The following is a 143,319-nucleotide window of genomic DNA, read 5'->3' as shown; positions in this document are numbered from 1 at the left end:
TGATGTTTGTCATGGGCACATTTAAGGAGAAACACTTAGGTGGTAATTATTGCACTGTCATTGAAGAGTTATACCATCCATGGACAACACAACTGTCACCAAGCACTCTGTGAACATTTCTCTCTCATTCAGCTATTTAGTTTCATTTTTTTTCTATATATTTTTTTACTTTTAGGGCTAGTGGATGTTTTCTTTTCTGCTGTATATGTTTTTTGTCAGCCTTTGCAACGCTTACACTTCTTTGTTTCGTGTCTGTCCTGTTCACTGAAGCTTAACAAGTTTGCTATTATCTTATCTGCCTCTCTCTATGTCTCATTTGACCTCACCTCATTTTCTTTGATGCCTGATGTCTGTATGTTTCTCTGTGTTGTCTGTTTCCTCTATGATCTATCAGTGCTCTTTAAGAGTTCAGGTGCCTTAAAGCTCTCTGACTAATTCCATTAATTCCTCTATCTATCCTGTCCTGCACTTCAGGTTTCAGGCCATCACTATCCCTGGTTCCAGTCTCATATCACTCTATTTTTATTCCTCTTTTACAAGTAACCATTTCTAAGGCTTGTGAGCACAAGAGGCTTTGAAGTGACAATGGTCCGGGTACTGAGAGTAATCTATATTCCAAAATGCCGCTGTTCAAAGTTGGACTTTCATGCTAGCTGAATAGAGGGCACCTTTTAACTCAGAGCCAGTAAAAGTGTCATAAGTTTTTTACTTAAATCTCTCATTCCCTTTTTAGCACTCTGAAAAAGTGGATATTAAGCTTTGAAGAAACGGTCTTTTAACAACCCGAGACATTTCAAGGGTTAACTTTTACAAAATGCAGAAACCTCTGCTATTAATAAGAACATTGCACATTACAACGTACAGGAGGAAGACTTTATATGATTGAAATATTTAAGAGCTAAAGGTGAGGGGACAGAGAAAGAAATAAAAAAGCTGCAGTTTTCACTTTGATTCCCTTTAAGAGCCATTCCCCAATAACTTGTCCCATGTTTTTATGGAGAAACATACATTTATTGTTTGGGGTTATTGTTTCCTGTAAAATGGGTTTGCTTCCTTTCAGCCTCACAGAATTTTTATTAGTTTTTAAAAGTGGCAATTACCCTTTAAAGGTCAAACAACCAATCAGGCCACTTCCTTTCACTGGCACTTTTTAATGACCTTGCTGTGGCACACATTAATGCCCCAGGAATCTGTAGAACCCCTGTGAGAGATACTTAATGCTGCATTTACATTCAACCTTTGTACTTCCACGTGAACTACACCCTGCACATTTCTTTTTCCATTTCTTTAGTAATAAATCACATATGCGCAGGTGTGGCATAGCTGGTCTACAAGATACTACCTGAGACAGCATTACTCGACAGTACGGCAAATGCATTTTCTAAATTATAATTGGTGGTAATCTGTTATTATCTTTAATTAGCTGCACAAAAGAACACTTATACCAATTAAACACCAAAAGCACCAATTTTTTTATCATTTAAACACTGAATACTGATACGAAAAACCTGGAACATAAAACCTGACCACACGGTGCAAGTTTTCAGTTTGCTTTTAGAACAAAAGATTGACTTCCTCCTCTTTCCCCTTCTCTTGCTGAGCACCACCTCACACTCACACTGCAATCATAATCAGAGTAAGGGATAGTTGCACACATATACCCATCACAGGTGCCCACACAGATGGGTGAAGGCACATGCATAGACTGAGGAAAGTGTGCTCGCACAAAGGGCATTACACACGGGTAGAGGCAAGGCACACGAGTGAGCACACACGCCCACACTCATTCCAATCAGCAAGCTTGTCAGGAATGACAGCTCTGTAATCAGCAGGTAATGATGGGACCCCCATGGTGAGGAGAGGAGAGGAGAGGAGAGGAGAGGAGAGGAGAGGAGAGGAGAGGAAATGAGCTGTCACAAGGCCCTTCAAAGCAGCATCGGGGGCTGAACCTGAATCGGATCGCAGAGTCTCAATAGAGCCTGTCAGCACCAGGTGCTTGCTGAATGCCACCCCCACTCCACCTCATACACACTCACGGACGCACGCACAGTTTTGACTCATCTCCCTTAGCACTCACTCACACCACCTGGCCCATGCCATCTAAACACTGTGGGGTCTCTCCCTCTTCATTTCTCTCTTCCTGAGGATGAGGCAGATTTACAGTTCATCAGGCTCTTTTTCACTTACATGTGTTCAAGATCTGTCTACAGTGAAATCTCACACTGATTGGAGCGAGGGCCCACGCTGAGCGCACTCGCAGACCAATATAGATATGCAAACACATAGTCTACAATTATGGGCAGGAAACACGAAATGTGGTAATCATAAAATCAGAGGGCCGATGCTGCAGCTGCCTCACTGTACACTCACGAACTCAGATGAACAAACACTAGAATCAAATGCTAACTGTGGTGTTCATCAGCGTATGCTGGATCGTAACTGTGTATCTAATCCCATTTCTAACTTTCATGCATACTTGTAAGGTATACTTTTAAGTATTCAAAAAAAATGTATAAAATAGTCAGATTACAGATTTGCTAAAATGACACTGATACGTAAAATAAATTTAAAGTCTTTGAGACTGACCTGCCAAAGTATGACATATTTTTCCTGATCGCCATAAAACTTTGGACACATTTTTCAGTTCCACACTACATACTTGGACTACTGTGTGTGTGTGTGTGTGTGTATCTTCAAGTGTGCACGCGCACTTGGGATTGTGAAATTGATTGTGGCTAGATAGGAGGCAGGCAGGCAGGCGTGTGGTAGTGCCCAAGGGGCAGGACAGTGCTGAGTGAGCAATACTTTACTTGCACTAGACACGCACACAGACACACACAGACAAAACATCTAAACTTTGTCACATATACCAGACCACTGATCTGAGGTAGGACATTGAGAAAGAGAGAAGAGAAAGACAAACAGCCTGAGAGAAAATTAGAAAAGCAGAGACAGAAAGGTGTTGACATAAAGTCTAACCTTGAAGAAACAGTTCAAATGGGAGACAGCGAGGGTGAAGTCACCTCAGGGTTTATATTTCCTGATCAGAAACTGGGATAATATTTAATGTCCAGTGTAGGTGATAAGGAATTCTTTCATTCAGAACATGGATGGTCTACTTTAGCCTATGCCAAATGAGATAAGACATGAAGCACTTAAGTCTCCTTCCTTACCATTTAGAGAATTAAACAGCTCTGATACAGTTAGATACAGTTCATTTCACTTAGTGAGAAACATTTCTTGGGAAAATAGCCTGCAACTGCAACTACTGTGTGGGGGACTCAGAGTGTAACTGCTACTATGACTCACGAAGGCGCAGAAAGAGGAAGACAGCCATCTAAAGTACAAAATACTGTAAATGTACTGTAAAGAATTCTCTCTCTAACTGTAGTGACAACACATGAAACAAGAGCTCATCAAATGGAAAGAGGCTTCTTCTGTAAATGATATTGCTGTTTGAATGGTAAAGAGCTGCATAAACACACTACACTAGTTTAGAAGTCTTGCTTCAGAGATAAAAAGCTTTTTTTTCTTGTGGTTTTGGATGTGCTTAATCCAAATGTGAAGAAAATTAAGATGATTAGCTGCCATTTCCACAATAAAAGACACCTCTGTGGTTTGTCTACAGGTCCTTCTCAAAAAATTAGCATATTGTGATTTCCTGTAATGTACTGATAAACATTAGACTTTCATATATTTTAGATTCATTACACACTGAAGTAGTTCAAGCCTTTCATTGTTTTAATATTGATGATTTTGGCATACATAACTCATGAAAACCCAAAATTCCTATCTCAAAAAATTAGCATATCATGAAAAGGTTCTCTAAACGAGCTATTAACCTAACCATCTGAATCAACGAATTAACTCTAAACACCTGCAAAAGATTCCTGAGGCTTTTAAAAACTCCCAGCCTGATTCATTACTCAAAACCGCAATCATGGGTAAGACTGCCGACCTGACTGCTGTCCAGAAGGCCATCATTGACACCCTTAAGCAAGAGGGTAAGACACAGAAAGAAATTTCTGAACGAATAGGCTGTTCCCAGAGTGCTGTATCAAGGCACCTCAGTGGGAAGTCTGCGGGAAGGAAAAAGTGTGGCAGAAAACGCTGCACAACGAGAAGAGGTGACCGGACCCTGAGGAAGATTGCGGAGAAGAACTGATTCCAGACCTTGGGGGACCTGCGGAAGAAGTGGACTGAGTCTGGAGTAGAAACATCCAGAGCCACCGTGTACAGGCGTGTGCAGGAAATGGGCTACAGGTGCCGCATTCCCCAGGTCAAGCCACTTTTGAACCAGAAACAGCGGCAGAAGCGCCTGACCTGGGCTACAGAGAAGCAGCTCTGGACTGTTGCTCAGTGGTCCAAAGTACTTTTTTCGGATGAAAGCAACTTTTGCATGTCATTTGGAAATCAAGGTGCCAGAGTCTGGAGGAAGACTGGGGAGAGGGAAATGCCAAAATGCCTGAAGTCCAGTGTCAAGTACTCACAGTCAGTGATGGTCTGGGGTGCCATGTCAGCTGCTGGTGTTGGTCCACTGTGTTTTATCAAGGGCAGGGTCAATGCAGCTAGCTATCAGGAGATTTTGGAGCACTTCATGCTTCCATCTGCTGAAAAGCTTTATGGAGATGAAGATTTCATTTTTCAGCACGACCTGGCACCTGCTCACAGTGCCAAAACCACTGGTAAATGCTTTACTGACCATGGTATTACTGTGCTCAATTGGCCTGCCAACTCTCCTGACCTGAACCCCATAGAGAATCTGTGGGATATTGTGAAGAGAAAGTTGAGAGACGCAAGACCCAACACTCTGGATGAGCTTAAGGCCGCTATCGAAGCATCCTGGGCCTCCATAACACCTCAGCAGTGCCACAGGCTGATTGCCTCCATGCCACGCCGCACTGAAGCAGTCATTTCTGCAAAAGGATTCCCGACCAAGTATTGAGTGCATAACTGAACATAATTATTTGAAGGTTGACTTTTTTTGTATTAAAAACACTTTTCTTTTATTGGTCGGATGAAATATGCTAATTTTTTGAGACAGGAATTTTGGGTTTTCATGAGTTATGTATGCCAAAATCATCAATATTAAAACAATGAAAGGCTTGAACTACTTCAGTTGTGTGTAATGAATCTAAAATATATGAAAGTCTAATGTTTATCAGTACATTACAGGAAATAATGAACTTTATCACAATATGCTAATTTTTTGAGAAGGACCTGTAGATGAGTATTAATAAAAGATTGCAAGCTTATGGCTTTTCAGCTGTATACTGTATACGGTCACTTCTCCTTTGTGACCATATACAGCTTTTCTTCTTTATGCACTTAAAACTGGAGAACTACAGAAGGCTTACTATGACAGAATACTGTATATTCGCTTTGGGTTTTTCCACAGCCAAACATATTTAATTATTTAACAATGTAGACACAGGAAATGCAGTTGTTCATATCACTAGAGCAAGTTCCATGAGTTTGAGCATGTTCAATGGCACACTGAGAAAGAAAATGTAAAAATTTAATTGTGGTGTATTTTAACATGTTTAAAAACTGTAATTTGTAGTATTAAAGGTCAGTAATCCAATGTCAGATTAGAGGTCAAGGGGTCAAATAGAAATAAGACTGGCTAACTGCAAAATAAGTGCCTATCCCCATCTGGGCCATTTTGACAAAATTCAGGGTTCAAAATTTAAATTTTGTATTTTGAGTTTTGAGTAACAACCTTTGGTCTTCATTCATGAAAACTAGAGCCAACCAACAATTTAAAGCATCAGTTTCAGTCCCACTGACTGCATTTATTCCAGAAGCATTCTGGCTGTAGACCAGTGCTACTTAAATCTTCAGCCAAAGTTGTGGGTTTTTCTTCTTGTTCAGTGATTACAGAAATAAGCCTTCCACCTCCGCTTTCTGCTTTTCCTCCTACCTGTGCAATGTTCTCTGCACCAAAACAGCAGACAGATGAGCAAAGCGAATGCCAAGGTCAGGGAAGGACCACTGCTTGTGCAGTTTGTTGAGGTGACATGAAAACAGCATGACTTTGTTTTCCCGAATTGAACAAGTAGGGGATGTGAGCCCGCATTTTCAGACAAGCTTTTCTTGACACAAAAGTAGTTTCATGTGTAGAAAGAAAAAACCCTACACATCTAACCAATCACTGCATGAAGTGTGCACGTCAGGTTTTTCTTTTCTGAAAGCTGAAAGAATGAAAAATTGTCATCTGACACAGCGTGAGGTGCAGTTCTGCTGTCAGGAAGGTGTAGCGGGAGGAGGTATCAGCTGCTGTTAGACAATCAAACATGCACCACAACCCTTTCATTTAGGAAGAGTTTTAATAATCTGCAGTCTTGTGGTTAGTTTGAATAGTTACCAAGCTGGCCAAATCAGAAATCAGATATATTTGGAATCAATAACATACAGATAACATAGTGTTAATGAGTTTAATAAACACAAAAGCAACTTGTAGTACCCAAAGCATTATTAGCGTTTTTATGGTACTAACAGCTCTTAGTCAAGGTTAGAGAAAGGCTGTGGTTTAATTCAGAAAAACTCCACAGTGTCTGGAGTGACTGAACCCACAAACAGAAATGTGATGCCTGTGCAGCACTGCTATCCACCACCACCATACTGTTTTGACTCTGATGCAGTTCAAAAATACAACGCCTCACTCGTTTAAATAAAATTTCAAACACCTTTGAGCATAATCCTACCAGGGATTATGCTGCACCCGTGCGTTTGCGAAAATAATTTGGATGTGTAGAAACATGATTTCCGGGAGACAGGGTTACCCAGCACTATTGCAATGTCACACTGAATCATATCTAAAGATGCATGTCCTTCACGTAAAATGTACAAGGAGGAGGAAAATGTGTTTCTATCCCTTTATGTGAATTAAATATGCATTTTCATATTAGGACTTTGCACTTTTTTTCCATCTCAGGAGACAAGGCTGTAAAACAGAGTGACAGATTGCCCCTTTTTGCCTCGTAGATGGGTTTTGGCAAAAGGAGCCCTCTAACGGAAAAGCTCATAGTAATAATAATAACCACAATGAAGAGAAGTATTGATAGTTATTTATGGGACAGCTCTTGCATTAAACACTCTCATAGATTAGGTGTAAATGTATCAGGCCTAAATGGTGTAATACTGCGTTTCCGCTGTATTGCCTTTTCACAGACTCACTTCGGCCTATAAGGGACAGTAACTCACAGGGAGGGAGGGCTTGTGGGTACAGCTCCTAGTTAAGTAGTTGAGCTCTTTATAAATGTCATATGCATCCTATTTAATGAACAACAGGGGTTAAATCCAGTGCACGTGCAACAAACAGCGCGATCCATCAATATTCTATACTGTTACAATGAAAATGCATAGAAATAGAGCACCGTGCCGCTTTATGTAACTCTGTGTTGGAAATTTCAGTGAGGAAGAGACTCAACAAGTGTTCTATTGTTGCTCTTGTTTGTTCCCGGGAAGGCTTAACAAGAGAGTCTAATACTCGCTTATTGTTCTCTCCAAACGCCACACAGCATGATGAACTTCAAAGCACTTAGCTCCTGACAGTTATGTACACAGTCACACTGCAGCCCACACACCCACACGCACACACTCACAGTGCCTGACGCAGCCACAAAGGGAACTGCCAACATGTTTAAATCTACTGGTAAAAAAAGGGGGGCAGACTTTGTGTGTAAAAATCCAACTAATGAATCAATATGCTAAGTGAACAGTGGTTCTCCAATACAGCTCAAGGAGAGACTTTTAATGTGATGCTGCCGGGGCATATTTAAAATTAAAGTAATATGTTCCTCTCACAAACACACGTTACGGGGCAGAATGAGGAACTGAGTTAATTATGAAGATGAAAGCTTCTGAGGCCTCTGCCACACCTTGTGAATATTGACTGATCCGCAATAACAGTCTCACAAAGGACAAGGGGGAAAAAAAGAACACAAGAAGAAGGCAGGGGAAGAGCGAGAAAGGGAAAAATGATGAAATTAGGTAATAAAGAAGAAAATCCGAGGTTTCACGATGCCAACGAACCTGAGAGAGGAGTCAAAAGAGACAAATGGGACACGAACGGATGCAGATGAGATGCAGAGAAGCATGACATCAGAGAAGGCGATGCAATGGAGAGACAAAGGCATCAAAGGATGAATGATGCTAAATTTATTCCCATCCTTCATCTAGTCCATCTTACCTCTACCCATTCTGCCAGAGTGCAAACAGCACTCCATCAACATGAGATGAGGTTTTTGCATTTTCCCCAGGTCACTTAAAATAGATATACTGTTATAGCTTTGTCAATAGAAAAAAGGTGTTTAGATCAAACAAAGCCAAGGCTTGAGTGAGCTTACTCTACCTGAAACTCTCACTAGCTGCTTTATACAAGAACTCATGCATCTGTCTTTCTTCCTTCCATCCTTAATACCAGAGTATCCTTGTTCAGCTCGTAGTGATTGACAAAGATAGGAATTATTTATTTTACACAAGCCCAAGCCTCCCAGTTAGTCTAACCAGAATAACAATAATAAAGTCATCCATTCTCCCAGCCCTCCCATACAGATGTAAGGATACAATACAGCAGCTTTATGTGCCTAACGATAATGTGACACAACAGTCTTTTTTGTTCCTTGCCATTACATATCCATTCCTATTGTATAGATCCTGGTGCATACTTTTTTTCATCCCATATCCAGACATCACAGTCAAAACTATTGTAAATCTTTGTGCATGAAAGAGTTTTGCACTACTCTGAGCTCAAGCCTGATCCTTCTCATTAACGGCACAATGACGCATGGGTTTTGCGTCACAGGGGTGTGGTGGTGGCCAGACCAGCTCACACTTTGCAAATGAAACTATTACAATGAAATAAGAGCTCGGTTTGGGGGGAAAAAAGCTTGAATTGAAATTCCGCCTCTTTCTGCCTCTGCTTTAGACTGTACCAATCATTCTTCCAGTTGAATAACGTGTTGTAAGAAAGAAGACAATGTCCCCGTCTTTTTCCAGAAGAAGATCTGCACATGGAAGAATGGAAGAAAATGTACAAAAGAAAGAACACGGCTAAATAGCGGGAACAACAAATAACCTACAAGATGAAATGAGCGCGGCACAAAGAAACTTTGAGGAGATGAAGGAAACGAAGAGAAAAAATAATAGTTCACAGGAAGATCTATCCATATGGTGAAGTATTGGTTTTTTGGATGTCATATAAGTAAATGTTATTAAAAAAATGAACATAATGGAAAATCCCAAAAATGGTGACATGAATGAACAGAGCAAAGCCATGCATGCAGTAATGCAACTTGTTTATTAAATCTGCGCTGCGTTCATGTAATGATTTTTTTTCTCCTTTTTTGTAGGGAGAATGGCTTCTTCACACTTGATTCTAGCATAGTGAATTCACAGAGTATTTACAGGGTGTATACACTGCATATACAGAGATAGACTAATATAAACGGAGGGGGGTAGTAAGTGAGAGAGAAGAAGCGAGAGTACCATGCTTCTACAGTAAATCAAGACTGACGGAGTGACCTTTGATAGCCCTAGACAGAAAAGGTTACATGAGCGGAGGAGAAAATGGGTCTATCTGTCACTTACCTGCTACAGTAGCCATAAATGATTGTGTACATGTGTGTGTGTGCATCTCTGCGTGTGTCTGGGTGAATGTGTGTGAAAATCAGGTGGTATGTTTCTTTATTTCTTTCATATTAACAAACAGTTCTTAGCAACAAAAGAAAGGCAGAAAAAGAAGAATTTATTATACCTTTTTAATGCTTTTTGGGTTGGTGCCCATTAGAATAGCTAGCTCTATTACAAAGATTGTTACCGTATATATTAAAACATTTTTATGCCAGGAGCCCTGGCTAGAGGCATTATGCCTGGGAGTGGGCGAGTGATATCTTAGGAACACCTGGAGGGGATTTCTGTAGCATTGGTTTAAATGTTCACTTAGACTCAACGATGAACTGATTTCAATGGTCAAAGTTCAAGGTCGCTGTGACCTCACATCCATTGAAATTCTTGTGAAGAAGCTATAACAGGAACACCTTGAGTGGCTTAAATTACATTAAAAGTTCATAGCGTAACAGAAACAATATTTCACGCATCTATTTAAAAGGATACAACAATAAATGTGACATTTTGAATCAGGGTCTTTATTTTACAGTATAAAGCACATTGAGTTGACTTGTTGTGATTTGGCGCTGTATAGATAAAACTGAACTGAATTGAGCTAAAGGTCTAAAGATCAAGGCTGCATTAGGCACAGATTTAAGCTGGGGCTTGACTGCTAGACAGCAACTGTAGTTTTGCAATCTTAAATTGACGTATGATCTGCTTTGGAATCTGTCATTAAATAAACAAATAAATCGCACTGCTACCCAGACTTTCCTACAACACACATGAACTACGCAAAAGCAGGATTCATTGTGCCAAAATTAGCCTCTCGCCCTTTGACAGCTGGGATAGGCGCGAGCCACCCCACCCACCTCCACCGCCCCGGGGCCTTAAATTTGATAAGCTGCTGCGAAAATGGATGGCTGGATGGCAATTATAGAACATTGCTCACTGGACACAGCATGCATTATGGAGGTGTAACTTTTGGTAAACAAGACAGTGTTGCAGCAAGTGAGCCAACTTATAAGAAGCATCAGTGCCCTGGAGATATAAATAAATAAAATATAAAAAAATATATATAATTAATCACATCTGTTTGGATGCTTCAGAATAAAATCAGAGTAAAAAACATTATTCAGAGCTGTATTTGTTGTGCCTAGCCTTGTATTACATGTATTACAAAAAAAAATCATGTGATTTAAAAAAATTCATTGAATAATCTTTCGGCCACATGTGCCACCAACTGTGTGCAAAAAACATACATTGCATTGTGTAAGCAGGTTATATGCTAATTAAATGGCAAGATATAGTGCACTGTATGTTACTTACAAATATATAACCACCCACCTTGCCTTTGTGCCTCTCTAAAACATCACTCTGAAAAGAACTACAACCTTTAACCAAATCATCAAAGCCTCTGCAGCATTTTCTGTTTAAACATCCAGTGTCAGGTAGGTCCTTTCCTGAGAGCAGTATACCGAGAAGGTGAATAATTCAACACATTAGCAACGGCAGCAACAGCTGTTTGTTTAGAATAAAAGACTACCATCTGCACAAAGTCTGCTCCCTTAATAGAATAAGTAAGCAAAAAAACTAAAAAATGTCAGTATTGGTGATTCTCTTTGATTGCAGTGTGACCTCTGGGAGGTTCAGCACGACCAGTGCTACAGAAAGCCACTGACAAGAATTAAAAATATCACAGATTAGCAGCTTTTAAAGCAGTAACAAAAATATGTAGCATTCACAGGGTGGTTCAAGTCCTGGTTACACAATTATATTCACAGTCATCAGCACCTCTCAGGCAGTTTAAAAAGTAAATGCTTATCTGAAGGACAGGATGGCTATGGTCAACTAATTTACATCCCAAGCTATGCCAGTTATTCATGGCCCCGATACTTCCTTAAGTCCCCTATGCCCCTCTAGTGCCAAATGTGCTAAATTAAGCTTACTGTATTTTACAAACCTCAGCGACCCATGCTATCTAATAAACTACTAATGGAGGGAAACATAGGCATCTCATTAGCTGGCTGCCAAAAGGCATGCATGCACACACACACATACACACACACAACTTGAGGCAACTTTCCTCTGGCACAGAGCCGGACATTAATGATGTTCCAGCTGGTTTTAACAACTATTTATTTATTGAGGGAGTAATTTTGCAGTGTAGGGAACCTAATGAAGGTGTTTGGGGAATTCTTATGTATTAATCAACCTGCAGTGTTTGTCTTTTTCCAGAGAAAGTGAGAGAGAGAAGATGAGGGGAGAGTCTGGGAAAGCAGAGGAGATCACAGCACAGGAGGGAAAGGGGAGTACTATTCACTTTTGTATGCATGCATGCATGCATGTGCGGACACCCCGCACATTTAGTTGAGTAAATAGAGGAGAAAAGAGCTATTTAAATGGTGACTTGGTGACAATATACTGTGACTGACAGAAGAAGGAGGGAGTTGATGGGAGGATGCTGTCAGCGCCTGATAACAGCTGTCTGCTCCACTTACAGGAGGGTAGACAGAAAGTGAGAGACAGAGAGAGGGAGAGCAGGAGAGACCCATACACACATAAACAGATGCACAGTAATGCACTCTTGCATATATTTCCAATTAAAGTTGTTGGTAGCGTCATTCATAAGTTACGTAATGCATATGGGAAAAAGCAGATTACAGAGTCCATCATGTAAATTTCCATCAGCACAAACAATCCACTGGCACTCAACACCCTAGATGTCAACTGAGATGCAAAGTCACAAATCCACAACTCATACACACACACAGACACACAGACACACAGACACACACACACACACACACACTCTTATTAAACATTCACTGGAGTGAGTTTGGGGTAATGAATGGGAGTCAACAATGAATTATGGATCATATTCTAATGGTTGACTTACCCCTCTCATTACTGGCATGCTAATGTGATTGGGAAACAAATGATTATCAGCTTTATTAGAAGGGGGAAAAGAGCAGAAGTGCAGGAACCCCCAATACAACCCCGAGTCTTTCACCTGGAGAAAGGTGATGAGGAGGAAAACTGAGAAAACAAGAGAGCAGTGATCATCTCAGTTTGGAAACTGTCCAAGGTCCTGGAATAATTCTTTTAATTATCATTTGCATCATTAACATTATTCTCACATCATTAAATCCAGCTAGGACACAAGGACAACAACACATCAGTTAACAATATCACTCCTAATTACCATATTTTAATCATTTCTTCGTGGATTGAGTTTGCTTTAAAGGAAGACATGTCTTTCTTTGTTGAAACAAAAATTATCGCATAATGAATTCCTCTCTGTACAGAGCTAAAACTTCCAAATGTGATACATTGAAGTGCATGCATATGCACCTTCGGGCATTTATCATAGCGCTGGTCAAGGTGGAGACATCGCCTACAATTCATCTCTCGGCGTATTGGCACCAAAATACCTGCTTTTATGCTTTGCCCGGAGATTTATGAGCAACTAAAGGCATGAGTGGGTGCGCGTGAGTGTGTTAGGGTATGAATGCATACATTAGCAGTATATGCACACCTCACAGTCTGAAAGGGATCACGCTGATGTGCTTATTGACACATCACCTCCCGCTCACTTTTTCCTGTCCGCATGTCCCTTCTCCCCTCCCTCCATCCATCTATCCCTCAATCCATCACCTTCCTTTAAAAGCCTGTTAGGAAACCCAATACCTTTCATTAGCACAAAAAGATTAGCTTTTTAGCAGGAGGTGTGTGTGTGATTGTGTAGGTGGGGGTGTGTGTGAGCAGAGGAACAGTGGGTGGGAGAATAAATAAAGATAATCAAAGGATGCCTGTGCCAGACAGCCACTTAGTTTAACCTAGGCTGGGATGGTGCAAGTTCAAACACAAGCACATAGTTATAGGCACAGATACAAGACATTAAAAACTTCACAACAGTGATATTGAAGGAATTGGAGCTATCTGAAAAGTTTCATTCCAAAAGGAGGTATTCACTAAAGAAGCTGAGAGAATACAGACTGCTATGAAAGAGAAGCACATTATGCAATATAATTAAAGTTATGACTCACTGTAATCCGTTTGCTAGTCATTTTTGATGATACAGTCATTTGAAATGTTAACTGATGAAGCTTAAATAGTATGAAATTGTGACGAAGCAGCATGTAAAAGATTTTTAAAGTCAGTGGTTTAGAAAGAAATCATGTTGCAACCTCCCCCCCCAAAAAAAAAAATTGGATCTTTATAAAATGTAAATGAAAGGAAAATGAAGTGGAAATCACCTGAACATTGTATCTAAACAAAGGCAAGACCTCAAATGCTGAAACTTTTTCATACATATGCTAATCTGAAATTTCTAAATTTTCACATTTCAAAACATAGGGACAGGGACAACAATAAAAAAAACACCTCGTGGAACATTTCACAGCTAATAAGTGGCAAATTCACAATGACAGAAATGGGTTTGTAAAGAGCCTTTTATAAATAAAAATAGGTGTTTACTGGGCCATGACAACTACATCCTTTCATGCATCTTTTAATTTTCTTAAACACTTTTTTAATTCAGGCTCATGGGGGGAACTTGGGCTTATCTCAGCTGTCATAGGGTCAGCAGTGAGCTATACTCTGGACAGGTCTCCGGTCAATCGCAGGGCTAACACAGAGAGATAGACGAACATTCACACTCATATTCAGACCTACAGCCAGTTTAGAATAAGTAATTAACCTAACATGAATGTCATTGGACTACTCTACGGCATTAATGCTGAATAATTTGGATTAAACAGGTGTATACTTGTGCCATTCAGTTGGCATGTTGTCAGGGAATGCCTTGGTTGTTTTACAGTGGGCTATAAGCAGCCTGCCTGTGCATCAGGAGATCTTGCTTTTTGCTGAATTACTGGTTGTTTAAAGTAAAATTTTATGCATTGTTTTTCCATTTTGTTGTAAGATGCTCTTCAAAGTTATCTGAGTAATCAAAGCTGGCTTTTTGCATGTACAAAAACAGCATATACAGTATGTCAGTATATAATATGTCTGATTCAGTTTGTGTACAAAATGTTTAAAAGGCCATTGAAAGAAATTCAATTCTGCTGGAGGCACACGGTTTTTTTTCATGCATAATAAAGTACTAAGCACACAAGAACAAATGCTGTATACACAGATACCCTCTCATTAGGAAGATTTTGAATAATCTTAGAGTCCTTGCAATCAGTAAAAAATGTCCATGTATTTCCCATAGGATAAGATAACAGTCCTATTATTCTATAAGACAAACACACACAAAGGCAGCAAGAAAAATCAGTTATTTAGCCAACTGTTCCCTGGAGAGAGGGTCTTTAACAGTAACAAAGCAGCATCCAATCACTTACATGCTTTTCCCTCGTGCCTCCTTTTTCCATACAACACAATCTGAAGAACAAGATTACACATGAGTGAACGTACACACACAAACCTTCAGCTAATACCCATCAGCTTTTGGGACAGGGGAAAATCTATATTTCATCTGAGGAGCTGAAGTGTTTGTGCACATGCTGAGTTTGTTTGTCATTAGGCCTAACCCCTGCAGGTCACCTAATCAGGCTGATGTGTATGTGTGTTTAATTCAGTAAGGGCTGAGAAAAGCAAGAATACAGCTGTGTGTGTCTGCGTGCAAATAGTCATGCTACAGTGAGAGATGTGGGAGACAGAATCATGCAAACACACACTTGAGGCTGAATTAAAGTTATCGATTGGACGTGGCATGCTCTCACACAGAGATCAAAGCTTAACCCTGATCAATGCCTAATCTATTTGCTTGTTTGTGTGCGCACATGTTTTCATGCATCATCTCAATTTCTATCTTTCTGGAAAGACACGTTCAACACTGTGAGACTTTCAATGTTTTGTAACCAGGCTTCATCATCCCCACTGATGTAAGGCTAAGTCCACTAGAATGGTAATGGAATAATTTAAACATTATATGGCTGGTAGAACTGTCAGATTTTTCCCATAAACCAGAATAATGGACCTTTTTTACTCGGTACTGTAGAAAAAGTGAAGAAATCACCAAAATTAAGTTCAGGAGACTCATTTAGATACCAAAAAAACACTGAATATATCAGATAATACTCAACATATTATTTCACTGCAAGTCTTCTCACACTTACCAAGCTGCTGGACTGTATAGCGTCCCCCCCCCCTCCCCCCAAACGAGTCCCTCTCAGGTAGTTCAACACAAAAAAATCTTTTTAAAAATGTATCGGCATCCTAATAATCCGAGCCGCAAACCAAACACACCACAAGCTAGCTGCTGAAGCCCTGGTCTTCTGGCTCTAAGAATAAATCGGAGTTTCCTGAAGCATTTCAGCACAATGACATCCACTTTGCATACAATAACACTGGAAGAACAAGATCTGTTTGATAATAAGGACAATGGATACCACCACAGTTAACTTACATGCAACATTAAACTGGCCACTGCAACAATTATGAATGAATGGCACCAAAATGACAGACAATCAGACTTGATGGCCCACGATTTTATTCATCAGAGTGAGACCTCACTCTATCATTTCCTCTCCGTCTACCTTCATTAGGACATCTACACATGCAACGGCCAAGTACTGTGGCAGCCAATCACACAAAGTAGTATAGTCATTTGGAAGGAGGATAGCTGCAGTTAGTGCATCAGTATGTTCAACTCCCTGCTTTGTCCTCAGATATATTTTAATGGAACCATGGAAACGCTCTTCTCCTTTCACCTCATTTGGCTAAACCACTGAGCATGAAAAAGATATAGGCTACATTATGCCATTAATCTTTATCTAATCGCACAGCAGGACAGTTTTTTAAATAAAGCACATGTCTTAACGTAGAACAACTGTGCTTAAAAGCTTTACTATTGTCATCCTGGTAAACATTAAAGTAACAGTAAGAAATAGAAATTTTACTTTTCCTTCTTTCATCATCTTTCCAGAATTTGTACTCTTAAATGTAATCCCCACTGCAGTCTGGAGTCTTGTCATTTGTATTTGCCGAGAGGTTACCCAGGTGTATTTCATTCTTCTTTTATTGTTTTATGGTCTTAATATCTCTGAGGTGAGCAGATGATGATAAATCAATACAAACAATACTTTTTCTCCAAGGCAAACACCAAGGGAGCGGTCAGTGTGTGTGTCAGAGCTTGAATCTGTGCTGGTTACCATCAGTGCAAAAACGTGCAGTAATATAGGCATGCAGTGCACTTGCCAAATCTAAATCAGCTACTGATATGAAGCATAGGACTTATATGAGTAGCCACAAGCAACAAGAAGATAAGACATGGTGGATATTTAGCTTAGACAATCCAGGGGAATTTCTGTGGCGCCTCATAGAGAAACAGCCCCATCTGCAGGATTTTAGCATGAGTGGAACCCAACGCCATCCCCTCCCACTTGGCGAAGTTACCATAACTTTAAATTCAAGTGCATCTCTTTGTTTCAGCAAAGCTTAATGAGTCTCCTGAGAGTACCCCCAGGTGAAATCGCTCTAAAATATACTCCCCTTCTCTAACACAGAACAATGCTGTTTGGGTTTTTTGTTTTTTTTAAATACAGAAAATACTGTATGTGCAGATTTTGGATGGGACACTGCAGCACTTTGCCAGCAAAATAAAGGTGTTCTCTTTCACAGTGTTGACTTGGTGAACAATATCCTGGAAGTGGTCAGCATGGACTCAGCGTTTCTGGACACAAGGTGCTGGGTTCCCCCAGAACTAAAAGCAAAAAAAACACGAGCATCTGCACATGTTCACACTTGATATACTCAGAGGAGCGCAAGCTCAGGGCTTAAACACACACACACACACACACACACACACACATACACATACACTGGGAGATTGGCCATGCTCTCTAACCCCTTCCTGTGTACACGGACCTGCCTCTCAAATATCACTGAGTCCAGACAGAGGAGAAAGACCTTTGCAGAACAAAGAAAGGTTCTGATAAGGAAGCGCTTGCTGGTGACACTCTGCCTTTTCTTCTAACTACAAAGAGACCATCTGCCCCTGCTGGCTCGTCCGAATTGTCCTCCTCTCTTGACTCATTTCAGATATGACGAAAACACCAAAGACATTTGGAGAAAAAAAACACAGGCGCGAAAGAGGGGGCAGTTTTTGAAGTGGGTTGCATTGGAGTGATGAAAGGGACAATATTGAAGTTGCAGAGTTGAGCGAGCTTGTAACATAGGGTTAGGCTGAAGAGCTCAGGAGTAAGCAAAGTAACCTTGACAAGAGCAGCTACATTTCACCCAGACTTACGCTCTTTTTAGGGTGCTTGAGGTGTCAAAAGGCTGCTTAAATTAATAAAAGAAAAGAAAAACAAAACTCTACAGTATAACAGTATACATCATTATAGAGTTTGCTGATTCTCATAAGTAGTGCTGTGTGTCTTCGCCTGTGCATGCATGTGAGTGTGTCGAAAAGAGCTGGAAGCCATGCAGAGGTATGAGACAGATGTGTGTGCCAGTCATTACTGTAATCGCTCCATTTACTTCATCTACCCTGGGAGGGACATCTGGTCAGCACCATCTGGACACTCACAACCCATACATGGCAACCGCCATCCGTGGTGGGGTTTCATGGGTAGTCAGCCAGCAACAGGAGGAAAGCTTCAAAATGGTCATTACATATGTGTGTATGTCTGACAGTGTACGCATTAGCCATCTCTGTCACTGTCTCAGTTTCTCTCCCAGTGACTTTCTTCTCACTGAGTTCACGTCTTCCTTTTTTCTCATCTCGAGCCTCCTCTTTCATACATTTCTCAGCCTCCCCTGAGTCCGACTGCTTCTGAAATGAATCCGTCGATTTTGCCCAGAGACTAAAATGCAAAATGAAAAAAGCCACGGTGAGTAGTACCAAAGTGCAGTTGTCTGAGACTCCTACAGTGCCCGAGGAGATGATGGTCATCATTTTCTAAGTGCGTGTGTCTGTGTGTATGCGCACGTGTGTGTGTGTGGATGCGCGTGAGTGGAAGATACACAAACCTCGAGCTCATCTACATGTAATTTCCTCCTGGGTGAGGACAGGGAAAAGCGTGATGAGGACAGGAGTAGAAGGAGTGGTTGAGAAGCGAGGCAGAGAGTGAGCCCAGCTGAAGCTCAAGAACGGCAGCCTGATTGTCAAGCAACACGTAGCCATGGCAACGACAAATGGGGAGAGCAATGAAAAGAGGTACAGAAACAGTGGAGGGAAAAAAAGAAATGAGGGAGATGCTTCAGGTTAAAACTACATTGCTCAGAGATTTAAAAAGAAAAGAATTTAGCTGCTTTCTTACGCTACACTGGAGACTAATACTACATCCACTCACAGGTGATATTTCAGTTACAGTCAAGAGCACGGAGATTAAATATTGCCTGGGGATACTTCTTCCATGTGGTCTTGCCCTTCCTGTTTAGATTGCTCAGCAGTGTTCAGTAGTACACTTTAATATTTATCCCTAAGTGCGTTTCTCTTTTCTGCTTTTGTGCTCTTCTACTCCTTCATCACTCCATTCTCACTTTCATTTGTATTCTGTGTGCTTACTGCCTCTCCTCATTCTCCAGCCCGCCATACACCCTTTTTTCCTCCTTTGTCTCTCCGTTGGTTCCCTCTCCCTTATTGCCCAAAGATCTCTTTTTCTGGCCTCCATCCCTCCAACCCTGCAGAGAAGAGCTGACATTGGGCATGAGGTCAGAGAGATGGGCAGTCATGCTCCTGCTGTCAGCCGGCTCAAATGGGCTTAGATACAGTGTGTGGAGAAACCTAAGGGACACCCTCACTAGCCTTCGGCGCTGGCTTGGCATATACAGACACACACACACACACACAACCCCTACACATTCAATCACACATACATACATTAATACCAACAAAAACGTCACCTTCACTTGTAACAAGGACATTCATTCAAGCTGCACATATAAAATGAGCGTGTGAAAGCCCATACATGAAAGCACACACATGGTTTTACTCACACAAACACAGTGAGACGTGGAATAACAGATTACAGAAAGGACAAATTCCTTTGGAGAGCAGTGGATTATTGGCTGTTAAAAACAGACTTTTGAAAAATAGAGATATAAACCTCCGTGTGTCATATGCATGGACTGGATATATGGAATAGGCATATACCATGAAAAAAAATAAAGTAATTAAAGTAAAATATTAATTAAACTTCATTAGATCTTTTCAACCAGCCTTCTGTTCAAAGAACGCTTGTGTCATCTATTGGTGGATATTACATTGCCATAAGTAACTATAAGGTTAGCACCGCACTGAAATGTCAGACATCCCAGAAAAGCTCAGGACTCTCCAGTCAGCTCATTTGAAATTGGGATATGATTACATCTTTGTATTAATGTTAAACTCAGAAATTGCAGGATCTTTAAAAGGGTAATCATTGCTGTGGTATTTTAAGTAACACAGTTAGAGAAATGTCCCATTTTTCCACATTTTTACACAAATGGCATAACATATATAATAGGATGTCATGGCTAGGGTCACTTTGGATTACAGAAAGAAGGATGCTGTCAGAAGCACTGTACCAAACTGCCCCCAGGTGGCAATGATACACATTGCAAAGGTTAGATGAAGAGGACATAAACAAAGCTGTGTACTTTGATAAATTAGTCGAATTGATATTTTGCTCTGTATTTTGCTTTATTATTAGAATAAGAAACTCTTTAGGGAAACCTGTACAGTATGTTTTGTTTCCCTAAGACACACCTATAATATAAATTACATCATTTGAGTTTCTTAATAATATTAAGCTCATCACACATCAATATATATGTATATTTAAGGTGGAACATTACCTGCACTCGAGTAGTTGTTGCAGTTGGGCCTCCTCTGAAGGCTCAGGTTACAGGATAGGATTGCAGGGCACACAGGCTACATAAATGGCCACCTCCATTCAGGGTAATGAAGGCAGTCCGTAGTGCTTCGTCACCTGCCCATCAAGAAGTGTATCACTTTTCATACCTGGAGAAGAGAGAAGGTAAAGTTTGGAGAGTAGAAAGAGCTCATCCATGTTATGTGCTGGGAAATACCTGTTTCTAGCTTCATAGGTTATTATAGATATTTGACAAGAAGGACTGGTAAGTACATACCTGTTACCTCACTGTAGGTGATACTCTTTTCTTACTTCACATTCCTCTACACATTTTTGTGTCTTTCCTGCTCACTAAGAGCTTCATGGCTGAAGCCACCAGCATGAGAAGCAGCAGTGGAGGTTTAGGCAGCGGAGGGGGAGTGCGTGCCTCCCAGGAGCCCACTCTCAAAGCCGGAGTGGTTTTGTCAGATGAGAGAGTGGACTTCCTTCGGGAGCAGGCCTTCTATGTGCTGAGAGTGAAGACAGATAAGTGGAACCGCTTCATTGGTGCTGATGAGAACCAGAAGATTATACTGGATTTTCTGGACCACATCTGGACTAACAGGCTGCTGCTCTTCACCGGACCTGGAGGGACACTGCATGCAGGGGATGCTCAAGTAAGATAAATGCACAGAAGGACAATGATAAATGTATATGTATACAGATAAAAGTAATGAAAAATTCAGGCAACTGCTTTTATAAATGTTGTTTTCATCTCCCCACCCAGAGTCAGTTTGGTAGGTATATAAAATTCTAAAATCAGTCTTGAATAAATATTTAATAGAGCATAAACTGTCTATACTAACATCTCTGAGGTAAAGATAAGAGGAACAGTTATGATACACATATTTTCACAATCTTTAATGAACTTAGTTCCTATACGTGACAAAAAAGCTGGCATACAGGTACACAGGTGTTTAACAGAAACTCCTGGGTTTGTAATCTGCACTCCATCTAATATACACACTTTTCTGAAATAAGTCGCTACTTATTTCTAGTGCTTTCAATGTTCTTGAAAGCATTCCCACTGTTTTTTCATCTGTGAAGACGTCCCCACCATGGAAGACCAAGCTGCTGTGTGTCCTAAAGAAGGGCGTGAAGAGAATTTCCCGAGAAGGATTCAGACACCAGTTCAGGCTGGGAGAAGTACCTGGATACCCAATGGAGCACCTGCCTGTTGTCATATCTGAGGTTGGGTAGTGTGTTCAGGTGTAGGATGTCTACAAGTGCACATTTTCATATATGTTGACTGTGGATGCAAAATTTTCTGGTTTACAGTTTTTCTGGTAAGTTCTGTGTATGTGTCCTTGTGTAATATGTGTGCGTGTATAGCTACCTTATGAACACCTCTTCATACCATACAGGTGCTGGTGTGTGTGCTATCCAACGGTCTCAACCACGAGGCCTGGCCGAGGGTGGTGACTGATGACATCCACAGGCACCTGGAGAAGCTGAGGAGCAAGGTGGTCACTCTGAGAGGCCGAGCCGAGGGGCGAACACTGCTGCCCCTACCCCTGTACGTGGAGAGAGCACGACCTCAGGACATTGTGCTGAGGTCGGTGGTGTCACAATACACAGACAGCCAAATTACAGCTAAGAATGTTGGGAATTTTTAAAGTGTTGCGATGGCTTTGAATGTGTCTCAGAATTAAGAGGTTATTTTTAATTATAATGTAACCGTAAAACGTTTCATTTGCCGCCCTTATTTCAGGATGGAAAAGGGGCAGGGCATGGGGAGCATTTACCTGGTAAACAGGCTGTTTTCTGGTCAAGTTCGTCGGTGAAAATGTTCCGTTGCCTCACCGTTTGTCAGACATATTACAAGAAAAGTGGGCGTCCTTGTGTTTTACAAGAAACAAAACAAAAGACGGGATTCAGAAAGTGAAAAAGCAGGGTCAGCTGTCATATTTGTTTTCTCCCTGAGTCAAGTTTAGACAAATTGCTGCACAGTGCGGAATGTTTTTCTTTCATGTTAGCTAAAGTTTACCTTGAGACCTTGAGAAACTTGGAAAGTGCCTTCAACACAGCAGCGTCAGTTAAGCAGCTAAGTCTGACAAAGTTTAATTAAGCAGTGGAGTTAAGTCATTAGCGCAAAAGTCCTACAGTAACTCGTTTTATTTCTGGTATTAGCTTAATAGTGAAGCGTGAGGGTTTACATACTTGGCTATTGTCAGACTTTTGAAGAATGTATGGAGTAAGAGGTAATTGAATAATGTAACATGGCATAACCTTTAAAAAAAACTAGTGCGTAAAGGCACTGGTAAACGCTGGTTGGCATTTACAATTTCGTAGAGAAATAATATGCAGTACCTCATTTGTAGCGTTCGTATTGTACGTATAGCTTCAGTAGCTCACTTCTATTTTTATCCAGACTGATTGCTCTCACTCTGTCCCTCTCAGCCACACTGGATGGCCACTGGACCGTGGCTTGTTATACTCTATAGAAACTCTGATTGTGCAGTGGTCCGGACAGATATGGAGTGTGCTGAAGAAAGACTCTGGTATGATGCTGCGTCAGGGACACCACCCAGGCCCCAGCGTGGAGCTTCAGTTTTGGGCAGCTCAAAGGGAAAACCTGCTGGGCATCCAGTCACAAGTATGACGTTATAAAATAAGTATAAGACTCGTGTTATTCATTAGTTAAAAAAGAACAAAAAACACATACCTTATTTTCTGTAATGTATGTTAAACGTTCATTAAATGCATCCAAAGTTAAATAACAGTAGAGGTATATAAAAGTAGTCCCCGTGAGCCAAAGCTCAGCCTCCAGATTGCTCTGAATACTGAGTTTCCACTTGTTATTTTCTATTGCTGCAAGGAGCTGACATCAGCTCCTCCTGGATTTCTTTATATAGTCATCTGCTACAGGTACAGCCACCTTTAAAGTACAGACAGCACAGCTCACAAGCAATGGCAGACTTCTGGAAAATGATCATCCAGAAGGGACGTTTAAGGGGAAGGTTAAAGAGTCAGCTTGTTTCAGTCCATTTAAAGAGCTGTGAATCATGCTGGAGTGCTCTAGTGGAATCACAATATACAGTAGAGCAGGAAACCTGACAACTAATGAAATTTTACTTAATATTCATTGTATGTGATGCTTAATGTTGAGATGTGTTCCTGTGTCCACCACTACAGATGAACAGAGAGGGCAGCAATGACAAAAGTTGTCAATGTAGTACAAAACCTGTACATTTATTATACTCTTGAAATAATAAATCGGTGGGAGCTGAATGTGCATGTTAATATGAGATCCTTGGTTCCAGATCCGCAGCTCCAAAGTGGAGCAGATCATGGAGATCCTGAGAAGAGTCAAGAGCAGTTACTACTCCGCCTTCAAGGACGTCTGCGTCAAAGTCAATGAGGGTAGATCAGCATTACTTCTCGTTCATCGGGGTTATTAATTTGTTTTGTCATCATGTCAGGAGTATCTAACCGCTCCAGCTCCCATTTAGTTTAATTTAAGAAACAGATCAAGCATTAATTTTTCTTTATGCTTACTGAACCCAGAATTTTACAGCATCGCTATCCTAACAGAACCTTTTTTTTTCCTATATTTAGCCTTTTCATTGCATTTTCTGTGTCATCATGCTCATTTAACAATCGTGGGAAGTGCAGCTATCATGTTTACACTGGTGCTAAATAAATGTAATCAAAGATCACACCTTTTAGAGCACCATAAATGCCCCATTAAGTTCACGTTATCGACTGATACTTGTGGATGTAATTATCACAGCCGTGCTGGAAGCAGAAGACATAGATCTGTATCTACGCCCTCTAAGGAGACTGATTACAAACTTGGAGGAGAAGAGTTTTCCACAGGTGGATACACTATTACCTCCTCTTTTTCACACGCTCTGCCTCATCTGGAGTCATTCCCAGTACTACTGCACTCCTCAGCGAATGGTGGTGCTCCTGCAGGAGTTCTGCAACCTGATCATTGAAAAGGTACAGGTGATGCATGTCTGTGCACATGTGATGAAAAGGAGACGAAGGAAGAGGAATTAAAAATTTATCTCTGTAACGACTTTGTGTCTGAATACAGGCCTTTGCCTATTTAATCCCTGAAGAATTGTTTAAGATGGAGCTTGAGGAAGGAATGGAGAGAGTACAGATAAGCATCTCAGTTCTGCGCACCTTCAAGAAATTGTTTCACACTTACCGCGAGCAGATCCCGAAGTATTACAAACACTCACAGAGCATCAAGCTTTGGGACTTTCCAGCGAAACTTGTGTTTCAACGCTCAGATTGCATCATGGAAAGGCTTCTTATGATCGAGGTCTGTATCTTGGTTTTCCAGGAAAATTGAAAAATCGACATCTCTCACTCCTATAAAGGAGGGAGTATTTTTTTAATCGAGTAAATCTGCATAAAAATGTATATTTTTGAACTTTAGCTCCACAATATTATGCTGATCCATCACTGTCTTTTCTCATTTCACTCGTAGGAACTTTTTGCAACAGCACTGGACTTTCTGAAGCTGGAGAAAATTGAATTAGGTGGATCCAGAGGGAAAATCTTAAGTGAGATGGTCTTCAGCATGAGTGAGGAGTTTCATGACCGCTGGCGGACCCTTAGAGAGAGCAAATATGACCCCTTGGACTGCACTAATGACGTGAGAGCTACTGAGAGAGTTGCCGTTGTTTTTAATATCACGCTGCTCTTTAATTGTGGCATTGGCTGGCACAGGCAAATAATAAAAAATAACAATTATATTTTATTTTTCTGCCCAGCAGTACAATAATTGAAAGGTAGAAAAGCAGAGTAGTTGCTAAGCAACGCACAAGAACGAGTGGCAGGAGTCATTATTAGTCAGCGCATCAATATTTAATTTACTGGATATTTTACAACAGTTTCCAGCGTGGCTCAGAACAGGAACTCGATCAGAAATTGATCTGTGTTATAATATATTTCTCTCAAGTATGTGTTAATCCAGTCAATACTGATTAAATGAGCTAAGGAGGAATTTTATGGAATGAAATTGTCTAATAATTTAAATTGAATCAAAGCTTTTTAATCACAAAAGCCTCTCAAAATACCCATCATTTCCTCTCTAATGCCTTCTCAGGATTTTGTGAACCACTACAGGCGTTTCTTGGAGCAGAACAAAGATTTTGACCAAAGGCTGGGAACTGTCCTCAATTTGGCCTTTCAGCACTCCAAAAACCTGAAGTCAGCCTTTAAGGTAGGCCGGTTACTCCTTTAAAGGTCATTTAGTAGTTTAGTTAAAGGAGCAAGTGTACGACATTTAGCAAGTTAACATAATAGCATCATTTGGTTGTTTTGGGGGATTTCAACTAGTGGTGTGTACATGTTTTGTGTCTTGAATGTACAAAATGTCACAAAGCTGCTGTTGTGTTCCATCTAGCTGTTGAAGATTTTTGGCACCCTGCTTGAGAGACCCAGAATCCACCAGCTGTTTTCACCTAATTACAGTGTGCTGTTGGACATGTTTAGCCAGGAAGTAGGCCACTGCCAGTTTATACTTGATCAACACAAAGATGGGGTGAGACAGATTGAAATTATGTTCCTAATTACTTACACACATTTGCTTCACAATACGCCACGATTCAGCTGCCGTATTTTATGCGTGTGTCTGTGTGTGTTATGAGTGTTATGTGTGTATTAATTGACTGTTTGATCAAGTTTAGTAATTTAAAACACTTCATTTTTGTCTTAGCAGTGAGTTTTATAATGTCTCTGGGTACCTGGGTTTTTCCTGCATACATAATTTGATTTTCAGTTGCCCCAAAGAGATTTTAGATTGAATAAAAATTAAGATTACAATGCTTGGCTATTATTTTTAATAACCATCTTACTCAAGCACATTAGGCATTTTTTTAATCAAATAACCAGACATCTTTGTTTAAGCACATGTGCACTTATTACATGTTTTCGTTTACAGTTATTATATGTTTATATGTTTACAATGTAGGTTGTCTGACACACAGGAAAAACAAAATGATGAAATTTCATTTGGGATTGTTCTGTATCTTCCGTTTTTGGACCCAGCACAGTGCTGTGACACACAGGACACTGTGAGAGAAACAAAGTTAACACCAGCTGGTATTCACAAAATAAATGGCACTGCTAATAAATATATTTCCTGTATACTGGGAGCTTAATTTAAATAATATGAATATTATTAAAAATATGTAAACAGAGCCTTTGCACACTTGCATATAAATGTAAACATCCACAGCTCACTGCTCTTACACCCAGCGAGAACAGTGTAGTTAATTACAGTGGAAACATAGTGCTGTAACAGCTGCTTCATAAATAGTTTGCATGCATTACATGTTAATTGTAGCCACAGCAGAAGATTTGAGATGACACAAATGGCACTGGGGTCCACATACCTCCGCGTGAGAGTGTTAACTCAAAGTGATTTGAAAGATTAAGTTGTCAGCCAAATGGAATGAAACCTTGTGTTTCAGCTGCAGTCAGGTTTTGCGATCCTGGGAAAGAATATGCCTCAAGTGGCCGGTAACCTCAAATGGTCGCAGGAGCTCCGAAGCCGGATTCTGACTCACAGGAGTAACCTCTGCCAGCTGCCCCACATGTAAGAACCTACCTAATAAACACAATAAGGATGATTTTAGAGTATTTTTTTGTTGCAAAGCGCTTGGTTATTAATCACTAAGGGTATTAAATCAATAAAATTTTACCTTCCTCAGTTGACATACATCTTGTGTCCATTGATTATTTAAAGATTTTAAAAGAACATCAAACATTCAAGGCTTTAAGCAGTCAGCTGTAACTAATATTTCAGATTCTTGTACCCTGTATTTAATCATCTGACTAACAATGTGTAACTAAAATATGTATTTTGGTTATAAACGCTTTTTTTTTTTTGCATTTGGCATATTCATTACCAGAATTTATTTATTTTACTGTTTCTGCCAAATGTTTACAGGATACACATGACCTATACTTCACTTGCTGTATACTTCTTTTCCTGCATTATCTCTTTCTCCCTCTCTCTCTCTCTTCCAGGCCCCTGGATTGTGCAGAGGCACAAGATGTCCTCCAGAGGTGTGAACACGTGCTTGAGGTTTTGGACCAGCGTGATGAGGAGATGTTCTTAGAGTGGACCGAGGGGCTTGAAGAAATCTGTGAAACACACCTCAAGGAGCCACTGTTGGCACTGGATAGTGAAACTGGCTTCTTCCAGGTCAACTTCAGTCCTGCTGTAAGCCCAAAGACGATTAATTTTTGAACAGACTTTAAAAATATTATCCTACTAACACAACACAGATAAAAGATATTACATAGAGGAAAGTAAAGGTGTAAATCTAAAAGTCACAGTCATTTTGACTGTATGAGTTCAGAAGTGAAATGACTTGTCAGACTGCTTCTTTAAGCTCTGCAGGAGGGAGATCGAGAGAAATTCAAGGTTTTGTGAAGAAAACCTGCTAGTATCAAATTGAGCACATAGAGTGTTTTTCTCTGCTAAATCATTATTCAAACTAGTGTCTCTTTCTGCATTTCCTTCAACTCAAGGTTAATAAACTCACATTTTTGTCCACTAAACTCACTTTGTGAAACATTCCCCAGAAGTAGCAACAGCAGTTTGATACACAGATGAAGTATATTTTACTAGTATAATTAATCACCATGGGAGGAAACAATGGATACACATAAATATAAAATATGAGAAGGTGTTTGGTGCAAATTTTAGAAGTAACTGATATCTATTCCAAAATCATGCACTATAATCTATGAAAATCAGATTGTACTTTCTTTTGTTGTCACTCTCCACAGTTAGCATCTGTGCTAAGAGAAGTGAAATATCTGGGCATGCTGAAGACCCAAAACATTCCCCAAGCAGCTCTTCATCTCTATTCTAAACGAGAGAGACTACACATGGTAGGTCATTAACCCTCAAACAGTTTACTGGACTTGACAGCTTTCTTTAGAAAGCATGTTTTTTAGAAATATGTTGGGGTTTTAATGCTGCATTTTATTATGCAGTACACACAAACACTGACTTTGGTGACCCAGTGGTACAACCAGCTCCACAGCACCATCCTAGCTGTAGAGCTGGGACTGGTCAAAGATGAGATGGATGGGATGAGACGACAGCTGAATCCGGCCCTCCGGGAACTGACATGGGCTCAGGATGACCTATGGGACTACATTCAGAGTACACGAGACCTGGCACAGGTACTGAAAATATGCAGGAAATGTTGTATTGAACTTATAGCAAACAAAAAGATGCAAGGCAGTGCCTGCATTAATGGGTGAGTTTTTCAGTACATGTGTTGACACTATTTTGCAGCATATTTAAATGATTTTCCTTTTTTAAGTAGAATAAGCACTGTCTCTGTCAACATTTGGGCTGATGTGTGGGCCAAGCTAGTTTTCTTAATTATAGCCCTATCTCAGAGCGCTTCAACTCTACAGCAAGCACTTGAAAAACAAAAAGCAACATGATGCCGGAAACATAATTATTGCCTGTAATTGTTGCTCCTTTTTTTTTTTGCCATCGCCAGAGCATTTCTAGTCGTGTCCAGAAGAGCAAAGCTAATGTGGAAGCCATCCAGGCCTTGATGGGTAAATTCAGCAACCGGGCTTTCATTACCAGAAAGAGTCGTGATTCTACTCTTCTTGTTTTCGCTGACATTGAAGAGAGTGTTTCCAAACAGCATGCTCTCATTACTAGTACAGGGGAGCAGATACACAAACTACTGCAGGTATATTCATCGTATTAATCTCCATGCTGGAGAGATGCTGTGCACACATTGCAAATGTTAACACAACCCATATTCATGTGTATGTTTATTTGGTGTTTAAACTTTTCATTCAACACATAATTTTCAGGAGAACCAGTCTCTCCTCAGTGTGACGGATCTTGACAGCAGTGAGTGGCATGCCTATACTGAGTATGTTGACAGGATGATCCTGGCAGGCTTCACCAGCGCAGTACGCTGCTCTCTGCAGTACCTCATGGACAACACAGATGCAGCTCAGCGTATTACACCTCTGTTTGAAGTCCAGTTGGTTCTCAACAGCAATGAGATGACCTTTGACCCTTCATTAGACTTGAGCCACACTGGTAACTTCTATGATATTGTGGATAAGATGGTGGGCAACATTACAAGCATGGCTTCCCTCATTCCTAGAGTGGCAAGTCACAAACAGCTGAGTAACTACCAGGTGCCGCACAGATTAGATTCATATACATATACATACATATACTTCCATGTAAACAGACCCTTATCATAAGCAATCTTGATTTTCCATCTTGCAGTGTGACATAAATGAAATGGAGGATTTGTCAGACATGTGCCACATAATCCGCTCACGGGCACGCGCATCTGTCGCTAAGGTTAGTGACATTTTTTTCTGGTCACATATGGAAGATTATTTTATGACGTTTACAGGCAAATAGTTGTGAAAGTGTTTATTTACAGGTCAGGGAGTACCAGGCATCATTTTCTAGCTACCGCTACCTCTGGACTGATGACAGGTCAGCTGTGTGTGGCTGTTTCTGATTTGTTTTTATTGTTAGCAAGTACAGAAATAATTTTTGAATTGTCTCATATATTCACAGGTCTGAATTTATGAGACAGTTCCTACTTTATGGACATGCGTTAAGTACAGAGGAAGCTGAGCTGTATGCCGACTACGAACTAAAAAAGAACCCACCCACCCTGGACAACTTTAAAGAACAAGTGTGTTCAGCATTTGTGATCCATTTATGCTGTATCCTTGGTTTATTTCACTCACATTTGGAAAGCATTACAACAATAATAACTGAATTATTCATTATTTCAGATCAATCTGTTTGAGTCTCTGTATGTGCGAGTGAGCAAAATGGAGGACCGAAGGGTGTTTTGTGGTTGGCTACAGCTAGATATCAGACCCTTCAAGCACACACTGATGAATGTCATTAAAAAGTGGAGCTGGATGTTTAAAGAGCACCTTCTTAACCACGTGAACCAGAGGTGAGACACATAAAAGTCAAAATAAATAAAACTTTTTTATTATTTAAAAGACATTTTTTAAAGCCAGTCCTCTGAAACCTCACTTCATCTCCCTTCTTCTCTGTTTAACAGTGTGAGGGAATTGTCCCAGTTTGTCCAGGACACAGCATGTGGCCTTTCTACCAAGGTGTCAGATGGCGATTATGCAGGCCTTGTGAAAATCATGGGACACCTCATGGCCATACGAGACAGACAGATCAGCGACGAACAGCATTTCAAACCGCTTAAGTCTACCGCTGAACTTCTAAAGACCTACGGACAGCAGCTTCCAGAGAGTGTCTGCACACAGCTAGAAGTGTGAACCAATTCAAAAACACACATTTTTTCTTTTATCATAGGCGATATGTACAGTTATCAGTGCTTCTTTCCCACACAACACAGGAGCTGCCGGAAAAGTGGAAAAGTGTCCGAAAAATTGCCTTCACGGTCAAACATGAGGTGGCACCACTACAGTCAAATGAGGTTTCAGTTATCCGCAGGAAATGTGTTCGGTTTGAGGTGAGGCTTTGTGTGATTGGGGTAGGATGTCAGTCTGGCAACCCCTTACAAAGAGCTCAATATCTGACACATAAAACTTCTTTCCTGCATTATATATGAAACCCACACAGTGTCTGTAAAATGATAGACGGAAAGGTGGAGGCAGATATGCATTAATCCTTAATTTGCTATGATTTCATACTTTAGGTCAAACAGCATGAGTTCAGAGAACAATTTCGTTCAGAGTCAATCTTTAAAATCAGTGTGGAGGAGCCATATAAGCTTATTGATAAGGTGAGCAGGGGGCACATTTCTTTTAGTGTCTGTTAAAGGAGAATCTTAACAGTACTTCTTTCAAATGTAGTACACAGTTTGTGATTAAAGAAAATTTAAATAACATATCAAAATCGCCTGCAGTGTAATCGAGGCGTAGCTACGATGGAGATGGAAATGAAGAAGTTGCAGGACACAGCTGATCTGTTTGAGGTCAGCTTCCCAGAATACAAGCAGCTGCGGCAGTGTCGCTCTGACATCATACTTGTCAAAGCAGTATGGGATATGGTCGTCTTTGTAAAGGTACGGTTGAACTACAGTTCCAGAAATTTGGGATGGTGTGTAATATGTAAATAATAACAGGCAGTGATTTACAAATTTACAAATATCACAAATCCATATTTTATTCTCTATCGGACACAGAAAACATTTCATGTCATGAACCGAGGTGTGTGGTAGGCAGAGAGTGGACAGCTTTTTTGTAATATCACAGCTTTTATTGTGCTGGCAAAAAAAAAACAGAAATCAAAAGCTAAATAATGTGGACAGTGTGGCGTTTTAACAAACTGACTAAACAGACTGACAGAGACTACACACACCATGAGGGTAGACATGACAAAGAACAGAGAGAGATGCAGAGAGTATATAGACAGAAGGGAATTAAGGCAGATTGAACACACTTGTAAACACAGCCGAACAGAATCTAAATAAAGAGACACAAGAAGCAAAACTGAGACAGAGACAGGAGCTTGATGCAGGGACCAGAGCTAAACATACATGGAAACATAACTGACTGGGGAGACAAAAGGATAAAACACAGAAGATTATGGGCACAGGAAAGCATAAACATGAGGAATAGGAAGGAAGACATATTAACTTGGAACGGAGATTGGGAAACCAGGTAGAACCCAGGAAGACCAGAGAGACACGGGAACATGACCAGGGAGACAGAAAGCGTTGAAAACACTGAGATACTGATGACACGATATGTAGATGAGACTAGGGCAGACCAGACACAGAAAAGGGTACTCACGTAATCAAGAACCACGATGTAGAAATATAAATAATGACAACCCATAGGCACTAGGAAATACTGAAGTCAGGACTAACTAATACAGAACTAAAACCCTGAAAATCTTTTAATTCAAAAAGAATGAATCACAAAACAAAACTCAAAATAGAACACAGCAGCATTTCTGGATCATTCTCACATGTGGCCTCTTCTTTGCATGATAGAGCTTTAACCTGTGTTGGTAGATGGCACAGTGAACTACACTCACAGAAAGGGATTTCCATGTAATAAACATTCTTTCAAGTTGAGGAACATTATTCTGAAAGTGTTGCATAATTTCTAAACGCTGTATTATATTTACATTTTACACAACATCCTGACTTTTTGGAATTGGGGTTGTAAATACAAATATGCTAGTTTTTTTTAATACAAGGCAGGGTCTCCATAGTGAGTCACTGCATGCAAAATAATCAAATGATGCACTTAATCTCCTGCAAATCCTAGACCAGTATAGAGGATTGGACAAAGACTCCATGGAAAGAGATCAACGTTGAGCAGATGGACATGGAACTCCGGCGGTTTGCTAAAGTACAGTATAGCACTCTTCTCTGGATAAATACTTGAACTTTGATTCAGTTTAACTATTTCATGTTTGAAACAAGAGTACCTTTTCAATAACTGTGAGTATGTCTGTTGTCTGTTGAAGGAGATGAAAATGCTGGATAAGGAGGTGCGAGTGTGGGATGTCTATATGGGTCTGGAATCAACAGTGAAAAACCTGTTGACCTCTCTGAGAGCTGTCAACGAGCTGCAAAACTCAGCTGTCAGGGAGAGACACTGGCAACAGCTTATGAACACCACTGGGGTAGGGGAATATCTGTGCTGCTGCTGCTGCTGCTACACAGTCTCTCATACCATCTGCTGTGCCATTTTTCATTTTGTTTGTTTGTCTGTGTAACCCAAAAGTTACAAGTCCAAATTTCATTAAACTTGGTGGCGGAGTGGAGAATGTGTAAGAGAACAGCCCATTAAATTTTGGTCCTCATACAGTTTTGTTCTTTAAATTTGTTAGCGCTTTGGTCTTGGCAGAGGACTGTGCCCCGAGTGCTCTTCTTGTTCAGTAACTTTTCATCAGTTTTACTCATGGTATATTATACTTGCCACTCTGTGGGGGTTAATCCATTCGTTTGGCTTTAGTTTTCATGCAGTGTGCTCTCATTGTTCTGCAGACACTTCTCTGGATTTGATGAACCCAGTTATCTGAAATTTCATCACACCCATAGTCTGCTTTTGTTTTTAAATCTTCAGGTTAGGTTTGTGATGGGTGAGGGCACCACCTTGGGGGACCTGCTGGAATTGCAACTTCATCGTGTGGAGGATGAGGTTAAAAACATAGTAGACAAGGCTGTGAAAGAAATGGCCATTGAGAAGGTAAGACGCCAGACCAACCAATTACTGTGTGATATATCTTGTAGTAGTGGATTATTGATGGATGGATTATTTAATTACTTAAGCACTCACTAGACTTTCATTATATTCTTAGAACAGATATTTATGAGCAGATTCAGAAAGCTGAACTCACAAATAATGATACACAAATAGGAATGAGCCGATGTCAACGAACGCTTTCGCTTGTTTTTTGGTTGTCTTTAAATAACAGGCGTCATTGTGAAGTAACTTATCTGTCTTTGGTTTTTAGGTTTTGGCAGAGATAACCCAGACATGGAGCATTATGTCGCTGTCCTATGAGACTCATGCCAGCACAGGAACCCCTCTGCTCAAAGCAGATGAGAATCTGATAGAGACACTGGAGGACAACCAGGTGTGCCTGCCTGCTGCAGAATGTGATATGCAGTTTGCTTTATTCTTTCAAAATGCAATATTAACACCCCAGCGATCCATAATATAGTTTTAGTATGAACGGCTTGGGTTTATTACTGACTCCTCAAAGACTAGTTATATAAATGCATAGGCAATGGGGAATATAAAAAATGTTCATGCAATTTCAAGAGCAGCTCATCAGGGCTTCTTTGTACAAATTGCCATTTAAAGTTACTGCTTCATTTCTTTTCAGGTGCAGCTGCAGAATATCCTGATGAGTAAGTACATAGAGTATTTCCAGGCAGAAGTAAGTGGATGGCAGAGGAAGCTGATGGTGGCAGACCTTGTCATCTCATCTTGGATGTCTGTCCAGAGGACCTGGGCCCATCTTAACAGCATCTTCACCAACAGCCATGACATCCGCTGCCAGCTGGCCAATGATGCTGAACGCTTTCAGGGAATACACACTGACTTTCAGGTAAATCATACCTCTGCCTACATATAGTGCCGTGCTTGGCTACATATTTTTAGCATGTCTTTTTGCATTTCTCCCTTTATTTCCTTTGATTTATTTGTTTGTTTTAATCAGAGTTTGATGACTGAGGTGGTCCAGAACAGTAATGTAGTAGATGTGACCAACAAGCCTGGCTTCCTGGAGAGCCTTGAAACCTTACAGCAGAGGCTGTCTGTGTGTGAGAAGGCCCTTGCTGAGTACCTGGAGACCAAGAGACTGACATTCCCCAGATTTTATTTTGTCTCTGCCTCCGATCTACTGGAGATTGTGTCTAAGGGAACACAGCCCAGACAGGTGATAGATTACATTTTAATCATGTTTTTCTAGAAAGAATCTATAAAGAGATTGTTAGCACGTTGTGGTTATTTGTACATTATATACCAACCATATTTCAGTGTTATGGAGTGGAAAAAGTGAAAAAGGAAAAACACAATAATGAAAGGCAAAAGAAATCTTGTTTTCTTTTTGATTTTTTTGTCAGAGATCAGGGTCTGTTAACGTCAGAGCTTTGTTAACATCATAGCCTATAAAACCAAACTCAAAAATAGTCTGTGTGTCTTTTGAGTACACATGTATATTTTTTTCCAGGTGACCCGACACTTGCTGAAGCTGTTTGACAATATAGCAGATCTTCGCTTCAAGGACTCAGACCGGGCTGAAGGAGGGGGGGAGGAGAGAGAGGCAGTTGCGATAGGGATGTACAGTCGAGAGGGAGAATATGTTTCGTTCTCTGAGCCCTGTGTCTGCGAAGGACAGGTACTTTGAAAACAAAATGCCGTTTCTGTTTGTGGAAGTACATCAGCACCGTTTTATTTGAAAAAATATGATATTGCATGCAATTCATTTTAGAGTTTTTTTCAAACATTTTTATTTTTTTTATTCAGGCAGAGTGTTGGTTAAGTGCTTTAGAAACCACCATGCGCTGTACAGTTCGAAAGGAGATACAGGAAGCTGTAGCTGCCTATGAGGACAAACCCCGAGACCAGTGGCTGTTTGACTACCCAGCCCAGGTCTGTTCATGCAAAGTCTGTAGATTTACCATTTTAACTTTATAAACATACAAGCTATCTGGTGTACACCTCTGTTTCCCTTCCATCAACAGGTGGGGTTGACTGGTAGTCAGGTGTGGTGGGCGACAGATGTGGGCATTGCTTTTGAGAGGGTGGAGGAAGGATTTGAGACAGCTCTCAAGGACTACAACAAGAAACAGGTACTTCCATAATGTAAGATTTTATTAGGCTGGTAAGTGATCGTAGCATCATTGTATTTGTCAGTGATGTCTGCTGAATTCTGGTTTTCTAGATCACACAGCTCAACTCGCTAATCCACATGCTGCTTGGCGATTTAACCCCTGGAGACAGACAGAAAATTATGACTGTCGGCACTATTGATGTCCATGCTCGAGATGTGGTCGCCAATCTCATTACTCAAAAGGTACTGCGACTATTAGATATTATTTCAAATGAGTTTTGCATTAGTTAGCAGACCATCCTGATGCTGTTGTATGTCTCTAAGGTGACATCAGGACAGGCATTTGCGTGGCTGTCCCAGTTACGGCATCGCTGGGATGAAGAAATGAGACACTGTTACATTAATATCTGTGACGCTCAGTTCCAGTTTAGCTATGAATACCTGGGGAATACAAACAGACTGGTTATCACTCCACTCACTGACAGGTATGTGCACATATATGTTCTCCTATAAGCCAAACCTTTGCAAAAGTATACAGAATGCATACATTAGTAATGATTTGTATTCTAAAGGGAGAGACTTAGATATGAGTAAGGGCACGCATAATTACTAGACTTGCTTTGCAACTACAAACAAGGCCGCTTTACTTTAGCACTAAACATCTTAATGCTACAGTCAAGCTGTGCAGAACGTGATAGTAGGCACCCATGCAAAATGTTTGAGATAGTTGTTATTTTAAAATAAAGCACAAATACTAAAATCTTGCATATTTGCTTTTTCTATATCATTCACAATATCCACTATATTCAAATACATTGCATTGTTGCTTTAAATCTACATTATTTTCAAATGCACAACTTCATTGAATCCAAATTATCTATTACTTTCTTTCTCCTGTGATTTAAATCTCAACCGTACCATGACAGGTGTTACATAACCCTGACCCAGTCCCTCCATCTGACTATGAGTGGTGCTCCGTCAGGCCCAGCTGGCACTGGTAAAACAGAGACTACTAAGGACCTTGGACGCTCCCTGGGTATCATGGTATATGTGTTCAACTGCTCTGAACAGATGGACTACAAGGTAACCTGGACTGCACAGATGTTTCTTCTAGTGCCCGTTAATGTCACATTTATTCTTTTTTTATGTTGTTATTGATATTTATTCCACCATTCAGCCATAGCATCTCATCCTTCAGTCTATAGGTAACATCTATAAGGGCCTGGCTCAGACAGGAGTGTGGGGTTGCTTTGATGAATTCAACAGGATCTCGGTGGACGTTCTGTCTGTGGTAGCTGTGCAAGTCAAGACTATACAGGATGCTGTACGCAACAAAAAACAGAGGTATTATGTGGAAATAATGACATGTATGTTGTACCATCTATACATTTGTCTACTAATCCATTCTATATATTTTCTAAGCATCCATTTAGCAGCATGTATTTGTTGCTGTGTATGTAGGTTTCATTTTCTGGGGGAGGAGATTGAGCTGAAGCCAACAGTAGGAATCTTCATCACTTTGAACCCAGGTTATGCTGGAAGAGCAGAGCTCCCAGAGAACCTCAAAGCTCTATTCAGGTCTGATATGAGACAAAGAGCAGACTTTAGGGTGCAATAAATAAATGTCAGATATTACATGATTATTTATTGGTTAATTTTCTAAATGCTCAGGCCCTGTGCGATGGTGATCCCAGATTTTGAACTGATCTGTGAGATCATGTTGGTGGCTGAAGGATTCATAGATGCACGGCTACTGGCACGCAAATTCATCAGTCTCTACACTCTCTGTAAAGAGCTGCTATCCAAACAAGTGCGTACATACAAACAATTTGTCAGTAAACTGAACGAACTCTGACTATTTCTTCAGGGTTTTTTCTGATGAGTGGAGGGAAGAAGAGGAATTTAATTTCACTGTCAATGTTCTTATAGGCATCAGAAGTGTGGTCCAGCTTTTATTAAAATGCAAAGTAGTGGTAGTGCCATTCATCAGATTATGGTTTTGTGTTTAGGTGTGAAGATTAATCGCCATAACTTTCCTATTTATATTCCAGTTCCTCTGTGTGTGATGTAGTAAATATAGTATATTAATAAAAATACAAACTATTTTTGCTTATACTGTGTGGAGTACTAGCTCTCAGCTTAAACTGGCTGTTTGTGTCCTTCTATTATAACATCCACAAACACTTAAATTGCTTATTTTGTCAGGATCATTATGATTGGGGTTTGCGGGCTATCAAATCAGTGCTGGTTGTGGCTGGATCTCTGAAGAGAGAGGAGCGTAGCAGACCTGAAGAACAGGTGTGTGTCTCTTCGTGATCACTAATGAGAGCTGTTCTTTACACTGAAGTGTTTCAGCTCTCATGGTTGTTTCCAGAAATTTGAGGTTATCAGAAATTGCCTCATCAAAACTGTGCGTCCAATATTGTCTCACCAGGTGTTGATGCGGGCTCTTAGAGACTTCAACCTTCCTAAGATCGTGACGAGTGATGTTCCCATCTTCCTTGGGTTGATCAGTGACCTCTTTCCACAGCTGGATGTGCCCAGGAAGAGAGACCCAAAGCTAGAAAATGCTGTTCGCCAGTCAGTCAGTGAGCTGCGTCTGCAGCCTGAGGAAAATTTCATACTTAAGGTTCATCTGTGTTTTTATTATATAGTATAGTTTATTTGGCAACACCTTTCGTTAGTGGTGGTAACGGTGAACAAACGTTAATTTTAGATTTCTCAGAATTGTGGGAAAAAGAAAAACAGTTGTTATAATAAAAATGTCAAGGGATTATTTTCCTTTTTCCATCATTCTGTGAGCAACCGTGATGTGGTTTTCATACCGTGCATGGCCTGAGTCTGCAGACAGAGCACAGTGAAAGGATCTGTTACCTCACTGTGAAGCTGGAGGTGTGGAGTCTGTCACCTGCAGCTCTTCATCTGACAGTTCACTGTGGCTGCTCCTCGTTCCATTTTTCCCTGCAGTATTTCTGTTTTTTGCAGGGAGTAAGGAAATACAGACACACAGTTCATAAAGCTTCCAATATATAAACACTAATCAGTTGCCTCCTATTGTGTTCATTCAATTAGTGATTTAATAGACAAAAATCTTTAAAATCTAATAGAAGTATTAAATTAAGTGTTAAACTGCTTCTTTTTCAGTGACATATGAGCAATGATAGTTAAGGGTGATCTGAAATCAACGTGCCAGATCGCTTTACAAACACATTCATGAAGTTCTGAGCTAATTTTAACTTGGGGAAAATGCATAATTCCCACAGGTCAATAGAGGAACAATATATAAAGCTTTGTGGTTTGTAACATAAACTAATTGTTAATAATTTTGGTTGTATTTTTTTGTTGTATCTCTCTGAGTGAACTTGCAGTATTTTAGAGAATTTTTTTCAGAAATCCCACCATTAATGTGATTCCATGTTTGCAGGTGACCCAGCTGGAGGAGCTGCTGGCTGTTAGACATTCTGTATTTGTAGTTGGTGGACCGGGTACTGGAAAAAGTCAGGTTAACTCAACTAATGAACATTTTTAAAACTGTTTATGTGGGTTTTTTATAAATATCTGTGTGATCCAACTTCTTATACCCAAAATATGCCCAAACATATTAACTAAAACCACTTATATAAATGATCTTGTTTACTTATCAGATCTTGAAGACCCTTCATAGGACTTATGCAAACATGAAGATGAAGCCCTTATGGAATGATATTAACCCTAAAGCTGTCACCACAGATGAGCTGTTTGGATACCTGCACCCTGCTACCAGAGAGTGGAAGGATGGTGAGAAGCAGGAGGATTATACAAAGGATTTAATGTGCAATAAATGATGATCAAGAGAACCAGTTTTTCCTCCAGAATTTGGGTCGCTGTCAAGTCTGATTTATTTTGGTGCCAAGACCATAATTTATTCCAAAGCCTCCTCTCAGAAATAATTAGAAAGTTAATGCACTTTTTCTATTTCACAGCCCACTCCTGTTTAAATAGGTTTCGTGTGCAATAATTTCATTACCAGTTCATTTCACAATTTTGCATTCAATACCTTTTTTGCTGCAGTGATGGTTTAGTATGTAAAAATGGATTTACCATGTGTCACTGTTTCCTTTTACAGGTCTGTTCTCCTCTACCATGAGAGAGCTGGCCTCGGTGGGCCATGATGGACCCAAATGGATTGTTCTGGATGGGGATATTGACCCTATGTGGATCGAGTCACTCAACACAGTTATGGATGACAATAAGGTAAGAGATCATCTCTATGTTTGCATTCTGCTAATGTTACATTTTTGTCTTTCATCCAGGAGTTTGAATATGTCTCGTTCTTTTTGTATTAACTTAACCAAATTCCAAATAAGTAATTAATATGTATATACATTTCTGCCAATGCCAGTCATTAAGTTAGTGCATACTTTATATTTCTGAACCAGTGCTTGAGCTCCACTCCTTCTGCTTTTCTCTCCACATTCAGGTTCTGACACTTGCCAGTAACGAGAGGATTGGCTTGTCCTCGTCCATGCGTCTTCTCTTTGAGATCTCTCATCTGAAGGCTGCTACTCCAGCTACAGTGTCAAGGGCAGGAATACTCTGTGTCAACCCACAGGACTTGGGTTGGAGCTCGTAAGTCACACACAATGCTTAAATGCACGCATGAAATCACAGTCTTCTGTTTCTTTTCTTAAGGTTATCTTGGTTAGCAGAGCTGCCTTTACTGTGTTTTCAGTTATGTGACAAGTTGGATCGACACACGGCAAGCCCAGTCAGAGCGAGCCAACCTCACTATTTTGTTTGATAAGTATGTGCCATACTGTCTGGAACAAGTTCGCTGCAACCTGAAAACCATCACACCCATTCCAGAAAACAGCATGGTGCAGGTACATGTAGGGTTTTATGGATATCAAATGCAGCCTACAGAGCCATAATATTATATTTTTCTGTTGTTATTGTTCAGTCACATGCAGCATTTCTGTGTTTTGCTCAATCAGACATTGTGCTCGTTGTTGGACTGCTTGCTGATTGAGGACAACACTCCAGCTGATTCTCCCAGAGAACTCTATGAGATCTACTTTGTCTTTGCCTGCGTCTGGGCTTTTGGAGGCGCTCTCTTTCAAGATCATGTGTGCAGTGACTAACTGTTTCTTCTAATCGTATCAGATAATTCACATTATTATACCATATAATGACAGTGTTTTTACCTTTATAGCTCAATGACTACCGTGCTGAATTTAGCCGCTGGTGGTCCAAAGAGATGAGAGCCGTAAAGTTTCCCTCACAAGGGACCGTCTTTGACTATTTCATTGACCCTGAGACTAAAAAGTTTACTCCGTGGAGTGAGAAGATGGTGCCATTTGAGCTGGAGCCTGATATTCCGTTACAGGTATGTTATTAGACTAATGAATGCGTGTGGTTGTCTACAGCAGGCCAGAGTGTCCTGTATAATTATAACATGTTGATTTAGATCTCTCAGCGCGCTCATCCACTGTCTGTTTCAGACGGTGCTTGTCCACACTCCAGAGACCATCTGTCTCACCTACTTCATGGACCTTCTGCTACAGAGAGGCAAACCTATCATGTTAGTGGGCAATGCAGGAGTGGGAAAGACTATTCTGGTGTCTGATAAAGTCGCTAAGCTGAAGGAGGATTACATAGTAGCAAAAGTTCCCTTCAACTACTATACTACATCTGCCATGCTGCAGCGTAAGGATCTCTGAAATGAGCATACACAAACAGATTTTTTCACATGTGTATTTTTTATTAATATAGCAAATTATATAATACATATGATAATCGAATAATTAGGGAAATATAATAAGATAAATCTAATAATCTGAAAAAAGGCTTCTAATGAGATATGTGTGCTTCCTGTCTATGCATTATGTTATTGTGGTAGTATCTAATTGTGTTTGCCTGTTCATACTGATTGAATGGCACAGGCTTCATAAAAAAAATTCTGAGTTTCCCTGTATCTTCAATTCTTTTTTCCTTCAAATTTCAGTTCAGATTTTCAGTCAGTGAGTTTCTGTGAAGACTGTTGTCACTTTGTCATTTTCCTAAACTGTCTTGTGTATTAAATGTACTCCAGGCATCTTGGAGAAACCTCTAGAGAAGAAAGCTGGTCGTAAATTTGGCCCTCCCACCGCCAAAAGACTTATCTACTTCATAGATGACCTCAACATGCCTGAGGTGGATGTTTATGGGACTGTCCAGCCACACACCCTCATCCGCCAGCACCTTGATTACAGCCACTGGTAGGATAAGACGCACATGATGGACTCGCATATTTATACTGCTTTCATACTGCCAAAGTGTACAAATACACATATATACTCTGTACACAACTGTTACACAGAGTTTAGTGCTTAGTGTGAATTTTAACCAACAGATCTTTGTACTGTAGGTTTGACAGACAGCGGCTGGTTTTGAAAGAAATCCATAACTGCCAGTATATCACCTGTATGAACCCAACAGCTGGAAGCTTCTCTATCAACCCCAGACTGCAGGTACTGCCACACATTTGCAAGTTCTTTATGCGTAAATTGTATTTGTTTATAAATGTTATTATCAAAATTCTCCTATCTACTGAAACTATACTTGATCACTATGGCTTTTTACATAATTTCATTGAATACTTATTTTAAAAAATTTAAATAAGATAAACTGGCAAAGACATGCAGAAACCATTTTGGCTCATTTTACGATTTTAAAGGTAGTTTTTTAGTTTTAAAGGTAGTTTTAAAGGTAGTTCAGAATGCAACTTTCTCAGTTTAAGTGGGTCCAGACACAGATTCCTGTTGGTAAAATCTTTACTGCCTCCCTTTCAGAGGCATTTCTCAGTGTTTGCAGTGCATTTCCCCAGTGCTGATGCATTAGCTACCATCTTCTCCAGCATCTTGTCAGCTCACTTTCTTCAGGGAGGATTTAGCTACGGGGTCTCTCGCTCAGTTGGAACTCTCATTCAGGTACTGTACACTTACAATGCCAGTGCAGCATTCATTTGTATTAAAACTTGACTAGAGACAACATTTATCTGTTTCTGTGTCACTATCTTTTGATTCTCCTCAAACAGGCAGCTATCTGCCTGCACCAGAAAATTAGCCAGAACTTTCTTCCTACAGCCATACGCTTCCACTATATCTTCAATCTGCGTGACCTTTCCAACATATTTCAGGTAACACACTTTGCTCAGTCATCCAGAAAAAAATAAAAACATAAAAATATAACTGAAATAATACTTACTTCTGTTGAAGATCTTTTCCTTGAACTGGTTAAAAGGATGCTGTTGACTCCTTTTTTCACTCATGGTAGCAAATTCGAAAACGTCATATGAATCCATTTGCAAAACTGTCATTGGTGGCGGCTTGCTTTATATTTTACTTTTGTAGGAATGTTAATCCTGAAAAACTGAAAATTCTGGTGTCAAAAGTTCTCTCGTGGCATAGTTATGTGTTTATTAATACGATTTCTGTATAGGGCATCCTGTTTGCCTTGCCAGAAAGCATCCGTTACCCCATGGACCTGGTCCACCTGTGGCTTCATGAGAGCTCCAGGGTCTACTCAGACAAACTGATGGAAGAAAAAGATGTAGAACTCTTTGATAAAATCCTGTTGGACACTGGCAAGAGATATTTCGAAGTAAGACATGAGCGATTTAAAATAAAACCTTAGTCTTAAAAATGTTTCAAAATGTAAGAAGTGTGGCAGAAGTGATGCTTTTGGTATTTAGTATTAAAGTCAGCTATGGCATGTTCAGTATTTTCTTGTTTGTTTGTCCTGCCACCCTCTCCAGGGAATAGATGAGTCCATCTTTATCCACCAGCCTTTGGTGTACTGCCACTTTGCCCAGGGAGTGGGAGAGCCTCGCTATCACCAGGTCTGATACATTCATACACACACAAGCTAGTCTGCACTCCAAGTTCTTTATGGAGTTTAAAATAAGAATTAAGAGTGTAGTCAAATACGTTATGGGAGTTTAATTGCTTATCACTTGAATCTGTACTGTAGCATACTTATTTAGTGGCCTCCAGATGTGTCGTATCTGCTCTGACAGAAACCAGAAATGAGGATGACTGTATTGTCGCTAGCAAAAAGATTGCCTGTCTTTGATATGTGTGTGGCAACTTAGTTTCATTGTATATGGAATTTACCACGTAGACACGGGTTAGTGCTGGCTTTCCTCAAGAGAGACAAGTTTATTTGTTTTATTTTTCCTTTCTTGTCAGGCTTCAGACTGGGAGAAGCTCCAGAAGACACTGGCTGATGCTCTAGAGCACTATAATGAGTTGCACGCTGTCATGGACTTGGTACTGTTTGAAGAAGCAATCCAGCATGTGTAAGAGGCACACACAGACACAAACTAACATGCACAAAGAAGAATTTACAAAGCAAATGTAAACCACAGGCAAGAAACACACCATCAGTTCTGTGTTTGTGCCCAGGTGTCGCATCAGTCGTATACTGGAGGCCCCCTATGGTAATGCCCTGCTGGTTGGGGTTGGTGGGAGTGGGAAGCAGAGCCTGTGTCGACTGGCTGCTTTCCTCGGCATGCTGGAGGTTTTCCAGATCACGCTGCGTAAAGGTTATGGAATCAGTGACCTCAAAGTAAATATGCACTTCCACATGCAAAACACGGTTGTATATCATAACACATCTGTTTTGAATGATGTGGGATGTTTTGTTTCCCTGCTTTGTGTTTGCTGCAACCCTTGTCTGCAGAGTGACATAGCTGCATTGTATATAAAGGTGGGGGTGAAGAATATTGGGACAGTGTTTCTTCACACAGATGCACAGATTCCAGATGAGCGCTTCCTGGTGCTGATCAACGACATGCTGGCCTCAGGTTTGGCTACACAGACCTGAACTGAGATAACTGAGATTTTTGCTTTAATAGCTGTCAGATCTAAGGAATGAATGTCATTAATGCAAAAAATATTTTTGGATGGTGTCAGTGGCTTTGAGAGCATTTGAATAGATAGCAAAGAAGTCTCATTTGGTCACATAGACTTGCTCCAAGTAAGAGTGACTATATAAGAAAGAACAACTACACAGTGAGTTTGCATTCTTTGCATTTGTAGGGGATATTCCTGACCTTTTTAGTGATGAAGAAGCAGATATGATTGTTTCATCGATCCGTATGGAGCTGAGGGGATTAGGACTCATAGATACCAGAGACAACTGCTGGAGCTTTTTCATCGAAAGGATACGAAGACAGCTCAAGGTCTATAATGTAAACCATGTAGAAACTGTGATGTAATGATCAGTGTTGATAGTCATCTCACCAAATCTTTCTGTCACCCTTTCTGCCCTCCAGGTCGTCTTATGTTTCTCTCCAGTTGGATTCACGTTAAGGACACGTGCACGGAAATTTCCAGCCCTAGTAAATTGTACAGCCATAAACTGGTTCCACTCTTGGCCTCAGCTTGCTCTGCAGTCTGTCAGCTCTACTTTCATAGAGAAAATACCTGGACTGGAGGTGCTTCTCGTTTAAATTCTGTGATACAATCTAAAGCTGCTTTTAAAAGTACGAACTCTGATGCTGATTATGCAAGTGTTTCAAATAATAGATACCTAATAAGCATAAATAGGAACTAAAATAACTATTAACTTAGACACATGTCTATAGCTACTTTTATGTGAATAAATCAAATAAGAAGGTTCTTCTTACTCTCTCAGTGAAGTGAGTCAATGTGTGTGTTCATACTGTGCAGCCAAATGTGAGGGCATCTATCAGTGAGTTCATCTCCTACGCTCACACGAGTGTCAATGAGGTAAGAGCTGCTGCACAGCACTGCGAGCGATGACCTCTCTTGATGTCTTCTTTGATATGATTTCTTGGTTTCCTTGTTGTGAATTCACCTCACAGGTGAGTGTCAAATACCAGCAGAATGAGAAGCACTTCAACTATACCACACCAAAGAGTTTCCTAGAGTTTATGAAGTTGTACGACAACCTGTTGAGAAAGAAACGCACAGAGCTGACTCAGAAGATGGAAAGATTAGAGAATGGACTTCAAAAACTGCAGACTACCGCGTCACAGGTCAGGCGGAAAAACACCACATTGCACCAGTGTATACAAAAGTTTATGTTTCTTGTTCTTACTTTTTTTTTCTTTAGGTGGAGGACCTCAAAGCCAAGTTAGCAGTGCAGGAGGTAGAGCTGTGGCAGAGAAACACAGATATCGAAGCCCTCATTGCTAAAATAGGACAACAGACAGACAAGCTCAACCAAGAGAGAGCTGTAGCTGATGCTGAAGAGCAGAGGGTAAGAGTGTGATTCTAGGGCCTCTCGAGCAGCAAAATGACAGACTTAAAGCCATGTATTTTCAGAATTACTGCACATTTTGAGGTTCATTTTAAACCACTTTGTCAATGAGAGGGCCATTAGAGAAGAGAGGGCAGAGAAGTAATAACATAGGTCAGAAACAAGCCAAACTTTCAGCAATCCATTCACAGCATACACACACACACACGCGTGTTGTATTTTTGTGATTCAGGTGGCAGCAATCCAAGCTAAAGTGACCAAACAGCAACAGGAGACTGAAGAGGACTTGGCGAAGGCTGAACCTGCCCTACAGGCAGCCAACACAGCTCTCAATACACTCAACAGAGTAAAACACTTGCACACACATAAAGTTTTACTTCATTTCATTCCATTTATTTTATGAGTCCATTGCAAGCATAAAAGAAATCTAATAAAGTTGTCCTGAGCTCCTGATTAAAACTGTGGGCGTTTGTGCATTTGTGTGCATCTGTTTGATCTAGTTAAACCTGACAGAGCTGAGGACGTTTCCCAACCCTCCAGCCATCGTCACCAACGTCTCAGCAGCTGTTCTAGTGCTACTGGCTCCTCAAGGCCGAATCCCCAAAGATCGCAGCTGGAAAGCTTCCAAGGTGGTCATGAGCAAGGTGATAGGATTTTTAGGTTTTAGTTTTCCTTCATTTAATGGCTTGATACCGCCAAAGTAAATCCATTTTAGGTTAATGTTATGGTAGATCTGGCGACCTGTCCGTGTACTGTATGTAACCTTTCATATGAAAGTTAGGATAGGCTCCAGTCCCCCTGCAAACCTGAACTGGATACACTATTAGAAAAATAAATGGAGAGCCAAAAAAAATCTCTCTAATCATCTGAGATAAAAATATTTAACATTTAAAACACGACCTTCTCTTTTAGTCTTCATCCTTGCACAACTCCAATTTAATATTGATTGCGACTGCAGTTATTTTGTTGTGTGACTGTTGGCACTTTTCAATCTGATATACTTTATACTTTGATGAACCCATTCATATTTAATTTTTGTAACATAGGGTTCTTTCATATTGTTAATATCTCCTGTGTTGTTGATACCACCTTGCCTCAAAAACTCTTTTTTTAAAGAGAGGTTTAACCTCTGTGAGGCACTATGCTGGTTGAAAAAGGTAACAGCTAAAGCAATGTTCACACTCTGTAGATCAGATATGGTTTTTTTAGTTAATTCTACTTTTTGACTCAGGATTTAGAATTCAAAAACGTTGAAAAATATTTTGTTCATTTGAAACCATTTGATCTAACGCACACCCATTTGAACACAAATGCTTGTGCAGGTGGATGACTTCCTGCAGGCTCTGGTAAACTTTGACAAAGAGAACATCCCTGAGGCCACGGTGAGGTGTGTGAGAGATGAGTACCTCAGTGACCCAGAGTTCAACCCTGACTTTGTAAAACAGAAATCCTCTGCTGCTGCGGGCCTTTGTGCATGGGTGATCAACATCATCCGCTTCCACGAGGTAAACATCTAAACCATCTGCCACAGATATTTAGTGTCATCCAAGCTAATCCATTTGCTATATTTTTTTCTGTGTAAAACACTTTGAGTTTGTTGTTTGATTTGTTTTTTTGCCTTTTTCCCCAAAACTTGTGCTGCCTTGGATAGATTTTTGTAAGTACATCTCTTCTCTTATTTCTTTATTATAGGATTATATGAAGAATATTTGATGAATATGTTGATTTAGATAAGCTGTTTGTTATTTTGAATGATGTTCCTTATAACAAAGGTTATACTGTACTTTAGTTTCAGCTGTAAGGATGTTCTTGTTTCCAGGTGCTCTGCGAGGTAGAGATGAAGAGAATGTGTCTGACTCAGGCTAACGCTGATTTGGCTGAGGCTGCTGAGAAGCTAGACGCCCTGCGGAAAAAACTAGCTGTACGTCTGTTTAAATTGGACAGATTGGATTATTTGGTGCTTGACAACAAAATTAATTAGTTAATTGCAAATGCCAGCATTCATAATATTTTCATCTGTTCCTTTTTCTCCTTTCTCAGGAGCTGGATAGCAGTCTGGAAACTCTGAAAATAGCTTTTGAGAAGGCAACATCAGAGAAACTTCGCTTTCAGGAAGAGGTCAACCGCACAAACAAGACAATAGAGCTAGCTAATCGGCTGGTCAAAGGACTAGAGGTAAGTATACAGTGCTGTGGAAAAGTCTTAAGCCACCTCTCATTTCTTTATATTCTGCTGGGAAAAAGGGAAATAGATTCAGTGATTTACTTAAAAATGTTCTGACCTACATGGAAATACAGTATAGGCAAAAACAGACTTTGTACAGTTGTTATATGCTATGACTACCTTCATTGTGCAACACAGCCTAAACTCTCTCAAGAAGCTCCAGTAGTCTTCAGGAAAAGCTCTCCAGGCATCTTGAAGGACATTGAAAGCTCTTCTTTGAACGTTGGCTGACTCTTGTTCTGTTCTGTCCAGATCATCCTACACTGCTTCAATAATGGTGATGTCAGGGTTCTGATAGTGTTAATTGTGCGTTTTTCTATCCATTTATGCTTTTACTGCATATGAAGTGCATTGAGGATCATTGTCACGCTGAGGAATTAAGTAATCATTTGAACCACAAATATGACATTTGTATTCATCACTCCATCAGACCTGTTGTCACTGATTTTCAGTCCAGTTCTTGTGTATTTGGCATACCTCAGTCTTTTCCCCCAGTTTCCCCTCTTTAATAAGGGAAACCTCTTAGTCTCAGCGACCCCTCCACTGAGACTATTTCTGAATACGCTTCAAGGAACGGTTCATTTAAGGGCTAGATGCATCTCTCAGATCAGGTCATTGTTTCTGAGTTTTGTGTCTTTGTTAAATTGTTTCTTATTTCTTGAGGACACTGTTCAGATACTGTTCATTTGCTTTAGATTGCTTTTTAATGCCTGCCATTTCTTTTGCCCTCCACTTGCCAGGTTTCCCTCAAATTTTTTAGGGACACACTACACACCATGCTGCTGCCAGTTTTTTGGGCTAATAGCTCTAATACTATTTTATTCCTGTCAAACTGTGTTATCTTTGCATTTTTGGTAGATTTAACTGAAGACATAAAAACGAATTATGTGTTTTTGCAGGCTGCTAGTAACAACAAGCCTAAGGATTCAAAAGCAGCCAATGTCCAAAGAAAAAATTTGAAAGACCTTCAGAAATCCTGGGGAACTATTGCTCAAGACCATTTTAAAAAGCTGTCTGAGTGTTACCCAGAGCAACTGTGTCTGTGTGTGTTTTTCAGAGTGAGAACGTGCGCTGGGCTCACTCAGTGGCTCAGTACCATGAGCAGGAGGAAACGCTTTGTGGGGACGTCCTTCTAACCGCAGCCTTCATCTCTTATGCCGGATCCTTCTCAAAGAAGTACAGGAAAGAGCTGCTGGACAACCTCTGGATGCCGTTCCTACACAGCCAGAAGGTTAAAATCTTAAAACACTGAGATATTTCCTTTAATTTTCTTCTGCAAATGCAGTTATTCCCTCCGGTATCTTTGCCGTTCCACAACAGCTTGTGTCTTATTTCTCTATGAACACACACCATTGTTTCTATCAGATGCCCATTCCCATGACAGAGGGCTTAGATCCAGTTTCGATGTTGACTGATGATGCAATGGTTGCCCAGTGGAACAATGAAGGCTTACCAGGAGACAAAATGTCTACCCAGAATGCCACCATACTTACTAACTGTGAGTGGAGTTTTTCACTTAGTGTAACTGGCTTTTTATAACAAACATTACAAACGCTACGGTACTAGGTTTCCTTCTTAGCACATCTCTGTGTATAAATAAGGAGTTTATTGTTGCAGGTGAGCGCTGGCCTCTCCTTATCGACCCTCAGCTGCAGGGCATCAAATGGATTAAGAGTCGCTATGGTAACAGCCTCAAGGTTGTCAGTCTGGGGCAGAGAGGGTGAGTGTTTCCTTTGTTGATGCTTGCTCGAGACCTCCACAGCTCGAGGAAGTGTAAATTTGTTTAGTAGCAATTCAGAAATAATAACAGTGCTACAATTTCTACAGTTTTATCAATTAATCTTAAATGTTGTTACAGATATGTAGATGTTATTGAACAGGCTGTAGTGGCAGGGGACACTGTCCTCATCGAGAACCTCGAGGAGACGATTGACCCCGTTATTGACCCCCTTCTGGGTCGACACACAATCAAGAAGGGCAGGTAACACACAGAATTGCTGTGATTGAGTTTTTCTCCTTTCTGCAGATGCTTTAAGAACTGGACTAAATTTGTATGTGCAGTTATTTTGGGTTCAGGGTGACAACATTTCCACACAGATATTGGTGAATGAAGCCCAATTTAAGGGAAAGCTTTTTCCTTGAAGAATTACTGCATTACTTGGTTAAGTACTCACCTAGCCATCAGGGCAGATAGTAGCAGATAAGGACACAGAAAAACAAAAGCCCCGTAAAAACAAAATCTGACGGTAAAGTACAAAAAAAGATGTTGTTATAGATTAAACATGACCTAGAAAAAAAACTGTAAGACTCCAGGAGAATTCAATCAATTTTCACATATTTATTAAAAAATGAACACATGAACAGAGCTGATTTGTTTCATCAGAAATATATTGATCTATGTTCAGTCCTGTCTGTAGGGTTTTGTGAACCTTTCACTACATGTTTACACGTTGAAAGCAGACGAGGTGGTACAAGGGTTATGGATCAGAAGGAAGAAGAAGTGGGTAAATTCAGAAGGAGAAAATGGTTAGGAGGCTGGTGGGGGTGGGATGGTAGAGAGTGGGTAAAGAGAGAGGATGATTGGAAGGGTGGGGGGGGGGGGGGGGTCTAAGGAGGTATGGGGAGAAGTGGGTAAGGTAGAAAGGAGGGAAAGGGGTAGGGGTGGGGTATAAGGAAGTAAGGATCTCATCACTTATCCACAACTTGCTCATCAATGCCACTTTTCCATGTATCGAAGATCATTCATATGACACTGGGTTCATTCATTTTATCATGCTCCGCACTCTTCTTCTTCCTTGTCCCGCTGCTACAGTTGTATAAAGGTTGGAGACAAAGAGTGTTTCTTCCACCCAGCCTTCAGACTGATTCTCCACACTAAGCTGGCTAGTCCTCACTATAAGCCAGAGATTCAAGCCCAGACCACCCTCATTAATTTCACAGTAACCAGAGATGGATTGGAGGACCAACTCCTGGCCCAGGTGGTGAATCAAGAGAGGCCAGACCTTGAGCAGCTTAAGGTAGAGTGGAACAGTTGATGGAGTTCTCTGTTGATGAGTCTGTTCATTTTGTACTGCCTGTCTGGGTCCGAGACCAGCAGTCTAAGAGTTTAAGAAACGTTAAGGCCTCCCTCTCCCCAACCACTGCCTTTTGCTTCACAAGGGGGCAACATGCAATCTCCCACTTAATTCCTTCCTCTCTTGTGTACAAGACCCGGGTTACCTGAACTCGATTTGCTGTTTGGTATTTAGCTGTCCCAGTGCATGTTGGAGTTCATCGTTTAATGAGGCCAGCTGGCATTTTTCTTGATGAAGTCTAGTATATGTAATTCATCATTCTGGTTCCATTTATGCTTCTTTTTATATATTTGCATCGTCTTCCTACAGAGTGAACTGACAAAGCAGCAGAACATGTTTAAGATTGAGCTGAAGCTTCTGGAGGACGAGCTGCTAACCCGGCTCTCTGCTGCAGAGAGTAACTTCCTTGGTGACAATGTGCTGGTGGAGAAGCTTGAGACCACAAAGCACACTGCTGCTGAGATTGAGATGAAGGTATCGGGTTACATGACTGCGTTGTTGCAGTAACATGAATGGAATATTAGAGTAAGTTAACTTACTTTTTACTCCCTTTCATATTTTTTCTTTTTTCTGTCATCTCTCATTCGCAGGTTCTGGAAGCAAAAGTTAATGAAGTAAAGATAAACGAAGCCAGAGAGCACTATCGCCCTGTTGCTGTCAGAGCTTCTCTGCTCTACTTTATCATGAATGATCTTAACAAGATCAACCCCATGTACCAGTTCAGCCTCAAGGTAACCAGAAGTAAATATAGGGCCTGACCACAACCTAGGAACCAACAACTGAATTTAACATAAGATGTAAAATATCCAAATTTATGTGAAATTATGCAGCAAACAAATACATCCTACAAATTGGTTTGTCGTTTTGTTCTCAGGCATTTAACGTTGTTTTCCACAAAGCAGTGGAGCTGGCAGAAGCCTGTGACGACGTAAAGAGCAGAGTAAACACGCTCATAGACTGTGTTACATACTCCACCTTCAACTACATCAGCAGGGGACTATTTGAGAGAGACAAGCTCACCTTTACGGCACAGCTGGCCTTCCAGGTGTGTGTGTGTTTGTGGAAGGGTTAGACAAAGACGGTGTTTGTCCCTGACTGTGTTCTCCCTATTTCAGTTGCTCCTGATGAGTAAGGAGATAGTTGTGAGAGAGTTGGACTTCTTACTGCGTTTTAACATTGACCACAGCTACATCAGCCCCCTTGACTTTCTTTCCAACTCAGCCTGGAGCGCCATCAAGGTTCACAGGCACATACACGCAGCATTTATTTTTGTTGGCATTTGAATTGCAATGCAAATCAAAAACTGCTCTCTCCTTTGTATCGGTCCAGGTTATGAGTTTCACTGATGAGTTTCGTGGTCTGGATCGGGATATTGAAGGTTCACCCAAGCGCTGGAAGAAGCTGGTGGAGTCAGAGTGTCCCGAGAAGGAGAAATTTCCTCAGGAGTGGAAGGGAAAAAGCTCGCTGCAGAAACTGATCATGATGAGAGCCCTGAGGCCTGACCGCATGACCTATGCTCTAAGGTGATGAGGATTTGTTTTCCTGCTTGTTTCACTGTGTTTTTGTCTTTTCTATTTTTTAAGTGTATTTCCATATAAGGACTATTAAAAGCTGTGTTTGTTCATTCGTTTATGTCAATATAACCCGACCCTAGGAACTTTGTTGAAGAGAAGCTCGGTGTGAAGTATACAGAGGGACGAAAGACTGAATTTGCGAAGTCCTTTAGAGAAAGTGGTCCTTCCTCCCCTATTTTCTTCATCCTCTCCCCAGGAGTGGACCCACTTAAAGATGTCGAATCGCTGGGTACTGTTCAGAAAGCTGCATGCATCCAAACACAACTGCCTGATCACATACTGTAATGTGTTGATTTATTAATAATTTAAGTGTCCAGCCATTGCTTTAGAATTCAGTCACAGTTATATAAAAGAGTGTTTAGGTTAGCACATAAAAAATCAGTCCTTTGTTTTCCCAGGAAGGAAGCTGGGTTTCACTATTGACCTTGGGAAGCTTCACAATGTCTCCCTGGGTCAAGGACAGGAAACTGTGGCTGAAATCGCCATGGAAAAGTCCGCGAAGGAGGGTCACTGGGTTATATTGCAGGTCCAGTTAAAAGAAAGATTATTTGAACTACTTTAATAGACAAAACACATTTACTTATGTTAGAATGGGGAGAATCTGAAAAAGAAATCAGCATGACAGTGCCTGTGGAGTATGCTACAGTTATTGAGCTTTGATTATGTGTTTCCATTTCCCTGCAGAACATCCATCTGGTTGCTCGCTGGCTGGGTGCGCTTGAGAAGCTCCTGGAGCGCTGCTGTGAAGACAGCCATCCAGACTACAGAGTGTTTATGAGCGCTGAGCCGGCATCTACACCCCAAGAACACATTATCCCACAGGTAAAGATTCAGCAAGCATGCAAGAAAAGTCACACTTTGTCTCACTTTAACACTTTAATGTAACATCTACATAAGGAATTTATTCTCCCAGCTGTCTTAACCTATACCAGCATTTTATTCATTGAATTACAGTTGCACACTTTAATAGTGACAGGAAAATTTTATTTTTATTTTTTTTACTCAGGGAATTCTGGAAAATGCTATAAAGATCACCAATGAACCTCCTACAGGCATGCATGCTAATCTACATGCTGCTCTGGATAACTTCGACCAGGTGATTTTTTTTTCTTTCCTTGTGTTCTTTGTGCATTTGTTTTGATTTATTTATCAATTCACTTATTGTTTTGCCCTCTCTCCAGGATATCCTGGATCAGTGCAGCCGTGAGCAGGAGTTTAAGACCATCCTGTTTTCTCTCTGTTACTTTCATGCCTGTGTGGCGGAGAGGAGGAAGTTTGGGCCCCAGGGTTGGAACAGAAAGTATCCATTCAGCACTGGAGATCTGACTATATCAGTTAATGTCCTTTACAATTACCTGGAGGCTAATGCACAGGTGGGTTTTGTTGTTGTTGTGGATAGGAAGCATGGTGTATAACTGGATGACCGAAACACTGATGTATGAGGTTGTCAGTGGTGCTGCGAGTGACGGTGCCACAGGACAATTAGGGTTGTGATTGCCTTGGCAGTGATTTTTATAATTATGATGACACAGGTGCCATGGGAGGACCTGAGGTATTTGTTTGGGGAAATCATGTATGGAGGACACATCACTGATGACTGGGACAGACGCCTCTGCAGAACTTATCTGGAAGAATACATGCAGCCCAACCAGGTTTGTGTGTGTGACAGTAAAAGAAAACAGGGACGTAGTGTGCCAGCAAACCCGGCTGTGTTCTGCAGAAAAAGAACAGGCTTCTCCGCAGGCATTATATGGTAGCCAAATGTAACTGCTCTTCTTGTGCAGACTTGGGCCATTTTGGGATGAAAATCAGCTCCAGTTAGAGCAGATTGACTACTTTTTTTACTATAGACTGTCCATAAAAGCTAAAAAATACTGGCATGAGTTCCTGGCAACCAGTTGCACCAGACCGAGGGAATTTTGCCTTCTGGGTTTGGAATAATTTTATGTTTTGTACAGTATGTGAGTCCTACAGCTAACAATACTTCTCTCTGTTTTGTGTCTCCTAGTTTGACCGGAAGCTTGCCTTGGCACCGGGATTTGTCATTCCCTCCAACCTGGATTATCAGGTAAATTAAATCCAGTAGTTTTTTATTAAAGTTTACTTTACACTATTGTACCTTAAACCCTGAAAAAATATTGTCATGTAAATGAATATTAAAGGCCAGTTTTCATACTAAATATTTCTGACTGTACAGCTCATTAAATGAATGTGTTACTCTGCATCTCCAGGGCTACCATGATTTCATAGATGAGATGCTGCCCCATGAGAGCCCAGTGCACTATGGGTTGCATCCCAATGCAGAAATTGAGTTCCTGACAGTGACATCAGATAACCTTTTTCACACTCTGCTGGAGCTGCAGTCCCCTGATGTTGTGATTGGAGAGGGAGCCTCACAAACACTAGAAGAGAAGGTAAATGTACAGGTTTTTTTTTTCTTGGAAGGTCTAAAAAGACAATTATAGATCAAAACCAGTGACCAGTGAAGTCATAAAACAGATAAAAAGTACAGAAACTGATACATTCACTCATCTGATGTTTAAATTATTCACAGTAGGAACACAGTTAGCCCACTTCTCTAATTCTAGGAGAACCAAGATAGAAATGAGCAAACCAGTAAATCCAACATCTTGGACTGACTATATACTTGCTCTACACACATCCAGGTGAAATCAATTTTAGATGAAGTTCTGGAAAAGCTGCCAGAGGTGTACAACATGACCGACATCACTTCCAAGACAGCTGAACGATCGCCATACATTCTGGTGTGCTTCCAGGAATGTGAGCGCATGAACACACTCATTTATGAGATACGCCGCTCGCTGAAGGAGCTTGACCTTGGACTCAAGGTATGCTTGACACCTTTGTGTGTTTGAATGGGTATTTACAGTAGAAGTAGAAAACTAGTCTGGATAATATATAAACACAGAAGCCATCACAGCACAGACTGTCATCTCAGCAGAGTGTGTGTCAAACAAATGATGTAAGGATGAAAAGAAGCCTGCATCAGGAGAAATCAAAGAAGCTTTTACTCTTTATGCAAAAATGTGTTCAGATGAGTTTCTGACAGTATTTACACTGCTGCTTTACAGGTCACGTGTTAATGTCTCACTGATGTTAAATTACTACATGCATAAATTCTGATCTGTGCAGTTATACTGTTGTAACGTTCTCTGTTGCTCTCTCAAAGGGTGAACTGGCCATGTCCTCTGAGATGGAGAAGCTACAGGCAGCCTTGTTCTTTGACAACGTCCCAGATACCTGGACCAAGCTGGCCTACCCCTCAACTTACAGCCTGGCAATATGGTGTGTTTTTCTTTCTCCAGGGGATGGATTTCCCAAATCTTATATAAGACTCTGCATTTAATTTCAGCTGATGCAATTTTGCATAGTGTGCAAGGGAATTAAATAAGCCAAGGTACTGTACTGTTATACATTTCGTATAGTGAAGAGTCGAGTTATAGTGCCCTATATAGTTTCCACATGACTGACATCATCCAAACAGCTGTCTCTGTCTATTTCTTTTCATTTGATGTCAGGTATAACGACGTGATGCAGCGTTGCAAAGAACTTGACAGCTGGACTCAGGACCTGTCTCTGCCCAGTGTTGTCTGGCTATCTGGGCTGTTCAACCCACAGTCCTTCCTCACTGGTAAAATTCATTTACAGCATATAGAAAAATTGTACTAATACATTGACTTCTAACTAATTCTTAGTTATTTCATCGTGTCCTTGCATTCCAGCTGTGATGCAGTCTCTGGCACGTAAGAATGAGTGGCCTCTTGATAAAGTGAATCTGACAGTGGATGTGACCAAGAAGTTTAAAGAAGAGTTCAACCAACCGGCCAGGGAGGGCGCATATGTGTATGGACTTTATATGGAAGGTAGAAACACTGCCACTTATTTTCTGTTTATTGTGGTGCAGCTTGGAGAGCCACAGGCCACTTTGTACATAATTCTCCTTGTCTGTGTTTTAGTTCAAATAAAATCATACATTTAACTGTGTGTATGTGCCTTTGCACTGGGGACAGTTTTCCAGTTGTCTGTCTGTCCTGTTGTCACGATATCTAAAAAGTAGCTTGAGGGAATTTCATTAGGTTTAGCATAAACTGTTCACTTGGGCTCAAGGATTAATGATTGGAATTTGATGATCAGAGATCACCGGGACTCTATAAAGCAATTTTTTGCTTATAACTTATAGATAGAATAAGCATATAATGATTAATTGACACATTTAAGTGAAAACTTCACTGCAACATCATGATACTCTGCAAAAAACAGACTTACTTCTCAGGATGAGCAGCAGATATGGCCTTGAAAGCAGCTAGGAGAGTTAATGGGGCCCATAAAAATCCCCAGAAGTGTTTTAAGTCTTCTCTCTTCTTCACCTGCGCCCGACTACAGGTGCAAGATGGGACACTCAGACCGGAGTGATAACTGAGGCTCGTTTAAAGGAACTGACCCCAGCCATGCCTGTTATCTCAGTTCGAGCTGTACCCAATGACCGTCAGGAAACCAGGAATATCTACGAGTGTCCCCTCTACAAGACCAAGATCAGAGGACCCACGTATGTTTGGACTTTCAGTCTAAAAACCAGGGAGCGACCTGCCAAATGGGTCCTGGCCGGAGTGGCTCTTCTACTCAGTGTGTGAAAAGTGTAAGAGTCCACAGTGAAGATGCAGTGTGTCCTCAGTGCTCCTGATGTCCCCTTTGAACTTATTAGTAGCGCAAAATGACTGGAATGTAATAAGATTTCTTTTCTTTTTATTGAAAAATGATAAAATGTACAGAGAAAAATGCCAATACTTCACGCACTAGATCACAGTTAGAACTGAAAGTCAAAGCATGTTTGGAACAAATCAAATCTATAAACTACAAGATACTCTATAAGCAGGAAAAAAGAAAACAAAGACAGTGCTGCCTCATTAGAGCGGCGTTCAAGTGTCTTATTTTGTTACACTTGTACCTCTTACAGTATGTTATGCATCAGTTTTAATAGCACATTAAATTACACAGGTGAAGCCAATCTGACAACATGACAGTACAACCTCAAACTACCTTTTCCTTCCTTCCCTCTTCACAGTACACATGGGTGTAGTATTCGTCCATTTAATTAAAAAAAACAAATTAACAAAAAATGTGTGTATACCAGCTCTTTTTTTAACAGGAGATCGCACATACTGTAGCTCAGATACTGCATGTGCTTACAAGTCAAAATCTTTCTAGTTTGGCCTCGGTGTGTATTTCTGTGTGTGTTTTCTGTGCGTGTTTCTGCTAAGGTGTCATCTAATCACTGTCAGACCAGTCGAGCTCCATCATGTCCATGGCTGCTGTAGCCATGTTGATCTTGGTTCCGTGCCGCACGCTGCAGCTCTTAACAGAGTTCTGATTAGACGATGACCGCATGCTCACCTGCACCCCAGAGTGACCGACGACACCCACTTCACCCCTGATCTTTTGGCTGATGGCCTCGCTGACGTCTCCTCTCACACCCTGGACTACAACTCCCATGTCACTCCTGCGACCCCTGACCCCCAGCTCACTTCTGACGCCGTGACCAATGACTTTCATCACTCCCAGGTCCCCCATGTTCATGTCCATGTCACCCAGTCTTTCCATCTCCCCCATCTCATCCATATCTAAAGACAGCATGTCCCCAAAGCCCCCCATGCTCCCATGGAGACCTTTGAACATAGTTGGGAGCCTCCCTCCTTCGAGACCACCCTCCATCCCTCTCTCTTCCAGCGTGTCGCCGAGTTTTTCTATCTCCCATCCTCCCTCTCTATCCCTCTCTCCTTCCGCCTCCCCAAATCCCCCCGAGTACCCTCGGACAATAGTAGTCACCCTGCTTCTTTGCATTCCTCCCCTCTCCCTGTCACCTTCCTCCCATGTCCTCTCCTCCCTCTCCACTACGCCACCGGGGAAACTCCTGAGTGTCACCTGCACCCTTCCTCCCTCCAGACTCCCACTGTCATCTCTGTCTCTCTGTCCCCAGCTTTTCTCCTCTAGGGTACCCTCCTCTTCCTCGTCCTCCTCCCCTAACCTCCCCTGCAACCCTCGGAACATGGCGTGCAGCCTCGTGCTGTCAAGCGAGCCCATCCCTCTCTCCAGCACCGCACTGCTCCCCCTCTCTGTGTCTCCGTTGCTTAGTGTGCGAAGGAGAGAGCTGACACCAGCACTGCTGACCCCAGCGCTATTGGAGTCCTGAGAGTGTGAGCGGAAGAACGAGCCCGAGGAGCTGATGGACATCGGTGTGAAGAACTGATAGAGACAAGGGCAAGATTAAGAAAAAGGTATCAGTTAATTTTGTTTATGGCAGTTTGAGATAAATTATATACAGGCAAGTTTTGCATACCGGTGAGATGTTTGAGCGCTCCATGAGTAGGGAGGTGGGGCTAGGAGTCATGTTGGACCTCTCCATTAGCCTCTCTTCCCACAGTCTGAGCCTCCTCTCTCTCTCCTCTAGCTCCTTCTCCTTGGAGTAAAGTTCCCTCTCTAGCTTCCGGAGGCGCTCTAATGTTGACTCAATTTCACACCTAAAGTATTTGTACATATGAAAACATTAGTGGTCAGTGATTAACTCCAGATTTTAAAGGAGAAATTACTATATTCAGAATGAGAATATAATAATTAATATGTAGTCTGCTAAAACAGCTACTAGTGCATCTAAAAAAAACTGTATATAATGAAAAAGTTTTATTTTTAATTTATGTCATATATATTCAATACACATAAAGTGAATTATTTTAAATCTTTTTGTTTTAACATTGATGCTAATGACCAGGGGTCCCCAATCCCAGTCCACGAGGGCCGGTGTCCCTGCAGGTTTTAGATCTCACCCTGGGTCAACACACCTGAATCACATGATTAGTTCATTACCAGGCCTCTGGAGAACTTCAAGACATGTTGAGAAGGTAATTTATCCATTTACATCAGCTGTGGTGTATCAAGGACACATCTAAAACCTGCAGGGACACCGGCCCTCGTGGACTGGGATTGGGGACCCCTGCTAATGACTTACAGGTCATGAAAATCAGAAATCCAGTACCCCAGATTATTTGAATGCTTTCATTTTAAGTAAATTGCTATGCCAACTCTCGATCTAGTTCAGTACACACAACTACAGTCATGGAGATGACTGCTGACTTGGCAGTCGTTCGTATGATGGTCACTGACACTTTCCACAAAGAGGGTAAGAAGGCGTTTGCTGAAAAGGCTGGCCTTTCAGAGTGTTGTATCAAAGCCTATTAATGGGATGCTGACTGGAAGGGAACATTGCAGTAGGAAAAGGTGCACATGCAACACAAATGATCGCACCCTTTAAAAAATTGTCAAAAACTTAAGAAAGATTCAGAGTGAGTGGACTGATCCTGGTTTCTGTGCATCCAAAGCCACCACACACAGAGGTCTCCAGGAAAGCAGAGACAACACCAAAAGAGTCTTAACTGGGCTAAGGACAAAAAAAACTCGGTGAAAGTCCTCTTTTCAGATGAAATTTAATTTTGCATTTTAGTTGGACATCATGTTCCTAGAGTCTGTCAGAAGAGCGGAGAGGAGCCAAGAATCCAAGGTGTTTGAAGTAGTCTGTGCTGATTTGGGGCGCCATGTCATCTGCTGGTGTCGGTGACGTTGTTTGATCCACCATGTTATATTAAGTCCAAAGTCAACATGAGACAGTCAGAAAGAGATTTTAGAGCACTTCATGCGTCCACCTGCTGACAAACTTTATGGAGACAGAAGTTTGTTTCCAGAAGGACCTCTAGCAGCACCCAGCCATAGTGCCAAAACTACGACTGAATGGTTTGCTGACCGTGTTATTACGGTGTTATTATTACTGTTATGGTTTGTGACCGGCCAACTTGTCTGGCCTGAACCTCATCAAGCATTGAAATATTGAAAAAAGGAAGGCAAGAAACACCAGACCCAAAAATACAAACAGCAACCTGGGCCTCAATAACACCACAGCAGAGCCAACACTTGATTGAATCCGTGCTAAGACACTGATGCAAAATATTGAGGGCATAAATAAGCATATTATTCAAAAGGTGGTCATTTCTGTATCGTAAACGTCATTATAATTAATATTTTTAATGATTTAAGATACTGGATTTGTGATTTTCATAAGCTGCAAGACAGTTTTCACTTTATGTATTTTGAATATACAAAATGTGAAAGTTTACCTTTGAATTAAATTCAACACTTTTTGAATTTTGCAATGACCTCTGAGGCATACTCACTGGAAACTACAATTCATTTTCATTTCTTTCATGAATTTTATTTTACATTCACTTGATACTTTCATTTTTTATAACATTAAAATATTTTTATGTTCCTGAGGAAGTAGTTTGCAGTTGTGAGTAGTTAACTTTTTACAGCAGAACACAACATTGTTTTATAGTAGTCTTTTGATGCAGTACTCTCCACTGCCACAAGAGGTCCCTATTGGATTGGCTGTCGATGAGCCTGCATTCACAAACACAATCATCTCTCACGGCAACTAAATATAGACATGTGCAGAGTCATACCTCCTCCTGTATTCCTTCCATACTTCCCCTTTCATTCATCCCACCCCTTCACCTCCTTCACTCGCTCTCTCCTCCCTGCTTGTCCAAGTTTTTCCACCCATACCTAAAACTTCACTCAGAATTGATTGCCTTCCTGTACTCATGTTAAATATGCACAGAATTTTGCACCTTCTCTCCTCCTGCTGTTCCATTGGCCACCTCTCTCTCCCTTTTTCCCTGCACCCCCCAACCTCCCCTCATCTGTCCACTCTTGTTTTCCTCTATCCTTGCTGTTTGTGTCTCGCTCAGTGTTTTAGATTTCACACTCACACAATACATTTCTGTTCCTCCCTGAACCTCTCCTCCTCCTCCTCCTCCTCTTCAACTCTTCAGTTTGATTTCTCCTCAACCACCCCATACCACCTCCAACCCCACCCCTTGTCTCTTTCTCCCCATGTCGGAGTGAGGGCAGAGTGGAGGAGTAGAGGAATCTCTTCCATGGCTACTTTCCAGTGAGCTTAATATAGACTGAAGTAGAGTACAGGGTCACACATTCAGCTTCTCCCTTGAGCTTCAGTGTCCACAGAGTTGTGTATGTATACATGTATGTGAGCGAGCGTACATGCTGATGCGTGTGTGGATTTGTGATCTACCGTGTGCACACGCATTCAAGAGAGTGGATTTGTCAGCCTCATAAGAGAACAACACTTTATAGCATACACTTAAAAACGTCAGGAGATCCCTCTGACACAGTGCAGTTACACTCTTCTTTTGGATGTCTACAAGACTGTGTTTTTGTGTGTGTACCTCCACTGGTCCTTGTTGTGTAGGAAGGAGTTACACTGGTCCGGTAGCCTGCTATCGTTAGCCATGGTCTCCAGGGTTGCCAGCACCTGCTTAAACTGCGGACGCTCCTGTAAATACATTTGTACACACAGGATATGATTGTGTATCTTTGAAAGCATTTGGTGCGCTATATGAAACTTTTTTCCGCACATTAATCACTGTTTCCTGAGTCAGTTTAGCTTACCTTTGGGTCTGCTTGCCAACATTTTCTCATCAGCTCTGCAAAACTTGCTGGACAGCTGGTGGGAATGGTCAGCCTCTGGATAGCCAAACACAATAACACAGGCACATATAAAAATAATTACTACACAAATGAACCACCTCCTTTTTTTTCTTAACTCACCAGAGTGTTTTCATTTAGTCAACCATTCATTCATGCAAATATCTATCTGGTGATCAGGTCAAAGTGACCGCAAAACACACACTTTTGGCCCAAACTCAAGATTTTTTACACTAATTATCATGAAACTTTACACAGTTGTATAATAGAGGAAACTAATGAAGTGATCACGTTTTTCATCATAATGTTGTGCAAAAATATTTTTAAAAACTAGGCAAACAAAATTGAATAAGTTTCCCAAGCAGCCAACCCGTTTGACTACTTCAACGTCAACAACTTCAGAATGAGAGTCTGCAGCCTTATATTTGGCTCTGTGAGCATGTACAAAAGGATGGAGCTTTGCAATTTGATGCCTTCCCCATAATGACAATGCATGGTAATAACGGCATGTGAGGATACTTCCATTTGCTAAGTAGAAATGCACAGCATTTAACCAAAAGCTGATCTGATCTGTGTGATCTGAGGTGATATCAGAATTGGCATTACATTTCATTCTAAATCAAGTCAGAAAAATAGCTTTCAAACACCAGAGACTTTGCGGTTCCTAATTCTTTTTACTCCAACACTCTGCCAAAACTTTACTGTATTATTCCTCTTTAAAGACCTCCACCTGCTCCTTTGACATAATAAAGTAAACTCTGGGGACCATTAGCCCTCAGCCTTTAATAACTCCATGGTAACCAGCATTGTTCACCCTTCCTTCAAATGTGCAATAGTCCTGCCTCTTCTGAAAACCAGAAAACGGCATTTTAGAAAAATCCCACTAGGTAACAGACTAAAGTGTAACCTTTTCCACTTTAGCTCTCTTTATACATTTGTCCAGCTCTTCATCAATTTCCTCAATCCCTTATATACCTTTACTGCTCCAGTGGTCTGCAGTTCCCTGTTGAGTAGCATAATTCAGAAAACGCAGAAAAAATGTCATTTCTTTTTTTTCCCCGCCTGTCACGTTTGGTTCTTTTGCCATCAGAATTGTTGTCTAAAGGCAAAGAAAGATGCCCAACGGATTTACTTTACCAAATGGACCATCCTGGCCTTGCCATATTGGTCTATTTGATTCACCTTTGTTTTTATTGTTTATTTTATTTTATTTTCACTTGCTACACACGCACATGACCAGGGGAAAGAAAAGAGAGAAAGAAAGAGAGGTAGGGAAAGAAAAACAGCGGGGAAGAGGGACGGGGATAAAGGGCAAAAAACAAAAACCAACAAAACAAACAGACAAAAAATACATATACCAATCACCTGGAGCACCTGTTGAGAAAGAAAAAAGAGAAAACAAGCAAAAAAAGAGAGCAATATAATAAACAACATCATCGCGATGATCTATGTGAATATAAAGGTAAATATTAAATATTGAATATTATTGTGCAGCACGTAAGATCGACAGCGCACAGTGTGCTTTGAGGTAGGAGCTAAAAAGGGTGTAGTTTGTGTGTGTGAGCACCCGTGTGTACACCTGTGAGCATGAGCGCGCTTGTATTTAAAAGGTTCCTTCATGTAATGATCTGCTAGAGGGTGTGGGGGGCCATAGCCCCGTCCTCCAGGGCATGAAGCAGGTTCCAGACATCCAGAGGCCCTCAGAGCACAAGAGACCAAGGAAGACCAACGGAGGGGCAACCGTGCCACTCTCCCGGAAAGAGCTGAGGAGAGCCCCAGATGAGGGGTCACTCACCAGTCGCGGAGCAGAAGCCAGGGGGGGTTGCAGTGACGTGCCCGTGAGCTCCGCCGGCAGCCAGCTGTGCCAGAGTGACCAAGCCCCAGGCCCAGAGGCCAAGGGCACCCGACCCCCCGAAGGGGCCCAAGCGAGCCCCAGGCTCCAGGCCCCGACAAGCAGCCACCAGGAGTGAGCCGGTGCGTACCTGGACGCCCATCCCCGGACACCAAGAACCACCAATGCACCAATGTCTGAGGGCGTCTGCCACTGGCAGGGGGAGTGGTGGGGGGGAGATAGGCCTCCGTACCTTGGAGGGCCTGAGATGTCCCGCAGAAAATATTTCCTTTAACTTTTATGTGGATGACACAGATTTGGAGTAACTTTAACAAACGTCACCGGCTCTGGTGGCTATAGAATTCAATTTAGAATCCTGTCATTTGGTTACTGTGTGTTAAATGGTGTTGCTTGTTTCTCCATATTATACACTGAGAGATTTGAAATTGTTTAATGGTAAATGGTAAATGGCCTGTATTTATATAGCGCTTTACTAGTCCCTAAGGACTCCAAAGCGCTTTACATATCCAGTCATTCACCCATTCACACACACATTCACACACTGGTGATGGCAAGCTACGTTGTAGCCACAGCCACCCTGGGGCGCACTGACAGAGGTGAGGCTGCCGTACACTGGCGCCACCGGGCCCTCTGACCACCACCAGTAGGCAATGGGTGAAGTGTCTTGCCCAAGGACACAACGACCGAGACTGTCCAAGCCGGGGCTCGAACCGGCAACCTTCCGATTACAAGGCGAACTCCCAACTCTTGAGCCACGATCGTTTAAGTAAAGAATATATCAAGATCCAGGACTAAGTGCTCGGGGGAAGAGACTGTGCCAAAACTGTCACCCTTATACTGAAATTTTCAACACAGCTGAAATGAGTAATGAGTGAACAGAGATGTCTTAACTTTAGCAGAAAACTGTGTGTATTATGTTGAAAAAGCCAAAAAGCTGAACAAGGAAAAACATGTTCATGTCCTTTGAAATTAGGACTAATCTCAGAAGAAACTACTTTATAGGTTCACAATATTAGGTTTATAATTCCAAGTTTCAGCAAATTACAATCCATCACAGTGTTTATGAGCTAAACGGTGGGGGAGGGGGTCCATGTATATCTTTCTTTTGTACTGTGTAAACTGCAGTAACAAAACCAATCCCTTTGAACATCATAGGCCCAGACATCTCCATAGTACAATGCGGTAAATGGAAACAGTTTCCCTGGGGATTAATCCTAAAATATCACCAACTCAGAGTGGAGAGAGGGCGAACTGAAGGGTCAGGAAGAGAGGTGTAGCAATGGAAAGGGAAAATCAGACGGAGACTGGGAAAGAGGAAGAGAGAGAGAGTTATTTAGGGAGAGTATTTGGAGAGGAGCCAGCAGCTACGAAGGAGTCATGTTCTCTGTGTTGTTTTGTTGAGAGTGTGTGTGTGTGTGTGTGTGTGTGTGTGTGTGTGTGTGTGTGTGTGTGTGTGTGCGCGCGCGCGTGCATGTGTGTGGGGGTGTGTGCATGTGTGTGCATGTGTGTGGGGGTGTGTGTTTCTCTTACAGGGGATTCGGTCACTTTAGTAACTGAAACACAGATGCAGCATAACCATCATCCCCTACCACTCATAAACTCAAAGAATCGACCCTCCTACTGCTGCAATCTTCTCTTCTTTTCCTCCCTCTGTCTCTTTTACTCTGTCTGCCTCTCTCACTCGTAAAGGCTTTAACCAGGGGTAGTCTGGCCAAGCTCCACTGCTGTGTATCCAGGCCTTACAAGAGCAGAGAACTGACATCAGGCCTAAAAATACTCTGCCTTAGCCTCACCAGCTCACAGTGGAAACCATGAGAGCATCACATTGTGCCTCCAGTCGCTTCAAACTCTGGTGGGTCTAAATGCTTTCAGTATGTTCAAAAAAAATGCGCATGTATGTACGAAGTCTATGTGCAGGTTACCTCTTGCTTTTCCACCACCAGCCATGCGACCTGCAGCCCTTCGAAACCTTTGAATGGAACCTCCCGAGTCAGCATCTCCCATAGCACCTGGCCACAGAACAGACTGTGTTGGTTCACTTAATGCAAAGAAACAGCATATAGTCGCTAGTGACAACAACATGGCCTCAGTACTGGTGATACGTGAGGTGAGAAACTATTGGAAAGAGTCTAAAAACTGTTAGTGTTCAGGCCAGTGTGCTCTATTTAAGTTTTACAGTTTTTTCTGCATTATTTTAATCTGACCTTTGCATTTGCCAGAAATTTTATGTTATCACCAGATTATTTGCAACTTTATCATATTACCATTCACCCAAACCTCTTAGCTACTACTCAATTTAACCGTGACTCATTATTTAAAAGGACTCATTGTTTAAAAGGACATTGCAATCTTTTATCCATACTACTAGCTAATAGCTGCAAATGTTATAACTTTATAACCATGCTTTAAGTTAGTACTGTGCAAAAGTCTCGAGCCACCCATAAAGTCAGGCTTTCATGTAATTTTGAAGCAATAGTTCTTCAGGCTGTCTAAAGTTCTTTCAGAGTTTTTCTTTGGCTACTTTTCCCTTTTCATTAATTTTCAGTCCATTCCTTGTACCTGACCGTTCTCAGATACATTTTTTTGGTTGGTTGGTTAAGCCTCTTAATGCTGACCTATGAATCATTCGTAAAAAAGGTATCAAACTCAAGGGATGAACCAGTACACATAACAACAGGGCAAAGAACCAATTTTAAATAGTATCTTCAGGGTCTTTGTTACTAGCACCCTGTCACAAAAAAACACATAACTAAAGAAATTAGAAGAAATTGTGTCTATCAAAAATAGCAAAGAAAATACAGTTTGACAGACATGAAATATTTGATTCCCAAAGAGCTATTAGCCAAAAACTTGCCATGTCTCGGTATAGTGTACATGTATCCTTTAAAAAAAAAAACATGTTGCAATACTGGACAAGTGGTGGACAAAGGAAGTAGCAGGCCTAAAAACATCTACAGCAGATGAACAGTATCTAAAAGTCATGTCCTTAAAAAAAAAAAAAGTTAAATCCAGCAAAGCCCTAAAACAGGATTTGAGAGGTATATCTGGCCCCTTCAGTTGATCCATCTGCTGTTCCTCCTCAGAAATGGACTCGGTGGAAGAGTGGCTGTCAAAAAGACATTGTAAAGGAAAGGAAGCAGTGAAAAAAAAGGCCAAGGTATGCCAAATTACACAAGAACTGGGATGAAAATCAGTGGAAATTGGTCTTATGGAGTGATTAATCCACATTTGATATTTTGGGTTCCAATTGTATGTAGGGATTCGGTCAGGATAGAGGTACAACAGTGAGTATAAACATCTTTAACACACAGTGAAGTCTCTGTCATGGTTTGGGCATTTTAGCCAGTGGGATCTTGTAAAAACTGATGGAATTATAACTGCAGAAAAGCACAGTCAGATTTTCACCCACCACAGAATACCATCTGGAAAGTGTCTGCTTAGCAACGGTTTCATTTTTCAATATGACAATGATCCCAAATATACTGCCAATGCAATAAAAGCATACCTGGTGGATAGAAAAACACACAGTGAAACACTATCAGTCATGGATTGTCCTCCCAAGAGCCCGGACCTCAACATTATTCAAGCTTTGTGGGATCATGTTGACAGGGAACAGAACAAAAGGCAGAAACAACCAAAGAAGAGCTTTGAATGTCCTTGAAGAAGCCTGGAGAACTATTCCTGAAGACTACTTAAAGAAATGACAAAAGAGCTGCCTCACAGAGAATAAATGTGGCCATACCAAACACTGACTTTCAAGCTCATTATAACTCCATTTCTGCCTGTACATACTGTATCAATAAATCACTGCACCCATTTCTCATTTTCCAAGCAAAAACAAAGAAAGAAAGAAATGAAGTGGTTTGAGGCTTTTGCACAGTACTGCATTTCAGTTATTTATTCTCTTATTTATACTTATTTAACCACTTATCTAGTTTATGAATTTATGAATCCCTCTCGGTGGTTTATTACTATCACCTAACTATTAACTTTACTGCTTAAACCTGCTCTGGTCTGCACATTTCTTTAATTAAATTGTAATTTCTGTATCTTAGGATTAGTAGCGCTCATCCGTCAGTATGCCCCATGACTACCTCAAAAGTACCCCCTGGGGTACCTCTACTCCTAATTGTAATTCACTAAATTACAGCACTAGCACTGACTGCTACTTCTTAGACTTATTCCTGATCTTAAAATACTGATATTCCTACAGTACTGCCAACTCACCACACCATAGGAGTAGGTGTCACAGGTCTCAGAGACAGGCAGGCTCTGAATGACCTCTGGAGCCATCCAGGGAAAAGTGCCCACTACTGTCATATGGGTGGTATGGGAAAGAAACTTAGATGCTCCAAAGTCACAAATCTGAAATATCAACAGAAAGACGCTATTAAAAAGATGCGCAAAAATGCACAAGATGTATGTCTTTTTTTTGTTTTGTTTATAAATACATTATAAGTACAAACCTTAAGCACTTTATCTGCTGTCATTACCACTGAAAAACAGACCACATTATACAGTCCAGTTAATGGTGCACAACACTGAAAATACCTGACATTCAGGACTCGTGATTGGGCACATGGTACCAAAAGCAAGTTAGAAAAACTAATCAGAATGGGGTTTAAATTATGTGTTACCATTTCGGGACTTGAGGTCTCTGTGAATCACTTTGACTGGAGCTTCTGCATGCAGGTAATGCATCCCTATGAGGAAACCAATCATTAATAACGTTGTATCTTAAAAAAAAAAAAAAAAAACTACAGCACTTTGATTTAGTTTTTGTGGAATTATCTAACAATACTCAATGTTTAGGTTTCAATTCATTTGTTTTTGATCAGTTTCAGTTAATGCAGAAATCTATTAAATGAACTGACCTTAAAACGTATGTGTGAGACAAGATCTTCAGCAAAAAAAATCAGCTAAAATAAGGGCAAAATACTAAAATGGTTTATAAAATTATATAAAAATAAATGTTTAAAATGTTTATCTCTAAAAATGTGTGACAGACTTTATCACATCATTGGGTGTGTCGGTGCTGAATGCACACCCAAGTTAGAGACTGTAGATCTTCTCTCATATATAACCTGTTATATCCTTATCGAGTTTTTAATCATCTTTATTTTTCCTTATTACCCTTGGCTATCTGTATGGCCCATGTCATGATCTGGTTCATGTCCATCTCTTCACTCTGCTCACTGGCGAGGTACTCATACAGAGACCCTGCGCTAGCATATTCTGCAAGTACAGCACAGACAGACACAAACAATTTTTTCATTATGACAAACAACAAGGAAAATCATGCGCACCAATGCATCATGTAAAATGAGTCAACAAGTATACTGATTAACAGGAGAAAAAATTATAAAAAAGGACAGTTTTTATATTAGTCTGTCACTCTGAGTTTGACCTTTGACCTGAAAAACAATTATATAACACACACACGTATACTTTTTTTTCATAAAGCAATAAAAAATCCTATTTTATTATTGGATGAATTAGTTTCTCTTTTTGTCACCCTAATTAGCCAAACATTCAGTTTAATAGTTACATTGCCAGTACCACGTTGGGTCTCCTTTTGCCTTCAGAGCTGCCTTAATTCTTCATAGCATAAAACATATAAAAATTCCTTAGAGATTCTGGGCCATATTGACATGATGGCTTCATGCAGCTGCCAGAGATTAGCCGCAGAGTTATTCTGTGTTAAATCTATGCCGTAGGTACTTTGTAACTACAAATCCCTCTGAAACCCAACAATGTAACCTATGCCGTAAACTGATGTGCGCCTCCGTAGAAATGTAGCTACACATCACATCGAGAGCCCGCAACCTTCCGCCTCTTAAGTCAGAAGTCATTAGCTATTTCCAGATCCAAACACTTCTTCACTTCCCAAACTCAAACAAACACTGTGGTATCACTGAGAGTTAAAAATGACCCAGATTATCTCATCTTCAATAAAATGAAACTTCAGATCAAACACAACACAAAAGCATGAATGTTGGTAACGGCATCATTTATTTATCTTCGTTACATTGTAGACTGGACAAAGGTTCACCACAGAAATCTAAATCCAGTTCATCCTATAACCGTGTGCCTCATTCACAATGTGTCGTTGGGTTTAACTCAGAAATGGCTGCCTAGACCTTCCTCACTCAAATGTCTAATATATAAGTGTATTTAAAAATTAATTAATACCTAAATACCTGCCACACACTATGCTTGGCTTATTTATTTACTGATGTCTTTATTTGTTAAATAATCAATTATTTCCTTATTTTTGTAAAAGTATCTTGAAAAGAGCCAGCCATTCAAATGACAGATCTTCTTCACAGCAGCCATTTTTGACGCAAAATCGTAGGCAAACACAGGAGTTATTAGTAAGAAAAATTATAGCTCTGCACCAGTGTAAAACAGAGCCTCCATTAATCTCATCAGCAACAACCACTATTTTAAATAATAAAGTCTACAGTAGTGTATATTACAGCATCTTCAAAACCATTCACTGCTATTTAAACAAGTGAAATAAACTTGGTACTTGAAGTTATATGTTACAATGTGTGAGCGCTACAGCCCACTTTTAAGCAGTGCACAAATCATACACAGTGAGAAGCTGCCTCAAATCATTGGAAACGCCTTCAACCTTCACATCCTGCCCTGACTTTTAAATCCAAAATATGTGAGAATTTTTCCATTTTGCTACTTAATGTCAGATCAAAGACAGAAAGTAGAGCACACACCTTTGTAGCCTCGTGAAAATAGAAATAAATGCCTGAATGTTACCGTCTGCACACAGAGACCAAAATGTGCTGATACCTACTTTACTTTTGATATATTAGTAAACATTAGGCATCAAGAAACGTTGCTGGTGGTGTTTCAGTGCTTTATCTATACCATATAAACCCAGCCGGGATTACAACCACATCCAAACATGCTGGTCTCAGTTACAAATGTCCTGCCAGGAATCACCGCAAGAACCAGTGTTCAAAGTATGTTCTGATATTTCACCATACACACATAAACACTTGCCGGCCATCAGAGCATGTGTTAACGCGTGTGTAACTTTCTCCGCCTCGGATCAAATACACACCAATTAAACCAATATACACACACGTGCAGTTTTAGATGACAGCACAGTGTGCCCTGACTTTATTCTGTAGCTTTTACGACCTACCTCAGACCTTGACCTGATAATGACTTCATACTTATATTACACCTGAACCCCAAGGATAGTCACACACATTTCATTTTGTGCATCTCGTCTAAATTTAAGCATTAAACTACACTGACAAAAACATCTGAAAGTGTATATGAATTTCAAAAACACACTCATACACACACTCCGAGTCTGACCTGTGACAATGCCATAGTTGGGAGATTCCAGCACGGCTCCATAAAACTGAATGATGTTCTTATGACTCAGTACACTGAGAATCTCAGCCTGGATGAGGGGTCAAGAAAAAGAGAAGCAGAGAAGTATGATCATCTTCATTAACTTAAGTTTTACAGTACAGGACTCTGACAAAGGAGCACAGCTTTTAATAATCATTAATCACAGGGTGTTAGGCTAACCTAAATGTTAAAACCAATTTTAAAGTTAATCCTGATTGCATCTCCGGGATTCCTGAGCTTAGGTCGGAACTTATTCCATTCCACGAGTTATCCAAACAAAAACCCTCCACCCTGCAGCAGTAAACAGGCCATAAATCTGAAATAACATCTAGATCATCATCTTTGCATGTGTGGAATATGTAACTTTTGCCAAGCAACATAATAAACTAACAGTGAAATGGATTTACACAAACTCCAATCAAGCATTGAGCAAAATATTTTCTCTCTAAATATTTTTTTTTCCAAAGAGAAATTCATCATTCTGGGTTTACTCTCATCTATTGTTGCAAGGCTATCAGTTTGTGCAAAGTCTTGCAGGAAAACGATGCATGAAGGCTCCACATGAAGCTGCACTTCTCACATTATCCATCAACTTGTATTTACACATGAACTATGCAGACAGCTTTATGCATGCCTGCCCACCCTCTGTGTATTTTTGTGTGTCAGAGAAGTCGCTCAACCGACAAAATTTCTTCCCTGTGTAATCTTATGAAGTTGGCCCACTTGTGACACCACCTTTTATTTCTCTATAATGCATGTGTGCACTTGCTTTTATATTATATAAAATCTGACACTGTGAATGAATGCACCCACAGGCCCCAACTTCAGTTTCCTGACACAGACCCATTAGCCTTTACCAGCCCGGGATCATTAACATGGAAGGAAATCATGCAGCCCGCCTCATACTCGTGGAGACTCACACCCAGGCCTGAACTGAAGTGAATTAAGCCTCGAGGTACTACTCACCTCACCCTAACATACAATGGGAGGAACAGGGGAGTCCAGGCATAAATAAAACTGCTATATCTACAAAGAGTGGGAGGAGGAGGAGGGGGCATGAGAAGTGGTATGTTTAAGATAAACACATGTACAATGGCAGACAACAAGGGAGGGGGAGGTGGGGGAATGGGGGGCCTTTGGATCCAAATCTGGGTATTGAGTGGAAAGTAACCGTTTTTGAAGTTTTGAGCAGTAACGTCCCACGAAGGAGAGGAAATACCTAATGACTACTGTAAATTATGTGTTTGATTGGTCTACGTCTGTGTGTCTCCACTTTACCTCTTTGTCGATCTTCAGAAGCTTCTTCACAGCCACTTCCTTGTCCTGGGATATCCAGAGAGCTCTGTAGACGCTCCCAAAGCTGCCTCCACCACAGTTCTCGTAGAAGAGCAAGTCCTCATGCTTTATCTGCACAAACGACGAGCCAGGGGACGACATGGCATACTGACTGACTCCCGCGCACTCAAACACACACACACATACACGCGCGCAGCAATAAAGTGTGACTGCCCAACTACCTAACCGCTATCCCGAAGGTATACAAGTCACGGATGAGCTGAGAGCAAGTGAAGGAGACAAACACAAAAGAGAAGTGAAGTAGTTTCCTCCACAGGGCCAGAGTGGATGTTGTCAGTCAGCAGAGCAGATTGTCAGGGAGAAGAAAGCAGAAAGTGCTGGAAAGAGAGAGCGAGAGAGAGAGAGAAGTTTGCTCCCTGTGAGTGAGGAAAAGTCAACTGTCACTACCAGACAAGGTATTACATTGCCTGATAGTGGTGATCTAGTGTAACTACAACACAGAGCACACACACACACACACACAAGCTTGAAGATGAGGGAGAAGTGAGCGTTGACTGTGTGCAAGTTACGGTTTGCAGTCAGTGTGTGCAGTCTGTCTGCAGCAGACACACAGTTCAAATATGGTCATTGGCATCCCGGGCATTCCTTCTTCCTGGATAACTGTGGCTATATAAAGCTCTACATGCACACACACATACAGCTCTGGCTTATAGCGCGTCTGACATAGTGTAAATCATTTAGCAACAAGGTTGTTGCTGCCACTTATGCACCTAAATCTATCCGCTCACACTCTCTGCAGCTAAAAACACACACTCACCAGAGAAGCCAGGCAAGGCCGGCGTGTTACTCAACCAGACAGGAATGACCCACTGACATCAACAAGCAGGATAGCTGTGCTGACATCACCGTGCAGGGACAGGTGAGATCAGCCATGGGAAGTTAGGGACACTTGTCACTTGTTGACTGTAATCGAGTACAAATGTGGACTTCGTGGTGATTCACTGAATAAATAAAACACGACAAACCCTGCCAGCAGCTCTTAGAAGCCGTAGTGAATCATGACAACATGTAGTACAAATGCACTGTATAAAATAAACAACATCCCGAGAGACCGGCTGCTTGAAGAGATAAAAATTTACAGCTAAAAATGAGTTTAAAAATACAGATGGCGAATGGAAATTGTGATGCAAACGTTATTCGCCGCCATGCAGTTTTAGTGTAGAAACTTAAAGACACAGTATTTCATTGCAGTTCAGTTTTTGGATGAAAGGTTGGTGAATATAAAAAGTCTGGGATCCATAAGAATCCCCGTCACTGCTTATTCAATACTGTGCTCAGCGCTGCTCGTTTTCTGTTTCTAATATTCAGAAATGACCCATTCAAGGGGAAATGTTTAAAGCTATAACCCACTGTACACAGGCCTCAACAGAATTTACAGCGATGACATTCAAAAAGACAAAGTTCTGCAACATCCCAGTGTCAGAGTACCCTCCTGTCTGGCAAACTCCACAACTCAGTTTGCAGTTTTAGTGTAGAGAAAAGCTCAGTGGTACAAATCAAAATGCACTGGCCTGGCAATAACATTGTCCTCTATCCTACAAGTGTTGCAAGTGTTTTGACCTCTTCACTTATTCCTCTCCTCTATCATTCCTAGGAAGTGGATGAAATCTCCACTCTTTACACTACAGTTTATCTCATTTGTAGTATTCCTAGGATCAGCTCTGTTCAAGTCCAGACAACACTGAGCAGTTCCCACTCTAGTGCCTCCCTGTTCCTGTCTTTCACAGAGGTCACATGTAAGCAAATGCCGGTCTTTGTCACATATTAGTTTTTCAGGCCTCATGTGTTGGCGTACCTGTCTTCAGACGTCAACTGAAATCAAAAAGCTCGGCGGCGGGCTTCTCCAGTGGCGGCTGAAATATTTTTGATTTTTGCTGGATATTCTTTGCACGACAGATTTTCCAACAACATCATCCCTTCAGCTCCACCACACGCACTGAAATATCACAGTCTCAAGAAGGTTACCAAACCATTAGAACTGTTAAATTAGCTATTTTTATTTACAAGGCAGACTACACAGAGTACAGTTAGAGGCTGCTTTGGGAAAAGGCAGCCTCGCTGCAGTTCTCAACACACACCAGCACAGCAAAAGCTCCTGAGATCAAAGCAAAATTAATGACACTTGTAAAGAACGCACTCAAAATCTACACGCACATATACAAAAATAAAATTACATGGATTGAACACAACTGGTAGAGATGACAAGATTTTCCCCTCAAAGTGTAAGTTAGACTCTGTAGCTGCAGTCGGTCCAAATCTAAGACATTGCAACTGACAGCAGAACATATCCGGGATGGTTTAAGGGCTTGGCTGCACCCTAATTCCAAATAAAACTCACAATAAATACTACAGTGACCCATTTGAACACTGCCGGTAATACCATTAAGGATTTAATCCGACTAATACTCTGTTAAGTAGGTTTAAAGTGTCTAACTAATTAATGGACACTGATATTTACCTAAAGGACATCAAATCCTACAGATTTTCAAAGGTCCTTATAGACTTATTTAGATTATAAAGTAAGTATGCTCTTTGAGATTTAATATTGACCAGGGTAAACAAAGAGTCTCGATCACTACAGTTTGTGGGGTTTCCTGTTTTGGGTCTATGAGTGGGATCATCAGGATAGAACGATTTGCTCTACAGGCAGGTACAGTACTTTATTGTAAACTAGGGCTCATTTGGGGTAGCACGACATTACAGGACACTCTGATAGAAATCCACTGTATAGAACACAAGGTCTATGAATTTCAGTCATGCAGGATATTGATTCAAGTTCTATACATTACAGTTCTATCTAACAGGTCCCAAACAGTAATAATTAGTACGATATGAACCCTCAGCCTGTTGACTGAGACACGGCGACAAGAGAGCAGCTGAACGGCTTCTGTTTGTTCAGGGAGAAGAGGCTTTTCACGGCACAGTCCTTAATAGTCCATAATAACACTAAAGCCACTGAATGCTGCGATTTGCTACTGTTGTGTTGATTTATTTTATATAGTTTTTTTATGCTAACATCACAGAGAAGGCGTTGTGGTGGAGGATCTGGAGCTCATGTCCGCCGAGGCTCCAGCCGGTAGGAGAGCTGCGTCAGCGCCCTCTGGTTGTCAATCACGCAGAGCTTCCTAACGTAACCCCGGACCTCCGCTTGATTCTTGTTCGGCTGGCAAATGTCAGGATCTAACATTAGGCAGAGATAAAGCAGACAAAAAAAAACTTTGACGGGAAAGATTGTTTACAGTCTGTCTGCAAGGCCAACAGATTAGAAGATAAAAGTGTGTTCATGAATAATAAGCAGACTTACTGAATGGCTGGCTTCTACAGTGTCTCACTTGTCGAATTGTGTTTGCTATAATACGCTGATGGAACAAATAGAAAACAGCTTTAGATACTGTGCAAACATGAATGAAGAACAACACGGCACTAAGAAAACTGCATGCATAAAACATGCTCTCTCTTCTTTCTGTGAAAAGGAACTCACCATTTTCTCAAAATTGACCATGTTGTCAATGAATGTCTTGTTGCCCTCATGTGTAAATGTCATATCTGTAAAGAAATAGGTTAAAATGAAGCACAACCCAAATCTTCCATTTCAATAAGTACTTCCTAAAGCCCTGTAAAGCCCTGTACTGAGTCATACCTTTTAGAAGAAGTGGCACAAAGGGGATAATCGGTGGTTCCAGTTTGGTAACAGTAAGTCGGTAGGACCGGTGGTTCCTTGATGGGTCCTATTGCCAAACAAGTTTCTGGTGTTAGATACATTTATAGATCAAGTTTTTTTTCTTTAAAACACATACTGTTATGCCACCAGCCACTTATTAGGCATGCCTTTTAACTGGCCATTGAAGCAAATATCTGATTGATCAATCACATGGCAGCAACTTCATGCGTTTAGGCATGATAACATGGTCAAGACAACTTGCTGAAATTGAAACCAAGAATCAGAATGAGGAAGAAGGGTTATTTAAGTGATACAGTAGTATAGTTGATGGTGCCATACAGGCTCATCTGAGTTTTCACAAACTGCACAAACTTCCTTCTAGGACTTCTAGGATGCTAGTCAGAATTCAGCATAAAAAACATAAAATCATGAATCCTTCCTACTTTATATCAGCGGTTCGGGCTGTTGGTGGTGATGTAAGGTGTGCAGGATATTTACTTTGGGCTCCTTAACACCAACTGAGCATCATTTAAATGTCACAGCATACATGAATACTGTTTCTGACAATGTATATCCTTTTATGACCACTTAAAGGGACGTCATATCAATATGGACCAAAATCTCTGAGGAATGTTTTCAGCACCTTGTTGAATTTGTGGCAAAAAGAATTAAAGCTTTTCTGAAGGCAAAAGGTTGTCCAACCTGGTATTAGTAAGGTGTACCTAATGAAATGGCTGGTGAGTGAACAGCCATGCAGTTGGTTTTCCCTCCATTATTTTGTGCTTGTCCTGTAATTAAAAACCTGTTTTCTTCTCTGTCACCAAGAAAACAGGTTTGAACCTAATTTTGTTTGTAATACTCATCACTGAAAACCAGATACATTCACAAAGAAAAAAAATATTTCCAGAAGAAGGATCTGTTTTACTCTGAGGAGACAGCAGGAGACTTATAAAACCAAAGCGGCAGTATTAGCATGGTTGAATACAACTAAAAGTTTATGCATAATGAATTTCAATAGACCTGAAAATGAAACTCACCATCATGTTCTCAAACTCAGCATAGAACTTCTTAAACTTGGTGGGAAGTTTCTGTCAGGAAAAGCAGATGGCATCTCAGTGAATCGAGGATTTAAGCAACAGCAGCATGCAGATCTGGTTCACAGCATAACTGTTCGCGGATTATTCAGTTTTTCAATAAAGTTTACCTCCCACGTCTGGCAGAGTCTGCTCACAGCAGGGTTGCTCATCCCCATGATGATGGCAAAGAATGAATTGAGGTTCTTAAATTCTCGACAGCTGCAGACAGACGCACACAAGCAGAAACCAAAGTGAAAACCAACAACATCGAGCTCAGCTTCCTCTACTGTTAGCTAGAAATACTTCACTTAGTGATGTGCGTCACATTAACAGTCACTTCCTACTCACTGTGCTGCTATCTTGATGAACTTCTTGAGGAGCTGGACTCTCTTGCTGAGCTGTCCACAGAGGCAGACCTCAGTGACGACCCACAGCTGGACCTGGTTGAACCTCCTCAGGAACAAGTCTAGATTAGCCGTGGTTCGTTTAAAACTTTGGCGGCCAAACGTGTGGTAGAGCAGCTCATGCTGCGGAAGAAGACAGGGGAAACAAAAAGAAGAGCAGGTTGAGAGGTGAGAGATCCTGCCGGTTTAACAACAGTCTGTGAAAAAGCAAAACTGCTGAAAATGAATTGACTCTGACTCTAAAACAAGAGTCTTTGCAACATTTAATGTACACAAAGGTGAGCAGGGTACCTCATGAACACAGCTGAAGAGCTCCCAGTCAAACATCGTCATTTGATAAGCCAAGTCCTTGGAGCTCATCAGCTCAAAAGTTGACATGGAGCCTGCAGTGGGCCCTTCCTGGTCTGGAAGAGGAGTCTTGAAGCACACAAAAACAAAAACCAACACAGTTTCATTGTTTTCCCTCAGCATATAAAACCAATATCTTCTTGCTTCGAGGCCACTTTTTACTAAGTACTAAGTGTATTTCTTGTATCTTCCATATATATTTGCAAAAAGATTTAATTCTAGGTGGTAATGCAGTTTAATAACAGCATAGTTCATAACATTACTCTCTTACCAGACTGTTGAGCTGCTCTCGAGGACAGGCAAATAATCTCCCATTGATGCTCAAAGTAGAAAACACTGATACATCATTTGGCTTCAAGATTTGTTTTTCTGTAACAAAAATCGGGACAGATTCGCTTTCACCGCCACATAAGACACCATCACGTGCAAATTATTAAAAAGGTACACAAAAGTGCTAATCTACGAGTAGATGACGCTGCAAGTTAACGCCTGTCCACGTTTAAGATGATCTGTTTTCTTACCACCCGCAGAGCTGAGGTAGACCAGCAGGAGCTCATCGGTAGTGCCGAGCTTGTCCGTCACGGCACTGATCACTTCTCGTCCCGTCGCTGCCACGGGAATCCTGATTGTAGTGTAGGTGTGATCGCTGCAGTACACCTTCAATAGGACTGCACACGCACACGTGAAATTAATACAGTCATATGGTATGTGACAGCTCCTGATCTGTGATGACAAAGAGCTGCTTCCAAGATGAAGAAGCAGGAAGCTCACAAAGCTCACTGAAGGTTTTGCCTTTTTGTAGTCACAGACTGAATTATTCAAATATGAAAGCCGGCTCATTTCAATCAAATCAAAAGTTAAGTTAAGTTAGCCCTTGCATCTCTGTTAGAGTGATGACTGAGGTCTTTCTCTGCCTCAGCCAGCTGTCACACACATGAATGACAGGAAAATAATCGTGTTGTGGATCTATGCTGTCAACCTATCCGTAAGATTTTGTCACACCTTTTGTGCAAACACAAGTGGCAGGATGACAGGCAGGGAAAGGGAATATTCTTATCTAATCTGTCTTATGAAAATAGGAAAATCCACTTTAAATAGCACATTCCAAGGCAACTTGGCAAACTGCTGTCAAAATGTCTTTTTCCTTCAGGTTCAACATGGGTAAGAAAAAAAATACATAAATCACACGTGTGCACAGAACTTACTGTCATCTTGATTTCTAATTGGCTGTTTCTTCTGCAGCCTTTCCTCTCCGTCGCTGAACTGTCGTATTAGGGTCTTCTGTTTAATAAATTATATGACAGCATCCAGATAACTACGGATGAAGCCGACATGTGAAGTGGACTGTAAAATTTTATCGAAAGTTATATAACAGATGTACCTTTTTTGTTACTTTGGCCTCTTCGGAGCTAAAGAAAAAAATTTTAAAGTGATGCAATGAATTTGTCGTGTGCATAAAGCAATGACAATGAATGTTCAGCCCACAGAAACATACTGCAATTTGACGACTTTCTCCAGGTCAGGTACCAAATCTTTCAAAGCTCTCAGCATACGGGAGTCATTGGATAGACTTCCATACAACTCCTACGGAGACAGAGAGGAAGAACCACTCAGACTATGCAGAGGATCTGTGTGATTTCCTACATTTGAAAGGCTCAACGTGCTCACCTCCAGGAAAAAGATCGCAGCAGGTTCCTCTTGTAGCAGGTAGGTATGTGTGTTTGCCCAGCGCAGGGTCATAATCAGGGCTCTCCTTTTACTGTTGAGTGCATACTCCAACCTCTCCTGTTCAGAGCCAGGTGGAGATGTCACATGGTACGTGCGCACAAGGTTAAAGGTAAATAGAAAAGCGTTGAACCATTAAAGTAAATAAACACAGGTATATGCATACCTACATTTATGTCTCCATTTATCCTCAATTAAAAATGTACCTTTCAACCAGCTTTAGTTAAAATAAAGTGAGTTTTGAGATCATTCATTATGTTAAAAAAATGAATAAAGCATGGGATGTATTGCGTTAACTGCACAGTGCTAAACTTACATTACAACAGCTTAGGGAAGAAATACCTGTGCAACTGGGATTACAACTTGTTACTAAGGTGTGAAGGGAACAGCTGCTCAACTGCTGTTTCAGCACTTCCATAAGCAGAAACTGATGTTTCACAACCTAAAAATGGCACCGGAAGTGTTCTTACATTACGCAGCAAACCGTGAAGAAAACCAGGGTTATGCACCCGACACGAGGCCGGTTTATTTTTATTTTTTTAAACACACAGTTTAGATACAGCAGGAAGGAAATAAAGAATTTAAAGACAAAAAGGATATTGTGACAGGAGTAGAGGGCACAGCTGGCTGTTGGGCATGAAGACACAGTGCATGAGGACAAAATCATCCACTGCTGGGTCTGACACACGAGAAGAAGCAGAGTCAGTAGCAAGAAACGAGCAGATATTTAATCTTTAATGCATTCATCCTGTCAGTAGATAGTACAAATCCAGAGTCTAACCCAGACTCATGTAAACTCCTGAAACTTGTTTTAATGCCGTTTTTAGCAGCAAACCTTTTCAAACCACAGCAGAATATCCTATTTAATATCGTGTTTTATAGTAAAGAAAATACTGAATTATCAATTTCTTGTTTTAAAGTTCACATTAGTAACATTTTTTGATAAAAGACACTCTTCAATAATTCATAATTTATGCTATAGTTTATGAGTATCCTGCAGTATACTATCCTGACAGCATATGATCCCAAATTAATCTGATCATTCAGCTCTGCTACCTGGGTCACTGTGATGTATGTCCATCCTCATCGTCTCCAAGAAGTGCTCAAGAATCTTCTCTGGAGTTCCTGATATCACAGTGTACCTGCCAAGGTCACCAAGGATCACATAAAAAACCCCAAATATTTTTAATAAAATAGAGACAAATACACATATACTGCAAACACAGTTTTAAAGTACTTTTAGGTACAGTGTGTATACACCCAAACACATACTTTATGTTTCCCAGTGTGGAGGCTCGAGGACTCTTTTCTAACACCAGCACAGGGTGATCGTGCTCTTTCAAACGCACCGTGTTAGCTTCCACATCCTGCGGAATAGAATATTTCAAAATGAGTGCAGTACCATTCATCTGTCAGAGGAGGGAGACAAACATCACAGGGGCGGCTGCGTCATGAGCGATTAAAGCATTATGAGACATTATTGCTTTACACAGCTTCGGAGGATGATGCATATTTTCCCTCCCCTATTTTCAGATCCTGATAATACAGACACATTTTTCAACAAAGGGTTGCTATGTGAAATAAATACACATGTGTACCACTGCCTTGCATCAGTTCTTCATTTATAGTCATTGGGAAGGAGGAAAGCAGATGCTGGCTTTAATAACTAAATGTTTCCACCATTTTTTCTTCACTGATCTTCGATCAGATCGGGGATAACTGTCTGCCTACCCTGAGTATCCTGTTGAAGTCTTCCTTATCCACACGCAGGAAGTGACAGTTGTCCTCTCTCAGGACGATGGATGCAGCCCGAGGTGAATCTGTAACCAGGGCCAACTTTCCAAAGTCATCACCCTCGTGAAGTGTACACACCACACCCTGACACACACAGATGAATACACAACTTGCTCAGACACATGCTCAGTTTACAAGCTTAAGATCTGAAGAAAAATATCAAGGACGAGTAACTTTCTGAATCATCTTTGCATTTCTGTACATGTGTGATCAATCCGCGTGCAGCGTATTTGTCTGTACACTGGTTGTGTGGTGTATGAGTACAATCCCCTAAGCCAGTTAATCACAGTGATGAGTCACGATGAGCTACGCAGAGTTTGCCAAACTCACTGCTGGTGTTTCCCAGCCCTACAGGGAGCACAAAACAGCTCGGCTCTTTGCAGATCTGATGAGCTACATATTTTGCTCCATTACATTCATACTGAATATCATCAAATGAAGCAGAAAACTAGAACAATGTTAAAGTATCAAACTAAAGAACATAAGCAGGTAGATGGATGGAAGCCTTTCAAGCGCACCCACACACCTTTCCATAGATAACCACATTAACGGAGCCCTTCAGGATGATGTACCATGATGTGCCTTCTTCTCCTTGGTTAAACACTGAAAGGTAATGAAAACAAACACATATTAGTCCTGGCACACACATTTTGTACACCTGAAGTTTTTCAAATTGTGAGGCATGTATCCCCTCTTAGAGTCAGAACTCAAGTCACAAACACAATTTTTAAATTTAGACGTCCCTTTTAGAATATATAATTTTCTCTACATGGGTGTAGCACAGGATGAGGCTAATGGGTTAGCTATCATGAAGGTAGCTCTCTCTTTTTACATGGTTAGATCACCGTGGTAACATCTGCTGAACACATAACCTGGTCAGGAGTAGGTTACATTTAGTTTCAGTTTAAAATTGGCTGCAAGCACCACATTATCACTGACTCTTTATTCACAGTAAAAAGAAAAGAAAAAAATCTCTGTGTTCTCTATATATGCACATTATTATTAACACCGCAGAACAAAACAGCAATATAGCTGTAAATTACTGTAAGTAATATTAACACAATTTTAAGAACATTTTAAAACTACTCATGCACTACATAAAGTTACTTATACATTACTTAAATTTAATTACAGTATATTTATTTCTCACCTCCTTATTCTAGTAAACCTACCTTTAAGTATCTGTAAGTAAATTTAATTATATTGTGATTTCAAATAAAATGCATCGAAATTCCATTTAATTACAGGACAATTAGTCACAGGCCGAATTATAAAGTGTTACTGAGTAATCCACTGATGGCTGTTTCTAAAAGCATGCTCCAGCTGCTAAAAGATAGATACACATTAAGACTGCAATGCAATCAATAGCACTAATGGAAATTTAAAAACTGATCTATGCAACTTTTTTTGCGCTGTTCTATAAATACTTTGTCTGGAGTAATCTTAGAAACCCTTTTTAAAATGGATGGTTCAGTTCAGTTGCCTCAACTTGTCCTTACAGGGGACCAGCACTGTCTGACAGACTGAAAGACCTTTTTACAGAAGGAAAAATGTATTCTGTGACAGAAGAAGACTCACACACAGTTCCAGCTTTTGCATGTGACTCAAAGATCACCACGCTTGCCAGTTCCCTCTTCACCTGCAAACCAAAACAAACTGCTTCAAAACTCTTGGATTTTGCTGCCCTGCAGACAAAAATGGAAACTAAACAAGAAGATGCCCAGATCAGGGTTTTTAAAGGTTATAAAAAGTGACCTGAAAGCAGGTAAATTACTGTTGCCAAATAAAAATACACCTTCATAATCTCTGTAGTTATTACAGACCTATTAATGGTATAATACACATTTCCACGTGACAGTAATGTGATTGCATAAAAAAAAAGAACAACAAAGTACTTCTGGAGCTAGTACACATTTAATTAATTCTGCACATGGAAAACGCCTGCGAGCACAGGACAGACTGAGCACCACACTGTCGAGATAAATAGTGTAGCATCTTCTTCTTCTTCCATTTTTAAACATAAAAAGATTGTGATGTGGGGTTCTGATGTATTAACAATGTTCTTGGCATCTTGTACACTGTATGTAAAAGAGTGGCACACCAGCTAACTCACAGTGTTGGAGAGGTGAGCTAAGGCCTTGATGTGAAGCAGCTCGTCATAGATGATCTCTAGGTCATCGCCTGTTCTCTGACCAGGCCTGCAGACACAAAGGAGCGAGTCACAATGCAGTCACCATAAAGACTTCATGCATGCACATCAATAAAGTTACTTACAGATGATCTCTGCCTATTCTTTCACATGCTTAGTACTTTATATGAAGAATGTTGGTATGACTGGATATGACTGGGTTCAATTAGCGAACCCTTCAGCACTCTGGTATCAGAGGGGAATGTTAATTATTGGATAAAAAGCAACAATATATTGCCAGATATTGTTGCTTTTAATGTATTTTGAATCTGTATTTCAAGAGTAAATAATAATACTGACGATTTCCTGAGGATCATGCGCAGCAGTGCATCAGGGCCAATCTGGGCAAGAAAGAGGATGGTCTCCGGCAGCTCTTCCTCACTTTCCCTCTTCTCCTCCTCACTAGGTAACGGTGTGTCCTCCTCCTCATCATCAAGAAAACGGTAGAAGAGGTATTTGTCATAGAAACCGAGCTCCTGGTCCACTGGAGAGCAGAGAAGCACACACAGTCAAAACACCACTATATAAACGAGTGTGCATACAGATGAACTGTTTTCTCATCTCAGAACATTTCAGCCATGTTCTTTGAAGTGAAGGACTTTGAGATTGGTTATATTCATGCTTGGAAACTCATTAATTCTTACTCTAGCATTCAAAGAGAAACCCTCCCTGATGATTGATGTTTAGATTCAAAACTCACATTCCAGCGCAGAGCCAAATGGAGACACACTGGCTCTAGTCTAAAACTAATTTGCGATTCAAAGTTTCAATAACACTTTATTCTAATTTACGCTCTAAACGATAAGTTACGCGTGGAGTGTGAATAACGTCTCCCAGCTTTTCAGCTGCTTTGAGGTTTGGGAATTGACTTAGTATGTTAAGATGACTCACGGAAAGAAATGAACCCAAAGATATGCATGATGAGAAACATCAGACTTAAGTATTACCATGATTTAGCACCCCTTCTTCTAGTAGTGCCTGCCACATCCCGACAGCATGGGAGCGAGTGAGCACACAGGCGCTCTGCAGCACCAGCCAGTCCACCAGCTCTGTGCCTACACAGCACTGTCTGCAATACACATGTAAACACACTGTTTACTGTATATTTGCTGTGGGGAGGTTTAAAAATACTTAATGTGATTTTCTGTAAATCAACACCACATCCACAGAAAGCTTCCCCAAGCACTTGCATCACATAATTTTACAGAAATACAAACAGAACTGCAGACCCACATACCTGTATGTCTTCAGGTGATACTTCCTGTCTCGAATCATGTGAGGGGCTCTGGACAGGATGGCGTTGCGGAGAACCTTTCCAGCTCTCTGCAGCTTCTCTGAGGGGATCTGAAGAACACAGGGACATCGGCTTAGGTGACTTCATCTAGTCCATCTAAATCTCTGACTGACTAGATTGAGATTTTTTTCTAAAATAGGCTGCAATAGAATCCATCATGTTGATTGTTAATTTTGTTGGTCAAGCTTCAAGTGGTTTGTGTTGGCAAGAAGAAGTTTGGGAACCATTATTTATCCAGGATTGTGGTCCGATCGCAATCTGACTCAAGTAAGAATCCACAGTTGTTTCTTTATTGGATACACTGAGTAGTCACTCACAGTGCAGGCCAGGAAATGAAATGAATTTAGTAACTTGTTTAGCAGCAACAATAACCATTGATGTTTCCTGTAGCTTCTGCACGGTGATGAAGAGTCATTTTGGAGCCTCGCGCCCATAAAACTGCTCTTGCTCATCGATATTTATGGGACATTTTGGTTAAACAGCCACAAAATCTCAGTTTGCTTAAGATCAGAACACGGGTATTCCAAAAGGTAAATTCTCCTCTTGTTAAAGCACTCTGATGTTGACTTACCTTTGTATTTTGGTACATTGTATTGTTGCAGTACTCAACCTTAAAGTTAGAGTGTTTAATATATCACCAATACATGTCAATAGATTGCAGATTTCTGTTAACTGAGTTCTGGTTTCTTACCCCTCCCTATTTAAATACATAATCATACACAACTCTATGACACAACGCCTACGACTTCTCTTTTCCTCTACCTTTGGTGTGCTACATATGTATATGTATATGTGTATAAAATGCAATTATTCAGGATGCCGATGTCCATCTTGGCCACTGTATTCAGGATAGCTGGGCAACATGGCGGCTTCCACAAACCATTGCCCACCTTTATGTATTTTTAATGATTTAATTCTAATTTTATGACAATGCATCTGTTTTTTGGACATAATCACACACTGATCAAATATATTTATGAGTACAATGTTCTTTTTTCTATTAAAAAAATGATTTTAAAAATGGTTGACTGCACATTTTAGTGTCATGTCATGGCCTACCGCCCTCACATTCTCGTGTAAAACTTTTAGTAATAAAATTTTTAATTCCTTCTTGTTCCCCTCAATGACGGCAAGCCGACCAAGCGTTCAGCTGGCAAATTAGACCCTAACATGATGCTCCCTCCGCCATGCTTCACAGTTAAAATCTTATTAATTGAGAATGTGATTTTGAGTAGCACAGAACAAGTAGCACTTAGAATTCAGTAGCCTGAATTGTGTGTGCAAAAAATGTCTGACATCAGTTTGCTTATATTGCCTGTGTCTATAATCATGATTTAGACAAAGCTCAGCTCAGGTTTTATGTTTAATCAACGCAAAAAATTCCAAATAATTCACAATTTTTTTCTTACAGCGATATGTGAATGTGTACATGGGCAGATATTGAATGCTGCTCACGTATACTATGGATCACTCAAACAGTAAAACTGTATCAAAACACACAGCACATACAAGCAGACACATCCTTTATAGGCCGCACCTGCATAGACAGCAGGGAAAATGACAGATGTGTGTACACACACACATACACATACACATCTGCTTCTGAAAACAACAAAGGAAGGCATTTTAATTGGGCAGATGGGATCTTTCTTCTGTGTGCATGCATTATCTAACATTAGCATAACTACAGAGCATCACAGCTGTGAGTCATCATCGGTCTCTCCTCAGAAAATACGCGCACTTCCAAAATTCATTCTGGCACTCTGGTTCATTCACAAACATGAAAGTATGCAGCGTTAAAAACAGCTCGATTTTATGACCCCCGTGGACCGGTTTACGACATGTTTCCAAGAAATATTCAAGTTACTTTCAGTTTTGGATGTTAACAAAAACAAAACATTGAGCTGATGTAATGATTACTTATTTTTACTTATTTTACTTACGCATTTGAATTAACTGCATCTTTTTCATTTCAATTATGATCACTATCAGGTTTTTATGTATCTACCCTTCAAGTTGCAAACAGTGTAGACATGGCTCGAAAACTGGGAAAATGGAAAAACAAGAGTCTTAACTGCACATTTAAATGTATAAAGGTTTTAACCTGAAAAATATTTAAGTTCAAAATACATTAATAGCATTGCTTCAAACATTAAAAAATACACAACTACTGCTCAGCTGATTTTTGCACAGTTCTAAATTTGTCTAGAAACTTCTGCCTAGAGATATTTTGACAAGCAGTGACAAAAGTGGGTTTTTTAGTCAGGTTATGATGGTCTAGAGTTTTGTTAAGTCATGCTTTCTGTAACTTAAGGCTGGGTCTGTTTCTCATTTTTTAGTTACAGTAAACTAATCTAAGAACTTCATTTAGGTTGAAAATGTAATCAGGAGGAAACATTTACCTTGTTGTGAGCTTTGTTTGCAGAGTCTGAATTCATGTTGTCTTTGTCTGTGAGTCCTGAGGAGAAAAAAAAAGATTAATGCTAAAGCACAACAGGATGCTCTGCTTCCCAAAAGCAAAAAAGCACTGTATATCAACTTGAAAAAAAGAAACATAGCAATTTTATATTTACATATACACAATATAGACTCATCCATCCTTTTAACAGGCTGAGAAGGAAAGCTCCTGCTTCCTGTTTTTAGTCATCATACAGAAGTCTCCGTCTTTTTTTGTGCATCTGCTGCACATTTCCAATTTATTACTTGCAATATGTTTGTTCGCGTAAAAACGTTCATTGAATAAACATTTAAGCACCACCCAGAGTGTCTTTTTCTATTCCCGTGTGTCCACTTGTGCATCTACTCACTGTCATTGTTGGATCCACTCTCCATGGCTCCATAAGGAGGGGCCAACAGTGCAGCCAGGCTCTGACGATACTTCTAAAAAGCAACACACATCAGAGGCCACATCAGTCTTGAAAACACCTCTAGCAGGGTATCATCTATAAAGCACCAACATCTTTTAAACATCAAAACCCATTCCTGTTCCATCTCTCTCTCTCTAAAGCGCACAATGTTGCTTGAACACAAAAGTGCCCCTCAAAACAAAGCCCTTTGTACAACCAAGATCATTTACATGCAGAACAACATTATATAATACACACACACACACACACACACACACACACACATAGCATTTAGACAAGGGTTAGACTGCTTTGATGTGTACAGATGCTGTTCTTACAGTTGTACATTTCTGTAGCAGAAACTATGAAACACACAGAGCCAGAGCTTTTGTGTCTGAATGTGCCACTGCTCTTCTGCAAGGTCATTATCAAGCAACCCATGCTTTCTGACAACGGCCAGGAATACACACACACACTGGAAGAGAAACAGAGAGAGCATCTGTTTGACCTAAAGACACAAACGCTCCCCTATCCGTGTTTTTCTTGCACTCACTCGATCCAGAAGCTAGTGAAGCTAAAACACTTCATGTCAATAGTAAAAAATGCACAAAGGTGATTCCAGGGAGTTTCATTCTGTAAAAAGACAACAACAGAAAAAAAACATACAAGCAAAGATTATGCACACTACATAGTAGACACAGTTAAAGTCAAGGAGTCCGACTCACCTGAGTTAACACACTCAGCTGCTTAATACTGAAGCGACTGAAACCCCAGAGAGCTGCCCTCTGCTCCTTTACAACTCACACACACGCCACCGGATAGCATCCTGCTCAAAACAAGCTGCTCTCTTCCTTTTTTTCTCCCCTCTCTCTTCCTCCCTTCCACTCACACAGTCGCCCCACTGTCTGCCTCCGTCTCACTCACCCTCTCTCACTGCGATCATGCCAGGAACCAAGCCACTTTCTCTCACAGGTTACCAGGGTGATTCGAGTCTCTGTATTACTGAGCTACTCTAGTGTAGGAAAAGGGGTTAGTAGTCAGAGAAGGGAAAGGCAGAAGTAGTGTTGAAGAGGAGGAGGAAAGGAAGGAGGCTAACAAAAGAAACGTGGCCAATAGAAGAGAGGGGAAGCTGGCATTAGAAATGTAGAGCAGGTGAAAAGGGGCACAGGAATAAATCAGAAAAGAGAAATGAAGTAACCACAGTCCAGACCAACTAACTATTAGCAGTAATTGATACATATAAAAACATGTCTGTAGGCTATTTCCCATTCAAACACTTTTTTTGATCTCAATTTTACTAGAATTATGGAGCAGCGCTTTTTTTCTTTCATCCTTTCATCAAACACATGACTGCATTCATCCTGTAGCTTTTTAGTCTCCACCGCAAGCGCACGCACACAAATTAGTCCTTGCACACGGGCACACACATAAAACACAGAGAGCCATATTTTGGAGATAAGATTGGGGAAAAAAAACAAAACAAACAAAAGACAACAACCTCAGGCCATGTTTTCTGTTTTATGTCCACTGTCCTTAAAATAGACAGCCGAGAGGGAGACAGAGTGCACTTAGTCAAAAACACACGCACACACACTCTACCAGCTGAATAATACGATGGCACACATGCTTTAATTATTGTCTTATCTAGGTCTCATGTGTTCCTGTAGCACAAAATGGAGGAATCACATTTGAGTAAATTTAATTTCAATTCATCCACGGTCACACGGGGAAAAGTCTTTTTTTTTTTTTAGACCAGATAAATCAATAAATCAAAACAATGTGATCGATAAAATTGTTTGCGAGAGGGGTCCTAAAATCTGATTTAAAAGCCAAAAAAATTAAGAAAGAAAAAACACCAGACAGAAAATAGTTATTTTTTATAACCAAACTGTCAATTACCTTCAATTTCATTAAAAATAAGTACCTCTGACCATCAACAAAACTACTGTTTTCTCACAATCACTGTATGGAGATGAGAACCGTAGTGTGGGTCGGAAAGAGAAAAACTAAAATAGTGGGCTTTTTGGATTCTACAATACAAAATAACCACCTGTCAGACCGAACAGCAGCTCAGACCACACAGTCTTTCATTGTGAGGTTACAGTGAAGTGCTGCCCAGCTCTGTCACGACTTCCTCTCTGAGAGAGAAACAGTGAATGGAGCTTGTAACTCCAACAAGGAGGCCCACGGAGAGGCATCTACCACAAAGCCAACTCTCTCGGGGCAAGGTTGTGTGAGTGTTCATACTAGTAGGTTGTGCGATATAGTAACTCTTTGCAACACGCGGTATATCAACTGACTGTGAGCTTTTACATCTTCAAAATGAAATATGCTGTCAAATCCAATTTTTATTTTATTTATAAAGCACACAAAGCTAACACAGGAGGGTCACACAATAAAATGCCACACCCACATCAAACAACAAACAAACAACAAACCATCACTTTCAGTCTTTTTGTTCATCTTTACGCTGAAGATACTTGATAATGACTTTGGCTGTCTGTTTGGGGTCGTCGTTCTGCTGCAGAATACATTTGGGGCCAATAAACAATCATTTATATTTCTGAAAGCATTCTTTGTTTACAGCTTTTTTTCCACACATGCCTAAAACTTTTGCACAGTACTATAATGAGATCGAAAGTCAATATCTGGTATTACCAAATCTATTACTTGCTATTGCTGTTGCATTGAAATCTGACGATTCTTTTCAGCTTTAATAATTCCATCAATGTTGACAAGATCCCAACACCACTGGCTGAAATGCAGCCCCAAAACAATGCCAGAGCCTCCACCATGTTCTTCTGTAAGTTGGCATACTTCAGCTTAATTTTCCTGTTTCCCTTCCTGAAGAATAACTTCTTGACTTACCTTCTCCTTCTCTTAGATCATTTCTGATGAAGGTTCACATAACTCAGCTGAAGGGTCTGAAGCATCTCTCGGGTCCTGTGCCAAGTTTTTGACATATTTGTTCTAAAGGACATGACTTTCCTATAATATAGCATATCTATAGTTTAAGCTTTCCACTTCTTCTTTAGTCCTCCACTTGTCCAGTTTCCTCAAAATTTCTTAAGGACAATTTTCACATCAGGCTAAGATCTACCAAGATTTCAGCTAATAGCTCATGGGAATCACTTTATTGGTGCAAAAATGCTAATGCTAATTTTTGCTATTTGCCCAAACATAGCATTTAAAATAGATTCTTTGCTAAGTTGTATTTTGACACAACACTGATTCATTCATTGAGTTAGCTACTTTTTTAATACTTCATGTACTTGATTCTTATTCTTAACAAACAAAGAAAAAAAACATGGAAATAGTCAGGTAAAAGGACTGGACTGAGAGTGAATTAAAAAAAAAAAAAAGCAGCCAATAGCTAAAGAAAAAACGTTCAAAGAACTTCCGAAAGTCTCAAGAGCAATTTAACAATTAGAAAAAAATCTGGCTCCTTACATAAATAAATAAATAAGGGGTGGCTCAAGACTTTTGCACAGTAATGTAAATATCAATATTATTTCCCTTGCCTAGTGTATAGCCCCTGTGTATGATCTTTTCATGTTTAAATATGTTTATGAATACTCAGCTTAGATGAGAGTGTAAAATAAGATTGTATATATTATTACATTACCACTCATTATTTAGTTACTGAATATACAGTATATGGTATTATGGCTACAGCCTATCCTAGCTGTCACTTTGCAAAAGAAGGAGAAACACCCTGGACCAAGACACAAAGACAGACAACCACACTCACATTCACATCCCTTGACCTCCTGTGCATGTCATGTGCTGTGGTAGGAAGCCAGCATGTCAGGAGAGAATCCATGCAGTACACAAGGAGAGCATGTAAACTCCACACAAGCTGCATAAATCACTTTTAAGGGAAAACATACTCTGAAAACTTAGTAAGCATCTTCTGGTTTCTTAAAAGAATTGTCCTTGGGCTTTTTGTTTTGATGGCTGCCTCACTGGAAAAATGTGACAGTTCATCCGAGGCAGAAAACTGTATTTCAGACATGCAGATACAGATCACTGAATTACAGTACGTCCTTTTGTTTGCGGCTTCGTTATTGCAGGAATCTGTGTAACCTGCCTAAACAGAAAATGTAATGGCATTTTTGGGACTTTATAGTTAGTTTTATATAGTTTTATAGTTTTTTAGTTTAAGAAACCAAAACTATTATGCATATACATTAAAAAATTGTACCAATTCAAACAGATTAACCTCTCTACAGCAGCTTAACAACATTAAATTGCATTTAAAATGTCCTTAAAATCATCGTTTTAATATTTCTCAGAATTAAAATATTTTGTTATTAACTTATAGGCTAAAGGAAATCTGAGAATACCTTTATTTTCCCAAGTAGGAAATGTGAATCCAATTAAAAGAAATAAAAAAGGAATCATTTAACTAATCGTGTTTAGATTTTTCTCACTGTGTGTATACTTTAAATAAATCACAACTAATAGATGTGCAAAAAGGCACTGTAACAGTGGACAGCCCTCTTGTGGTTAAAAGCACAATTACAATAAAAGTCTCAAAAGCAAAGCTCTTTCCACAATGGAGTTCATGCAGAATCATGAAGTTCCATCTCATGTCACACCTCCCAGAGAGTCTTAAACTCCCTCTGTTCGATCCGGAGCAGCTCGCTGGTCTCTCTGCTGACAATGGTAGCGTGGCGCGGTGTGTTGTCCAGGATCGACTCCCCAAAGGCTGTCCCAATCCCCAGCGTGCAGATTGTGACTGCATCCTGCACACAGACATGACAACTTTTAGTTACTGTGTTTCTATAACAGACGAGCATTTGTTATTGAGCAAACATGCTTTGTAGCAGCATAGTGAATCCCCGCGCAGTGAAATTATACAGCAGTAGCTACAAGCAATGTGTATTAGGTTATTTTAATGAACTCGGACAGACATGGAAAGCAGACAGATTAATATGTGCAAATGAATGCAAATAAATCCAAATATGAGCAACTGCTGTTTACTGTTAGACAAACATCTCTTGGTGCTGTATATAATTGGGCAGGCTAGAGGGAAGCAATGTACGCATACTCACTGCTTAGTGGTTCAAACAAATACACTGCTTGCTATGGAAACCTTTTCAGCTGTCCAAACTGACATTTCAAATATAGCCACAGAAAGTAGGCCACCAATTTCACTTTAGGGCTACATACATGAAAAGGACGTCTCACAATAGAGGAGCTTCTTATCGCCGTCTTTCTTTCGAAGCAAATCCTCTCTCCTTCTCCTCCCACGTGTCATTCTTCCCCACTACATGTATAGTATAACTCTATTTCCACGCTCTCACAGCAAGGGTTTAAAGTAAGGAGGAAGCCAAAATTCTCAGTGGCAGTTTCGCTCTGGTATATTTAGGAAGGGAGGCACAAATGGAGGCTAAAGAGTCAAACAAATTCAGCTCTCAAACATACAGGACAGAGTAGAAGCCCCTTAAAAAGGATCTTGTTTGATAGAAAATATATGAGACCACTAGGAAATATCAACCATGAAAGTAACATTACTTTCATGGTTGATATTTTTACAAAAATAGGAAGGAAACTACAGAATCCAAAAGCATCCAAGTCATTATTCATGTATGTTTCTCAATGTGACTTGAACTTTATCACATGACTCTCACCTGGTGGTTAGCGGTTTCTGACACTTTGACATCCAGGGAGCCAGAAAGGACTGCATACCAGCTGGTGCCAATGTCTCCCTGTCGAAACACTGCGTACAGTAAAATACATTAAACCACATTGAGAGCCGATGAAAAAACGTCACTAAGACAAAAGCACTCATACAAACATGCCCTGCCATCTGATGATAAACCACAATCACTGCTGAAAGAGACATCAGCCAAAAAGGTTTTGATACAATGATAAATTGATAATAAATATATTTGCAATAAACTGAAATGTGTTTGAAAAGGTTATAAATGCACCTATAAAGGAAAGCTTTTTAAATATTTTTATCTTTAACTGAAAATAAATTGACTTGAGTTCAAATAAGCAAAACGCTGACAAAACGCTGGTGTTAAAGTAGCTACATTAAATATTGTCTTGATTTTGTGATCATTAAATTACACTACTATAAGTATTTATTGGATATGCAATTAGATCCACAATTTGTTGGACAAAGACACAATTTTTGCAGTTTTGCTTCTCTACGTCACTGCAGTGAATTTTAAATCAATCAATCGTGGTGTGACTGAAGTGCAGACTCTCAGCTTTAATTTGCATTAACGGTAAAAAGACATTTTTATTTATAATCCCCCAATTTCATAGAATTATATAGAATTAATTGGACAAACTAACAGGATTTTAAACCCAAGGATTGTTTTTAACACTTGGATGAAAATCCTTTGCAGTCAGTGACTGTGTGAAGTCTACAATCCATGGATGTCACCAAATGCTGTATTTCCTCCCTTCAATGCTCTGCTTAGGTCTTTGCTGCAACCATCTTCTGTAGCTGCTTGTTTGTGGCTCTCTCTATGACTTAAAAGTCTCCAGCAACTGTAAAGCATGCGCTGTTGTGTTGAGATCGTGTGACTAACCTGGCCAGTGAAGAATATCCAGTTTCTTTGCCTTGAGAAACTCTTGGGTTGCTTCTGCAGTATGCTTTGTTTCATTATCTATTTGCACTGTGAAACACTGTCAGGTCAGTTTTGCAGCATTTTTCTAAATCTGAGCAGAGAGTACAGCCATGTACACTTCACAGTTCATCCTGCTGCTTCTATCATCTATCAGCAGTCTCACCATCAATAAACACTATAGTGACCCAGTTCCACTGTCAATCTTATGTACCCATGCCCTAACATTTTTTAGATGATACACCTATTCCTCAGGAGTGTCCTTGACTTGGCTAGAAGTTGTTTTTCATAAGCCTTGATTATAATCCATTGTGAATACAGACACAGGCAGCTGGAGACCCAGTCACAAAAAACAGGCAGGATGCATACACGGACCCTTGCGCTCATCTTCTGATGATGAAATTTACTTAAATCACTTGGACTCTCTCAGACTCATGGACGCAGGAAGTATAACAGAGGCTTTAACCATAGAAATACTTCTATCATAATCCATTTTAATTGCCCTCTGTGGTCTTTTAGGCCTTTCGGTATCCTGAGCTGGTCAGTCCTCCTTTTTAAGAATACACCACATTAATACTTTGGCTACCCCTAAAGTTTTTTTCTATCACTCTGACAGACTGAAAGCAAAACAAAATAAACCTAATGATGGCCTCCCTCACTGGCACTGACATCTCTTTGGGCTTCATATTTAAAATGAATGTGAAAAGCTATAAAATGCAAATTCAAGACTTTTAATCAAATCCTGACATTATGTCTGTTTAATTTGTCATGAAATTACATGAACAGGCCCCACTTGGCCATGAAACTGCTTTTCGGTGAACTGTCCAATTAATTTTGAGCCTCTGAAAACGGGGGACAGTGAATAAAAAACGTTTGTAATTCCTAAACAGCTGACACAATATTTTTATTAAACCCACTGAATTAAAGCTGTGCTTCAATCACATATTGGCTGATTGATTTAAAATCCACTGCTTGCAGAAAAATCAAAAAGACAAAGCATGAAGTCCAAAAGGAAAACATATAAAACACACTGGATCCAGGAAACAATAGGGCAAGAGGAACAGAGTAATGGGAGGATACCACTGTATATACTTACTCCTGTAAGTATATCGTATACTTATAGTATACTTATACTTATATAGTGGTGTCAGGGAAGTGGAGAGAGCTAGGGAAAATGATACACAGTTGAACTAAATCACAGAGGATGAGGCAACATAAGCAAAAGTAAAAGCAAATACAAGGAACAATTAATAATATTAATATTAGTATTGCACAAATTAGTTAAAAACAGGCAGTGAAGAAGGTTAGGCACATTTTTGCATTCCAGTGCATCGTAAGTCTTACTGCGCTCTCTCCTTAGGAGACAAAAAGGTATATTATATACTGTATGATGATTTCCTCCAATCCTTTAGAGCCTGACTAAACTCGACAGCATCAAAGACATCATTTTACATTCCTGTCAGTATTGTGTGTTTGTGAGTGTGAGTGTGCGTGTACGTACACGTGATGCCTTTCTCCAGGCATTCATAAAAGGCACAGGCACAGATCTGCAGTAGGAGCGGAGGTGGGAACCTCTGGAAGGCTTTGACCTCTCTTAGTCGGGTCAGAATAATATCCACGTCCTCTCCCGAGCGCTCCGCAGGCCTGCGCAGAGGAAGAGCCACCATTAAACCCACACGAGGCATTAAAAAGGTGTGTTAGGGGTTGTGCAAAAAACAATTGGCATGATGTAACTTGTTCAGCGTGATGGATTATCTATCTTATTCAGGTCTATTTCAGCCTGAACGATAGCAAATCAATCAAAATCCTGCAGTATGCTTTCACTAGCAGTCATGTTAGACAGTTGCAATTATCAGTCAATGGACTAAACCGTGAGAAAGCAGCGATATTGCCCTTTAAGTAAGAAGGCTGCTCTATTGTTATAATATTATCTATGAATATTTGTGCGAGAGCACGCTGTCTTCATTGTTCTGCCTGGTGTCTTAGTGATAACAGTGAAGAGCTGCAGGCACCGTTTCTCTCAGCTCAGACCCCCCACAGGCTGTTGATGTAAGATCTCATTTGTACTGCTGCTTTTTCTAATGCGCTTAAATCTGAGCACACACACACACAACTAAGTCACTGTTGGACATCTAAGCAGGCACACACACAAGAGACTGCACGCACACACACACACAGAAGTTTGATCTGCGAGCTTAAACAGTCTGTTCTGAGACGTGGTGGTGCAAAAATACCAAGCCAAAATGTCTCAGAGTAACACACTGCACTTAGCACCATTCATTCACTTATTTTCCCTTTTTTTCCTGATAGTGACTCATCTTTGCACGTGTGTGAGTGTCTGTGTGTGCATATATGTGTGTGTTCATACAGAATAGCTAATGCACTGTGGGCTCTTCCTTCACAGATGAGAGCCTCTCAGTCCCCTCTTCTGCTTCATCTCCTTCCTCTTCCCTCACTCCCAGCCCTCGCTCCATTCTGTCTGCTTCTTCTAAACCTTTCTCTAATCTCCATCTACTTTTCTCTTCTTCCTCTTTCAAGACTTGCCTGTTTTTAGAACATGATAGGCAAGACTGAAAGGGACAAATGCAACCCATTTTTCTCCTTTTCACTAGAAGCACCGATTCCTGGAGCATTTAGTGCCACCACTTACACATACCAAACGCCCTATTTATCCCTTTACGTCTGCTCTGCAAGCTCAAAGGCAAGAGTGACTCTCACTTTACTCACATGTAGGTGCGTATGGTAATAAACACCGAGCACGTGTGTCACGAAGCAATGAAATGTACCTGTACCGTGTAACTGGAAGGGTTTGCCACAATAAAAACAGATCAAAGGCTGCATTGCACAGCCCATCTTCCATTCCCATATCAGCCACGAGCTCAGAGCTTTTAAAGGTAGGTCTTTTTTTCCCTCTCACTTTCTTTTTTTTTTTTGGTCTCTGACTCATCTACCTAAAGCTCGTGTATTGGCCCTTGGTGCTTCAACAGGGTGTCATATCCCAGAGTAGGCTGGGTTAATGGTTGAGACAGGTGGGGTCTCACACACTACCACAGACAGGGAGAGACAGGGAGGTGAACTCTGCAGGGTTGAATGGGTAATACAAACACCACCCTTCACATATGCGTCTATAGTAAAACTGTTCGGCTCTGTCAGTTATCGTCCCCTGGTTAAGTCTTCACCCTTTCCCTTTTGTCCTCTAACCTGTGCTTGCTCACTCGCTTCCTGTCGGGAGGAATCTGCCTCCCCCGCTGGTGAGAGAAGAATGTGACCTGAGAGTTGTTCACCTTCTACCACTCTCCCTTCATGTCTCCTTTCTTCCTCGACCTCTTCCTTTTGTCAGCCTTCCCCTCTCCCTCCCCCACTCTTCGTGTCAGCAGAGATCTCAGCTTTCAAGCACAAATTATGGCGTGTGCGAATACACAAACACACACACACAAACAAAGGATTAACAAATCGACCAGCGTGACACACTGAAGACAAAAACCAAGAGACAGCAGAAGGTTATGCAGATTGTTTCATGAAACAACCATCTGGAAAAATTCACTGGTCACAGACAAATAAATCAGAGGTTGATTTGTGGCAGCCTGTCAAAGTGCCGCACAGATTCAAAACAAACAGATTTATTCGCCTGGTGGATTAATACATTACTGCAACACAGATTATGTGATTGTATGCAAGAACCTCTTCTGACACTCATCTGCATCACCACTAACAACCAGAGATGGTGTTAAATCACTGAGTAGCATAAACCCTGCTCACTTTGCATTCAAATGACCAATTAGAGTTAGAAATGACTCATCAAGATTTGCAAGATTTGCAAATTACCCTACATAATACGCACACTTATACTTTTCACCTATGAGGAATTGCTTTTGCTAAGACTTACTACTTTGATATGTCACCCTAGTGCTAGACAAAAATATTTTCCTGCAATAAAAAAGGCATTAAATATAAACTTGGATCTGGCTTGGTGCTGTGTGTACGTTGAGTGTACCAGCTATTTAACTCCTGGGTCAACAGAAAACAAAGCAAATAAGATTTTATCCCACATACTTCACAGCCACCGGCAATAAATGTCTTCGGACAGATATATTACAGACAGTCGTCTCTTAACCTCTGTCTTTCTTTCACCTTCCTCCCCTCTCTGCCCCTCACTCCTCACTTGCTCACATCAACAGTTAGCATAGTTGAAAGCTCCCAAACACGCATACACACATACACACACTCCTAGATATTGATTGAATAAGAGGTGGATAGCTTAAAAGCACTGAGTGCTCTACAGTAAGATCCTGCAGAGTTCCCGGTGTCTTTATGAACATCCAGCTAATACTGCATACTGGTGACTTTAAGTTTCCAACATAATTATTCTAGCCTTAATTTCGGTAGATGTTTTCAGCACTGACTTAAACAGAAAAAACAACAACATTTTGCACGTTTATTTTATGAGATATATGAGCAGGAGAAGGACACACTCAATCAAAGCTGCAAAACAGAACACAATCGTTAAACTTGGGAAACCAAATTTATTTGCAGTGTTTCTGTGCTAGACCACCAAGCTAATGGCTTATGCTAAAGAGAAGCCCTCTTAAATAGGGAGTGGCTGTAAGTCTGCAACCAATCACATTCCCCATTTGCTCACCAGACCACAGCAAAGATCACACCACCCTTTGAATTTTTACAAAAGCATAAGCTACTTTGAGCAAATTGTTCAAAATATGTGCAACTAAAACTGAAGCAATCTGGAACTTAAACAATTTCTAAATGATTACAGATTGTAAAATATATTTAAGCAAGAATGTTCAGAGATTTTAAAGGCGCCAGCATCTCAAGTTGACTATTGGTGGTAATATGTCTTTTATGGTAACAACTCATTGATTTTTACACTGTAAATCTGAAGATGCCAACTGGGCTTCTGGAAAGCTAAGAGGTCTTTCTCACTCATTTCTGACAATTTATATTCCGATCAATTACTCGCCAAAATAACCCAGTGACTAATTAATAGTTAAACTGGTTAAAAAGTATAATGCCGTGTTGTCAATACCCTTATCAGTGACTAATAGTTGCATTTATCCACTCAGTTTTATTCCAGGTGAGGATTAGGAGACAAGATGGTTGCTTCAGGTTGCCATTGGTAATGTGAGGATGTGTCAGATAGGTGTGTGGGTGGGTGGGTGTGTGTGTGAGCTGTGCTGTGCATGTCATATATGTCACTGCCTATGATCTAGAGTAATTACTGTAGTGCTGCTCTTCATCGTGTTTATTTATTCGAGCCCTCTCCCTGAGCTTTTTCAGCACAGTAAGGGAGCTTTACTGTTAATTGGGCAGGCACAGTGTGGACTAAACGATTTTCTAATCGCTGCAGCTTTTGGATTGTTGAGCTGTTGATAGACAAACTGTGAATTGGATGTTCGGTTATTCTAATCTGTTCAGTCAGCCCAGACTAACGTAGCCTCATGCAGCATTGTGAGATAAACGGGAGGAGGAGAGAGAAAAAATACATTGCCTGCGCTGGCTGGCCTCTAGTATTTTATTCAAATCACTAGCATACACGCCACAGTTGTATTTTAAAAATGTATGGCTATTTGATTCAAGCAGGCAGAGATAAACCATGTGCGTCTCATCATCACCCATGCAGTGCAGAGACACCACAGTGAACCTCGAAGCCACCAACGCCTTTTTGACCGGAGATACAAAAACAGGAATTTAAAAAAAAAAATCGGTGTGTATTGTTATGCACTGCAGTCTGTACAACTGGGCGACAAGTGGTGTCTATTTAGTGAAATGACAGCGATAATATACTAAAACAAAATGAGGCGTATCACGTTATTATTGCACAGTCACAGACTGCACACGCAGCGATCACCGGTTCCGATTAATCACGTTGACGCGGATGAATGAAAGAGGGCAGAGACAACACAATCGTTGCTGTGTGGAGATGCGCGGCGTGGCACTGGGTCATGTAGTGCTTTCACCCACCTTTTATCCAGGCAGCAGATCCACTCCGCCGATGGGGACGAATTAGGGGACGTCTGCACCGCGACCATCTTCCCCGGCTGTGTGTGTGCGTGTGTGTGTGTCACTAGACGCTGTGATGCTTACCGGAGGAGGGTTCCCGGTTGTCGGTGGTCGTTAATGGTTGTGAGCTCCGACTGCGCCCCCTCCCCGCCCCTCTGCCTCACACAACTACAGGATGTGTGTTCATATATATATATATATATATATATATATATATATATATATATATATATATATATATATATATATATATACATATTTATTTATTTTTTTAAAAACAACACACACACACATATATGTGTACAAACTTCAGTCTTTAATTAGCTCAGGTCTCTTCAAATGTCACTGCGTGTCAGCATGGGGTGGACCCCAATCTGGGAACCCATTTATTAGTCTGTTAGTCTCCTGCAGATACCTGTGTATGAAGACAGAAAGGAAATATTGATAAGATAAGATAAGTTAGCCTTTATTAGTACCAAAAATGGAAATTTCAAGTTGTTAAAGCTGCAAAGTATACAGGGCAGGAATAAATAAACAGATGCAGCATATATAACAACAACAATACTATGCAAAAAAATTTATTTCATAGTGCAGTGGTTACTGATCAAAGCTGAGATTTTTTTAATTGGGCTGGGGGCATTAACTTTTAATTTTTCCAGCGTAGTGCATGTTTATAGACTTTATACATACCACATTGAAGAACTTTGTTTGTCTCCAAAGCCATTCATAGTTGGTTTCCTTCTTACATCACTGACCTGCTCCAGATTCAAATTTAGCGTGTTTGTCCCCAAACTGTGGGGCAGCAATACCCCCACAATCAGATTTGTCCCTTCTTCTAAGTCTTTTAAAACTACACTTAAAACTAATTAGTATTCATTGGAATTTGTGATTTGTGAATACATTCATGTAGTGCTTAGATTTTAAATTAAACATCCAGTAGTGTTAACAGTTGATCTCAGACATCACAGCTATTTTCTTATAACACAGGATAATGCTAGAACAAATATCAAGCATATTCATCAGTTAAACAATCCTCCCAGAAAGCATGATTTAAGAGCAGAGGCTGACATTGTTATTGGGGATTCTTCAGACTCACCATACCCACACAGTGTATCATTTTCCATCTTCATCTCTGATCCCTATTGTGAAAACCCACCCAGGATCATGTATGATTTCATACAAGGAAATCTATGTATTTAGTTTCAAGGGAGTTTGTCATCAGGCAAAGATTTGTGAGACCAGGCAGCATGAAATTCACCAGTAATATGAGAAAACGTGATCTTAAAAAAAAGTTATGTTAATTTAAAGATTGAAAGCATTGCATTTAATTATATTCTTGAGAATGATGATTAACATGACGATGGGAGACAACCCAAATCCAACCTGCTACGCGCGAACACTGCTTCTGTATTTAATTTATCTGGCTAAATAAAGATCAGCACAAGATGCAAATCCAGAGGCCTTGAATGCAGCCTCATGTGAAATGGTGTCTAAACAGCAAGGAAGCAGCATTAGTTTTATTTGTTTTGTTTCAACCAAGTGATGATTAAGCAGCAGAGACGCAGCATGTCACCAGGCTGACCACAGCTACCACAGCAAAGGCGGGATGAGAGGGAGGGAATGAAGGGAGTGCATATGATATAAAGCGGAGAGTTTTGGAACATTCAAAACCAAAAAATAAATCCAATGCATCTCCGAAAACAGGCAGAGGATGAAGGGAGGGGTGCAAGAGGAATTTAGGGAATTTCTCAATTTTCACTGACTGCACTGAAAAACCACAGCAGGTCAGACAGAAGGAGGAAGGCGAGAGAGTTACGATCCCATGATGGGCCCTCTTTTATCCCCTCATTCTGGCAACTGATAATATTAACTCTATTGCATCAGGTTAATTACAACGTGTGAATGTGTGCACCTGTTGAAAGTGTGTGTGTGCACGAGTGTGCGCGCAATTGTTTACGCTTGCCTTAATGCATCTGTTTAAAATGGCACTTCAACACGCATGAGAGTAATACTGGAGGGTGAAGGAAATTTTCACCAGACTATCTGCGTGTGTGTGTTCCTGTCTAGCTATCTTTGTGAGGACCGAAATCTGCATTCTACTATACTTGTGAGAACCAAGGCATTTTTGAGGCTCAAAATGTGGTTTTAGTGTCAGGGTTACAATTAGGATATGGTTAGGTTTAGGGTAAGGGTTAGGGTTAGGCATTCATTTTTAATGGTTAGGGTTAGGGGTAAGGGGCTAGGGAAACCATTATGTCAATGAAGGTCCTCACTAAGATAGCTGAATGGGGTTGTGTGTGTGTGTGTGTGTGTGTGTGTGTGTGTGTGTGTGTGTGTGTGTGTGTGTGTGTGTGCCAGTTGTCTCACAAAGGGTAGTGCTCTTTTTTAAACATTTCTCATTTTAAAAAAAATGTCTGGAAATTAAAGTGGACAGAGATGTACAATATAATACATTTTATCATAATATCATCTTTATTGAGATTGATACTTTTAAAATAAAACACTGTTGGCAACCACACAGCTGACAGTTTTGTACTGTAAAGCTTATACTCTGGGAAGCACTGTTCAGGATTATTGTTATTGTAGTTTACAATAAATTGCAGGTACATTAGCGGTATCTTTTATGATCTTTCATGTTTGATCTAATGACATCTAAAGGCTTCACTCTGCCATTTATGCTCTTCATACTCATCAGCACAGGATTAGATCTCTATTACTTATGTTTTTAAAATGAGACATCTGCAGTGTGCACATGCAATACAACAGTATCACTGTGCATATTTATACGCTCACAAGCTGATCTATAAAAACTGCCACCTGAGGGACACGTGAGACTATGTCCCAGCACGGTATAAAGGGATTCTGCAGTGCAGCGGCACTGCTACATCGTGCTTTGCTCATTTAAACTGCCAACTTGTGCGTTCATCCCAGATACGAGTTGAGTGGAGAGAATGTGTGTGTCTGCATTTAAATGCTCAGAGGATAGAAGGCAATTCCCTCATGAAACTGGGAATCTTTAAATATGGCTGACTGAACAGACAACCATATGGGGCAAGGCTGTGTGCCAAATGCAGCCTACACAACAACACACTCAATCACATGCACACAAACACACAGTCGATACAGTCAACTATTATAGTAATACCATCTGCCAGTCACTTCTAATTTGTTTAAATAACGATGATGTTGCTGTTTATTAAAGCAGTACTCAATACTAGGTGTTTCAGAGATAATCGGGGTTTATAAATGTGCAACCCCAATTCCAAAAGAGCTGGGATGTTGTGTAAAACGTAAATAAAACCTCAATGCAAATATTTGCAAAGCTAGATCTCGATAAACACATATTTTATTCACAATATACCACAGAAAACATCCATCTTCTTATCCACATCAGGGTCATGGCTGGGCTGGAGTCTATCCCAGTAGTCATAAGGGAAAGAGCAGACTACACCCTGGAGAGGTTGCCAGTCTATTGCAGGCCTAACACAGAGAGACAGACCACCATTCATGCTCACATTCACAGCTACAAATTTAGAATCATCACGTATGTCTTTGGACCATGGCAGGAAGCCAAAGTACCTGCAGTAAGTAACCCACACAGACACAGTGAAAACATGCAAACTCATCTACATCGACATCTGCATACCTCACTTGTCTTCACTTAGTTATTTTTGTACTTAGTTATTTATCTTTCATTAATTTTTATCCTTATTTTTATCTTTATTTATCTTAATATCTTGTCTTATATTTATCCTTATTTACCTTGTTCCTTTAAGCCTTACCTAACTTGGCATTTGTGTATGGACAGCAAAGGAAGAATTTCATTGCACAGAAAAATCCTGTTTCTTCTGTACACATGACAACAAACACTTTGAATCTTGAATCTTGAAACTCCACTGATGGATTTGAATCCAGGACCTTTTTACTGTGAGGGAATGTTGCTAACCATCGCACCACCATGCTGCCCCATTGAAAACATATCAAATGCTTAAACTAAGGGAAAAACATTTAAGAAAAAAAATGATATCAGATTCTAGCTGCTCAATGGTCCTGGGTCTTCTTTGTATTTTTTGTTTCATGATGTTTTGAACTGGGGAAAAGTCTGGACTGCTGGCAGGTCAGTTCGGACTCTTCTACTATGAAACAACGTTGTTGTAATAGATGCAGCGCACATAGGCGCATGTGATGTTTTAAAGCTTGCGTATACCTTTCAGCGTTGATAGCGCCTTTCCAGACGTGCAAGCGTCCCATTCTACACACACTAATGTACTTCCAAACCATCAGAGAAGTAGGCTTAGGAACTGAGTGCTGATAACAAGCTGGATAGTCCTGCTTTTCTTTGGTCCCAAGAATGTGAAATCCAGTGTTTTCAAAAAAGAATTTAAAATTTTGATTTGTCTGACCTCAGAACAGTTTGCCACTTTGTCTCAGTCCATTTTCAATGAGCTTTGGCTCAGAAAAGATGACAGCATTTCTGGATCCTGCTTACATATGGCTTCTTCTTGTACTACATGTACTGCAGATGATAAGATTTTCTAACGTCTTCACGATTTTACATTACAGAACATTATTCTGAAATTGTTCAACAATTTATATATACATTTGTTTTGCAGATTGATGAACCTATGCCAAACTTTACTTCTGAGAAACTCAATGCTCTTTTCATACCCAGTCATGTTACTGACCTGCTCCCAGTTAACCTCCTTAGCTGTAAAATATTCCTCCACCTGTTGTTTTTTTAGTACCACTTGCTTTTCTAGTATTTCTTCTCCCATCACAACTTGTTTGTGACATGTTAGTGCCATCATTATGATGTAGTGAAATTTGTCAGTTTAAATATTTAACATGTTTTCTATGTTCTAATGTGAGTACAATATGGGAGCATGAGACCTATAAATGATTGCATTTTGCTTTTGTTTACATTTTACACAACGTACCAATTTTTCTGGATTTGGGGTAAGTCAGAGTAAGTTTAGACTTTTTTAAAATAAATTGGTTAATATTTAAAAAAATGGATATATAGTTAAAATATGTACAATAATCCCTACATGAGGTCATGAAATAAAGCCGTCAGTGCTCTCTGGTGGACTAACAACAGAACAGCTTTACTGATGGTAAATATATGTCCACATCCAATTTCTGTGCTGCAGTTTCATGCTGCACATCAGCTGAAATGTTGGGATACATACTGAAACATACAATCTGTAATAAAGCAACAAAACAGGTGAAACTGAAATAAAAGCTCAATAAGAACAACAATGTGCTGGTGTGTGACAAATCTGTTCTCCAGAGACACTGACAGCAATTGTTTAGCTCCATTTTCCACACTAGCAGCACACTAGCCTAACAGTAGTACTGTCCACAAACCCACAAACACAATAGCACTGCTGCAAAGAGAACCTATGTATTGGCACAAGTACTGACGGGTCTATTATTGTGTCTAAATTGTAACCGTCTTTTTTTATGTCAATCTGAGGAGAGAAAGACAGAAACTCCTGTACAAGTCAAGGTGACCTGAGAGCTATCAGCACAAACAGGGCTCTGTATTTCTCATCTTACTTGCGATCAATCCGAAATACTGCTGAGTAAAACAGAGGGGGCTTGCTGTCACTTCACAGCATCTATCATACCTACAATTTGCTGTTTTCTCTACTCTTCAGTCTTTTACATTTCTACTGCTTCTCACATTCCAGGTTAGATTTTCTGCCTCCATTCTTTGTCTTCATTTACTCTGCCTCACTCACTTTTCTACCTCTCAAAATTGACTTTGTCGCCCACCGCGACATCACTCCCTCAATTTCCATCTTCCCTTCATTTTCCCTCCCTCTCTTGGTTAGCCTCATTCAGAAGAAGGCTTTTGTGATTGGCCAGTATTTATATCAACTAGGTCCCAGTGCCACCTGGGACAATAGTCTCCTGTCAGATCCAGGTCATAGCAAGCAGAACCACTCTCCGACTCTGCACAGTTCAGTCCAGTCCATTGAAATCCAGTCCAGCCCATCTGCCACACAAGCCAACCTCTCAGACAGACATAGGTACTGCACCTACTCACCCACTGGCATCACACAGACACACATAGGTAGGCAGGAGCACGCACAGGTGCTGCATCACTGCTCCCATTTGCCTCACACACACACACAGGTAGACAGTGGGAGATCTGGCTGACTGCACCAACCTGCATCATGCACACAGGTGAATATTCACACCAAGCCTGCCTCTGAGCCCAATAGAGGCTCTGCTAGTGACATTTTTCTTTACTACAGACAGCAACCCTGGCAGTGATGCTGAGAAGCAGGAAACAGGTGAAGGTAAGTGGATGTAGCACAGATCTGCATGCTTGGTGGAAGTTTAAGAGAGAACTACCATGTTTAGCATTATGCAATAATATGGGGGAAAGCTACAAAACAGGTATTACAACAGATGGCATTATTAGCCTCACAATGGTTAACAACCACCACTAAATATGGGACTGTAATAGGCTTTAGTGACCAAAATAAGACTTTCCACTGAAGATAAATACTTTATAGGGCACAGATGTTACAACTGGCTCTTTAAATGTAGGCTAACTTGCCCGAGGACTGGTACCCACTCACCGTCAGTGCTACACAGTTACTGGAGTAGTTTACACAGGATTACAGGGGGATAATCCATTTACAGTATTTAGAGACATGAGTCGCCATCTGTCTGTATTTATCTCAGCAAGGGAGCCGTCAGCACCGACTGACAGCAGCAGCACTTTTATGGTAAGACGAAACTGTCGGGGACGGTCTAGAGAAAGAGCTATTACTTTAATATTCCAGTTACTTTCTTGTAGTTTAGCTAACCGCTGGACCACGAGCCCTAACGCGCTGGAGCCCGCGACCTTTAAACTGCGCGCGCACACTCGCCAGGTTGGTGAACTTTGCTGCCTTCACATGCCGTCGTGAAATCCGAGCTCTGAACGACAAATTTGCGATTTAATTTTTGCGAGAGAGTTTTAGTTAGTCACAGTTAGTCCGAGGAAAAGTCTCGTGCCAAGAAAAACACTGCTTTTGCAGTAAGCTGTCAGAAAGGTGGGTGTAGGGTTGCAATGAAAAGAAAGCTGAACTGACCCGGGCTTGAACCCAGATTCAGTTAATGTGACTAATTAATTTATGTAATTGGATTTTTTTTTTTGCCTAAAACATTAAGGAAACAATAATCTAAATAAACTGATTTAGACTGTCGTTGACATTAGAAGTGCAAAAATGCGCATGCTTACGTTCACACGCCCTGTCGAAAAAAAGGATCGAAGGCGTGTGAACGTAAATGTTGTGATTGCCTAGAAGGGACCGCAAACAAGTCTAATTGTGGATACCTGTGTCAAGTAGATATACAAAAACGTCTACATGCTACGTTTTTATCTTTTAAACTGTTCTGGCGATTGAAATTCTTCGATAAAAGAGTGAGTATTTTTTAAAAATGTGTTGCTCTTAATCCTGGCACTGGGTAGTTTGTCTCAGTCAGTAACTGAGGCTTAGCGTTTTGTTTTCTTCTTTGATTCAAGGGTTTAAGGACAGAGCGATGCTTTATAGATTTTGAGGCACCTAAAAAGGTATTATTTATTTCATGTTTGTTTGCACTGTACGCCTACTGAGCTATTCTTAATGTGCTTTTCAGGAGATTTTCACTGTGGTGGTGATAATGAATTGAAGAATCTGGAGTCTACCTTATGACAATGAACTTCCCAGACCAAGAGCCTGCCTTTAATGTTTGCTGTCATCACACAAATGCAGTAAACTTGTAAACCACCAGCTTTTGTCAAGAATATCTTGCCTTATTGCAACCATTTCACTGTACCAGCAAGTCTTCAAACATTTGCCTTTCCCCAGGTGCTTTGTCTAGCTACGAAAAGCATCTACTTCAGATTGTCCACAGTTTCTCTCTTAGCCAGAGAACCTCCAAATTATCCAATGATGCGGACAGAGAGCAAAGGCCGAAGTGCCTCCCCTCACAGGATAACTTACAAATCTGATTTCCATGCTATCAAATGCTCATTCGACACTGGGACCAGTTTACAGCCAGGGACCAAAACTGCTGCTGCCCAGCGCTCTGCTGTGCACCCTAACAAGCTGGAGTCCAGCCTGTCAGAGCCCCTAATGTCCTGCACCAGCACCAGTGGTAGCACAGGTTGCAGAGGTAGAATCCACAGCACCAGGGGGACCAAAATCAGAGATAACATCTTTCTTCAAATGGACAGCCAGCAGTTGAAACAAGATAGTGGCCCAGTGCCAAGTTCTGGCTCCACGGTGCTTATTTCTCCCCAAAATCCTAGCATACAGCTCCAGACTTCACCTTTTCCTGGATCCAGGTGTTCAGTCATCAGTTCCTCATCTGCTCTGAGCACTGTAACAACAAATATTTCTATCCCAGAATCCTCCCTGAAAGATAAACCATGCAGAGCGGAGGAAATTACAGATATTGACCGAGCTGCTCTGGCACAGAAGTTCTCTGTAACTCGAAGATTGTTTGAGAGCAAGATGATGGAAGTTGGAGGTGGTGGAGGTCAGGTTTCAAAATCCCTGATTGCCAGGGGAAGCAAGGGAATGGAAGATGGGAAAGTAGAAGTCAACAATGTAGAAAAGGTGGAAGAGGGAAATGGGAAAAGGAGGAACACAGAAGAGGATGGCTTAGATAAAGACAAATCCATGAACCATATCATAAATGTTTCCTTGCTGAAGCCTTCTACACCATCTTCACTGACAAGGTGCCCTAAATCCCCCGTCTCAGATATTCCTGGTGATGCATCCAACAATTACAACTATTTTGACAAAGACGATCAAATCAAAGTATCACAAACAGAGGGAGAAGCATCCTGTCTTAACCCCTGCTTGACCCCTGAGGAGACGCTTCGGGCAGAGTTGGTCAGCATAAAAAATGAGTCATCAGAAAGTGATGAGAATGAAGAAGGGAAGGAGTGGAAAGAGAATAAATGCTGGATTAAGGATCAAGTGACATATATTAGTATAGCTCCAGGTGAAGAGTCCTCAGTGGATGATGTGTTTGAGGAGCCTAGTGTGGAAACACCAGGACCTGACAAATTGGAAAACAGGGTGGTATTACAAGTACGAAATGTTGGACCAATCATTTCATCAGGAGACCACCAGAAGGAGCTGTCAGGGAGCATGAAAGAGAAAGGAGGAACGGAGAATGGCAGGGAAGTTGGAAGAGACAAGTATCTGCAGGTGAGTGAACAATGGGAGGGTCGAAGGGAGGAGCAGAACAGAGAGTTCGTAGCACGGGCTGAGGAGAAGTCAACAGAAGAAGGAGGCAACAGGGAAAAAATGACTGATGCAGTGGTAGAAGAAAGTGTTGGTGGGAAGGAAAAGGTCATCGTGCAAGAGAAGGAAGTTTACAACAAGGCTGTGGGAAAGGGCAAAGGTGGAGTGGAGGAATGTAGACAAAGTCAAGAAAAGGAAAATGGGAAAGAAGAGAAAAGTAGGAAGGAAGAAGGCAGAACACCTGAGCTGCAAGCGGAGTTTGCCACTGAGGAGGTCAAGCATGTAGCATTAAGAGGAGGTAGTGATGGAAACACTGAAGCAGGAGGCGGCAAGGAGGCCCAAAAAGAAGATGCATTAATCAGTGGCATTGAGAACAAGGCTTTTGCATATGATCAGGAATCCCAGTCCCATCCAGAGCTTTCCACTCCACCAAGACAAGAGTTGGAAAACCAGCTTTTGTTGGAGTATGAGGAAATTCCCGGTGTGCCTGAACTTTCCGACGAGGAGAATGAGGATGGATCTGCCGAGAGGAAGGTCAGGTTCTGCTCGGCACCAATCAAGGTAGGGAAACCTTTGTGAAAAATAATGCAAACTTTAAGGGTTTGCAGGCTTTAAGCTACCATTGCTCATTTTATTGAAAGCTGCAAGGTCTGTAAAGTCATGCACTTAAGAAGCTCTTTTGTCGTAGATTTGTGTGACTGTCCGTTCCAGCTGCTATTTGAATCTGAGTAAGCGAGGTGTTAGCCCAAAGCAGTGTTTCTAATCCATTACAGGAGGAGGAAAGACAAGATGCCACACGCTTCCCTCTGTCAGCGCTCGGCTCAGAGCTGCCTTTACACCGGAAAAAGATCCCGCAACATTAATCTGGATCGATTTATAACAAACTACTGTAGCAGTGGTCAGTGTGGCATCAGTAAATGTCACATGGAAGTTGTGTGTGTGTACGCTTAGATATTTTGCAATCCTGTAATTGTTGGTACAGTTTGCTCAAGTCTTTGCATTTACTCGATCTGATGCTGACTCTCGCACTAACCACATTTGTCTGTATAAACAAGGTCTTGTTGTGTCAATAGCTGCAGATGGTTCTCTTTCTAGTCAGCCCACGGTGAACATATGCACCAGATAAGAATGTAAAAAAACCTCTCAAAAAACAGGCATTTTCATTTAGCCTAAAATTGCCATCAATGTTAATCTAAGTTGAGGCCTTAATTGCATGTTGAATGGTGTGTTTCAGGTGTACAACACCTATTCTAATGCAGAGTATGACAGACACAATGAAGATATTGACCCAGTGTCTGCTTCGGCTGAGTTTGAGCTAGAGAAGAGAGTGGAAAGGATGGATGTTTTTCCAGTGGAGATAAAAAAGGGTTTGTATGAGCATCTGTTTTTCCTCTCTCCTCTGATTGTTAAACGTCTAATGATTTTTAGCAGTTAATATAGTTAATGTAAGGATAAATTCCTAATGTCTTCACTACCTTTTTTTTCCCCACACCCTCCAGGTGAAGATGGACTCGGCATCAGCATCATTGGGATGGGTGTAGGTGCTGACCAGGGACTGGAAAAACTCGGCATCTTTGTCAAGACAATCACTGAAGGAGGAGCAACCCAGAAGGACGGAAGGTTAGCTTTAGTGTCTTTATTTTTTTTTTCTCTGAATAAAACCAAGATAAAGGTAGATACTCTCCTCAGTCTGTATGTGTTTATCTCTGTAAGGATTCGGGTGAATGACCAGATAGTGGAGGTGGATGGAGTGAGTTTAGTTGGAGTCTCCCAGCTGTTTGCAGCCACAGTCCTTAAGAACACATCGGGTCTCGTCAAGTAAGTTATCACACAGCAAGTTTTCTTGTCTGTGACACGTCCTGATTCTTGTTATGTTGAACAGCTTTGTGTATTTTTGCTGTTACCTTACACCAGCGGTCCCCAACCCCCGGGCCATGGACCGGTACTGGTCCGTGGGGCGTTTGGTACTGGGCCGCAAGAGTTGAGACTAAGATGTGAAATTTATGGTTTTCAGGGGTTTTATCGTTAACTTGGTTTCCCTGGGTCTTTTCCCGTGTTGTAGTTGTGTGTCTTATTTTGAAAGAAATATTTACCATAGCGACCCGAGAGCACTAAGGGGCAGAGAGGAGGACGTTACTCTCAATGTTGTTGGCGCATTTCAGGAGGACGCTGCTAAAGTTACACAATTACACAGTGAATTTGCTTTTATTATTATATTTACAAAATACCACAGTTTTTGTCTTGGTTGTATCATTTTACTTTGCTGTATTTATCCGCGACACCTTAAAGGCCGGTCCGTGAAAATATTGTCTGACATTAAACCGGTCCGTGGCGCAACAAAGTTTGGGGACCGCTGCCTTAGACGAATAACAAAGCATGCGGACTTTTTTTGGTAAACAGTATATAAAAGTGTGTTTGTGAACTTCTTTGATATGCCACTTTAAAAATAATGTGCAAAGATAAGTGACAGGGCCTCCTAAGATGTTTAAAAGTTATATAAAGATGAAACAATGTTAGTGCTATAAATAAAGTCTTCTCAGATATTTTTAGTATTTTATCATAAGGGTGATATTATATTTGTAGTTTAATTCGGTTAACACATAATATATTCTTCACAGTACTGTCTAAGAGTTTCTTAAGTCTGCCATAGTGTGCAGGATTGTCTGTCAGCCCTTCAGACCATAATGAAAAACACTAATAGATACATTTTTTAAATTTACTTGTTTTATAATAAACACTTGAGCACCTCATATTGTAGGTTTTGGGTGCCATCTGACAAATCTTTAAATGCCAGAAATGAACACATCAGCTCATTATTTCCTCTTCATGACACCCACATGTGGTCTGTCTTTGCACACCACAATGTTTTGGGGTTTTTCTTCTGATATAAACTTTGAAGCAACATTTATAAATCGCATCCAACATTTTTGGATAATCTGAGTGTCTGTAAATGCACCGACATTTAGAGCGTGTTTAAAAACAGTCAGCGCCTGCAGCTATACTAGCGTACGATGACAGCGTACCACCAACACTCAGAATACATTTTGATACGCCACAGCAGGAAGAACCCGGTAGTAAATAATAATGACGAATCAGTGTCCAGTCGGCTGCCTTAGTTCAGGGGTCGCCTTTGTACTTTTGCACTTGTTATCTGTGTTTGCTGACTGCCATTAGTTCTCATGCCATCATTAATGTTATTGGTGACACCTGAAAAGTGGGATAGCTCCTCCTAGTGAGGATGAGAAAGTGAGAAGCAAGGGGGCACGGCTGCCAAATGGCAAATCCTGCTTCATAAACATCACCGCTTATGACTTGTAGGGGTGCAGTGATAATATGTCACACCAGCTGATGAAAGACAAAGTATACATCAGTGTTTCCTCGTCTCTCTCAGGTGCACTTTAGTGTTTGAAAGATCTGCCATAAGTCTGCAAATTAAAAAAGCATCCAGAATGTCTGCTGTAAAACACACAATTTAACACAATCTGCACAGGTGTGTGGTGAGATGGAGTGATTGATCACACCTGTGATTGATTTCTGGGGATTTTTTTTGTTTTTTTTCCTGCAGGTTTTTGATTGGCCGAGAGAAGGAGGGGGTGGTGAGCGAGGTGGCGCGACTGATAAATGAAAGCCTGGAAATGGATAAAAGCAAAAAGGTGTGTAATCTTGTAGAAGTGGGGGAGGTTGGCTTGTTTTAACTATTTCTGTTCAATTTAACTGTGCGTGTGTGTCTATATGAAGAGAGAAAGAGATGGCAGAGGAGTGGAGGACAATGATTGCAGCATATCAGAGAAGGGCTTGGTGTTTGATGAAGAGGAGGCAGAGGATGACGACTGCGAAGAGGAGGATGTGTCCGCTCTTTCGGGTCTAGACAACTACCAGCTCTGCCTCAAATACCAGCAGGTACTCTGTGTTCAACCAGACGTTTTAGCTTGGATTCATATTCTAAAACTAAAAGAAAAGCTGAAAGTCTGCGTCCTTTCCTGTAATTGTTAATATGTCCAGGTTTATTCATGAATTTGCTCTTTAATGTGCTTACAGCTTCAGTCCAAACTAAGAAGCAAAGCAACCCAACTTGAGCACACTAAAGAACAGGTAGGTCACTCAGTTGAGGTTGAGGCTCTCAGTCTCTCACTCGCAAACCAATGACTGTACTCACTTCAATACACTACCTTCGCATCCAAATTTGGAAGCATCTGACCCATTTAACTGTGTATGAGACGGCACAGAGTGGAGTTATTAGGACATGCTGCTTTCCAGCACTCTTCGTCAAGCCCTGCTTTTTCTGCCTTTGACTTGAAGTAATCACCACTGTGACATAACTGGGTTGGTGAAAGCCTTTCTGAAAGAAATCTTTCTTCTTTCTTCTGTGTTGAGTTTTGACTACTTCAACAGCTTTGATGGCACAAATAAAGCAAGAGGAAGTGTGTCGTTTCTCCAACAAATGTGTCTTGATGCATATGATTTACCAACATGAAGGCCCTTTTTTGGGAAGATATTTTTTTCCTCTTGTGCACATGACATGCTTGCATTGCATAAAGATATAGTTTTGTCTGTTTCTTAGTTAAAGGCTTGGGAGGAGCAGCAGGCCTGTTGGGAGAGCCAGAAGGCTGACTTGGAGCAAAGAGTGGAGGATGGAGAGGACAAAGCAGACAAACTAGAGAAGTACGGTTGAGCAGCTTCAATGCGTTGTCCCATTTTTTGTGATATTTTTCTAGAGCGTATGGAATAGAAAAGCATTTTACCGGAGCAGGCATGAAGATTAAAGGCTGCAATTGGAGACTGTTGATAAATACAATGAAGATTATGATGTGGCTTGATAAGGTGCTAATGAATCCCACTCTGTTTATCAGGTATTGGCAAGAGGCCCAGACCCTGTGCAGAGTTGTAAGCCAGCGACTGGCTGATGCCCAGAGCCAATCAGAAAGCCTGGAGATCAAATACAATAAGGCCAAGAGACTGGTCAGAGAATACCAGAGCAGGTACTCATGAAATCCTGTTAACTCCCTAAAAGTGTTACTGGTGAGCAGGCTGTGCAAGTTAGTAAAACTGCACCAAGGTGTCTTACATGTGACTTAATGTGTTTTTTAAGAGAGGAAGAGGGGGAGAAAAGGGAGGCAGATTTGAGGAGAGAAATGGAGGAGAAGGAGAGGCAGCACAGAGAGACGATTGAAAAGCTTCAAATCCAGGTGAGGGGAGGCTTTTCAGTGCTTTGAGGATTTATTTACCTGATCCTGACATTTCTCTGTAGTCATTGTTTCTCACTGTGTATCACAGATTACACAGCTAGAGGGAAAAGAGCCAGTATCTGAGAGAAAGAGCCACTCAACTGACACTTCAAACACCGGTAAGCATCAGTTTTGGTGACAGTGAAGTGTCTTTGCATGTCTGTTTGACTCGGCAGCTGGCTCTACATATTACTGATGATAAATTATATATTTTTTATTTTTCTAGCTTCAGAAGCGGAGGAACTCAAAGCTTTTTGAGTTGTCTAATGCAACTTCAGTATGGAAAATTATTATTTAATTTAAATAGGCTTTTATGCATTTGTCTCAGGCACAGACTGGTCGATTCCAGTTCCTAATACCAGCCGTTTAGACTCCAGCGCTCACAAAGCCAGGGCTCAGCTAGCCCAGAAATCCAAGCGCCATCCGCCTTCACGAGACAAACTCAGAGAGAGCTTCAGAAAAGGGGTAAGGAACAGTTTTGTTTTCTTTATTTAAATTTTTTTTTTTTTTAATGAAACGGGGGGGTGGAAGAGGGGGGTGGAAGAGATGTAGTTTCTAGCTGTGATCATGTCTTCTCTCACTACAGGAAGAAGGGGCCCAGAAAGGACAAGAGGGACGGTCACTGTCTGCACCCACAGCGATCCGAACCAGTAGAAGCGACATGTCCAGCACCTCATCGTTCCCAGCCTTCAGTCCTCAAGCTGCAAACAACTCAGTCTTCACCCCTCCAATCTACATCACGGATACCACCCCGTCCTCACCGACCAAATCCTCCACCTCTAGAAAATCCAAAAGGAAATTTCCCGACTTCAGGTGGCGGCTCTTTATTTTGGCTCACACTTTCTAAATTTAAAGCCTTAAATTGCTCTTCAGCCTCAGAGTTCTGATGGTTTTGCCAAACATACTGAATGTGGAGTGAAATTTTGCTGGTGGTATTTTTTTCTTGTATTTACTCTTTAAAGCTGCTTTAATATTTCTTTTAGTGGCCTTCGCAAGTCTCTCAGCAAAAGAAGAAGCGAAAAACGCAGCAGGACGTCTGTGAGCAACAGGTGTGGTGACACTAATATGGGTGGGGGGGGGAAGAATGTTTTTAAAGATGTGAACCTAACATCTGTTTTGAACACTACTGCTCTTGACAAAGATGAAAAATGTGCATACGTTTTTAATGAGGGCATAACTGCTCTTTTCCAGGGCATCCAGTGATGACCTGTTGGATGAGCCCGCTGAAGTCTCTCCATCAGGCTCTGTCACCTCCATGCCCTCTTGCCTGCCATTTCCTTGGTTCGGCGAGAGAGGAAGAGAAAGGGAAGAGGAAGGGGAGAGTAGGCGGGAGAGACTTCGGTCTGTATCCAGCAGCAGTTTGCCGTACCTGACCACCTCAGGGAGAAGACAGCAGGTAAGAAAATGAACCCACAACCTTCTCAGCATGGCCCCTTCTTCCTGCCTCAGCTTCCTGACGTAGAGCAATCTCATACAAACAAAACCCCATTTCAAATTGGCTCGCATGCTTTTGTACATATGCAGTAGATAATGAACTACGTAGGCACCCCAGTTTCATTTCTGTTGGTTCCAGAGTATTGGCTCTCCAGTGGGCTGTTCCAGTATGGTGGGTCATGTGTCTGATCACTCCCTCTCTGGACACTCTCACACTTGCACCTTTTCTTCCACTGAGGTGAGTCTATCCTTCCCTTTCTTTTCTTCACTCTTCGCTTCCTCCCCCCCTGGGCCTTCTCTGTCCAGCTTTCACACACAGGCTCTTTAATCTCTTTAATCATAGCTTCCTTCTCCTGCTATATTCTCTCATGCCCGTCAGACTTTGGACGATGACCCAGTTCCCACGAACAACAACAATCAGTGGCAAAGTCGACCTGTCTTGGAGTGGAACAACCAGCAGGTGTGTCTGTGGTTAATCGCTATGAACATGGATAAATACACATCAGAGTTTGCCGCCAGCGGTGTGGATGGGACACAGCTTCTCAACATGGACAGTGAGAAACTCAAGGTGAGCAGATGAGCTACTGCTGTTGGGGGCAGGAACCAAATGTTTTGTGTTGTGGTGTAACTATATAGGACGATTTATTGTGGACAAGGTGACTAAACCTCTGCTCTTCATGCTGGTTGCAGTGTTTCTTAGTAATCACAACAGAGTAGCCTTGATACCAAGTAGTCCAAGTGATTGAGGTTTTATACTAACAAATTTTAAACTTGCTTCTTGTTAAATGTGAAGTCGGTCTCCTGTGTGAGGTCCAAAACTGCATGCGTACCAAATCCACTAGTCCCCCATTTAAACACACACTTTTGTTATCAGGCTTTGGGCGTGTGCAGTCAAAGCGACCGCTCTGCCCTGAAGAAAAAGCTCAAGGAAATGAGGAAGAGAGAGGAGAAGGACCAGAGGAGAGGAGCGAAGAGGCTAAAGGAGGAAAAGGATAAAGAAAACGTGGACAGCGACGGCAAAGAGAAGTCGAGGATGATGAGCGAGGGGAAGCCCCTGAAAGACGAAAGACGCAGTGGAAAAACTGTAAGAACGGAGTCGCTCTTGTGAAGGAAAGACGGAGATGAAATGAGATGTACACCACCAGCATGAGTGTGTGTTTGCGGTCTCTCGCAATCAGAAATGCACTTACTTCTACTGAACTAATAGAAACGTCTAGATCGACTGAACACATCCGTAGACTTTAAGAATGAGACCATTAGTCTTCAAATCAGCACTAAGGTTCAAAGCCACAGCACTTGTCTGCTAGGTATTCCTTTAAGTGTGAATTAACTGTATTACAGTATGCTTTTATTTTAAACTTGAGTCATAATTTATCCTTATTTTAATATTTAATGAAGTGCTGATTTAAGCACTCAAGTATTTGCTGTACATGTTGGGTTTTTTATGTCTTAATAAATAATGCTTTCAGCATCTTGTTGTTGCTAATGCTCATTCAGTGTAATCACACCCAAGGAACACGGATATTTAGAAAAAAAAAAGTTTATTTGTTTGCTGTCGGGCTTCTCCTATTTTGTTACAATGTAGTAATTTTAAAAGATGAATTGTACAGTGGATATTTACAGCCCAAGTTCTCGAACTGTAGAGAAACTGCAGTATCTGTCAGTCGGAGGCACTTAAAAGGCAGATGTGTGGTAGATTTAAAAAAAAAAAATATGGGAAGCTAATACAGCTTTAGTTTTTAAAAAAGGAAAAAGAAGTCACTTGTATGCACTGCATGATTCTTTGGTCTGTAGAGCGTGTAACAGAAGAAACTCCTTGTGAGAATAAATACGAACTTTTCCAAAACGTACAAAAATTGTGCAATACATTCAGAAACATTTTAACCCCAACACTGAATTTCCACAACACAAGCACCGAAGCTCCGATGATTGTGGTGCTGGACCATCTCCCACACAGCGCATCTCCTTCCAGTGATTCATGAAGACTTAATAAACATCAAATCAGCCCCTGAAGCATAATGTTTCATCCCGTATTTTTTTTCTTTTTTTTAACACATTTGATTATTTACAGTCCTCACTGTACAAATGCAAGGCAGCAGGAAATTTATGAAACTGGAGTTCATCCGTAAGCGACGGTAAATCTGTGGTGTCATTGACTGTTAAGAATAGTGTTCATTGTCATGCCAGGTTGTCATCCAGGGTTTCTTTTCCAGGTTTTCCCAGTTAGCATTTCCAGGATTTATCGCCCTCTCCTCCCGTTTGATCCGAACTGCGTTGTAACTGGGAACCTTATCTTCATATTTGGCACGTTTAAAAAAGCCACACTGCAGAGAAAAGAAGGAAAACAAAACTCAGTATTCGGTTTGAGAACGAGGCCGTTTAAAGACGTTCAGAGAAAGCCAAGCGGTTTGAGATGTTTGTCATCGGTCTCTTTCACAGGTGCCAAAATGCAATTAATCCCGTAAGAGGCGTAGATGAGCCATCTGCGCTCCTCTATACAGGAAGAAAAGGTGTTCAGTGTCCCCCATTTTTAAATGTAGAGTGAAAGAAACCTTCAGACCGTGTGAGCGCAGGTGTAATAGCAAGAAAACAAACTGGAGACAGAAAAGGGGATGAAATCAAAGAGATGCAGAAGTTACCCCGAGTCCTCCTTAGAGCTTTAAGAAACAGTCGTTGCTTATCAGCCATCACCTCCCCTGGCCATGCATGTAGTAATACACACTTTGTTTTTGTTTTCTTAAATGGCACATCACAGTGTGAGAATTGCCCACAGCCTGCCTGGTACCAGAAAGCAGCACTTTTGCAGCAAGGAGGAGCAAGACAAAAAAGGTTTCACTCAGTCATGATAGGCTGGGTAATTTTACCCTCTTTCTCTTTTTTTTTATGCATTTGGTGTCAGTCTCTCTTTGTCTGACGGGTCCGCTTTATTCTTTTTCCCAAAGACTCCACACTGAGGAGAGGCAAATTATTAGAAAATATGTGCAATCGCTATAATAAATAGTGACAGTTGTTCTGTACAAGGTGCTTCACAGACTGCTAGACGTTCACAGATTTAAGCCTGAAGGCTTTATCAGTAAAACGTAGGACTACTGGGATAGGGTCTGTTCTCCTCTAGCCCTACCTTCCAAAGAAGGAAAGCCAGCAGGGCCAGCAACAGTAGCCCGAACAGGATGGACAGCACGATGATCCACCATGGCACTCCCCCATACCGAGCCTCACGCCTCTCTGGGAAGGCCGTCAGTCTCGCCTAGGGAACACAGCGAAGTGGCAAAACGTGATGTCATAGTGTTCTCTGTATACTGTACAAAAGCTCAGGCTTTATGTTTAGAGAGTGCACAGAACTGTGTAAAATCTGCCGCTATGTTCAATTACCTGTGTATTAGCGTTCATCAGAACGGTGTTCTTTATGTTATCAAGGTGCAGAGCAGCGTTGACTATCACCTCCACATGATGTAACTTGGAATAATCCTGTTTAAAGAAAAGGTGAATCAAATCAAAGGAAATACAAAAGTAGAGATTCATGCCAATAAAGATGCTTTAACCCCTGAAACCCATATGTTATTTCTTTATTTCTAAATTTCCACCAGCAGGGAAAAAAACCTCCCACATTAAGTCAGTAACAGCTGGAAGACTGTGAACTTATTGGGGGATGTAATATTGACAGTTAACACTGTAACACTGTCAGTCAGCTGGTGGTGTGATGGTTTGGGCCCTTTAGTAAAAAACTGCAGTCTTGAGGTCAACAATAAAAGTTGAATTATGATAACATGGGTTGATACAACTGTTATTTTTGAGATTAAATAACAAATATAGATTACACTGTTGCCATTGAAAAACATTTGGGGTTTCCTTTTTTCAAATCCAGAGATAACAACTGAGTACAACCACTTACCTCGATGAAGGTGCTATTCCAGAGGCGAGAGTGAAGAATGATGGCTGCATTACTGTCCAGGCCCCGCAGAGGGCACCTTATCTTCACACATTTTGCCCCATCGTCACAAGACTGTTGACAAGGGAGTACAAAGTTACTGCCAAATGCCCATTTAGCTGGCCGAAAGGTGCATAAAATAATGTAATAGTCTAGAACAAACAAAAGGTTGCATTACCAGAGTTTTTGATTTCTTGCTATCAATTAAGCGGGAAATAGTGCCCTCATCACTCTCCTTGGTGCCTGAGACTTCTCTCCTCATCCTTGTGTTATCTTCTTCCTGAAATAAGAAAAGAAATGTATTTAGTTTATTGGCATTAACTCAACATCTTGTCAAAATAAAATACATTTATAAATTCTTTCATGGGAGGATGGTGATGACACATTAACGTGGCGTTTTACCTTTTTAAGAGGATTAATCTCACTTTTAGGTGTGCACTCTATCTGATCCACTCCCGTGGTGCTGATTTTCATCAGGTAAAGCAGCCACTTCCCATCCGCTGTCTCCTTTGGCCAGTCAATGTCGAGAGTGGCGGTCCCGAAATCAGTCAAACGCCTTCCCAAGTTGATTATCTGTAAAAACAGGAAGTAGTACAATTTAAGTTGAAATGTTCTTACTCGCCCCGTTCGGAACACAAAATTGTTGGATTAACGATAAATTCAGGAAAATAAATGAACGATCTAGTTGCTTTTCCTGTACTCACTCTGAAGTGATGTGTGATGGCACTGCCAATGTCACTTTCAGTTTTAATGGCCGTCTCGCCTTTGACATCTCCCGTAAAGTAGACCTGAGATGGCGTGGCTTGTCTGCAAAGAGAAAAAATACACAGTAGCCAGCATGAGTCGGTGCACATCTATGTGTTTCCTGCACATTTATGTATATGCGTGTGTTTCTTACCCTGACACAGAGAGCTGTAACTCAATGGCCACCTTTGCCTTTGCTTTGACCGGTGCTAATTGCTGGACGCTAGTCCTGTTGAAACAATATTTACACAGATATCAAACTACAAATTTTATTCTAACATACATAAACTAAGTTTGTTATATTCCAGTAGTGCAGCTATTGCATTTGCAGGTGCAACCAGTGTTATTTAGCAGTTGGGGCTGCAGGATTACAAGCTCAGATGTACTTACGTTTCCAGTTGAAGATTAACCTCTACTTCAGAGGTGTTGAAAGATATGCCAGCTGTACCCAAAATAATGTAGAAGGTGGTCTATAACCATACAGAGATCCATATTTTATTCCGTGCTATTATTATTATTTTATTAAGTGTTAATATTTATATATGTGGAGGGGAATTAGATGGTGCCAAACTGTGATTTTTCGCTCACCATTTCTCCCTTTTCGAAGGGATTTCCAAGATCACAATCGACCAGAGAACCATTTCTATTGGCTTGGCAGTTTACCTGAAATCAATAATAAGTCCAAATCAGAACTAAAGTGGGTGTCTGTGTATGTGAGAGACAGAGTATCAGACACACTTACTTTATTAGGCAAGCGGGTTGCAGAGTAGGTTAAGGAGCTAGGAAAAGAAGCGATCATGGAGGCTTCGTACGCATCATCCCCACCTGCATTGCTAACGCTGACCTCCAAGGCGATTTCCTTCTGGTTACTGAGTGAGAGCACCGGCACACCATTCTCCCTTCAAACACACACAAACCGTGAGCCCGTTTGATGACAAGTGTGCACATCTTTCACAGCTCGGTGCGGGAAACAGTGTGGTGAACGCATCTCAGGATGAGCATTTTAAATCAAGTTTTAAAAAAGAAGAAAACGAGAGAAAGAAAAGTGTTTTTATAATCTTACTTTGGTAACGGAATGAATTTTTCATCGTTCCAGTGGCCATAGTTATATTCCATCTTCAGATTGCTCCGACACACATTGTCAGACCCACAACCGGTCTTCATGAACTCCACCTGCAAACAACATTTTCACATTTAAGAAATAATACAGAATAGGAGGAGACATCACAGAAACTGAATAAGATGCACACACACACCACTGATCGAGTTGGCTTTGACGCTTCAGCATTCAGGACCGGCTGCAGCCCAGGACCTGAGCTCTGTCTGCGTTTACGTCTGCCACCAATGATTTCCACAGACACATCAATGGGGATCCCGCGTAGCTTGTCTCGAATATTTTCCTGAAGTATAACAACATAAACAAAGCATTACGCGACGCCGGCAGTTAACTTGGATCGTGAGAGAATGCAAAAACCTTCGATACCTGCAAGGCAAGTTGTCGTTCAATGCACTGTTCCACTCCTTTCTTGTCCAAAGTGATGGTCCCTGAGGATTCATGGCTACTGCCAGGGGAGGAGTTAATGAAGGCCGCCCTGGTTTTAAGATTATTCTTCTTGTTTTCAGTGTCTGCCGCAAGGGTGTATTTGACCTCTGGATGCAACAGAGAAAGAAATACAGTGTAAGTGAAAGTGAAGTATTGCTGTGATAATAAGGGGAGAAAATGCAATAATGAAAATTGTTGTAAACTGAGGAAAAAAAAATTGTGCCTCAACTTACCCAGTTTTGGAGCATAACTCATAGGATTGGCAGAGTAGGAGAAGCACGCTTTAATAGTCAAGCTGGGGACACAATCCAATTTATGTACAGTCAGACAGAGCACAGTTTTACAGCTCAGTGTTGAAGAAATTTAGAAATTCAATAATAGATTGGGCACACGCACCAGAACTTGCTATTGTTTTCACAGTTGTTTTTGAGGAGGTCAATTTCCTTTGGTGTGATTGTGATTTTCTTCTGGATGTCAATAACCGGACGGGCTCTGTGAAGAGACGACTCGGTGAGCTTTTAAGTAAACACGACGAGAGATAACACAACGTGATCCATGCGCCAGCTCACGCACTTGTAGACAAAGACAGAGTCTGAGAGGGATCCGACAGCCAGGTCAGGGTAGGAGTTGTAATCCAAGTCCATGTTTCCCGCCAAAGAGTAGCCAAACAGTTTCACTCCTGAAGGACCAGGCAGCACCTGACGGAGGAGGAACACATACCTTCATCAAAGCCGCGTATTGTACAGCATTTACATCCAGATACTAAAAGCACGCTATCTTTTTTTTTTTTAATTATTCTAATTAAGATGCTAAATTATAGTTATTTACTTCAATTCCTGAACAGAAAATCGTGTTTTATTGGTTGAATGTTATGCCTGATGACTTCTCAGAGGAGTCCAGAGTGCCGGCTCAAATCTGGGTATAAAAATGTGAATTTGGGTCAGCGAATTCATAATGCCAAGCCAAAGCACGTGTCATTTCAGGGCACTTATTAAAAGTAACATAACTATTCCCCTTTGTTGAGCACTTGGCAGCTTGGCAGCACTTTTCTGCCACAACTAACAGGCATAACAGGAGAGTAGAAAGATAGAAATCAGGTGTTTATTGTGTACCTGTGAGGCTTTTGGAGAGATTTGTCCTGTAGCTGATCCATAGTAGATGTAAACCTTCCCTATGCCCTTATCATCATAAGGAGCTCCCACTGCAAAATCTGGCATGAAGAACAACAACAGGGTGGTTATGTATTTCTGCTGATGTCAAGACTGACTAGCAGACCACAGTATACGTGTATATGCAGAACTATTGCATGCTCACCATCATAACCATCCAGATTGATGTCTCCCAGGTTTTCTACAGCCAGGCCAAACATTGAGTCCAAGGGTCCATTTATTCTGGTGGGTGTTACTTTGTTCCACTTTCCAGCATTGTTGATGTAGACGTAGACAGCTCCTCCAATTTCTCCATCCTTCTCAAAGTACTGTGGTGCCCCCACCACAATGTCCTCCCAGCTAATAAAGAAAACAGCATTGCACATTCATTAGAGTAAAGCCACAGTAGCAACAGCGACGGTGCAGAAGTTGCAGGTTGCTGTTTGTATCATCCGGCATCACTCACCCATCCTTGTTGAGGTCCAGCACCGTAAGATCGTAGCCAAAAGATGAAGCCAACCCCTCGCCTTCTAGTGAGAACTCTTCAACTAATATGTTGCTTGTGCCCCCACCTGTCTTTAGCAGTACCACCGCTCCACTGTGGTTAGCTCTGGGAGCTCCAGCCACCACTGTTAGCTGGCCTTTCTTAGTCAAACGTTTACCTGAGTCCAGGGAGAAGCCTGACACAAAGAGACAAAGAAGCGATTCCTAAAATAATCAGAGAACCATGAAGTGCTAGAAAATGTGTCTCTGTATAAAGCGAATGACTGGAATCACAGTCAAGTTAAAGTTTTTACCCAGGTAGCTACTGGCAGGAACAGGGACCAGGTCAGGGTTCTTTTCGTTCTCGTCTCCTGCCTCATATGGACCGTCATCAAAGATGCCCATGTCTATGAAAGAGTCATTTTTCTGCTCCACACGTACTATACCTTCAAGATGAAAGCGGAGGGGAGGCTTGTAAGTATTGACTGAAATAATCCTCACAAGCACATTCCTCTATTCTGATAGCTGGAAAAAAATTCATACAAAGTAGATTTATTACATTTCACAGTAAACATATGCATGCACACTACCTTTCCAGTTGTAAGCTCCAGGAGCCCCAAAGATGATGTAGTGGTAGTCCTTGTCGAATGTAGCAGAGAGGCCCTGCTGGCAGGAACCAAACATCTCGTGGCCTCTGTTCCTCTGGTCACAAAAATACCATGCACCTCCTTCTCCATTCTCAAATGTGTTGATTTTTAATGACTGACTCAGCACGTAGCAGCGGCCAATTATGTCACGAGATTCCAACAACAGTGAGCCCACATTGGCCCGGCGCTGGTAGCGATGAGCACAGGTCTGCCAGGGGAAGCAGACACAGTTAAGTGCAGTGAATGAGACTAAGGTGTGCTTTGTTGGAGCGACAACGGTTATTTTTTTGACAATATCAATTTGTTGTTACATTAATAACCATCTGTTTGAACAACTAAATAGTAATAATGAGTTTAAATTAAATTTGTGTTCAGATACAAAAGAAAAACCTTACCACAACCTGGCCTCCTGGTCCCTGACTTTTGACTGTCACTCCCATCCACTGGTTTTCTTTGTCCTCTATGTCCTTATTCTCTACACAGGGATAAAAATAGGCACAGAGAAGACATTGGAACTCGACTTAATCTTTGAAATGACCAAATTCATATTAAGAAAAAATGCTCAAATGTCAGCTAATGTCTCACCATCATTATCAAAGATAACCCTGCTGCAGTCACTGGTTGTGGAGCTCATGTCACAATTGTAGAGCCCTCCTGTCACGGCAGATTTTTGACCTCTCAAAGCTTTTGCTCTCGGGGCACCAACCAGCAGCCTGCAACAGATGCATGTATGAATCGGGTCCATACGCACCACAATCAAACGCTCATTGTTACTCTGTTCTGACATACATTTATTAGCATGAGGAACAATCTGGCATTTCTTTCACTTGCACATAAAATGATCACACATTCCACTGATATTCACACACACACAGACTCACAAACACATATGCACATCCGCCACAAAACTGATGTTCCATGTCCTCACAGTCAACAGTCAAACTGAGTCAAAGAATCCTTTCAGGTCGCCTGCTGAGGATTATTGCACACACACATATACACAGACTCTGCCTTTGTGGTCCAAAAAAAGGGCAAATGCCACACCCAGCCATCGATGATGGGCCTCCGGATCTCAGGGTTTCCTACAAAGTGAATCAAGTCAACAATGTCATCCTTTGAAATTAAACTCTGCACAGGTTTTCACGGGAGACAGAGTAAAGCACTGCCAGTACAATGATCCGTCTTTATCCAGCTTGCTTGGTCTGATCGCTGACCTTCAGAGTTAAGGTCGTCCGGCAAACTGTCATCCACAGATAAAATAAAGAAAAGCCATTTTAGCTGAAATGCAAAGCATCCTCAGATACAAACACCATCCTGAAACATATAGCAGAGTAAAAAGCTGAGGCTTTATGAAAGCATCACATCAGCTGTACAGACCCGCTGCCAACACCGAAAATGGTAGATGTCAAACTAAACAGCCAGCTTACTGAGGCAGTATAAATCATGATGAATACTAACTCCAGCAAGGGTGATGGGTGATCACAACTGTTTATGGCATACAAAAAATGGCAGACAGATGTCCAAATAGTCACGTACATTTGGAGTAAATGTCTCTTCAGTAGGCTCCCTTTGCACAACGGACAAGTACACTTTGTTTATCCTGTTTCAACCGCTGGATTGGTTTGGCCTTGTTTCAGAAAACAGAACACTATAATTTTTGCTGTTATCCACCCATTAAGTGTCCCATCCAGCCTTTTTTAAATTATAAGGGGACGTGAATGACACTTGACGGTTCATACCACAAAGTCTGGAGTCAACTCTCCAGCTCCAAGCTCAGTATGCAAAAAACAGAAAACGTGTTTTCACACTAAAATTCTTGCAATGAGCCCAATTTTAGTGAGTCATCACCTCAAAGAGAGAACCGGTGGCTAACAGTGAATTCCAGTGGATGCATATCCGCTCCCAGTATCCTCTGGGACACATGAAGTAATAACAATGAATAGGAGATTTTAAAAAAATCCCTCTCTCTCTCTCTCTCTCTCTCTATATATATATATACTCAATCAGCTGATTTTCTTTGGAGTAAATCCAACTAACAATAATGGGTTTGTTGGGAGCTGAAAGTGACGTTAGTCTACTGCACAATTTCTAAAACACAAAAACATTTAGCAAAGAATATGAATTATTTTTATTGCTGCACATTAAAACCTTTTTGTCACATGACACGATGTGTCAGGAAGTGTGATACAGCTGATGTGCGGCTTCGCTGACAGTGACCCGGCTGTTAATCTAATCATTTACCACCAGGGGAGGAAGGCCCGATGTACGACGTAGACCACAGGAAGAACTAAGACAACTAAAAAGAGAGAGTGTGTGTGTGTTTGGGTCCAGCTGTACATTGACGGTCGCACACATAGAGGCAGCAGTTGAACACACAGATCAGCTCGTCCTGTGTATCGCAACAGATAGTTTAGAAAAGCCACTGGAGAGACGTCCCATTGAGAGAGGTGTGTCTTTTCCTTTTCTTTTTCTTTTTACAGCAGTGAACTGGCTGCCGGCTTAAGACACAACCCGTTGCCTAGTAACAGTCAGTGGCACCCTATCAACTACAGGCATTTACTTCCAAACGGCCTTCAGATACAGAGGTTCATGACATGTTGCCCAACTTCTCTCTCCATCTTTCTGCCAGCATCGAGTTCACTGAATCTTACTGGTTGAAAAATGCTTGTATTTGGTGCCCAGATGTACACCTGATTTGTGTTCCTCTCAGCGTTCTTCCAGCCATTACCTCTTTCTTTTCTTCAGCTTCCCCTCCTTTCTCTTTGATGTTGGATAACCAAAACTATCCTCAGGGGAATCTGGCTCTCATATCTGTTCTTTACGCAATACACAGCCCACATACACTAATACACTGAGTTGATTTGGTATTAAAAAGACACTGACAGCAAGATACTGACAATATCACTGAAACTACTGAAACTCACAGCCTGTTTCTAAATTCTTTACTCTTCTTGTTACATGTTTCCATCTCTCCAGAGTCATATTATTTCACAAATCCCACAGAAATACACACACATATGCATTTACTTTCTCCCACACATTTCTCACACTCGATCCGACCTCTTAAAATACCCTAAACTCTCACTTGGTCTCCTCCTTCTCCCTCGTCTCTCCACTTATGTATTTTGTGCTTTCCCTCTTGACTTTATTATACAGACAGCTCCATCTGGCAATTATGAAGAAGCATGGAATGCTACACACATACACACATACAGATGTGTGCGCACATGCATATTCAGGTCCTGCCCTCTCCTGCAGGAACTTGCAACACTGATACCTGTAGGGCACAAACACTGTGAAATAAATAAGTCTGAATACAAGTTGGCATGCATGGCTTGCAAAGAACTATGACTAATAGTGCACACCCAGAGGAGACAAACATGGAGGTACACAGGTACAGACACACTAAAAACACATTAGCAAACATTTTTCTGGAATGGATATTATTGAACTTTGACAAAATCAATCAATCAATCTATCTATCTATCTATCTATCTATCTATCTATCTATCTATCTATCTATCTCTCTCTCTCTCTCTCTCTCTCTCTCTCTCTCTCTCGCCCCAGGTCAGGAATGTATAAAGCAAGCAGCACACTGAGCTCTCTGACAGTTTTCCAAATGACTGACAACAAGGCAACGCCTCACTGCTCAGCCACAGCGTGCATCAGCACCATTAAAACCCACCAAACAGGCACTCACATGTGCACACACATCCACTGTCGGGACACGAATGCAAGTGCAGACACACAGATACAGCATCCACAGTGAGCACACACTTCTCTAACAGCTACTTGCAAAAAACAGACATGGCTTTATACTCCAACACACACACACACATATCACAACACGTGCACCTGATAGTTAGAAGTCAGCATATTTTAATTTATGGTTTTGCTTCAAAGGTTTTCTTTTCCCTCTCACAAAGCAGTCGAAAAATAGTTAGAACTACCTGAGCATCCAACACTGCAGCATCTGACGCCTCCACTAAAAGTTCATTCTACATTATTCCTACATACAAGTATTTTTTTCCCTTTTTTTAACAGACTTTTCTGTTTTCTTGTATTTAACCTGAAGCTGACTTTGTGATAGCTTATAGCTTCAGTCTCGTGCAGATCACCATGTGTCTTTCATTTAGCCTGGAGCCAAGACAGAAACTGGCACTGTGTGTGTGTGAAGGTGCAGCAGTAGCAGGAGTGTGTAAAGTTTAAACTGTGTATTTAACAGCTGTGGAGAAGGTATAAAACCTAGGGGTTTTAATCACTGCTGGGCGTACAGTGCAGGAAATCTTGCAGCCTGTGGTGTTGTGAGGTTCGGGTTAATAATTTAGCAAATACAAGTTAACTCAACTTAAACCATAATTATACTTTATCTACGCAAAACATAGGAATGCCTGAGTATTGATTTTTTGTGTGGAAAAAGCCAGTTAATAGATGCACTTTACACATATTATTCCCATGATTACATCTTAGTCTCTACTGGAGGCACTTATGCTGTCTGCACCGCTGGTAATGTACAGTTAAAAGTTAAAATGTGACAACTTTCACTCGGATACTCTAGATTACATAATACAACCTGAACAACATATCGCATGACTGAAATTGCCAAACCATATAGTGTTGCCTGAAGCATGTAAGTACATGTAAGTAGCCACAGAAGAGACACAAATTCTAACACAGACGCTTTTTTCCGACAGGGCAGATTTCCATGTGTAACCTGGTTGTCTGTTTAACTACCTTCTAGCACAACAGTGTATAGCAGTAATCTAAAGCTAGGAAGTACATTAATGCTGGTAATATGTAACATCTTCATTCGTATTAGAATCAAGGCAGATATAAAAGTGAAGTGTCAGTTAATCCACCTGGTTAGATGTGATTGAGAAATGTCTTTGTAAATTAAATGTAAATTAAATGTCAATGAATTACTAAGAATTGCTGAGACTACCGTGCAGTTTAAAATAAAGCAGGACATGAACTTTCAGTCTGCCAGAGGGGTAAAAAAGTCTTAGTTATCTGCTCTTAGGTCAGTTTATAATCAGGTTGTTCCAATCAGTGACCACTTGATGGCACTTGTTCTTTATGCAGGGTGACAGTCCCCTCTGAAACAGTGCCCAAGAAAATACCAGCAGTGATTCACTGAGATGTTTTGCCCCCCCAAAAAAGCCAAGGCTGGGTCCCGGTTGAAGTCAACAAGAAAGGAAAGATGTGAACGTGCGCCGCGTGCACGTGAACAAAAAGTTGCCTTGGAGTTCCAATAAAAACTCACAAATAAGTAACCTGGAAGAAGGAAATATTAACAAGCAAGACGGGCCTCGAGTTAAACTTATAAGAGCTCGTGTGGCCTAAAGAAGAAGAAGAAGAAGCTGTTGGTGAAAATGTTTCGTACCTAACAAACCTGACCTGACCTGATCACGTACTGGCCTACTTGCGGTGCTGCTGAGGTAACTCACTTGCGGTCTGCGGCTCTCAAAAGTAGTTTTAGGCGGATTTTTTTTTTCTTCCAGCCGTCTAAAGTGTGTATTGTGCAGTAATAATTTAATTATATGTATACTGGAGTTCATTTTAAACACACTGAGGTGTGTTTCCAAGGTTCTTTCAAGAAAAAGAAAACAATTCAATTAACAGCCTCCGGACATTTTATCCTTTAAAAGCAAAACTCTGACACTTACATCCTCTTTTCCTGCGGAAGGAGCTGCCGGTGCATGGCGAGAGAGAAGCCGAACAGGCTCCCGGGGTCTCCGGTCTTCCGCTGGACATTGTCGGTGTCCAAGTTGAAAGCCGAGAGCAACCCACAGCTAGAGAGAAAGGCGATTAGCCAAAGTCCACAGGTGATCCAGCCCTCCATGAAAACGCGAAGCTTCCTTCAACTACTGAAAAGGGACTCCTTAGTGCAGGAGGTGCAGAGTGCGACTGAGTGCTGCTGCTGGAGGACTGACTGCTGTCCACTTGTTAGCCGCTCCTCCTACCTCTAATGCACCCACTCATCCCACCCCATCCTACCACACCTCAGATTGCTTCAAATGCAGTTTACATGCCAAAATGTAACTCTGATGGAAACATTAGTCTGTTGTTAGTTTCCAGTAGATCAATACTGTAATCTAACTGGGTCACTAATGCCTGAGTCTGCCTAAAAACGCATTTATGGCAAGAAAAATGGTGCTTGTGCCTACACTGGCAGCATCTGATAGTAAATTTCTAATTAGGCCGTATAACGCTATTATAAGGCCTGCTGGTGAGCTCCCCTGGAAACGACCAAAAACAAAATACATCATAAAATCCCACAAGTGGGAAAAGATCGTCAAGATATCCGGTGACATAAGAGCAAATTGTGCCTGAGCCTACCGACTTCAAGCATCCATTTAATTAAGAAAGAGACAGCAGCTTTGGGAGAGAGGAAGAGTGAAACATGCTGCTATAAGTAGATACTAATTCCCCCTCTTGGCACTGGTTGCACAGTCTAGACAATGGCAACACAATGACAAGGGAGTGGAAGAGACAGATGAGAAGAGAGAACAGCATGTGAGAAACATACAATGTTTGAGCGCAGGAAGGGAAGAAAGAGAAATATGCAGGCCTCTACAACAACAACAATCCACAATTTAAATTTACAATCTTTCTGGCACTGTTGATCAGATGGTACCACCCTGGGCCCTGTGTCCTCTGTAATGAATCATTAGATGAGTCAAAAGGAGCCAGAGACTGCAGCGGGCACAGACCCACACATTAGTAGACTCTGTCACCAGATGATTTTCAAGGCATTCCATGAGACGGTGACCCAAAGCTTGTCCTCGCAACGCAGCATATCAGCAGACAACGGCGGCTTTGTCTGCCCACAGAGAAAGAGGGCAGACAGGGAGGGAGAGGGAGAAAGAAACTGCCCAAATACTGTACTATAAAAGGCACAAATAATGGAGGAATAGAGTGCAGAAAGGGGAAAGGGCAGAAGAAGAATGTGGTTCCTGTACAGGTCTATTGTTAATTTAAGTCTAAAAATTGATTGATGATTGGATCGTTCAACATTACAAAGCCTAATTTTGAGGGGTTTTAGTAAACATAAGGTGCACTTTTTTGATATTCCAATGTTAGAGGAGACTACGGTAATTCAATCAACGTTTAAAAACATTCTTTTTCTCTCGGTCAGTCACATGTTTGGCAGCTGATAATATTATCACGTCAAAATCTCATTCTTAATCTAGTGGAATCTTTAAATCATGTGGCCATCTGCCTTCCAACTTTATATTTGTGTCTTTGTCTTGGTACAGTAGAGCTTTTAAGGTGAGCATGCCAACTGGGCAACCGTCAGCGATTTATGACTGCAGAAGGTCGGATACAACAGTCAGCCTTATCACTGATAAGAGCGGGAGTCTGTGGAGCAAAGCAGCGTGGGTTAGCTTAGTTCACCCTTGCCTTGAATTGATTTTTTCTTATACTAAACCTTCATGTTTAAAGTGTGTTTGTGTTTATATGTGGCAGTTCTCATTACTTCTCGTGTTTTTATGTTTTCATTCCACTTCTGTTCTCCTTCGGTCTTACTTTGCAACTGCTGAAAATTCATAAAGATTTTATTATCATTTTTCTTTAATTCACATATTTCACTACATGCTGTTTCTTTTTCTCCTTTACTGTCCTACAGTCACTGGTCTCTCCACTGGGTACACCCGTTCAACTCTTTAACACAATTATCTAATCAGCCAATCACAGTAACTAATGCAACTCCTGCTGCAGTTTAAGCCAAGACTCAGAATGAAGAAGAAAGGTGATTTAAGTGACTTTGAATGTGTCTTGATTGTCGGAGTCAGACAAGCTAGTCTGTGTAATTCGGATCTACTTTCCTGCACAACAATCTGCTGAGTTTACAGAGAATGGTACAAAAAAAGAGAGGAGTCCAGTGAGCAGCAGTTCTCTGGGTGAAAAACTTTTGTTGATACCAGAGGTCAGAGTAAAATGGCCAGAGTGCTTTTAACCTATAGAAAGACATAACCAAGGTGGAGCAGGAGATTCTCACTATGGATGTGCAGCTGACAATCTGTAGCCACTGTGTGATGCTATCGTGTCAGTATGGACAAAGTCTCTGGGGATTGTATCCAGCATCTTGTTGAATCTGTGCCATGAAGAATTAATGCAGTCCTGACAACAAAAGCAGTCCAATGTGGTACCAGCAAGATGTGCCTAATGAAGTGGCCGGTGTGTGTAGCTCACACATTTCGTCTATTGTAACTATTGAGCATCAATCTTGTGACAAACTGTCCTGACAATAGAGAGGCACAAGTCCCGTACAATCTCACCAGTGCATCCATCTTCAAATGATGAATTAATTTAACATCATTGAATTTCAGTTTATTTGCTGCTAACATTAAACAGTCAGTGATTTTCTTCTTCAACAATTACAATAATGTGGACATTTTCTATAAAAACAATTCATATGCTCACACACATAGCATATTTTCTTAATGATCTACACCCACAATTAAAATCTTAGTCATGTGTACGGGACAGGATGTTCAGTGTTACAACAGGAAAACCCTTCCCCCGGGTGCCAGAGGAGAAAAATGGCAGATAGCAAACTTCTGGCACACGCAAGTCCAAATGCAGCACCTGAACTTGTCCAAGCCACACCCCAAACTTCTTAAGCTGCACCTGTGGGTGTAGCACACTGAACTGAGAGCATTGAGTGTTGTAGAAACATGTAGCCTAGGGATACTGAGAAACACACACACATCGGTTTCACAATTGCACCAACCCGCAGATATTTCATAACTGCAGCACACCGACTCTCTGTACTTTCACTGAGTGCATAAGGCTGTAAATATCCTTAACCTGCTTAATGCAAGCAGGCAAATGATATTGTAAGTGCAAATGAATAATCTGCATTCTAACTGGCCTCTTTTATTCATAGCATTGATCAAATTTCTTAGCATATCTTATGAGATGAAGACACACTCACAGTGTAGGCTGTAACAGATCCTTGATCTCTCTCGATGAGTGTATTGATTACAGTCAATAAGAAGTAATTGCTGTAAGTGCAATTGCAACATGCTAGCAGCCTCACCTTTGTGCATTTTTCTCCCAAATAAGCAACACGTCATGTCCCAGTCCTGCAGGGGATGTAATGTAAGATGGCTGTAGCTGTGCATTGATGAGTCCAGGTGTGCTTCAAAAATGTTGGGTAACCTGAGTGGGTCAGTTTTCTGGTTAAGACAGAACACCTTCATTTAAATACCATCTGTAGATTGAAGTAAATAAAAATTTGGGTAGATTGTTTATTGGATTTTTTCTCCCCTGAGTTATAAAGAAATGGGAAGCTTGCTCTCCTTTCAGGCCTTTCCATCCTTACCCAAATTTGTCCACACCTCCCAGTGAGGCCCATGCACCCACAGCTGAAAGGCCATTGCTTTAAGCTCTATAACCGGTTTCTCTGAGCATTGTGAGACATTGTGAGAGAGCATTGTGCAGGGCATTGAGCTCCCAGTGTGTTTTTGGGAATAATGCCTATGTGGGAGTGTGCATCTCAGAAGACAACAGAGGCAGACAGAGGCCATTTATCAAAGACCTTTTGGAGCCGCCTCAGGCGATACATACCATCTACACACAGACACATAACACTGCACTCTTGCTCTTATTTTGACAGCATGCTTTGGATGTTTAGACACAGGAAGGACAACGAGACACGCAGAAGCCAAGCAGATCAAGCCCAAATCAAGCCACTTATCTGTGGCTCAAGAGCACAAAATCGGTTCTTTCATTTTTTTTCTACTCTGTTGAAAAGCCAGAAAGAATTCCTCACAATGAAACAGTGCAGAGGTCATAAGAGAAAGCTTTCCACCTTAAATCAATCAAATGGAAAACCTCCCTGTGTCAGTCTGGCGACTCCAGTTTACTTTCTTGCATATTAGCTATAACTTGTGACACACATACTCTATAGAGACAATTTTATAATAATTAATGTAGTTTGTCCTTGATGATTTTTAAATACATATACAAAATAAGGAATTAAGTCTCTTTACAGGACAATATGTAAAATTTATATAGTAGTGTTTTTCAACTCCAGGTTTTCCAGACTTCTTGAGGGACATTCAAAGCTTTTCCTTGGATTTTGATGACTTTTCTGTCAAGATAATCAGGCACTGCTTTAATAATGTTAAGGTCCAGTGCCTAGTGTTCCATGGTAAGGATATATCCTCTTCCATACATGCATACATGCATTCCCAGTGTAGATTACACCTACCTCTGCCTTTTCTCCTTCTACCTTAACAATGGCTTCTTGACCTCCTTTCATTGAAACCACTCCTGATGAAGCTTTAGTGAACAGTAGATTTTTTCCCTGCAGATACAATTTCAAATTTGTTCTTTGCTATGTTGTCTGTTATTTGTAGATGCAACTCAGATTCATCCCTTGAGTTAGCTGTCTATGCTTGAGTTACGCAAAAGGGCAGCAATAGGTCAGTAAACAAATAAACTCAAAACTTGAAAATCTTCAAAAAGTCTGGAGAACTGCTTCTCAAGATCAAGTCTGGCTCCTTTGAAGCAAATATAAAGAAATGAGGGCTGGCAGAAGACTTTTGCACAGTAGTTTAGGTAACATATGTGGATGAATTTTAGCTCAAGGGGTGAAAATCTCATTTTTATGTTTGCTAGGTCACTTTCATTATACTGAAGTATTCCAGCAGCTGTAGGAGGAACTGCCTTTGGTACATTTGTAATTTTGGGATCTAATTGTGATCCAACTAGTAAGTTTGACTTCACCAGGATGGTTTTGACCAAATACCTACAATCTTAGGGACAGACTGGGCTTGTGTAATTACTCCCAATAGCCAAACGTTAGCATGCTAACAAATGGACATAATAAACATTGCCAATAAATACCTGTTGCTAAACCACATTAAAATAATTTATGTTGTTTTTTCCTCATTGCAACCTCAGTCTGAAGAAGCTGAGTTTATTCCATTGATGTCATCATGTAGTTACATGTCCTGTACAGTGAATGTTCAAGTAACGAGCAACAAACTCAGCTCTTTTTGTTTTGCCTTTAGGTGTTCTGACTAAGTCCCTACTGAGACTCTTAGTCAGAAAGATTCAATAAACGCCATCTGTGCATGAGTGAGTGAGACAGATCTGCCTCCACAAGTCTGAAAATGATAGATCATTGTGTTAACATCATAAATTCAGAGGGCACCAAGGAAACCAAGAATTTCTGCGGTGATCCTCACAGGTACATGTGATATATCGCAGGCTGGCTGTCTCGCACAGACACACACACACATACATTAATGCTGGTATGCACAGACAGAATGTGAAAAAGTCTGAGAAACATAACACGTTAATCTACTTCCACAGTTATGACAGAACAACTTTGTGCAATAGGCGGTAAATATCATGATGTAGAATAAGGAATGCAGATGTCATATGAGCATCAGATGTGCCTTTAACTTCAGCATTAGTGTGTCTGCAGAAAAAAAAAGCACATCTAATTGCACAGTGCAGACCCAGTACACGAAATGTCAGAATTCAACAACCACCAATCCAGAAACCAAGCCTGTATGTACTCTTGGAGAAGGTGCTGGTGTGACTACATTAAACATTAACTGAAGCTCAAAAACAGACAGTTTAAAACTTAAGAAAAGCGCTGGTTTAGATTCAGGCTTCTGGCTACAAACATGTATTTTCAGTTTTAAACATTTTGATACTTTGGCTTTAAATCCCAGAAATGGGAAGTGTTGCAACAGGTCTTGTCAAATACTTTAATTACAGAGAATACTTTCTGCATGCATAACTCACATGTGCTACACACCAAATCTAGTTAAGACAAGATTAATGTTGCTTTATTGCACAAAAAACAGTCTTTCCCCACATAGACAAATAACAAACTTTGGCATCCTATTGACAAAAGTCCACCTCTTGCATTATAAGAACTATAATCATATCAACAGTTTCACAAATGGTCACATGATGATGTGGCAAAAAGCAAACAAGTTCTCCTGTAACCCTTCTCTAGATCTCAGGTGTAGCATTGCCACACAAATACATGTACACAGTTTACTTGCACTTGCAAGTAAAGTACAGATTTCACATCTTTAACAATAGAAAGTGTTTTGTTTTTTTAAATAGTCAATGTTCCATTTGAAATGTAAAACCAAGCAGGGATTTATTGGGAAAACTGCAGTTCAAATGAGATCAGGAATGAGTCCCAACTTGCAGGAAAAGAATGTGAAGAACAGAGTATTCGGATCCAGAGACCAACACCTCTGCCTGCCACTCCCTGTTCCTCCCTAAAACCTTTCCTCTTACTCACCTCTGCTTGCACTTGTATCTGATCCTTGCCCCCTGTCCCCTTTGCCTTCTAAGATTGTTTTCAGATTTGTGTCATGCTTTATACTAAATGAATCACATGCTTTTGGGAATCACTAAGAACTGTTTACCTCACTCTTGAACTGATTCACAGGCAGCTCACACACACACACAGCTCAACACACCCTGCCCTAAAATCAGATGAATTGTTGGGGGGGGGGGGGGGGGAGCTACAGTAAACAGAACACTGCTTCACTTCTTTGAAAGCTTTCTTTGCCACATTACATGTGATTTTTTTATTTTAAAAAATATATCATAAAAATGATCATGATATAGTCTTGTTATCATGTGTCACGCATAAATTAAAATGACATGAATCATTTCCTGGATGGACATGTGCAGACTACACCTTTATTTGATTAATCCTTCCTGCCTCGCCCACAGGTGGCACTGGTATGGGCACACAGATACAGATCATACACTGGCAGGAAGTGAAAACGCCCTCTGGCAGGCTTAAATCCAGTAGCTCTTCCCTTTTTTTCCTCCCTGAAGCATCATCAGTTCAACACGCCGCCTCAATTACAGCAGCATTATGAGGTTTTACATTTTCAACAACGCGTAATGTACAAACACTCAAACATATGAGAAGACAGCTCTGCAATGTTGCTTTACTCTTCTCTGCTAAATCGACCTAAGGAGACAGAAGATGCAGACAGTGATGAGGAATTTGAAATGTCGAACAAAAGGATTTTGCTATGCCTGGAATTTAAAGCCTCGAGCACAATTTTTTAACCTCTTGTTTGTCCAAATTCTCCCACTCACCGCGTAAGTTGGTGAAGTGTGCAGTGAGTGAATCTGTTACATTTAGTGAAAAAAGATGTTAAGAGTTTATGACCATATAACAAAAATATTTGTGTGTCAAGTGAAGTAAACCTCTGGCCCTGTGAATAGATGTGCCAAACTGATTAATTAATCTGAATTAAGACTGATTCATTTATGTTTTTATGTTTAACAAGTTACAATTGTGAACCCGGGGCCAGAAGCAAATTATTATTATTATTATTTATTTTAAGTAACCAATCTGGCACATGAGAAACCTATGGTGATAATACAATGTCTGATGGTGTGTGCTGCCATCTGCTGGCCATACTCCACAGAACGTCAGTCATCAACAAGCATCAACCTTATCTAACTGATGTATGTCATGCACGTGTTTCAAAAGTCTCACTAAATTGTCGTAAATGACTCTAACACAGAATAAAAAGGAATTTTGACACCTAATCACAATAAAAGGCTTTGAAACTGCATTTTGAGTACAATGAGAGATCTTTTACAGAAAATATACAAAGAAGCTGAAATGTGGGGTTTGTGACATCATTAAGTCTGTGGAAAGTCTTCTTGAGAGAACAGATACAGGTGTTGTAATGAGGACTGCATCATGCTCAAATTTAACCATGTTAAAAAGAAAAATAGATCAATGTTGTGATCCAGCAAACCAACAAGGTTTTAATTAAATACTTTAAAAATCCTCACTCATACACAAAACCGAGCTTCAATAAGATCCACTCCAACGCCAACTTAAATATATCGATACGTGTAGTTCTTTATATTTACTAGAGCCCTTTTTTTTACTTTACAAATAGAAACTGTGTAGATTAAAATATGTTCCGTTATTTCTTCCACTTGTCATCCCAAAAGGTAGTGTAGATTTTCAGCTGAGGCACTCTAGGGCTCATCAGTTTGATGCACTGCTCTCTTCTGGCAGTTTGGTGAGAATATCCACACCGTCCGCTGTGATAACCACTGTGTGCTCAAACTGAGCCGACCTGCAGGACAAAACAAACATGTAAGATCTTAAAAGAAGAGATCAACATTTAGGGGAATAGTTTTGATGTTTTTGGGTGCAGCTTATGGAACTAGCAGACAATTATTTTAGTTTAGTGTAAAGATTGGAAAAAGGTCTGGCTCTCCAGAGTTTAAAAGTAGCAATACCAGCATCTAAATTTCTCGAATTAAAGTGCTAAATAAATAAATCTGCACAGAAATCAGAATAACTGAAACCTGAAAGTCAGGAAATAGCATGCCATTTAAAAAAGGCCTTCATTTGTGCACTGTGTACCTTTTATCATCTACAGAAACTGCAGTCCACTTGTCCTTCAAGATTCTGAACTCTGCAGACCCCTCCATCAGTATAGGCTCTACAGATTAACAGATATTAGTAACCCCACACTCATAAACAGCATCATCTTAATGTGCACACAGAGACTGTAAAGTGTAACTTACCTATCGTGAAAGCCATCCCTTCATCCATGGTCATGTCATTGTCGTTAGCTAAAATAAAGGAGAAGAATAGTGACGGCAAAGAAAAAGCATCAGGCTGAGAAGAGAAGATGTTTTAAGTTAAGGTAATTTAGTGAATCAAATTAGGGGAAACAGCACAGGCAAACATCAAATAAAAAGTGAATTTGGATAAAACCAAAAGCGTGTTTTTGAATGCCTACTATCTTATGACCTCACAGAGACATTTAACATTTGACTACAGCCCCAAACTCACCGTGGTGCCAAATCTCAGGATGGCAATGAAAATGGGAGCCTATTCCATGCCCAATGAAATACGGACACACTTGGAAGCCACTGGCATGGGCTATTTCACTGTAAACAGTACAAAAAAATATATGAAGAAAGAAAGAAAAGTAGTACTGTATGTAATATGCAGCTGACGAGTATGTGTGTACCTGATAGTATTTCCAATAACACAAAGCTGTGCACCTGGTTTGCAGGCATCGATGGCTTCATCTCTGCAACGCCTGGCGGTTTCCACCAGTCGCCTCCCAACCTCGTCAACCTGACCAATCAAGAAGGTTTCTGAGGTGTCACCATGGTAACCATCCAAATACACCTATCAGGAAGAGGCAGTGATAACTGATTAGATTACTGCCGGCCTGACTGATCGCATGCACTATGGTATGTGAGTTTCTCTGGGTGATTACGAAAGAAGTGAACTTACAGTTACATCAATGTTGATGATATCTCCATCTTCAAGTGGCCGACTGCAGGACATGTTAACAATGAAATCTTATTCAAAAGTGTAATACTGAAAGAATTATATTACCACCATTCATTTAAATGTTGTTTTTTACTAAATGTTAGAGAATAAAAGGAAGGAAAGTATTCTAAAGGAAATGAAACACCCACTTACCTGTCAGGTATGCCATGACAGACCACGTTGTTCACAGATGTACAGACTGATTTGGGGAAACCCCCGTATCTGAGAGGGGACGGGTAGGCATTGTGCTTGATTGTCTCTTTGTGCACGATGAAGTCTATTTCTTCTGTTGTCATACCAACCTGAAAGGCACAAGCTGTTATCTTCGTGTTGTTTTCGATGGCATGAGAACAAAAACAGGGCATGCAGTAATATGCTTACTTTCAGACTGTGCCCAGCTAGGAGCAGCACATGTCTGGCCAGCTGACATGCTCTAGTCAGGCCTTCGATCTGCTCTTTGTCTTTGATTTCTATGTAGTCTGGCCATTCTGGGACAAGTCCAGTCTGCACATAGTCAGGCTGCACAATATGCTACAGGAAGGGAGCAGAGGCAGGACAGGATGTTAAGATGAGTCTGTTTTGTAAGTTCAATATAAAAGTTTAAAAAAAAAGAAGAAGTTATTTCTTAGAGATTGGAGTCCAAACCAAAAGAAATAATGAAACTCCTCAAATGACAGATGTTAAGAGTGTTTCTCATTCTGAGTACCTTTAATTCTCTTAATTCATTTTTACTGCACCTCTTGTACATTTTATCCAACATGTGTTTAATCCTAACTGAAAAACTCCAGTAGAATAATATAAAAAGCTCTCATAAGTTAGTAAGAGTTGACATACTTGACCATGAAAATAAAACTTATATTAACCTAACTAAACTAGTCCCAAGATCCCTCATCTCCACTGATGACCCTTAACCTACCTATATGCATATGTTAAACATTTCAGCTTTTACCTACAGTCTATTGCAACTGCTGATATTAAAAACACTGCTCTCAGCATGTTGAGCAGAATCATAAGAAGTTCAGTTGTTGATTCAGCTAATAAGGGGGTCATTTTAGGCAGGGTACTTGTACCTTGGGTACTGCATAGGCGGGCCTGACAGTAGCTGGACGAACTACATTGTGAGAACTTTTCCACTTCCTCCAGAAGAAACGTCGATGCTGCTGACACAGTAAGGCTGTGGGGGGACTACAGCTGCCCAGACAAGCTCTGCGCAGAAAACTGGCCACTCCTAGAGAAAAGAAGAGTAACGCAATGATGAAGAGAGCCCTCTTAATTGAAAAAGGGTTCATTAAGTGCTAAGAAGTTTAGACTTTCAGCACATTTTCTTTAGTCTCCTCTTCAGCAATTATTAGAAACAATGTTTCTTTTATACTGCATCAGGCATGCAAAAAACCACTGATTTTTAGAGTGGTTCTCAAACTTTCCCTGGCATGCAGACAACCCCAAAAACATCCCAAACAAAACAAAAGCATCCATTATGAATTTTATGAAGGAAGTCAGCATCATTTTGGATGTTTGGAAGTTTGAAATTCTCTGTAACCAGTAGTATCTCTTTGGTTACCCATGTGAACATTATGCATATAAAGCTTTTCCAGCCTTCTGTGTAGAAAAGATTTGGAGGCCACAAATAATGAGTGGCCACTTTAATAGGTACACCTGTGCTATCTCATGTATACCAACTGAGCCGTTTTAGCCTAAATAAGGATACGTTCATTGTTGTTTGTATTTTCAGTTCGCAGTTATGTTAAGAGTCTTATATGCTTATTTTACACTGGGCTTAATTCTACTGAGGGTTGCTTCAATAAAATCACCTTAAACAACGAATGGATAAAGCCATGTTTGAGATGCTGCACGTTGCGTGGGCTTTGCGCCCACAGTCCAAAGACGTGCAGGTTAAACGGTAAATCTAATTTGGTTCTAGATGGTCGTAAAGGTGTCACTGTTTTTTGGTTCTCTCTGGCGGTCTGGAAATTTAGCAGCCTCTTAGAATTAATGTTATTCCCAGGCACTCAGATTGAAGTCTTCATTATTTAAGTGAAACGGAACAAATGAAACTCGTTAACTTGTTTAAAGCGGTCTTCATATGCTGAACTCGCTGATGCTGAATGAATGAATAGTGTGTGTATGTATGCTGGAAAATGAGTGAGAAAGGCTTCAGCACTGTACCTGACGATATTGCAAGTCCTGCTGAACAGCGCGCCGCCATGCTTTCCTTGCAGAGGTCACGTGGTTAAGGAGTCACGTGGTGCTCGGCAGTCGTTTGTATATGTAAGCAAACATTTTTATTTATTCATAGCACCCGCTATGAAAAGTATTTCCCAAGTGCTGTTAAACAGACCAAGGGGCTGTTAATAGAATTTTTTCAAATATATTCTGGATACTCACATGATTTTACTGCACGCAGAAACAAAATTATTTCACTAAAAACAAATTTACCAGGGTCAAAATTATTAGCTCCCCTGATGCTAATATTCAGTTCTGTTTGATATAGTTTTTAACATGATTTACAGTGGAATTGAAGTCGGGGCTTTGTGTAGGCCAGTCAACAACGTTCACTTTGGTCTCTTGGAGATAGTTCTTCACCAGGAGCTACATATGTTTTGGTTCATTGTTGTGTTGAAAGACAATACGACAACTCAGACCCGGGTT

The 143,319-nt window shown here is 40.8% G+C and overlaps 6 protein-coding genes across 8 annotated transcripts; 2 read left to right on the top strand and 4 right to left on the bottom strand.

Moving 5' to 3' along the window:
• The first annotated feature begins 23,749 nt into the window (after positions 1–23,749).
• dnah9l (dynein, axonemal, heavy polypeptide 9 like) lies at positions 23,750–57,527 on the top strand. The gene is made up of 87 exons (XM_063462767.1): positions 23,750–23,822; positions 24,193–24,404; positions 24,502–24,735; positions 24,904–25,071; positions 25,525–25,641; positions 25,825–25,962; positions 26,894–27,018; positions 27,453–27,648; positions 28,221–28,325; positions 28,431–28,622; positions 28,952–29,152; positions 29,280–29,615; positions 29,710–29,787; positions 29,873–29,928; positions 30,013–30,133; positions 30,237–30,406; positions 30,518–30,740; positions 30,827–30,943; positions 31,130–31,216; positions 31,340–31,498; positions 32,712–32,795; positions 32,914–33,072; positions 33,516–33,638; positions 33,907–34,029; positions 34,282–34,506; positions 34,618–34,836; positions 35,131–35,298; positions 35,427–35,552; positions 35,645–35,752; positions 35,845–35,976; positions 36,058–36,218; positions 36,660–36,816; positions 36,932–37,077; positions 37,195–37,311; positions 37,405–37,543; positions 37,939–38,031; positions 38,168–38,362; positions 39,158–39,235; positions 39,378–39,510; positions 39,839–39,966; positions 40,193–40,341; positions 40,445–40,595; positions 40,707–40,838; positions 40,925–41,098; positions 41,214–41,418; positions 41,804–41,969; positions 42,119–42,221; positions 42,543–42,680; positions 42,788–42,889; positions 43,192–43,353; positions 43,508–43,591; positions 43,941–44,050; positions 44,157–44,319; positions 44,434–44,557; positions 44,793–44,935; positions 45,029–45,190; positions 45,426–45,485; positions 45,581–45,754; positions 45,832–45,978; positions 46,211–46,324; positions 46,479–46,622; positions 47,301–47,483; positions 47,798–47,899; positions 48,019–48,153; positions 49,259–49,432; positions 49,567–49,699; positions 49,819–49,921; positions 50,060–50,182; positions 51,014–51,218; positions 51,585–51,749; positions 51,866–52,006; positions 52,150–52,320; positions 52,391–52,513; positions 52,605–52,798; positions 52,930–53,078; positions 53,248–53,375; positions 53,534–53,671; positions 53,856–53,945; positions 54,031–54,222; positions 54,382–54,501; positions 54,858–54,917; positions 55,081–55,263; positions 55,516–55,698; positions 56,040–56,155; positions 56,389–56,501; positions 56,593–56,733; positions 57,254–57,527. The coding sequence occupies exons 1-87, from the start codon at positions 23,750–23,752 to the stop codon at positions 57,499–57,501; spliced, it is 12,642 nt and encodes a 4,213-aa protein (XP_063318837.1). The 3' UTR covers positions 57,502–57,527.
• Positions 57,528–57,596: 69 nt separating this feature from the next.
• LOC134617508 (mitogen-activated protein kinase kinase kinase 7) lies at positions 57,597–73,317 on the bottom strand. Its single transcript, XM_063462770.1, has 11 exons — positions 72,936–73,317; positions 71,619–71,706; positions 69,405–69,506; positions 68,909–68,974; positions 68,738–68,766; positions 68,499–68,636; positions 66,194–66,280; positions 62,384–62,458; positions 62,161–62,267; positions 59,205–59,385; positions 57,597–59,110 (listed from the first exon to the last, which is right to left on the bottom strand). The coding sequence occupies exons 1-11, from the start codon at positions 73,092–73,094 to the stop codon at positions 58,136–58,138; spliced, it is 2,007 nt and encodes a 668-aa protein (XP_063318840.1). The 5' UTR covers positions 73,095–73,317; the 3' UTR covers positions 57,597–58,135.
• Positions 73,318–74,999: 1,682 nt separating this feature from the next.
• Positions 75,000–101,066, bottom strand: LOC134617507 (rap guanine nucleotide exchange factor 4-like). Of its 2 annotated transcripts, XM_063462768.1 has the most exons (30): positions 100,913–101,066; positions 96,438–96,580; positions 93,986–94,074; positions 92,951–93,097; positions 88,311–88,383; positions 87,906–87,961; positions 85,447–85,553; positions 85,157–85,278; positions 84,510–84,693; positions 84,135–84,219; positions 83,600–83,660; positions 82,548–82,624; positions 81,959–82,105; positions 81,500–81,594; positions 81,284–81,369; positions 80,828–80,906; positions 80,171–80,321; positions 79,998–80,086; positions 79,884–79,911; positions 79,708–79,783; positions 79,024–79,170; positions 78,774–78,871; positions 78,446–78,571; positions 78,099–78,277; positions 77,879–77,969; positions 77,712–77,762; positions 76,654–76,741; positions 76,495–76,559; positions 76,318–76,372; positions 75,000–76,193 (listed from the first exon to the last, which is right to left on the bottom strand). In XM_063462768.1, exons 1-30 carry the CDS (start codon positions 100,978–100,980, stop codon positions 76,066–76,068), a joined length of 2,991 nt encoding a protein of 996 aa, XP_063318838.1. In that variant the 5' UTR covers positions 100,981–101,066; the 3' UTR covers positions 75,000–76,065. The 2 variants fall into 2 exon arrangements, with proteins under 2 accessions (XP_063318838.1, XP_063318839.1); XM_063462769.1 differs by lacking the exons at positions 92,951–93,097; positions 93,986–94,074; positions 96,438–96,580; positions 100,913–101,066 and adding an exon at positions 89,075–89,515.
• Positions 101,067–106,989: 5,923 nt separating this feature from the next.
• Positions 106,990–117,957, top strand: LOC134617607 (neurabin-1-like). Its single transcript, XM_063462908.2, has 19 exons — positions 106,990–107,259; positions 108,590–110,751; positions 111,425–111,557; positions 111,690–111,810; positions 111,904–112,008; positions 113,756–113,843; positions 113,929–114,090; positions 114,229–114,282; positions 114,752–114,852; positions 115,041–115,169; positions 115,280–115,376; positions 115,465–115,534; positions 115,744–115,880; positions 116,002–116,228; positions 116,399–116,464; positions 116,607–116,811; positions 116,989–117,087; positions 117,229–117,417; positions 117,724–117,957. Exons 2-19 carry the CDS (start codon positions 108,883–108,885, stop codon positions 117,955–117,957), a joined length of 4,086 nt encoding a protein of 1,361 aa, XP_063318978.1. The 5' UTR covers positions 106,990–107,259; positions 108,590–108,882.
• On the bottom strand, positions 117,848–131,243 carry itga6b (integrin, alpha 6b). Of its 2 annotated transcripts, XM_063462910.1 has the most exons (26): positions 131,009–131,243; positions 125,928–126,055; positions 125,738–125,817; positions 125,286–125,550; positions 125,010–125,141; positions 124,679–124,892; positions 124,379–124,572; positions 124,177–124,274; positions 123,638–123,762; positions 123,461–123,556; positions 123,298–123,359; positions 123,005–123,171; positions 122,778–122,921; positions 122,585–122,694; positions 122,264–122,420; positions 122,110–122,184; positions 121,912–121,991; positions 121,676–121,750; positions 121,482–121,584; positions 121,180–121,350; positions 120,956–121,057; positions 120,742–120,852; positions 120,222–120,317; positions 119,971–120,096; positions 119,714–119,799; positions 119,071–119,173 (listed from the first exon to the last, which is right to left on the bottom strand). In XM_063462910.1, the coding sequence occupies exons 1-25, from the start codon at positions 131,182–131,184 to the stop codon at positions 119,731–119,733; spliced, it is 3,156 nt and encodes a 1,051-aa protein (XP_063318980.1). In that variant the 5' UTR covers positions 131,185–131,243; the 3' UTR covers positions 119,071–119,173; positions 119,714–119,730. The 2 variants fall into 2 exon arrangements, with proteins under 2 accessions (XP_063318979.1, XP_063318980.1); XM_063462909.2 differs by lacking the exon at positions 119,714–119,799 and having other exon boundaries at positions 117,848–119,173.
• Positions 131,244–137,835: 6,592 nt separating this feature from the next.
• metap1d (methionyl aminopeptidase type 1D (mitochondrial)) lies at positions 137,836–142,891 on the bottom strand. The gene is made up of 10 exons (XM_063461913.1): positions 142,837–142,891; positions 141,741–141,898; positions 141,052–141,201; positions 140,824–140,972; positions 140,632–140,674; positions 140,360–140,523; positions 140,179–140,276; positions 139,908–139,955; positions 139,744–139,822; positions 137,836–139,450 (listed from the first exon to the last, which is right to left on the bottom strand). Exons 1-10 carry the CDS (start codon positions 142,874–142,876, stop codon positions 139,360–139,362), a joined length of 1,020 nt encoding a protein of 339 aa, XP_063317983.1. The 5' UTR covers positions 142,877–142,891; the 3' UTR covers positions 137,836–139,359.
• Positions 142,892–143,319: the final 428 nt, after the last annotated feature.

This window comes from Pelmatolapia mariae, linkage group LG18 (assembly GCF_036321145.2).
Source record: "Pelmatolapia mariae isolate MD_Pm_ZW linkage group LG18, Pm_UMD_F_2, whole genome shotgun sequence".
In the NCBI taxonomy this organism is placed as follows: Eukaryota; Metazoa; Chordata; class Actinopteri; order Cichliformes; family Cichlidae; genus Pelmatolapia; species Pelmatolapia mariae.
This window is presented reverse-complemented; position numbering and strand designations above follow the sequence as displayed.

Excerpts from the sequence above, each read along its gene's own strand:
- dnah9l (XM_063462767.1), top strand. The coding sequence starts at position 23,750 with ATGGAGATCCTGAGAAGAGTCAAGAGCAGTTACTACTCCGCCTTCAAG. Across the intron at positions 27,019-27,452 it reads CTCTGCCAGCTGCCCCACAT|GCCCCTGGATTGTGCAGAGG; the intron begins GTAAGAACCTAC and ends TCTCTCTTCCAG. Across the intron at positions 54,502-54,857 it reads AATACATGCAGCCCAACCAG|TTTGACCGGAAGCTTGCCTT; the intron begins GTTTGTGTGTGT and ends TGTGTCTCCTAG.
- LOC134617607 (XM_063462908.2), top strand. The coding sequence starts at position 108,883 with ATGATGCGGACAGAGAGCAAAGGCCGAAGTGCCTCCCCTCACAGGATA. Across the intron at positions 115,170-115,279 it reads GTCAGAGAATACCAGAGCAG|AGAGGAAGAGGGGGAGAAAA; the intron begins GTACTCATGAAA and ends GTGTTTTTTAAG. Across the intron at positions 115,535-115,743 it reads AACTGACACTTCAAACACCG|GCACAGACTGGTCGATTCCA; the intron begins GTAAGCATCAGT and ends CATTTGTCTCAG.
- metap1d (XM_063461913.1), bottom strand. The coding sequence starts at position 142,876 with ATGGCGGCGCGCTGTTCAGCAGGACTTGCAATATCGTCAG. Across the intron at positions 141,899-142,836 it reads AGGACTTGCAATATCGTCAG|GAGTGGCCAGTTTTCTGCGC; the intron begins GTACAGTGCTGA and ends TCTTTTCTCTAG. Across the intron at positions 140,524-140,631 it reads TCATCAACATTGATGTAACT|GTGTATTTGGATGGTTACCA; the intron begins GTAAGTTCACTT and ends TCTTCCTGATAG.
- itga6b (XM_063462909.2), bottom strand. The coding sequence starts at position 131,184 with ATGGAGGGCTGGATCACCTGTGGACTTTGGCTAATCGCCTTTCTCTCT. Across the intron at positions 123,360-123,460 it reads GAAAACAATAGCAAGTTCTG|CTTGACTATTAAAGCGTGCT; the intron begins GTGCGTGTGCCC and ends TTGTGTCCCCAG. Across the intron at positions 122,185-122,263 it reads CAACCCGCTTGCCTAATAAA|GTAAACTGCCAAGCCAATAG; the intron begins GTAAGTGTGTCT and ends TATTGATTTCAG.
- LOC134617508 (XM_063462770.1), bottom strand. The coding sequence starts at position 73,094 with ATGTCGTCCCCTGGCTCGTCGTTTGTGCAGATAAAGCATGAGGACTTG. Across the intron at positions 68,975-69,404 it reads GGCCATACAGATAGCCAAGG|GGATGCATTACCTGCATGCA; the intron begins GTAATAAGGAAA and ends GTTTCCTCATAG. Across the intron at positions 62,268-62,383 it reads GTTGGCAAGCAGACCCAAAG|GAGCGTCCGCAGTTTAAGCA; the intron begins GTAAGCTAAACT and ends ATGTATTTACAG.
- LOC134617507 (XM_063462768.1), bottom strand. The coding sequence starts at position 100,980 with ATGGTCGCGGTGCAGACGTCCCCTAATTCGTCCCCATCGGCGGAGTGG. Across the intron at positions 82,625-83,599 it reads TGCAAAAGCTGGAACTGTGT|TGTTTAACCAAGGAGAAGAA; the intron begins GTGAGTCTTCTT and ends ATTACCTTTCAG. Across the intron at positions 80,087-80,170 it reads CTGCGATCTTTTTCCTGGAG|GAGTTGTATGGAAGTCTATC; the intron begins GTGAGCACGTTG and ends CTGTCTCCGTAG.